At 41.5% G+C, this 144,179-nt stretch overlaps 1 protein-coding gene across 12 annotated transcripts; it reads right to left on the bottom strand.

The window, feature by feature from the left end:
* Nucleotides 1–26,554: 26,554 nt before the first annotated feature.
* On the bottom strand, nt 26,555–119,738 carry ELAVL4 (ELAV like RNA binding protein 4). 12 transcript variants are annotated; one of them, XM_060400062.1, is made up of 7 exons: nt 119,441–119,738; nt 78,399–78,639; nt 51,389–51,492; nt 36,328–36,481; nt 34,269–34,494; nt 32,586–32,624; nt 26,555–29,552 (listed from the first exon to the last, which is right to left on the bottom strand). In XM_060400062.1, exons 1-7 carry the CDS (start codon nt 119,486–119,488, stop codon nt 29,183–29,185), a joined length of 1,182 nt encoding a protein of 393 aa, XP_060256045.1. In that variant the 5' UTR covers nt 119,489–119,738; the 3' UTR covers nt 26,555–29,182. The 12 variants fall into 12 exon arrangements, with proteins under 12 accessions (XP_060256045.1, XP_060256048.1, XP_011993109.1 ...); XM_060400065.1 differs by having other exon boundaries at nt 26,555–29,510; XM_012137719.5 differs by lacking the exon at nt 119,441–119,738 and adding an exon at nt 115,380–115,519.
* Between the last annotated feature and the right edge of the window lie 24,441 nt (nt 119,739–144,179).

The following is a 144,179-nucleotide window of genomic DNA, read 5'->3' as shown; positions in this document are numbered from 1 at the left end:
AATCCCATGGACAGAGGATCCTGGCAGGCTACAGTCCATGGGGTTGTGATGGAGTCAGACGCACCTTAGTGACTTAAAACAGCACTAACAGACTTAAATACAGAAACATGAAAACATATATGGAGAACCTTGAAAATATGCTAAGTGAAAGGGACTGGACACAAAAAGTCACATGATTCCATTTATATGAAATATCCAGAACAGGTAAAGCCTTGGAGACAAAAAATAGATTAGCAGTTGCCCGGGCTGGTGGCAGGAGGATGTGGAGTGACTGCTTAATGGGTACAGGATTTCTTTTGAGGGATGATAAAGATGTTATGGAACTAGATGGAGGTGATGGTTTTACAACACTGTGAATTTATCCTGAGCGTCAGTGAGTTTTGCACTCAAAAATGGTTGATTTCTGCTTTGACTACACTGGGTCTTAGTTGTGGAATGCAGGCTCCTAGCTGTGGTATGAGGGATCTAGCTCCCTGACCAGGGATCAAACCCTCAGAGCCCTGCGCTGGGCGTGTGGAGTCTTAACCACTGGACCACCAGAAAAATTTCCAAAATGGTTAATTTTACATTATGCATTAAAAAAAAATATGTGGAACCCCCTAGACATTTTCACTCAGCAGGCACTTACGGAGCACCTCCCATGTGCCAGGCATTGTATGAAGCACAAGAGATGAGGGATAGTTCCTACCTTGAAGGTCCCACATATATAAGTCACACAGATATGAACCCATACAGACAAAAATGCAGGCCTCACGAAGACATGCAGGCACATTCACTTAACATTCATTTAATAAATATTTATGGAGTGCCTAACATGATGGCACCCCACTCCAGTACTCTTGCCTGGAAAATCCCATGGATGAAGGAGCCTGGTAGGCTGCAGATCATGGGGTTGCTAAGAGTCGGGCACGACTGAGCAACTTCGCTTTCACTTTTCATTTTCATGCGTTGGAGAAGGAAATGGCAACCCACTCCAGTATTCCTGCCTGGAGAATCCCAGGGACAGAGGAGCCTAGTGGGCTGCCATCTATGAAATTGCACAGAGTCGGACATGAGTGAAGCATCTTAGCAGCAGCAGCAGCAGCAACATGTGTCAGGCAATAGGCTGGATGCTGGGCCTACAGTGGGGAACGATTAGGCATAAATACTGTCCTCGTGGCTTAAGGACACAAACACATAATCACTTACTGAGGCACACCCAGATTGAAGCACATAAACACACACATAACAGACACATACCTAAACAAGGAAGCAGCCAAAGTCTACCAGCCACATACATCTTGGGTGAGATAAATGAGCAGCAACACACACATGGGCAAGCATGACCCCGTTTCCCCATCGTGTACACATCCCTCATGTAATCAATGGGAATTCCATTAAAAGCTAGATTAAAACTGGCTCAAGATTTCAGAGTCTTCTCAGGAGAGGGGCATAAACAGGCCTCAGTAGAAAGGCCTGGAGCACTGAGAAAAAAATCCCCAAGTCTCACTTAAGTGATTTTTGGCAGAAATCAAATTAACGGCAAGACTATGGACTGCTGACAAGGTGCTCCATCACGCTCTGCTGTGTGAATGTGTTTCTTATACATGTTGTTTTCATTAGCACTTCATTTGATAATGATAAATGGCATTTTCATCTGAAAGGAAAATATTAAAAAGTTCTGATTTGCAAGAGCGAGTTAGAATAAATGATATTATTATGTTCTGCCACTTGTACAGCTCAGAGAAAAATAATAATAATGATAACAAAAAACCCCAACAGCTTTCTCTGCTGAAGAAACACAAGCATTTTATTTCTCCACTGGGCCATTTGCTCACCATCAAATCTGTCCTTGGCGCAGAACTTGCTGAAAGGTGATGGTTTAGAAGAGTTGGGGAGAATTGCTGGAGACATCAAAGGCTGTCAGGAATGGTGACCTTGGGAAGTCCTAGGCCCCTTGCAGACTAGCAGCGGAAGCGACTGCTCACAGGCTGAGGCTCTGTTAGGGCCTGCAGTGCACTTTCTTACCTTTGAGTCAGATTGTAGGATTTTCTCCTTCAATGTGTAAAAATATGGCCCCTTCTGAATCTACTTCAAGAACGCTGTGGTCACTCTGATGGTTGATCAAGTCACTATCCTGCTTTCAACCCATAAAGAGCTCCTATCACCTACTGGATAAAGTCCTAACTCTTTAGCTTGTGTCCAAGGCCCTCATCCACTTTGTCCCAGCCTCCAGCCTCAACTTCCAGATCCCCCCACGTGCCCCTTATGCTTGAGCTACACTGAACTCTATACATCCCCTGCCTATGTTTTTTTTTCTGCCCACATGCCCTTCGGAGTACCTATCCAGCAACTTGGGTGAACTTATACTCATTCCAAGAGCCAACTGGAGCTTCTCCCTATGGGACTTTGTCTGAATCTTCTTCCAGGAAAAGGGTTCATTCATTGGTTCCCAAGCCTCATTTTACATACCTAATCAGGGGCGTGAATGCGTGAAATGCCCTGAGCAGATGAAAGGTTGCAGGTCATTGGTGTGGTGATGCAGAGGGTGTGGGCAGGTGTGCAGAGGATATGGGCAGAAGCACTGTGGCTGCAGCTGGGCCCAGCCTGCAGAGGATCTGGTATCTTTAAAACCTCTTTGGCTTTGTGCACCTCAAGCTAATGTGCAAGCTAGCGTGCTGGCTCCCACAGCACTCTGGGCTACCCAATCCTATGAACCATCTTACCCCGTGGTCTGGGTCCATGGTTCTGCCCTGTTTTTGCCCCTAGACCGGGAGCTTCTTCAGCACAGGGCCTGCTCTGTGTTCTCTTAGTGCTACTGGGGTCTGCTCAAAGTGAGCATTTGTTAGATAATCAAGTGAGTGGATGATGGCACGGTGGGTTCTCTAACCAGGGTGTGTCACCTGAACCTAAGCAGAAGTTGGGAAACTTGAAGCCTGGAGAGAACTGTTGTTGTATGGATGACTGACTTCGTTCCTGATATTTCTTCATATCAATAATGTAACTTTTCTTTTCTCCAGAGGTGAATCAGAGTCAAATATGCTTGTTTGAAAATCCAGCACATCTCTGTAAGGGTCGATGGCATTAGCATGCATTGGGAGATTTCCAATGTCTGGCATCAGTTCAGGCAATTGATGAATGTCCCTCCTGTCTCCTCTGCAGAGGGACCTTGGTGTGCAGAGAGAGGGCTGAGAGTTCATTGTCTTTGGATGCAGTGAGAACTGCTCAAGGTCATTGACTATGGCAATAACACAAGGCTTTGTGTCTGTCTGTGGTCTATCTTCCTAATCATATGACCATCTACCACCTCATTTGATGCCCTGCAAGAGTCCAGTTCAAATGACATGAAATGAGCTTCCACTAAGGACTGAACACCCTACTGGATGCTATGGGCAGGAGAAGTATGGCTATTCCCATTTTAGAGATGAAGAGACTGAGGTTCAAAGAGAGGAAGGATCTTGCCTAAGGTCACATAGCTGGATAGTAGATGAATTAGGGCTGGGATCCAAGCCTGTCTTGCTTTTATCTAGGTTAAGGGTTTCCTTCTTCCAAGCATCCATACGTATTCAGCCCTGAAATGGGTGCTGGGGAAGAGAAGGGGCTGAATGAGCTGGAGAAACTGAGATAGAGAGGAAGGTTTGCATCCGGGCTGACACTGAAGGTATCCATAGCCCGGCCCTACTTCTGCTCATCCCACATCTCAGCCTGGACTCCAGTCCCACCTGAGCATTCTCTAAGCAGGCCCTGCCACCTTCTTCACTCTATGTCTTTGTTCAAGACATCTCTCCTGTCTGGCAACCCCGTGTATCATCTTCACCTGTTAAGAATCCTGTTAAAAGATGTTAAGCATCTTTTAGCAGCAGCAGCAGCATCTTTTAGGATCCAGCTCATATTCTGCCTTCTCCAAGAAACCTGCCCACTACACTTGGCTCATTATCCCCACAGCACTGAGCCATGTGGGTTCATGGATTTCTCCAATTCAATCTTGAATTATTCCTGACACATATGTAGTAGTTGCTCAGTAAATGTATATGTAGTGACAATCACCATAGCATGCTAGTCATTATTAACATTGTAAAACCTGTAAGGTTTGTCTAGACGGGTGCTTCCTAGCCAACTTTGGGTCATTTTTTCCTTTGAGAATCTGCCACAGACTCTCCTGCCACAAGCAGACAAACAGAGAAGTCACATCTTATGCAGGAGTCGGATTCTAAAGATAGTTTGTGAGGCAAAAATCGTATGTAATCAAACTTACCCTTGAAAATCCTTTGAATTGCCCAGAGTACATCGTCTATGAGCTTCCCAGGTGGCTCAGTGGTAAAGAATCCACCTGCCAATGCAGGAGATGAAGGTTCAGTCCCTGGGTTGGGAAGATCCCTTGGAGAAGGAAATGGCAACTTGCTCCAGTGTCCTTGCCTGGAAAATCCCAAGGACAGAGGAGCCTGGCGGGCTACAGCCTGTGGGTCGAAAAGAGCCAGAGACAACTGAGTGACTGAGCACGCATGTGCATGTAGTCTACGCAGTAGGCAGCTGGTCTACATCTGGGAGCCATGTGTGGGAATATCTTTCTTTAAGTATTAGAATTGCCATCCACACAGCAAGACGCTTATCTGTAGAAGATGCACGAAGAAAGTCAGAGTTTTTTGCAGGGTCAGCACATCTCTGCCTGTACATACAAATTTTAGCATCAACCTCAAGTCTGAACAACTACAACACAACAAGGGGTTCATGGACCTCAAAGCTCAGGCCTGGACCTCAAGTTAAGAGCTTTTGGCATAGAGCTTTAAAACGTACAAAGTCTTTATCATGAAGTAGCCTATCTTAACCTTCAAAACCATCCTTTGAAATGTATTATCTTTGATATTATTCCTACTTCATAGATAAGAAAATTGAGACTCAGAGAGGCCAAATGACTTTTAGTCCAAAGATTTGGCCTCTTGTCCAATCCTTTCTCCAAAGACTTCCCTACTCCATTGCCTGGATGGCCACCTTGAGGGTCTTAATTAATCCTTGATCTACTTGTCAATGGAATGGGTGTGTGGTCTTGGACCAATTACCTAACCTCTCTGAAACTCAGAAGCTGTGTTTGCAAAATAAAGATAAAAATACCCACTGAGTAGTGTCCTTGCAGGATTAAATGAGCCACTGGATGCAAAATTACCTGGCAAGGTGCCTAGGATATTGCAAAGACTCCCTAAGTGTTGGGTTTTCTTTTCTACTCTGCTGGCACTCCTGGGAAATCAACCAGGAAAGCCTTCCTCTGCGTAGTGTCATTTCCCTTCCTGACCACCAAAGGGCTTCAAGTTGGAGTCGCGGGCAAAACTGCTTGAGAAGATGCAAAACCTCTCCTTGTCTTTGAAATCTCTGGATCCTCAATGCCATTTATTAAACGCTGAGCGGAGAGCAGAGGAGCAGGCACCAGGGATCTGTTCCATCACAGATTTTGTGTGACTTTGGACAGGTGTCTTCAATTCAAGAAAGGCTGATGGAAACAAATGCTTTATCTGGACTTTCTAAGCCCTTCATGAACCTCTGCTCAAGTTCTCCAGTGACTGCCCATGTCACTTAGAGCAAAAGCTCAAGTTTTAGAGGGGCCTGTGCAGCCTACATAAAGGCAGGGTCCAACTGGGAAAACAACCCAGTTTAGGGAATTTAGAAGAGACTGTTTAATACAGGGAGTTTCTTACAAAGACATTAGAAAATCTGTAAGAGCAACCAAGGGAAGATGAAGCAACCCTGAGATTGCAGGGAGTCGCCATTTCCTCTTGGGATGCTGGAATAAAGGGAACCCAAGGGCTAGACCTGTCCCTCTGGAGCCAGAACTAGGTAGGCTTGTCTGGTGGGAGCTGGACCCATCAGAAGCTGTGGCCCCTGCTAGACATACCACTTGAAACAGAGAGAATGGGAGATATACTTGGCTTTTTTCCCCTCTCCCTCTCTCATCTCCTACCAATGCCTTCCATCGACCAGACCTAGTCAGAAGTCATAGGGCGAGGGAGAAGTACAAATAAGGATGGATACAAGAGGAAACCAGCCACTGATGGCACAGAACCCTCAGGATATGGTACACTCCTCTCCAGCTCCTCATTAGCTCTCTGAACTCATGTCCAAAATCTTGCAATTCACTCCCTATTCTCCAGCCACATGGACCTCCGCAGCATTCCTTGGACTCACCAGGCCCTTACATCTGTTGTTCCTTCTGTCTGAATTTTGTCCACTGGGTGTCCACATGGCTCCCTTCCTTCTATCACTTTCTAAGTGAGGGCTTTGACTGTTCTACCTAAGTTTCCATCCCCTCCTCCACTGGCCCTCCTTGTTGCCTTCCTGTTTTATACTTCTATTTTTAACGGTCATTTAACAGTCTTTGTTACTTATGTTTGTATGTATATTTATGTATTTACTTCAACCCATTTCCACTGTTCTTGCCTGGGAAATCCCATGGTCAGAGGAGCCTGGCAGGCTATAGTCCATGAAATCACAAGAGTCAGACACAACTTAGTGACTGAAACAGCAAAAACCCAGCAATTTATTTATTTATACTTTTGGCTTCAAGGGTCTTTGCTGATGGGCATGGGCTACTCCAGTTGCAGCACGTGGGCCCAGTAGTTGTGGCACACGGGCTTAGTTGCCTGTGGCATGTGAGATCTTCTTGGACCAGGGATCACAATCCATGTCCCCTGCATTGGTAGGCAGATTCCTAACCAGTGGACCACCAGGGAAGTCCTGTATGCAGATATACCTTCAGTGTCCACCTCTTCTCTTCAGAGTGTAAGCTCCATGAGGGCGCGGATTTTTGTTTGCTTTGTTTACTGCTGTATCTCCAGTGCCTAGAACAGTGCCTGGCAAAGAATCAATATTTGTTGAATAAAGGGATATCCATACTCAACTCGAGATCCAAACATCCCCTTTATTTGTTTCATTTGTTCCTGCAGTGAATTTTAGTGTGGGGCATATAAAAAGGCAATCTGAACAATTAGGATGCGATTCTGATCGCTGGGCCTTTGTTTCACCATCCCTAAGGCAAAGGGGCTGAGCAGGAGATCTCAAAAGACCTTTCTAGCCTCACCATTCTACGAACCTGAGAGTATTTTCCTGGCAGAAATTCTTGGAAGATAAAATTAATCCTCTCCTTAATCAGCGGTTCCCATCTCTGCACGTGACTTGTCAGGGGAACTTTTCTCTGATGCTCATGTGATGCGGGAACTTGTCACATCTTCCATCTCTGGGAACATCCTCACCTGAAATTGAAAGGTAAATATTTCAGTTGTGAGTCTCTCTGTCATGACTCAAATAATTTTAAAATTGCTTAGATGTCTTTGCCTAACAATGTTCAGATTGTTCTAATGCAGGGGAAAACGGTAGTTTCAGACGCAGTAATATTGATAGCAGCTAGTAATTTCCATGTATTTCTCACAGTTATTGGCGCTGTGAGGATTACCAAGGAGAATTTTTTTACTTATTAGAAAGACATTCTAGTCGAGGGCCTAGCATGGTGCCTGGCAATTGAAGACGCTCACTAGGTGATGACTTTTGCAATATCTATTTTCATTGAGTTGGGTTGGAAAATAGCCATGCTTATTTCCAGAATGTCCGCAGGGATCTCAGCTCCAAGATATTTTAACCCCAGTAGATCCCTTTAGAAACCAGGATAGGCCCACTGCAAGAGTCGCAGAAACTTTGTAAGGCAGAAAAGAATGAAAGGATTGAAAAATATTGAAAAGGGTGTATGACTAGAGGTCAGTGGACAGACAGGCCAGGGTTGACACAATCCTTCTCCCATTTATTCAGTAGATAATCTCTGGTGCCTTCATGAAAATGAAACTCTATCCTTGCCCTTAAGCAGCTACTGATCTAGTCAGAAGGACAATATAAAGTGCTGTAAATATCAGTTAATGGGTCTCAGTGCGATGGTAGGAGAAGGTACAGAGCATGTCTCTGAGTCTTTAGAACAGCAAAGAAGGATGTTTAAAACAGTACGTTGAGGGCCATCCCTGACAGTCCAGTAGTTAAGATTGAGCTTCCACTGCAGGGGCACAAGTTCGATTCCACATGCCACATGGTAATAAATGTGGCATTTATTAGTGCCAAAATAAATAAATTAATTAGAACAATTACATGCTGAATCAAGCACAAGTTTTTTTTTTTTGCTACCTTTACTCACCAGTGCCAGCAAAAAGGGAAAATGAACTAATATGGTCAGCAGTTATCACTATTCAAAAGACAGTATTGTTGACATTTATCTGGTCATCTTTATTGTCTATTTTCTTTTTAAGGCCAAGGGATTTTTATCTGTTTGCTAATTGCTTTATCCCCATCATCTAAAATCATGTTGGGTACATAGCAAATCCCCAATAATTATTCACTGGCTGATGGACTAGACAAGCTCCATTGCACAGGAGAAGAAATGAAACTGGGCCCTGGTCAGGAGAGAAGCTGGAAGAGCCCCAAGGTCCACACAGTCAATGGGGTATGTAGTAGCGGGGATCAGAGATGAGAGGAGGAGACAAGATTGCAGAGACTGGAGGCGTGGCTAGAACCTGGAAGGATCTTAAATATAAGGAAGGAAGGAAGGATCTTAAATACCAGGTCAAGCATCTTGACCTGTGTCCTAAAGCCCTAGAAAGACATTGAAGGATTTCTAGCTGGAGTGAGACCTTCTCAGACTCCTGCTCCAAGGTTCTTTGGAAAAAAAAAAAAAAAAAAAAAAGATGTTTCAGGTTCCTTTTGTGTCACTTGCTTTACCTGACTAGGCCATTGTTACTTGGGCGTTCTCTAGCAAGGAAGTCTTTCAGTGAGTGAAAGGGCCTCAGTTATCTAGTCCTCCCTTCCCCAAATTTAAGCCCACATTCTTCCTGTAATTAAACCCAAATTCCATCTAAATTAGGCAAACATTTCAAAATGGCAACTCAAGAAGGATGTTTTAGTAATTGTGTGATGAAGGTGTCAGATCTTTGTCTCTTATTGCAGCCTGAAGGACAGCTGGTAGGGAAGTTACTTGGAGGGATTTTAATAATGAGTCCAATTCTTGCCGTGTATAAGAATGATGACAACTGGATGCCAGTTCCAGAGGATGGGCCAAACTTTGGATTTGCGTGTCTTTGCCACCTGTCACATATCAGGATCTTTTTTTTATATTAACAGAACACTTTATATTGACAAATATTTCTTAACCATCTACTAGGTTCCAGGCACTGCCCTAGAAGCTGGTGCTGGGGATTAAGTATTCTCAAGAAGCCTTGTCCTTGCCATCAAGGATGTTTTAGTTTAGGAGAAAAGATTTAACACATGGTCATAAGATCAGCACAACAAAAATAGCTTCCTTATCTACTATGTGTGATTGAAATACGTTTTCTCATTTAGCTTTCACAGCAACTCATTAAGGTTAATACTTTTATCTCAATTTTATGAGACAAGGGAACCAACCATTGCAAATCTTGTGATGCAGTCAAGATTTGAACGTAGGTCTAACCCCATACTCAAGCTCTTTCCATGGCGCCTGTGTCTCACCTTAGAGGAGAGCTAGCACTTCTAAGTAGGATGGGGCTGGAAGAAAGGCAGCCACGTGGCCTGTAAGGGCTTCTTAGGAAACAGGAAGAAACAGATGGAAACTGGCTAGGACTGGGAATGGGGAAATTGCAAGGGATAGAAGTGCTGGTCTGCTATGGGGGTGGGCCAATCACCAAGTTCCAGGGGTCCCTCCATATGGCCAGGTTCTACCACGGCAGATCTCCTGCACCCTCCTACTAGTTCCAGCTCATGTTTCTGAGTCTCTGCTTCTGACCCACTGCTTCCATCCCCTTGATCTCTGGGAGAGGCCCCAGTGACAGTTCTGCTTCTCTCACCAGTGTCAGCCCAGCACACATCTCCCACATACCTCATAGTGGGCAGGTTTAGCTGCAGGTTCCAGCTGTTGCTTCCAGTGATAGGCGAGTACCACTTGCACATGGAAATACATTTCTTCCCTGGGGTTTGCAGAAGTAATTCTGCCACTGGCTCCATAGAAACCTCCCACAGGTAATCCCCTCTTTTCCCCTGTCTGCTGACTACATGCAGAGGAGTCATGGGCCTTAGGGGATGGTGAAGACACAGGATGGCTTTATAGTTGTGGGTCTATAAATTTCCACTTGGAGGAAAGCTTCCTACCTATCAGGAATGCCCATTATGATTTTGTGTGGATGAGAAATAAACAACTCTGGGTGGGGGAGGTTTTCTGTTGCAGTAGCTTTGCCTTTGAGCATGCCCAGTCATGTCTGACTCTTTGTGACCCCTTGGATTGTAGCCCACCAGGCTCCTCTGTCCATGGAGTTTTCCAGGTAAGAATGCTGGAGTGGGCTGCCATTTCCACCTCCAGGGGATCTTCCTGACCGAGAGATCGAACCCACATCTCTTATGTCTCCTTTATTGGCAGGAGGACTCTTTACCAACTGTGCCACCTGGGAAGCCATTATCGCAGGTGGCGGACGCCTTTCCTCAGTGCTTCTCAGACTCTAGCATGTACTGAAATCACTAGCTATGCTTGTTAAAACAGATTTCTGGACCCCGCTCCAAATTTCCAATTGAGTAGATCCTGAGGTAGGGCCTGAAAACTTGTATTTTTTTTTCTAATTGCTAGGTGGTGCTGCCTGTATGGGAACTACATTTTAAGAATTACTATCTTAACTCTTACACCAAGTTCAAGGATTTCATGCCAATGAGAGAAGAATAACCTTGGGTCTCCGGAGGGTAAGGCACAGCTGCATAGGAAGGGATCTTGGTTAGATAATGATGCTGATACTGAAAACAATGATGATATTCTTAAATTTCCACCTTTGAGGGGCAAAGACTTTAGTTGCAAAAGTGCCTTAGATGTGCCCTCCCTCAGGCTATGTGAGAGAAGGGAGGAAGCAGATATCTTGGGAGAGATAATGAAATTTAGTAGAGAGAATACATAAGCTTTGGAGTCAGAAAGACTGGGCTAGAATCCCATCTTCCCCACAGACGACCTGTAGACGCTGGGAGAGTCACAAGACTCCTTTGCATCTGAATCCTCACCTGTAATGTGGGAAAAATGCCAGGAAGATGACAGACGGTGTATTCAAGCTCCTGGTTCCTGGTCTGTACTCAAGAAAAGGCATCATCGTTATTAAGTCTGCTGTGACCTCCTAGACCCCATGCCTGGGCTTGACCTGGCTATGTTAGTGTGTATAACTCGGATCCTTTTCCCTGAACTGCCTCAATTTCCCTTGAGCAGCCATGGGCAACTGTCTGAAGACGGAGGAGATGTAGCTACCTGCAGCTACTATCCTGCCCAACCGGTGCTGACCTAGAAGTCCAGCCTGGCTCTCTTAGGTCACCAGCACATGTGGGGCTGGCAAGCCTGATTCAGAGGTAATACTCCTTTTGTAATTCTTCTTGGGGCCGTCCTGACCTCAAGGCAGTTTTGTTAGGTTTATATTTAACTCTCCCTAGGCACGGAGATGAGACCTAGCAAGATTTTGCAGAGGTAAAAGTTTGGGTGATGGTTAATGGCCAAATCAGAAGTAAGGATTGACAAAGCCAGCCCCAACTTTGTGGTCTTTACAGGACAGAGCTCCAGGCTCCAGGCACTTTCCTGTTAGTAGGTCACTTTTCAACCTCCCTTCTCAAATGCCAAGCATTTATCTGGAATCTTGGCTGGAAACCCCCAGGCATTGCTAGAAAATGCCTTTTAACTGCCACCATAGTAAAACAGCCCTTGCTGGTATAAACTATATTTAACCTCTTTAAATGCAATCCATTTCTAGCTTTCCCTTTCACTTGATCTGTGTGTTTAACAATGTGGTTAAAATGCCCTACAGGCCCTGGCAATGACACCTCTGATGATCCCTGGCTAACCTCACTTGAATCTGAGGACAGTGATCGAAAGGAAGCAGGTCAGAAATGGTTACCCCAAAGGAGTGATATTTGGTAGAGGTCACACAGTGTAAGTCTGGCAGAAAGAAAAGTGAAGTCGCTCAGTCGTGTCTGTCTGACTCTTTGCGACCCCGTGGACTATAGCCTACCAGGCTTCTCCGTCCATGGGATTCTCCAGGCAAGAATACTGGAGTGGGTTACCACTTCCTTTTCCAGGAGATCTTCCCGATCCAGGGATTGAACCTGGGTCTCCTGCATTGGAGGCAAACGCTTTAACCTCTGAACAGGGATCCAAATCCTCAGGTCTTAACATTACTCCACACTCTTTAGAAAGTTGACAAGACAGATGAATTCAGTGACCTTAGAATAAAATCCACGTTCCTTACTGGGGTCTGCAAAAGCCTGTATGATTTAGCCAGCTCTCCAATGTCTTCTGAAATCTCTGTCCCTTCACTTCCTGTTCTTCTGCCCCTCTGGCCATTTGTTGCTTCCTAGAACCTATTAAGTTCTCACTTAACCTCTAGGACTTTGTATAGATAATCTTTGCCTGTTTGTTTCACAATGACTCCTTCTAATCCTTCAGGGCTCATTTCAAAGTCTTTTTCTCAGGGAAAAGACTTCTACCCTGCCTAGCTAGAACCCCTCTGCTATTTTCTTCCGTAGTATTTTCCTTCCCAGACCTTATCACAGTTCAGTTCAGTTCAGTTCAGTTGCTCAGTCATGTCTGACTCTTTGCGACCCCATGGACTGCAGCATGGCAGGCTTCCCTGTTCATCATCAACTCCTGGAGCTTTCTCAAACTCACGCCCATCGAGTCAGTGATGCCATCCAGCCATCTCATCCTCTGTCGTCCCCTTCTCCTCCTGCCTTCAATCTTTCTCAGAATCAGTGTCTTTCCCCGTGAGTCATTCTTCACATCAGGTGGCCAGTATAGGAGCTTCAGCTTCAGCATCAGTCCTTCTGATGAATATTCAGGACTGATTTCCTTTAGGATGGACTGGTTGGATTTCCTCTATGTCCGAGGGACTCTCAAGAGTCTTCTCCAATACCACATCTCAAAAGCATCAATTCTTTGGCGCTCAGATTTTTTTCATGGTCCAACTTTCATATTCATACATGACTACTGGAAAAACCATAGCTTTGACTAGATGGACATTTGTCAGCAAAGTAATGTCTCTGCTTTTTAGTATGCTATCTAGGTTGCTCATAGCTTTTCTTCCAAGGAGCAAGTGTGTTTTAATTTCGTGGCTGCAGTCATTATCTGCAGTGATTTTGGAGCCCAAGAAAATAAAGTCTGGCACTGTTTCCATTGCTTCCCCATCTATTTGCCATAAAGTGATGGGACCAGTAGCCATGATCTTCGTTTTTTGAATGTTAAGTTTTAAGCCAGTTTTTTCACTCTCCTTTTTCATTTTCATCAAGAGGCTCTTTAGTTCCTCTTTGCTTTCTGCCATAAGGGTGGTGTCATCTGCATATCTGAGGTTATTGATGTTTCTCCCAGCAATCTTGATTCTAGCTTACGCTTCATCCAGCCTGGCATTTCACATGATGTACTCTGTATATAAGTTAAATAAGCAGGGTGACAATATATAACTGTGACATACTCCTTTCCCAGTTTGGAACTAGTCTGTTGTTCCATGTCTGGCTCTAACTGTTGCCTCTTGACCTGCATACAGATTTCTCAGGATGCATGTAAGGTGGTTTGGTATTCCCATCTCTTGAAGAATTTTCCACAGTTTGTTGTGATCCACACAGTCAAAAGCTTTGGTGTAGTCAATAAAGCAAACGTAGATGTTTTTCTGGAACTCTCTTGCTTTTTCGATGATCCAGTGGATGCTGGCAATTTGATCTCTTGTTCCTTTGCCTTTTCTAAATCCAGCTTGAACATCTGGAAATTCTCAGTTGAAGACTTGCTTGGAGAATTTTGAACATTGTGCGATAGTTTGAACATTCTTTGGCACTGCCTTTTTTAGGGACTAGAATGAAAACTGATCTTTTCCAGTCCCGTGGCCACTGCTGAGTTTTCCAAATTTGCTGGCATAGTGAGTGCAGCACTTTCACAGCATCATCTTTTAGGATTTAAAATAGTTAAACTGGAATTCTATCACCTCCAATAGCTTTGTTCATAGTGATGTTTCCTAAGGCCCACTTGACTTCACATTCCAGGATGTCTGGCTCTAAGTGAGTGATCATACCATCATGATTATCTGGGTCATTAAGATCTTTTTTTGTATAGTTCTTCTGTGTATTCTTGCCACCTCTTCTTAATATCTTCTGCTTCTGTTAGGTCCATACCATTTTTATCCTTTATTGAGCCCATCTTTGCATGAAATGTTCCCTTGGTATCTCTAATTTTCTTGAAGAGATCTCTAGTCTTTCTCATTCTATTGTTTCCCTCTATTTCTTATCTCTCCTTGCTATTCTATGGAACTCTGCATTTAGATATGTATATCTTTCCTTTTCTCCTTTGCTTTTTGCTTCTCCTCTTTTCTCAGCTATTTGTAAGGCCTCCTCAGACAACCATTTTGCCTTTTTTGCATTTCTTTTTCTTGGGGGTGGTCTTGATCACTGCCTCCTGCACAAAGTCATGAACCTCCATCCAAAGTTCTTCAGGCACTCTGTCTATCAGATCTAATCCCTTGAATATATTTGTCACTTCCACTGTATAATCATAAGGCATTTGACTTAGGTAATACCTGAATTACCTGCTTTTTCCTACTTCTTTCAATTTAAGTCTGAATTTTGCAATAAGGAGTTCATAATCCAAGCCACAGTCAGCTCCTGGTCTTGTTTTTTGCTGAGCATATAGAGCTTCTCCATCTTCAGGTGCAAAGAATATTATTAATGTGATTTCAGTATTGACCGTCTGGTGATGTCCATGTGTAGAATCATCTCTTGTATTATTGGAAGAAGGTGTTTGCTGTGACCAGTGCATTCTCTTGGCAAAACTCTGTTAGCCTTTGCCTTGCTTTATTCTGTACTCCAAGGCCAAACTTGCCTGTTAATCCAGTTATCTCTTGACTTCCTACTTTTGCATTCCAGTCCCCTATGATGAAAGGGACATCTTTTTTTTTGATGTTAGTTCTAGAAGTTCTTGTAACTCATTATAGAACCATTCAGCTTCTTCAGCATTAGTGATTGGGGCATAGACTTGGATGACTGTGTTATTGAATATTTTGCCTTGGAAATGAACAGAGATCATTCTGTCATTTTTGAAATTGCACCCAAATACTGCATTTTGGATACTTTTGTTGACCTTATCACAATCTGTAATTATTTTATTTATTGAATAAACAGATAGGTTGACTTGATACTCAAGTCATTTAATTAAATTAACTTAATTATTCACTTATTTAACATTTATTTATTATTAAACATTTATTGAGCACCTACTAATGGCCATTATTTCAGAAGCTGAGGTTACAATAGTGAACAAAGGTCCAAATCTCTGCACAATGGGGAAAATGTCTAGAGGAGAGAAGGAAAATTAATGGAGTTAATGGTAACCCCAGAGGTTTTGCCTTAAAAGACTGGAAGGATGGCACTACTTTTTGCTAAAATGGGGAAGAGAGTAGATTGAGTGGATGAGAAGGTAGAACGGCATGGCTTTCGGTTATGTTAAGTTTGAGGTGCACTTTAGACAGTCAGGAGGAGACATCAATTTGGCAATTCTATGTATGTCTTCAGAGTCAAAGGGAGAAGTCTGGGTTGGGAGTCTTCTGAAGATAAATTATATTAAAAGCAATGACCCTGGATGAGTGATTCTGATGAGTGAATGTAGTTAGAGAAAAGGGCCAAGAACTCAGACTCCAGTATTTAGAGGTCAAAGAGATGAGGAAGAAATTTAGAGACGGCAAGTAGGAAAGTAAGAAGAGGAAGCAGAGTCTTCCCTTGAAAATGGAGATGAGGCAGGAGGTACTGGAGGTTTGAAAGAAAGAGGAGAAGGCAGGATGGTGTCATCTTGGAGAGAGGGAGAGTGAATGAACTAGAGTACAGTGAAATTAGGGAGGGCCAAAAAAGGATGCTTGTAAGCGTGGGATTATATATTCAACCATGGAATTTAAACGGAATAGAAATGGAAGTGAGGACATGTGGGCTGGGGAGGGAAGGGACAGTAAAAAGTGAGTTGAAGGTCTCAGTGGAGTGAAGGGTTATTTTGAGTCAGGGTAGTAAAGAGAGTGGGCTAGGAAGTAGGCATTGATAAAAGGATGTTTGAAACTGGCATTCAGGTCTTAAGGATTGACATATGAGCAGGGAGGGAGTAATGAGGAGGAGGGAGAAGCAGAGGTTGAGAATTCAGAAGCAAGGATATTGGAAGGATCACCTGTGTGCATATCAAAATCATCCAGAATTAGGACTGGTTGTGGAGAGGCTTAGTGTGATTTGGGGGACTATTTATGAGAGATAGGTGTGTGCCTGACACATGGTTGGTTCTCAGTCAATGCAATTTGATCATTTATTTGCTTAATATTTGTTCAGGGTGCTGAGGCTTCTCCTATGGGTACTTCCAAGAGAGGCAGAGCTCTGTGGAGGGTTGTGATATTGCATTTCAAGTGGGGATGGGGGTTGCAAGACACAGTTGGGGCACCAGCCTGGAATGTGTGGATCCCTGTGGCCGAGGTTGCCCAATAGTCTAGGGCACAGGTCCTTCTGCAGGCTTCAGGCTGGACTCCCACCAGAGCCGTACGCCTCCAGCTCCGTGGCAGCAGCAGCAGATGGTGAGAAGTGGGTGGGCTGGGGGTATCTGCAACTGATCCCACGTTTGCCGGATTAATGAGGCCTCATGCCCGCCTTCTTTTCTGCAGTGTGCCAGCCGACAGTAGCTTCCTTTGCTGGGGTGGGTTTGTTTGTGGGAAATTTTTTGGCAGTGAAAGCTCAGCACCTGATTGAAAACTTCCTCTCCCCCTCACTCTCCCCCTCCCCCAGTGCCTAGACTGGTTCTAACGTATTCTGGGTCCTCAAGCCTGCCCCTGGGGTTCCTCCTGGTATCAGACTGATGAGGCTGAGATTAGGTAGTCCTGCCCCTGCATTTACAAATGGGGAAACTGAGGCCTAGATAATTTAGATATTCATTCTGTCACAGGAGCCTCAGGATTCTGCACACTGTCTAAGCCCTTTGGATGTCTAGCTATGTCCCCAGGTTGGCATAGACTCAACAGGTAAGAATTTGGATTGTTCATATTTAAGGTTCAGACATATACAATGTTCATATATGATGGACATCGAGGTTGTGGGGAAAGAGAGCATTGGAAGCCAGATTACAATGAGGACAAGGAATTACCGAGAGAAAACATCACTGCCAGAGTGGAGGGAGGCAAGCACAGAAGATCAGGCAGGTAAACTGGTGTGAAGGTAAGGGGCACTAGTTGTGGGCATAGTGTAAAGCTCTTCTTAGCGAACTTTCACCTGGCCCCTTGGTAAATCCTAAAAACCATTTTGGTAAGACACTAGGGTAACTCTGTGGTAGGATCGTTCCTTTCCAAGCAAAGTGGGATAAGAGAGAGGAAGGGTGCATCCCCAGTGATGAACAAGAGTGAGAGAGCAAGCATGTTAGAGAGAGAGAGAGACAGTCCTGGGGATCTGGAGGTGAGCAAAGATGCTGAGATTTCCAGTTAGCGGGTGGCAGGGATCAAGGCCCCAAGGGGCACGAGAGGTCAAAGACAGGTCAGTGCCACTGGATGGATAGCCCAGGAGAAGCCTTGGCCACATGGCAGACTGATGCAGGCAGAAATACAGCTGTGACAGTGAGGTGAGTGGGGGTGGAATGCATGGCAGTGGAGATGTTAGGGGCTCTGAACATCTGGTGTGAACTTGAAGTTCAAGGTAGACTTCATCAATGTGGTCAAACTGAGGTGCATGGGCAACAGCCAAGCCCAACAAAGTAGTAAGCGAAGTTAAACCAGTGAGACAAAGTTGTCTAGTCTTTGTCACATGGTGATGTAGTACAAAAATATTCATTTGTCCCCAGAAAAGTAGAGGGACAGACGTGTGGGGCCAGAGAGGCATGCTCAGGGGTTGTAAGAGCCCAGGGTCCCACCTGGTGGCTCAGAGGGCCGAGGAGATAAAACGAGTACATCAGTGAGAATACGTTCAGTGGCTGGGAAGCTCTGCAGTAACGAGTATATTTTTTTCTCAAGTAATAAGAGATCTTGGGGAGATAATCCAGGGTTGCTATAGCAATTCAGAGGTACCACCAAGGACCTAGTCACCTCATGTGCTTCTAATCTGCCATCCCTTGGTTTTCACTAGTGCCTTCTTGGTTGCAGCAAGACACATGCAGCTCCAGACATCACATCAGCATTCCATGTGGGAGGAAGGAAGAAGGGGAAGAGGGCAATGGAAAAGGGTAAATATTGTGTTGTCTGTTCCTTTTTAGACATTTTTTTCTTTCTTTTTTTAGGTTACAGACTTTATTTGTTAATTTGTTTTTGGCTGTGCTGGATCTTCGTTGCTGGTGGGCTTTTCCCTCTAGTTGTGGTGAACAGCAGCTACTCTCCAGTTGCAGTGCACAGACTTCTCATTGCAGTGGCTTTTGTTGCAGAGCACAGACTAGGGCACATGGACTTCAGTAGCTGCAGTTCATGGGCTCCAGAGCACAGGTTCAGTAGCTGTGGCACATGGGCTTAACTGCTCTGTGGTATGTGGGATCTTCCCAGGCTAGGGATCGAACCTGTGTCTCCTGCATTGGCAGGCAGGTTCTTTACCACTGAGCCACCAGGGAAGCCCCTGTGTCATCTTTTAAAGAGCTTTCCTGGAAGCCTCACCAAGGACTTGTTATATCTCATTGACCAGAACCTTGTGATGTGGCTACCTCTGATTGTAAGGAAAACTGAAAGATATTTTGTAGCTAAGCATTTTGTTGCCCCAATGAAATCAGAGTTCTGTTAGAAAGAAAGAAGAAATGTGAGTAGGACTGCGACAAATGCTGCGTGTATTCAGAGAACAGTTCCTAGTTTTGCGTAGCTGGACCACAAACTATGAGGCAGGAAAAAAAGGAGGAATGTGGCTAGCTGACCATCAGAGCCAAGGTGATGCAAGGCCTTGAAAGTCGTATTCAGGCATCTGGGCTGTATCATCTGAATGATGGAAATCCAGTGATGGGATGTAGGCAGGGGAGTGATTTGGTCAGATTAGTGTTTTTGGCAGATCATCCTGGTTGAGGGGGTGAAAAGAGTGTTGACGGTGAGGAGGGAAGGTTTCCTGTGAGGTTAGTGCCAGAATCTGCGCACAAACACAGACAGTATCCAGGTGATCTCTGAATGAGATGTTAAGACTCAAACTAGGATATCAGCCATGAGGAGGGGGAGAAAGGGAGGACTTTAAGAAATTTTCAGCAGGTAAAAAATGACTGAGTTTGGCAAATGATTGCATAGTTAGGGAAAGGGGGTTGGAGTTTAGAAATACTCCTGGTTGTCCCCCATTAATTGGGATGTGGAATACAAGAGAAAAAGTAGGTCTGGAATATATAGTCAACACTTGAACAATATGGGTTTGAGCTGCATGGGTCCACTTATACACGAATTTTTTTAATAGTAAACACCACAGCAGTACTATACAGTTCATGGTTGGTTGAATCCAGGGATGCAGAGGGCCAACTATAATGTGTATTCGGATTTTCAACTGCCAAAGGGCCAATGGCACCCCTAAAGTCTGAGTTGTTCAAGGGTCAACTATAATTTGTTCAAAATCTCACAGGAAGTTGGTGGCAGAGCTGGTAATTGAACCCAGATCTCATAGGAAAGTGTTCTTTCCATTTTTCTACTTTATTCTTCAACCTCTATCCTCTGGAGCCAGGAAAAACAGTCTCCTGATGTCACTGGACCCACTGATTGGTCTTCCCCTCCTCTATTCCCCAAGTCACGATAGCCCAGAGATGAAATTGATCCAGTGGCGGCATCTTGCTCCTGGAGGGCCTAGTTTGATGAGGGTATGCTAAGGGGTGGGCAGATGGGGCCACCACAAACCCCAACCCTGCTCTCACTAATGCTGGGCGTCAGGGAGGACCAAATAAGGAGGCTGAACCGACTTCCAAGGACTTCTCATAGCTACCAGGGAAGGCAGTACATGCATGCTGCTTGCGAAATTGCAATTGTGTCCAACTCTCTGTGACCCTGTGGACCATAGCCTGCCCGTCTCCTCTGTCCATGGGATTTTCCAGGCAAGGATACTGGAGTGGGTTGCCATACCCTCTTCCAGGGGATATTCCCGACCCAAGGATTGAACCCATGTCTCTTATGTCTCCTGAATTGGGAGGGGTTTCTTTACCACTAATGCCACCTGAGAAGCCCCTCCAAGGAAGCAAAGCCAAGGCCAGTTGTGCGAAAAGTTGGGGAGGGCTACCTTTTATAAATAGTCTGATCAGATCACCTTGGGTGAGACAGATCTTACGACTCATGTGCTTACAGCCAAGAGGAGCTGGACTTGGTGATATCAGTCTTTTAACAGGTATTTGCTTATGAATGAAAATGCCTCATTTCTCTCCTCTAAAACTTTCTGGCACCCTGTGTTTCTAAAGAAAACCCCTGCTTCAGCCTGAGTGTTCAACTCTTTTTCTCTTATTCTGTTGCTATCTGCCCACCACCGCCTACCTAGGCTCCTCGGCACCTGCCTCCATCTGTTCACCAACCTCAGGAAGGCCTGCCTTAGCTCTACCATGCCCAGACACTCCTCACTGTATTGCCCAGGCTCTTCAAGATGCCTACCCCACCCAAGCCATTCTTTACCAGCAGGCCATGTTGTGTAGCACATGACTCCAGCCCTGGCTTCAGCTGTTTGGACTAGGTTGGTCTGTGGGAACGAGAATTAATAATAGCAGCAGTCTGTAAATGCCAGCCAACCAGGGTCAACCTGGTCCCTTCTCTGGAATTTGAGCTGTTTATGCAGGGAGAAGTGGACCTTCGATAAAGTGCATCATTGAGGAGTTGCAGGGAATAAGGCAGTAAAATGGTGGAGTCACTATAGTGGCCAGGCTCCAGAGGATGGGCCAATTCATTCTCTGGTTGCTGAGGAGGAATCAGAGCCTCTTCTGGTGTGTGGTTGCAGCTACTATTGTATTGGGTTGGCCAAAAAGTTTGTTCTGAGTTTTCTGTATGATGGGGACCCCAGTTAGAACCCAACTGGCCAACCCAATATTTTGAAAGCAACTCAAGTACCATGAAACCCAGTAAGATTTCCAAGCACCTATTCCCACATGCATCCCTACTATCTTGTCCCTCCTTTGCTTGAGGGTTTCTCTGTTCTTTACATTGAGAGGCATCCACCACTGATCCCCACTGCCCTCCTCCCCCACAGTCAGATGGCCCCATCTGAGTTGTTTCCCTCTGGAAATCTTTCTGGCTACAGTTTGACTTCTACTATTCTTCACTGAGTGTCAGAGACTTGATGTATTTTATCTGTTTTTTTTTTTTTTTTAATCGTTTATTACATTTGGCTGCGCTGGGTCTTTGTTGCTATGCATGAGCTGTCTCTATTTGCGGCAAGCTGGGACCACTCTCAGCTGCAGTGTATACTTCTCATTGTGGTGGCTTCTCTTGTTGCAGAGCATGGCCGCTAGGGTTCTCGGGCTTCAGTAGCTGTGGCGCATGGGCTTAGCTGCTCTCCAGCATGTGGGATCTTCCCAGAACCAGGGACAGAATATATGCCCCCTGCATTGGTACCTGAATTCTTAACCACTGGACCACAAGGGAAGTTTGATATATTTTATATCCTTCCTTCTCTGATCAGGAGTCTCAGAGACATTAAACAGTTTACCAGGGAATTGAAACCCAGAACTTTCTTTCACCAGAGCTGTCCTCTTCCCTTCAGGCCATATTCTCTTTCCTGTCTGGGCCCTGGAATACTCCTTTCACTCTTCACGGATTCTAAAAATTTCCTCTAATTCCCCTCCCAGCATAGAAACGATCTGACACACCTAAATAATTGTTTTATATATCTTGTCTTTGTAACAGAATTCCAAACTTGTATCCCCCTTTCTTTTTGGTTTGTTTCCTGGTGGCTCAGAGGATAAAGCATCTGCCTGCAATGCAGGAGACCCGGGTTCAACCCCTGGGTCAGGAAGATCCCCTGGAGAAGGAAATGGCAACCCATTCCAGTATTCTTGCCTGGAGAATCCCACGGACAGAGGAGCCTGATAGGCTACAGTCCACAGGGTTGCAAAGAGTCAGACACGACTGAGCGACTTCACTTTCACCTTCACTTTCTGTCATAACCTACTGCAGTGTCACACACAAAATAAGTGGGAGAAAGGAAAATTGAGTATGTTTACTCAACGTGTGCCTCTAGCTCAGTGCCTGGCACGTGGCAGATGGTCAGGGTAAGGATTCTAGTGTGGACAAGGCTTTTAGGTTGGTTTCCTCACTGATGGTGGTGTCACATTGAAAGGTAATCGGTGTAGTTTAGTGGAAAGACATTGGACTGGAGCCAGATGGCATGGTGTAAATTACAATTCTGCTTCATGCTGTACAATCTTGGGCCAGATACCTGACATCTCTGAGCCTGTTTTGTCAGATATAAAATGGGAATTAAGTAATGTGCTTCCCAGGATTGTTCTGAGGATCTGGTGGCAGCACAGGTAGTGAAAGGAGCGCCCACCAAAGTAATGCTGGTTCGTTCACACAATGCCTTTAATTCATAGGGAGTCTAACAGGACCAAGTTCAAGGGCAGCTAAGGTGGCTTGTAAACATTTTTACTTTATAATCCTATCCTTGACTCCTTTCTACCTCAATGACTTCTGGTGTCTGTCAACAAATAATCTTACTTGATTTTTTTAGCACTGCTAGGAAAACAGCAGTTTAAAAACTGTTATGTTTAGGTTTTGTTTTTCAATTTGCTAGTAAAATGAAGTTATTGGACCCATTTTTTCCATTAAAGATTTGGGGAGAAAGTTAGCCCCAGGCACAGAGCATTAATGCTATTTCCCTTGTTTGTTATATAACAGGACTCATCTCCACTTTTAATCGAAATGAAACTCTAATTATGACAGAATTGGCTTATAGCCAGGGTGGTATAACTGGGAGCTTTGGGGTCACATAGGTCTGGGTTTGAATTCTGTCTTCACCACCTACTCCCTTGGACAGGATGCCAAATCTCTCTGAATCTCGTTTGGCTCAGTGTGAAAGGGGGATATCATTCCTCGTTGAGTTGGTAGAAGGACCAAATGCTGAATGTAGAGTGCCTGGCATATTGGAAAGATAATAAATGCTAGTGCTCTTTCTAGAAACCATTTCTTGAACCTTGAGGACTTCGGTGGAAACCATTTAAAATAATTACATGGCATCTTGGAGTGGCGTTGAGTCCACTCTGCATTTGAACTACTGGTAGATCAAACTGGACTTGCATAGGGAGGACTTCTGGTAATTAACCTGGGGTTGGGTGATTTTGAGCCCGTTTTTATTCTGCCGCGGAATCCCAAAACGATGAGACTGGAGAAATGCTATTCCTTTAATTGAAGGAACACGTTTATGTTCTCAGGTCTATTTTAATCTTAAGTGCCGATTATGCATCATTCTCTCTGGTTAACAGACACTTCTGTAAGTGATCTGCACAGAGAGAAATATGATTCTAACATAAATACTGTACCATGAGAAATTATCTTATTACCTAATATGCCAAAAAGCTAATAAGATAAAGGAACAGTTCGAGTCATTTTTGGACAATATTAAAATTTGATTTTAGCTCATGGAAATAAAATGTAATTTCCTTTTATTATTCTCTTTTACAGGTAGAACAAAGGCAGTGAAGGGTGTAAGGATATTATATAGCTGTGTTCCGTGAGCGCTTGTTAAGGCTGTGGAACGGATCCAGGAAGGATGGCCTCAATAGCTCTTCCATTTAGAAATCATGCTCTGGCTGTTAATGCCGTCTTATCAGATCTGATTTTTGAATTTGAAGATGAAAGTGGAAAACCCCATTTCCTATTCAACTGTACAAATGTTTGCCTCGTGTGTTTGCATGCATATGTCTGTTAGGGAACAAATGCTTAGTGCCTACAGAAAGTCAGGACAGAACAATTTCAAGAACTGGGAGTTTCCTGAATCATCTATGGTAAAAGGTGATTAAGTGTTGAACTCTGACAAGGATAAAGTAGCCAGACCCAAATACTGACTAAGCAGGGGCCCCAAGAGGCTTTATGAGTATCAAATATGCTTTCAAATATTATTCTTTGGGATTCAAATGTTTTATTTACAAATGAACAAGTAATGATTGATTTTGATGAAAGAAAATTAAACAGGACCCTGGTTGATGAAAACTGCTGGCTGCAACTATCATTTGGTTGTGTTTGATCTTTGGTAGCAGATGTAAGTAGTTTTGATGATGGGGGTGATGATGCGGGCTGGTTATGGACACAAGTTTGTGTTTTATTGCCTTCTCTTCCTATCACGTTGACAGAAGTAATACTAAGTAAATGCCTTCAGTCTTCTCTGGAATGCAATTTTTCATCCAAGCAAAACATAATGTACCTAGGACCTGAAAGAAATTTAATAATCTCTGCATTCTTGTGATTTGTTAAACCTTTCCAACAAACACCTAGAGAAACTATACAATGTTTGCCTGGAGATTTGAGGTAACAGGCTTACATTTGCAGTGAGATGGATTTTTTATTAGATGTTAGGTAGACACGTTGTGCTGATGGTGGGAAGCATTGCTGAGAGGATGTATGTAGAATGCCCTTCTACGGATATTTTAAAGATCTATTTAAACACCTACAGCTATTTGTGAAACTTTTGGAGGTTGGGGAATGAACTGTTTGAACTGGTAAGATTCCATCAACTTCCAATATTCCAAAATAATGTATCCATTTGTTTAAAGTGCACTAAAATGACATCTTTAAGGAGCAGGGATGGTGATGCTTGGTGATAACCATCATAGGCTTGGCAGCAACATTTTTGGATCCTAGACACACATTTGTGAAGCTCTGTTATTCCTGGGGGGCAGTGATTAGTTTGAATGCCTGTTTTTCTTCAGAAAAGGAACATAGGGTCTTGTCTTTAAGATAAAACTAAAGGAAGAAACTTTAAGTATGTGAAGTTCAGGCTGACTTGGAGTTTTAATATTTAGTGTGGTTAATTAAATCCCATTCTTTGCCCTGAATTTAATTATGCTAACCGTTGAAGTAATTTAATAAAATAATAAAAAAGGAGGTAATGAGAAATGGAGGTGAATCTTGACTACTCCTTCCTCTGGATCAGTGAGGGCATTTCTTCTTCCTGTGTCAGCTTGTGGATGGTGATGTGATGTTTTATGGAGTAATATGAATTTTCAATTAGTGAAAAGATGAAAAAGAAAGATAGTATATCATCAGTGAATGATCATATCAGGAAATCACTAAAATGCTCATCTGTAAAGTTCAGATCATATTTTAATATGACTTCATGATATTTTAGGTAGTCTTTTCCCCCTAGGCTAAGCTTTAATCATGTACTTTATACACAGTATGAAAAAGTCTTTGTTTAGGGTTTCTCTTCAAAGGTAAGAAAGTCAGATATTTGCCACTTCTAAGCAAAAATGTGGAGAAGGCAATGGCACCCCACTCCAGAACTCTTGCCTAGAAAATCCCATGGAAGGAGGAGCCTGGTGGGCTGCAGTCCATGGGGTCGCTAAGAGTCAGACACGACTTCACTTTCACTTTCACTTTTCAATTTTAATCCATTGGAGAAGGAAATGGCAACCCACTCCAATGTTCTTGCCTGGAGAATCCCAGGGACCGGGGAGCCTGGTGGGCTGCCCTCTGTGGGGTCACACAGAGTCAGACATGACTGAAGCGACTTAGCAGCAGCAGCAGCAGCAAGCAAAAATGAATTTAAATAAAGAAGTGATCTTTCTTGTTATTTACAGTAGAGATGGTCTGTTTCCTTACTATTGCTCAAGCTCTGCCATCTCAAAACCGAAGTGTGGTACAGGTCTATCAGACTTGGATTAAAGTTCCAGCTGGGGAACTTTGCTAGTGGTCCAGTGCCTACAACTCTGTGCTCCCAATGTAGGGGCTCTGGGTTCGATCCCTGATCAGGGAACTAGATCCCACATGTCGCAGCCAAGACCTGGTACAGCCAAATAAATTGTATATATGATATATATATATATATATATATATCCCAGCTGGAAATTTGCTAGCCATTTCAAGTTATTTAATCTCTCCCACTGACCTCAGTCTTGCCATCTGTGAAATGAGGATAGTGCTATCTTCCTCTCCCAGATCGCGTGGGACCAAGGGAGGGAACACAGAGGGCACCACACAGACATAATAGATGGTCTGCAAATAGTGACTCCCTTTCTTCTGCACAAGTCACAAGTACGCTTATAAATGAATAACAGACGCTAATGCCAAACACAATGCCAAATGTGTTGGCTTGTTATCAACCAGGACAGTGCTTCTGACACTTTACCAGTGATTCACTTGGGGATCTGGATTCACTTGGGGATCTGGTTAAATATAGATTTGCATACAGCCTGAGATTCTGCATTTTAACAAGCTCCCAGATGACGCCTATACTGTGGGTTAAAGACCACACCTTATAGTAGTGTGGAACTAAGGCAATGAGTTTTGAATACTGAATTGACTTTGAGAGACTTGGCTAAGTTGCAAAACAGAATTTTTACTCTGCCTTTTTCATTTAACGGTAAAAATATTGGGGAAATCTGAAGATGCTACCAAAAAGAAAAAAAAAAAGTGTGAATAAACACATTTAAAAATCTGGGAAGCTCAAATCCATTCTACACACTTTCATTTATTGTCTGGACAGATAAAGTACAAATAATTCAAACACAACAAGATTAAGGAAAAAAAAAACATTTACAATACTTTCCCTCAGAAATCATCTAAACTAGCAAGATTAACATGAAGTCATTCATTATAACTAAAGTATACAACTGCCTGGTCCTAAGATTTTTTTTCCTTTTTTTTCCCCCAAGAGTGAACACATTATAGAGAAGAGATGTTGGCATGCCTTTTCCACTAATGCTTAGCAAATGCATCAAAACTTTGCCAGCAAACTGCATTCATTCATAGCAGGTGATATAAAAAGGTTTCTCTGAATGTTGAACGAGTGTTCTCTGAACTGAAATCTGGTGGTTTTTTTTTTTTTTTTTTTTTTTTCTCAAAACCGAAACGAGGAAAAAAAATAGAAAAAAAATTTCAAGGAGGAGTCTATGGTGCAGCCCTGGTTTTCGTTATCTGCCTACCACTACGACTACTACCACAAAGTTTGCCTCTTCAGTGTGAAAACAACAGCTCTGTCTACATGCACTTAGTGGGTTCAGCATGGGAAAAAACGCACAAAATAAGCACAAGTTATAAATAACCATAACGTTTTATTACCATTAAGACTAAACTGGTATTGAAAAGATTGTATATAACAAGACAAGAAAAGCAATAGCAAATTTAACTATCAACTAGATTATGCATAGCGAGTAACTGTTTCTATTACCCAGGGAAGAGCATGAACCCTTGTATTTTTTTGTTTCATTTTTGTTTTAAATATATAACCGTACAAAGCACAAACATACTAAAATGATCAGTGCACTGGACGTGGGAGAATGCTCCCTCAGTCATTTTGTTCCCTTAGCTCTGTTTTGTTTTCCCCAATCTGAATTACATTAAAAGAAAGACCCAGTTGTTTTTATTTTTCTACTGTGCAGTAAGAAAAAAATATTCACAACAAACATGACAATATATCAAACAATAGTTCTACACAAGTTACCTTGATACCTCTTTAACTGTCACTTAAATATCATAAGAAAACATTTTAAGACATATACAAACAAAACTAGCCAAGTGTTACAACTTATAATAAATTAACCCAAAGAAAAAATAACTTTATATATATATATTTATATTGTATATACACATACACACACAACAGAATGACACAATAATATGCTTCTTCCCATAGTTTAAGTAAACAAATACGTAGTCTAGCCAATCTAGCTATATTTGATCTCGGCCATAGGCATCATCACATCTGCGATTAAATAAATAAGTGTTTCAAGCAACATAAACAGTGTTTCAAATGTACCAACACAGCCCAATTCTATCAGCATGGGCTACAAAGTGAATTTGAAAATTCCTTAATGAATTTAAAGCAAATGTATCTTTTGTTTTCCTCTCCTAAACACATTACATTTAACTATGATACTAAGATATGTAAATAATTTCGTAGCACCTACTGCTCAAACTAAGGAAGTTTTAGATTGAAAGGAAAATTAATCTTTTTAATTTTTGTTCTGCTGACATCCCATACTGATGACTTAAAGAAAAACTGTCTTTCAACTCATCTCCTTGCTTTTGGGTTTTGACTGTGGGGAACTGTGGTACCCTGGGTAGAACGAACACTCCTTTCCCCTAGTAATTAATAATTTTTTATATTATTATTACATGCTATGAAAAGATATGAAGATCATCTGTTTATAGCCCATCCTTCAAAAAACAGTCTACGAATCCAGTTTAAAACACACATCTTGATCTCTAAAAAGTTACCAGTGCAGTATGAACGCGACAAAGTTGTCAATTTCCCCTAAATTAGCCAGTCAAAATATTTTTTTCTCAAATCCAGATTCTCTTGTAAAAATTCTTTATATTTTATAAAAATAGATTTTTCTTGAAACCCATTTTCAGCAAAGAGACCACCTCTTTGGCAACAATGTTAATGTTATTAAATTGTTAATGTCATCAGGTATCCCCCTCGCCCCCATCCCCTAACAGAAGACTGTTTTTAGTTCACATGATATAAAAGAAAAAAGGAAAAATAAAAAAATTTGCAAAAGTTTTTTAATTTTTGCAATTTTTATTATTCCTCTTTAATTTGTGTGGGGGTTTTATTTATTTATTTTTTACCAATCTGATTGGATCAACATTTTGACAAAAAAAAAAATCTTTTCTCTCTTTGAATCCCATTGCTTTGTAAAAATTGTTTTATTATTTATTATTTTTTTTTTGTTTTTTGTTTTTCTTCTTCAAATGAGCGAATGGTCATCTTAAAAAGATCCACCTTCAAGGAAGGTAGTAAAGTTAGCTGGCTGGGTAAAAATCCCTGCACGTCGCTATCTATGTATATATAGTCAACAACGACAGCTATGAAAGAACATTCAATGCATCAAAGGTATTTTTTTTGTGTTTTTTTTTTCTTTTTTTCTAAGCATTATAAAATCCTCTCCTGGTACACCTCAGGATAATCCAATGTTTTAATACTTAGGCAACACTGGCTTATAAAGTCCATGGTTGAATATAAGCCTTGAAAAGTTTGTTTCTCTCTCTTGTGTGTGTGTGTGTGTGTGTGCGCGCGTGTGTTTTGTTCGTATATATTTATATATATAATTTGATAAGTAAGGATGGGAAATTCAGGACTTGTGAGCTTTGTTGGTTTTAAAGGAAACTTGCAGCACTCGGTCCCCCAGGCGGTACCCATTGAGGCTGGCGATGGCCATGGCTGCCTCATCATAGTTGGTCATGGTGACGAAGCCAAATCCCTTGCACTTGTTGGTGTTGAAGTCACGGATGACCTTGACGTTGTTCACTGCGCCAAAGGGGCCAAAGAGCTGCCAGAGGACACTCTCGTCAGAATCAGGGGACAGGTTGTAGACAAAGATGCACCAGCCTGTTCCTGTGTGACCAGGGATGTTCATTCCCACAAGGCTTGTCATCCCATCAATGGTGATTGGAGAGAACCTGGGGGGACAAGCAGAAGGGGGGACTGGTCCAGACATCAGTCTGACCGTGGATAACACACAGATGCACAGACACAGACACGGGGCAGAGGGCTGAGTGAGTGTTTGCAGGAGAGTCTTCAGGGTTTAAAAACCAAAATGCAAAAACTAATGTCTGCGGCATTTCTTCTGATGGGAACAGCTAGACTGGCTAAGGCATGTAAATGCCAAGAGAAAATCCTAGCTCAACTCCTAAAAACCAGGAAGAACTCTCAGAGCAAGGCTCTATCACGCTATCACAGTATATGTTCATAGGGTATCTCACCCTGACCCTCTCCCTCCCTCCCCACAGTAGACAGTGAACTCTTCATAGAAGGGGCCCTACTTCATCCATCCTTTCACTCTATTTATTTATTCAGTGGAGGCCATACAGGAATCTCACAGACATGACACATAGAAAGCACTCAATAGCTGTTTATTGATTGAATAGGTGAATAACACTGGTAGAGGTCAATGCTTGGGAAACTTTTTTATTTTAAGGAAGTTTAGGCCCTAGAAGTGCTCAAGTCCACCATCTTTGCAGTCCCTTGACTTAACAATCGTTAAAGATCTCTTGACATTATTGAGGATGGAGATACATGAGAATGAATAGACAAGACTTGTTATTACTCCAAAGGGCAGCTTATGTTTCATTTAGCATTTATTCAAGAGTTCCAAAAAAACCCCTGAGCAGTAATAATAAAGGTGATCACTCCTTGATGCTATATTATCTGGAATTCATTTCTAAGTGTCACAGGAGTGAGATTTCAAGTGGTTTGCGCATTTACATATCTTGAATCACTGTACATTAGAAAAGCAGGAAACTGTTATTTGTCCTATTATGACTACTTTTGTATTAGGCTTCGAAATCTTCTCAGTTTTCACATAATCTTGGAAAGAAAAACAATCCTTCAGATACTATTCATTGCCTGATAAAATATGTATGTGATTCATGATGGATGCAGCAGATGAAACAATTAGGTTACCAGTGCCTATAGCAGAAAAAATATTTGTTAACATTTTACTTATATCAAACTTATACAGGTATTTTGATTCTATACACTGACTAGTACTTGCTTTTCATTTGGTTAGTTTTTTTTTTTTTTTTCCTGAAGAGAGGGACAGAAGGAGAGGAAGAAAAAACTGGGGAAGAGAATGGATTAAGTGTCATTTAGGACTGTTTTAAAAATGAACATATATCCATATATGCATAGGATTTGAAAGCCCTATGAAAGAATACTCTGTATCTAACTAGAATTTAAATAATCAAATGGCTCCTGAAAATATGCTAAACATAACAACTCAACAGATATTATTTTAAGTATTATTCACTAAATCAATCTTCCTTCTTACTTAAAAACAAATTAACAGGACAAAACCCAAATCATCATGGTGTGAATTCTTAGAAGGGCAAATCCATATGTAATTGTTATTTGCATTATTTCTGAAGATTGTCTTCTCAACTTTCTCTCCTCCAACTAAGTCAACGGACCTCTTTCAGTTTATAGGTAGAGAACAGCTAAATATTATAAAGCCAAAGTCAGGGGCTAGCAAAGAGGTTTCAAGTAGAGCCTCAACTGCAGGTGGTAATGCTACCTGAGCACTTTGGTAGGAAGGACTCTGGATCCAAATCTGGGCTTAGTAGGAAAAGAGAATGCTTTTATGGACTCATGATGTTTAACTATGGGTAGGGAACTGGAGAAGATGGCCGCGTGTGTGCTGTCTTCCCTGACCTCATTGTATATAAGCATCACTTTCTTCATAGTATCTCACTAAGTCTGAGAGGAGCAAAGGTATGGGACAGAGCTGGGAAAAATGTAAAATGTGTGGGAACAGGCAAGCCATGTGCCAGATACATGGAGGTAATTCACAGTTAACCTCATAGGGGCTGGGACTGCAATTCGAGAGTGAAGTCTGCAGTCAAATTACTTCCTCTACTCTGTGCCAGTTTCCAGAGCAGGAACCGGGCTGGCCAAAAAGTTTGTGTGGGCTTTTCCATAAGATGTTATAGAAAAACTCAAGCAAAGTTTTTGGGCAACTCAATACTTATCCTGCACAGCCAAGTGGTAAAAGACTCGCCTCATATGGGGAGTATGATTCAGACTCCTCATGACCATACTTTTTTCCCTTGACAGTAGGAAGGGGAATTAAAGTGTGCAGCTCTGCAGAGCAGGATGAGAAAGATGCTATGTCCCTGGCAGCTCAATGGGGCTTATCAAAAGTACACGTGGGAATCTCATGGACACAGTGACATACAGCACCCAATTTGCAGATTCAGTTTTCAGACTAGGTCTGGAACACCCCTGTGACTACATTTAGAAAGTCCCCCAAACTTTGACTCCGTTTGAACCCTCGATCCCACAAAAAGGTTTTAAATAAAAGAAACAGCAAGTTTACAATGTACATACACATATAACCAAGGGAGGACTGATAATTACTGCTAAAGCCTGTAACAAAAGAAACCTCTGGTTGAGGTGCACACAGATACACTTTATTCTCAGGCTGTGCCCTGAAATGAACACTGAGGTGGGGGCAGGAGTCATAAGGTCACCCACGCATGTATTCATCCTTTGGCCAGGGCTGGTAGTCCAGAATCTAATTTCTCCACTGGCAATCATAAGATTGTCAACCATGACAAGCAAAATGTTCTAATTTTGATTTGCTGGAATCTGCCCTCTTAACTGAATCTTGGCATCGCTAATGCAAAACAGTTGCCTTGCAAGTTTGCAAAATCAGCTGGCAAAGAGTCACAGCTTTCCCTCTTAGGGGAGCTGTTCAAGGACCAGATTATCAAGGGCTTGGTAGCTGTGGCACCTGAACCGTAGGAGAAACCCACCTGCAAATAAAAGAAAAAGTGAAACACACAAACACACTGTGTGCCCTAAAAGAAACAAAACCAACTGAGGTCTGAAAGTAAAAAAGAATGTGACATGCTGGTGGAAGAAAAAGGAAGAATTAAAAAAAAAAAAAAGTAAAGTTAGTGAATTAAAAAAAAAAAAAATTCTAGCCCCAGTCTGTGCCAACACGGACATCTGGCAATCTGTGGAGTTTTAATTACCTCTTTACGCCATAGGCCATATTAAGCAAATTGTCCAGCCTGCAAAGAGAAGGAGGGTCTCTGGGTTAATGCCTCACAGATGGCAAGATCGCTCAATGGAACTATTAATAAGAATGCTCCATTTTCAAAGAAGAAAAGCTCAAAAACTTTCCCCAGCGCTCGGGAGCCTATCCACTGGTAGTTTCCCCTTTTCCTACCTAAAGTAATTCATGTTGAGGTCAATGTTAGAGTTTAAAGCAAGTGTCTAAATGAACCTTCCTTTATTTCAAGGTCTAAATTAATCTCACTCCCCTCCCCTCCATCTCTTAGAACATGTGTGGATATTATTTATGTTGTGTGTGAAATTTTTAAAAAAGGGACTGATGGCTTCTTATGTTGTTCACCTTTTATTTTAATGAAATTTGTGAATAAAGGTCTCTGTGATGGATTAACAATACATGCACACACATCATGCCTATCAGAATGGATTTTTCTTAGTAGCCTGACTACTTTAACTAAATCTTCTTACCACACACATTTTTGGGCAGGAGAGAGGGTTCAGAGTTTTTTATTTATTTTTTAAACCAGCTTACTATTTACAACCTGAGAGCACCTCCCAGCAAATTGCCATTTTGTTACAATCTCCTTCATGTTCAGTATCTTACTCAGGGACAAGCTTTTCACATCATGGGGCAGTAGTAACCATAGTTTCCACCATTAGAAGCCTGCTGGAAAGGCTTTTTACATAAATACTGCATGTGCTCTCACACAAAATAAAAATTAAATGACTTGGACTCTTCATGAAATCATTAACCGTTTCATATTCAGGGGGCATGGGAGGACACTCGGAGGCTGATTTTTCTCCTCTTTGTGGCCAGATGGAAGGGCCTACTATCCATGTGATGTTTGAAAAAGAGAAAGACCCTTTCATCAAAGGGAAGTTAGGGCATGGGTCGACTAAAATAATTATTTAGAATTATTGTGGGTAGGTTAACAATATTCTTATCTCTTGTACAGTAGAGACTGGTCAATGTCAGATTGCCTTCATGGAGAGATATCTGCCTTTTAGAAATGTCTCAGGAGAAGCAGACATCCCACTGCACCTGGAGCTTCCTAGGGGTTGGGTACCTCAGGGAAATGCTAATAAGGCTTGGACAAAGCCTTCCTCCTTGTCTTCCCAAAGTCTGCTGACTTGATGTCAGAGAGAAGTTAACACAGAAGAGCAGATCTCCCCACTCAACCCAATAGAAGCACCGGCAAGAGAAAGAGGAGAGCAGACCATACCACTCCCTTTGGCAAGGACATGCCTCCTGGGCTACTCTTTTCTTTGACTTCATTAAAAGTCATTCACTGCCTTAGCCTTAAGTCTAAACTGCTGAATGTAGTCCCTTATCTGTGATGAACTCCTGTTGAAACTGAACCTTCTTACCTGGTTAAATGTAGAAATTTGTTTCAATCAAAGAATCTGAAGTTTAGTCACAGTCATGTGCTAGTTTGAAAGTCATGTGCTAGTTAGAAGAGCCTCCTGGCCCCGTCATCACGTTTTACAGCAGTGGAAACTGAGGTTCAGGGGGAGTGTCCCGCAGTGATTCCAGGGGGCAGATGTCCTCACTCAGCCACATCCTTCAGGGCCAAGGGCTTCCCTGGCTCTTGCCCAACTCTGTACTCGTGTAATAGGGCTCTTGCGCCTGCGGGTGCACCTACCTGAACCTCTGAGCCTGGTGGTGAAGTGGGCCAGGGTAGCGCCGGTTGGGGGACTGGTAGAGCTGGGAGAGCAGGGCCTGGCTGGACTTCTGGCTGGGGTTGTTGGCAAACTTCACAGTAATCGGTTCCGTAGCACCGCTGGGCTTCTGGCCATTCAGGCCTTTGATTGCTTCTTCTGCCTCAATCCTCTTATCAAATCGGATGAATCCCACCCCTCTGGACACTCCTGGGGAAAGAGAAAGCCTTTGTAAACAGTGAACAAACCAAACTGGTAAAGATCCCCAGGAAGTTATGGGCGAGTCCCATTGCTGTTTCTAGGGAGTCAGCCCACTTGTGGGGCCAGGGCTGAGCCTGGCTTCCTGAATCTCTCTCACCCATCAAAATGCATCTGCCTGCCTTTTTTGCTATCATGGCTCTGGGCTGGCAATTCCTGCCTATAGAACACAGGCATATTTCACATCTGTCCCTTCCTGCCTTCCTCCACCATCCTGCTCAGCCCTCAAGCCTTCCTTTAGTTGCTGTAACTGATCATCTGCTGTCCAGTTTCTAGCCCCTCAATGTGCCCTCCATACCTGGCAACTAAGTAATCCATTTGAAAGCAAACTCTGACCATATGATACCCTTTAAAAACACCATTTATACCTTTTTGTACCTTTTCTGTTTTTTACCCTGTGAATGTACCTGTTCCTCATTGTTCCCTACTCCAATGGCAGAAAAACAAATGAACAAAACCCATAAAAAACCCTTCCATGGCTCCAGGTGGCATACAGAGGAATTCCAGACTTGTTGGCATGGCATTTAATGCCCCTGATGATCTGGTCCCAACTCCCTGTTGAACCTCATGTAAGCCAAGCTAACTGCCAGACAGTCCTTGAATAGGCTGTGTTCCTCCTCGACTCCGTGCCTTTGGGTATGTTCTATCACCTATTCTATGGGATATATCCTATCCACCTAGAATGTTCTATCTTTCTTTCCCACTGGACAGCTTCAAGTCATTCTCTAAAACTCTGTTCAAACACCATCCCCTTGATGGAGACTTCCTGAGCTCTCCTGGGGCGCTGGGCAGCTCTAGCTGGTACTCATCACACTGTGGTCTTGTAAGGATGGGGCTGTGACACCTTTGTCCCTGATCTCTGGTGTCCCTCTGCATAGCATCTGGGGCAGAGCTGCCTTCAGTGAGGTTTGTTGCAATAATCAGATGATAAATACACGCTAAACGACTCTCTTGGTGGCCCAGATGGTAAAGAATTTGCATGCAATGCAGGAGACCTGGGTAGGATCCCTGGGTCGGAAAGATCCCTTGGAGAAAGGAATGGCAACTCACTGCAGTATTTTAGTCTGGAGAATTCCATGGACAGAGGAGCCTGGTGGGCTACAGTCCATGGGGTAACAAAAAGTCAGACATGACTGAATGACTAACACTCTCACTTTCAAATGACTCTCAGGGGGTGTTTTTAATTAGAGTAGGTGGAAACCTTCTGTCATCAAAAATGCAACCTGGGTGCCTTTCTTACTGAGAGTTGGTGGCAGCTGCTTTTCTTTATGATAGCCCAAGTACCACAGGATCCAATCCTAGGTTATCCCTGCACTGCTACTAACTGGACAGGTGTCCCACTTTGGACCTCTGTTCTCTTACCTGTGAAATGAGCCAGTTTCAGTTTCCCTTTAACTCTACAGTGCTATCAGAGCAGCCAGAGCTATACACAGAGGTTCTTTTCACATGCAAAAGTAATGTTGTTTGGTTGAGGGTTGAAAGAAACTTTGAAGGTCATTCAGCCCCACTCCCAGCCTGATGGCTGAATCCTCATTACAACTCTGCCAAGTAGTTTAGCTGCTGCTGGAACCATTCCCATGATGGAGCCCTTCTACTTCCCAGGATGGCCCATTTTAAATTTCAGCAGTTGATTGATAAAAAGTCTTTCTTTTAAGTCAAAAAGCTGTCTACTTGTGACCCATATCCATTTCCCTAAGTGACCATTACCCCTCTGCTCCGGTGGGTCACAGGGCACTGGCTGGTGACACTGACCCAAAGGAAGGAAATAGCCTAGAAATACTTCACCTGTGACTTGATCAACCAGGATTCGTGAGGTGATGATACGGCCATATTGTGAGAAAAGCTGTTCCAGTTCCTTCTGGGTCATGGTTTTGGGAAGGCCGCTAACGTACAGGTTAGCATCCCTGATTGAGGCAGAGCTCGGACGGGCATATGAGACCTAGGAGAAGGCAAGAGGTGCTAAATGCATTACAGGCAACACCCTTCAAGTGGAGACTGAGTCCACAACTGAGATGACAGCCCCGCGTCTATCACTCTAACTCACAGTGTCAGTTCAAATAGCCAACTCTGTAGTTCAGATTTTTGGCTGTGCTTGTACTAGTAATGAGAACCAGGAGAACAGCAATAGAGGAACAAAAGGAGAGTGGATGATAACTTAAAACAAATGCACAGATAAGGGTCTCTAAGTGCAGAACAAAATAGCTACTGTATGGCAGCTGTTAAATGCAGAACAACCCACGCATGGAGTTCTGAAGATTTACCTCCTGGATGTGGGTGTATAGATGATTTACTGTATCCAACACATAATAATCTTTGAATAAACCAAAAAAAAAAAAAAATCCCCATAAAACTCTGCTCTGCAGCTTTTTCCTTGCCACTCCCAACCCCCAGTCCCTTCTTGAACACATAAGAAACGACCAGGTTCTCTGCGAGACTTTTTTTAAATGTCCCATCCTTTGTGTTGCTCTAATCAGTTCCCATAAGGTCTGCTCTCGCTGAATGACAAAGTGCTGGTGAAATGGGGCTGAATGAACATCTGCTTGCGAAACTAGATATGTGACCTTGTCACAGCATCTGCAAGAACCAGTTGCCTTCGAACTTGGAAGCTAAAACCACAATAAACAAAAATGAGGGCACGATGGGAAGGGGGGAGGAGAGGCCAGTCGAGAGACACGCGAGCCTCTCCGATGGTTATAATAAGTTTGACTTTATAAATTTGTCCTCCCAGATCTCTCAACTGCTTTTTTTTTTCCTCCCCAAAAAGCTAACACAGAAGTGTAAACAGATCTGAAATTCCATCTGCAAGAAGCCAAATCTGTAGCAGTACACATAAGCAAAGCAAACCCCAGCAGTCATTAATTTTAGACTTTCATTTACTTATTTATTTTTTTAAGAAAACAACATCAGACATTTGAAATATAATTTACAGCTAGTCTAACAAAAGCATTTTCCTGCTAAAGCTATTTCTGCGGCGGTTATGGCTCAGAATAGATGATGAAAACAGTCATTTCAGAGCACATCTGACAATGTTGGACAGGAAGGGACCTATATGCCTTAGCATTTTTCAGTTTTATTTAATTTGTATAAACAATTCACAGGACCTGCTAAGACTACAGGGGTGAGGGAGTAAGTGGGTGTGCTTGTGTGTATTTGTGCTCTGCACACGTGAAAGCATGTTTGTAAAAGGAACTGTATGCATTAAATTCGACCTTTGGCATTAGGAACTAAATCTCCGTCAGTGAAGCAGACCTTGCCTCTGAGAATGGGTCTAGCAGTGAATCCCACAGGGGGGCATGAAGGATGAGTATATCCCCTCACTCTATCCCTTTCCATGCAGAGATGCCAGGTCCTTTAGGGGTTCCACACCTAAAAACAGATGTTGACTCAACAGATAAAATGATGCTAGTGACGAATCTGCCTCGCTGGCCTCCTACTGCCAGTGGAGTGAGGAATCCTGTCGGCAGCGTCTACCTCTTCCAGAAACTCACGTGTGGCTTCTGTACACTCCTTCCCAGCAAATGGACGACATGCAGAAAGGCCTTTGCATGGAAGGTCCTTGTGTGTGCATTTAGGGGTGAGGACTGAAGGACCATGTGACTGCCAAGACAGGGCATCACTCCACATAAGGTTGTCCTACCTTGACCTTTCAGGTTATAATCTAGCAGAGCTATTTTTCTTAGGCATGAGGAGGGAGCGGTAGGGAGAAGGAAATAAAAGCATCACAGTGATATGTCTGTGGTAATGAGGGTCACCCTTGTCTCACCCCTGCTGATTGCTGACAAGTTAATTATCTGAATGATCTTCATGTTCCCCCAAAACATACATCCCCATCTCTATGCTTTTGTTCATAGGGAAAATTTTCCCACCTACTTCCTCAGCTCCTAATTGTATGGCCCTTTTAAGGTCCAGCTCGAACGCCACCTTCTCTAGATGGCTTTCCCTAATTTTACCTTCTCTTAAAAATCTCCCTGGCAGTGCTCTTGATGAACTGCGCCCATGGTACTTAACCCATTCTGACCTTGATTCTCCACCTCTCTGTCTAGTCTGCTGATCTCCTTGAGGTCATGTGTTGTGTGTGTGTGTCTTACTCATCTCTGTGGTTCTAGCTTCTTACCCAGACACTCACAGGGTGCTCAACATCTACTGAAAGAGTGAATGAACACCCACAAATCATAATGAATGACTTGGGCATTAATAGCATGTTGGGTTAACTGCAGCTTGAGTTCCTCCACTTAGGGGGATCACTGAGAGTTAAGCATCCAGAATCATAGCTGTGTTTATTGGCTAAGCTGTGAGCTAAGAGATAAGTCTCCTATTGTCCAGGATCTGGGGTAAGAAGGACTGAATCTTGTTCAAGAACTAGACTTAGAGGCCACTCTTAGAAAACATTTCCTAAAGATCTACTATGAGCCAGGCATAGTGCTGTATGCTGGGGATACACAGCAAGCAAGAACAGGCATGGTCTCTTGCCCCCATGGACTTCCAAATCCAATGGGGGCAACAGGCAACACCACAGCAGGTACTCAACAAATGAGCTGCATAGAAGAATGGTGCACAAATGGACCAGTTATCATAGCGCCACAAGATGAGTGCCATTCCAGGGCTATAAGGGGAGAGACAGGTGGGGAGACAGGTGTATGACAGTGTGTGGTGGGGTCAGGGAGCCATCGCCTGATGATAACCCTCCACTGCTGTGAGGACAAAAGAGATGATGAAGGTTAAGGGCATAGGGCAGTGCCTGTCTGCCCCATCAATGCATAATGGATAGTGATGACCTTGATCCTCTTAGTTCTGGGCAACCAGAGCTGGGGTACAGGGGAGAGCAGGCTGGGGATAGGCCTGCTAGGGAAAAGGAGCTGGCACCGGAAAGTTAACGACCGAACCAAAATCGATTCCCCAAAAGAGGATTCTGACAGAGGGTAGAATCTCAGCTGGGAAGGATTACTACAACATATTCCAGTCCTAGCCCGGCGACAGATTTCAAGGGTGAACAGCACCTCGATCATTCACCAAAGCCTAAATCCTGCTTAATTTTTCTCTTCTATTTGGAACTTTAAGTTTATCATTTCTCTTAGTCCCCTATCCTGGAAACCTGCAGAAGTGGGAGTGGGCAAAAATAACAGAAAAAGGATCTTCCCACATTCAGTATCCAAATGCTTGTCCCAGTATGAAAACTTTTCAAGTTTCTTCATACATTTATCAAATCCTAACTGAGTGACTACAGGTCTCAGGCCCTTTGTTAGGCTGAAGTATTTCTAAAAACATTGTTGACTTTTAGCTCCATCCTAACATTTAGCACAATTGCTAGTTTATTAACCCCACTAGAACCCAGGGCTTCCAACACTGGAAGTGACCTAAAGAACCTTGAGTCTCAGACCATCAGAATCTTGCTCACTTCTTTCATCCAGAATCTCTGAAGACAAGACTGGCATTTCTATGCCTGCACCAATCTTGCTCTGGATCTCAGGAGCTGGAATAGGGAGACCACTCCTCTCTCTGGGGAAGGGCGGTCCAAAGGCAGGTGACTGTACAAATGATCTTGTCGGAAGATCAGGTCACTCCAAACTCCCTCTCCCTTCCCCTTACATGCTTACAGTTACTCGTACTCTCTGCAAGAGGGACAGCAGCAGGACTAAGGCAGGATCTGCCCCTCGCCATGCAGCACTCACAGGCACCTTCACCTGCTCACAGCTGGGGCGTGGCAGGAACAACATGGCCTGGGGAAAACATTTCCTGAATCATCTGGCAACACTCTGGCCCTCGTCTGACCCACCATGGAACAGAAAAAGAGGGCACTTGGAAGCATGACAAAGACATGGTCTTGAGTGCTACAAGGAGGGTGAGATGAGAGGAAAGGGGCTTCTTTAGGAAAACACTGGTATAGAAGGTGAACGTTCACTCATTTCTCCCTTTCTTGAACACTTACTGTGTGCCAGGCCCTGTGCTGGGAGGGTTTTTTCTTTAAGGATCTCACAGTCCAGTGAGGAGAGTAAGCAAACAGGTGGAGAGTGCAATGCCGAGGGCTGTTCCTGCCAGGGGGAGACTCGCTTTCCTTCCACATGGAGGATGCGAGCTGGATAACTTCCAGCTCCTTTGTACCCCTGCATCCCCTCTTCTCCAGGGAAGTGGCGTAATGGCTCTGAATAGGCTTTAATAAAGGGAATGAGCATGTGAGCCACAGACGCTGCCTGCTTCCTCCCTCCTGGGAGCCAGATGCCAGCCAGAAGCCCACTTTCTATTTCTGGTTTTATGTTCTGTGGGAATCGGCTATGCTCTCATGTGGGGAGTCCTATGGGGTCCAAAGCACCCATGACATAGTATATCAGTTTGTCAAAGCATGGGGTTCTGTGTTAAGAAGTTCAAGGTGTCCATAGATGCCATTTGGGCCTTAATCAGTAATAAAGAACTTAGGGTTCCATAGTTTTTCTTTCTGTCTTATCTCTCAATTGGCTTAAAACTTGGATGTAGAAAACAGGGGTGTCATTTGTGAGCTCCTTTGAATTACAAGGACCTCTAGCATTGACTGGATGTTTTCATGAGCTTGGTGTTCTGTTCACAAAACTGTTCATTTCCACAACCATAGTTCACGGTAAGTGCTAAAGGTGACAAGTGATAATGGTGATCTCAGCAGAATGCATTATCTTTGAAATTTGTTTCATAGAAACTTGATGCTGGAAGTGACCTCAAAAGTTCAGGGCAGGATGTAAGACAGTTGGCCAACCACCTTAGACATTTCCAAGGACAGGAAGCATCCTATGTAATCACTGGCCATCACCGACTATTAGAAAGTTCTTCCTTCTGCTGAATTCAAACCTATCTCTCCCAAAGCTTCTAACCTCCTATTTCTATTCTGGTTCCACACACTAGGAGCATCCTTCCTGTCCTCATCACCCATTATCTTGTGGGTCTCATTGATACATCATAGTTAGAGCATCAGACAACTGTATTTTGAGACAGATCACTCCAAGGAAGCTCTCATTTATGTTACTTTAACAGAAATGGAGCATCTCTTCAGCAATGGGAAAGAGACAGAGATTAAGAGCAAGAGTTTTGGTAGAGAGATGTAGTTTTGAATCTTAATCACTTACTAGCTATAAATGGTAAAGCTTGGGGTAAGTCACTTACACTTTCTGAGCTTATCACTTGAATAACCTAGTTTGGAAGCTTCCTAATAGAGCTAATGGAGCACTACACAAGCTAATGCATATATGATTCTTACGCACCATGCCTGGCATATAGTAAGTGAAAGTGTTAAGCTGCTCAGTCGTGTCCAGCTCTTTGAAACCCCATGGACTGCAGCTTGCCAGGCTTCTCTGTCTATGGGATTTCCCAGGCAAGAACACTGGGAATGGGTTGCCATTTCCTTCTGCAGATGCCTGCTACACAGCAAATGCTCAATAAATAGGGCTTTGAAACAACTGCTGTGTACTTAGGCCTGATGCTAGACACTGGCGGTACAAAGATGAATACAACAGCCCCTGACACGCAGGACTATCAGTCTAGCAGAGGAGACACTTATTTCAGAAGATCAGATTGCAGACTTTCCCCGGTCTGTTGCAACACAGCACTCTCTGAGTGAGCAGAAACTTCCCAGAACATACACATCCCTGGGGACATTCATTCCAAAAAGACCAGAAGGATGGCAGCAGAGAACAGACTCTGGTGCTTCCAAGGCCTTCTAGGAGCAAACCCTCCCTGGGACCTCTGATCCCACCTCTGGGAGTAGGGAGAGAAGAAAGCAGCCAGCCAGTTCCTAGAAATGACAGGGTTGATTGTGAGAATCAGCTTACTCCTGTGCCTGTGGCTACAGCCCTGCCCACAGACAGGACAGGGGTCTGCTTATGTGGCCCCACGCCTCATATTTACCCCACCCACCACGTGGTATATGATGTCCTTCTATCAGGGGCAAGACCTGATGGTACTGTTTCTAATGAGTTCTCTCTCTCTCTCTCTTTTTTTTTAATACTTATTGGCTGCGTTGGGTCTTAGTTGTGGCAATTTTTGTTGCTGTGTGCGGGATCCTTTTAGTTGTGGCATGTGGAATCTTTAGCTGCAAATACTTAGTTGCAGCTCGTGGTATCTAGTTCCCTGTCCAGGGATCGGACCTGGGCCCCCTGCATTGGGAGTGTGGAGTCTTAACCATTGGACCACCAGGGAAGTCCCTCTAATGAGTTATAATTGTGCTGCTTCTTCCTGCTCAAAACCTTCAGTTTCTCCAGCACCTTGTGATGGAAGCTCAAATCCCTTACCTGAGCATCTGAGGTCCTCTGCGATCTGGATCCACCTCTAATCTCCTACTAACACCTCTAAGCAGCCTAAGCCTCAGTTCAAACAAAATGTCTCTGTTCCTGCTATCTGTTATCCTCATGGCAGAATGAACTCCTGCCCATCCTTCCAGGCTCAGACTGAATGCCACTTCCTCCATGAAGCCCAGGCACAAATGCCTGCTCTCTCCTCAGACTCTGCAGATGATACACATTTCAATGACAGTAGCTATCACACCCTCCCACCCATCACAACCATCTGGGCTAACATTTCATATCCCCTAAAGTAAGAGCATTCTGGTGGTCTCTGCAGACTGTCTGTGTCATCTAGTCTCCAAGCTTTACAGAGGGCAGGAACTCAAAAACATTCTTTGAACTGAAACAAAGAAAATGTGTAATATACTGTATGGAACACATTTTAGCTCTTTTCCCAGGAACTGACTCAGATGTAGAGAAGGAGCTAGAGGGACCCATGGATATGAAGTGAATCCAACAATATCATGAAAGTATTTGGTACACAGTAGACTAGATAAATACTTCTTTTAAAAAGGGGTGTGGTGATAGAATTCATGTGCTTTACAATTTCTTTTAAAAAGCCCATCTAATTATCAAGGGGGATTACTTGGTATAAGCACCTTGTGGTCTGTCTGGTGGTCCCTGGAAGGGAGAGAGATGTGCTAAAGATTTCATGGCCTGGTTAGTGGAAGAGCTGGTCTCAAACTCAGGGCTTAAGACACTGAGTATCCTCACTAAATTACAACTTCTGACTCTCACTATACTGGTAAGACTGCTGTGACCTCTTGAAAGCTCCGTAATACTTTCCACTACACAAAGTGAAACTCAGATTCAATCATTCTTCATGTATCTCTGAAACATGCAGATGGGGAAAAGTCTTCCCCTCTCTCTATGTAATTCTTACCTCGGGGTAACCCTATTCACTATCATCTTCATTCTGGGAAGCATTACTTGAGCATTCCCTATTAACCAGGATTACCTATAAGTGAGATATTATTAGGCCCCTTTTCTGGACGATAAATTCTGGCTCAGTGTGACAAGTACTTGTCCAAAGTCACACAGGCAGCATTGTGCTAGTGCTGGATATGACTCTGGGATCTTTCCACTATGCCAGGCTAATGTGGACAAGAAACAGAAGCCATGTACTTGGCACAAACTGCTACTTTCCTTGGAAAATTACCACACTGGAAAGATCACGCTATAATATTTTATTAGCTATACTGTTAAAGTTGGAAGGAACCATTCTGCAGATCAGGAAATAAGTCCAGAGAAATAAACTAAATTGTCCAAGGTCATTGTAGTAATTTTTTAATGGAGCTGGATCTGACTCTGGCTGAACTCAGAGCTCTTTTGAATGGACAACAAAGGGGAAGGGGATGTGGCTCTATGACCTTTGACAGACCAGCTGGTTTGCTCTGGGGCTTCACGGTAACCATGGAGAAATGATCTTTTATTCTCCAGGGCCACTGATGTTCTAGGCCAGCACTGCCCAAGAGAACTTTCAGAAAAAGTTCTAGATTTGTGCTGTCCAACGTGGTAGCCACCATCTACATGTGGCTCCTGAGCACTTCAAATGTGTCTAGTGTGAATGAGGAATTGAACTTTTCATTTATTTTTAACTTATCAATTTAAATTCAAATATAAATAGCCATATGTAGCTAGTGGCTATTATACTTGACAGAACAGTTCAAAGTCCGGAAGCAACAAAAAGTTATAGCATCTTAGAGCTACAGGGGCCCTTTAGGATCATTTAGTCAGATTCCAGTCTGGTATAGCAGTCCCTCTAAGCCATCCCTAATGACTCCACACGAATGTCTCTGACAGTCAGGGACTCACTAGGACCCGAGGCAAATGACAGACACAAAGCTTCTCTTCTCAGATTCTGGACACACAAGATTGAGCTTCAGAGTCACTGCAGACTTTTTTTTTTTTCTCTAGAGAATGGAAGAGCAACCACTGTGGGGTGAATACGTGAGTGCAGGACCATTTGGCTGTCTTCTTCATTTGCCTCAAAACAAGCCTTACAGTGTCTGGTCCTTTCAAAACACGGAGCTGAGAATGGGACACAAGACACCTGGGATGGGTTGACCAGAGTAGACCAGAAAGGACCACTGCTTCCTGGGATCTGGAGTGGACAATTCTCCTAAGACAGCTCACATCACATTGTGGAATCTTTTACACCCGTAGCTAGCTAAAGGCCCTAAGCCTCACTCCACATGTGAAAACCTAGGTGTGCTTGTAACTTGTACCTGCCCAGTCGTCTTCTGTCTCCCAGACACGGGGCACTGTGGATGACCTTTAAGATACTGAAAACATATGAGCCTCACTGACTGTATCTCCATCTTTCCAACTCCTATACCTGTATCTGAAATTATTCACTCAGAGCAAGTTAACAGGGCCCTGGGAAGCAAAGCAGCTGAAAAGAATCTATCACAGGAGAGAAAGAGAGTCCGGTACAACTGGGGTAAATGGGTCTCCCAATTTCACTGGTGTTGCCACCCTCTCTCTTCACTCCTTGGGGATTCGGTGATCCAGCTGCCGCTGCTGACCTTGGCCAGGAAGCACTCCCACCCTGGCTCTGACTGCAGCCATGATGGAGGAGGAGAGACAAATGCCTTTTTATTATTAATGAGACTGAGGGAGGTAGTCTATCATTTCTGGGTGGGGTGATATCCGTCAGCAAAAAATGATCTGCTAACTCTCCAGGAGGCATTAAGGGCAGTGATAGGAGAAATAATTGCTTATGCTGAGTGCAAAGAAAAGATGCCTCAGCGGAATGGAGGCCTTTAGCGAGGCAGGTGGATTGTGGGCGGAGGGAGGGAGGCGAGGCTCCCCGATGACCCCTGGCAAGAGAAACAAGCAGGAGGGGCAAACGGGAACCTGTGAAACTCAAGTGTGGAAAGATTCCCCTGGAGGCACCGTTAGTGCTATTAGAAGAATAAAGCAAAAAGGGAGAAATGGGTAAGGTGTCGGAGCAAGAGAGGCTGAAATAAAAGAACTGCTCTCCTTCCCGGAGAAAAGAGGTTTTTTTTTCCCTTCTGAAAAGCCTTCACTCACACACCTTCCCCTCCTCTAGCCCTGCTCCCTCTGGAACCAGGCTGCTGCCTCGTGATAAAGCTTCCTTCTTACTCTCTCACCCTCTCTCCTGATGGAGTGCCAACTCTCCTGGGTTCAGGCAGAGTGGCAGGAGTAGGCTTTGTGTCCCCTCAGCCAAACCTAATCCTGAAATCACTCACACCTCCAGTCTGCACAAGAGCTGTGCTCTGGGAATGCTGTCTTTAATGCAGTTTCAGAATTTGAGGAATAGCTGAATGCAATGATTAGGACAAGAAAAGCCACAAAATCATTTGCGAATGTAGTACAATGAGAAAAGGAAGGAAACAAAAACGTTAACAGCGTTGAGTTGGGAATGGCTGATGTTGCCTTCATCAGATGATAATGAATTTTCCAAATTATTTATAAATAAGCCTGCTTTGCTTTTAAAATGAGTAAAACAAAGCTCCTAATAGAGATGATGAAATACCAAAGTCTAAGGCTGACAAAAACTTAGCATAACAGCCCGCAGGCCGCTGGCCTCATTTGTCAAAAACCCCAAGTGACGTGCCATTGCCGGATGAAATTTCTTGGAACTTCACTTTGACTAGATCCCTCCTGTGCTCAAACCTGGTGCAGCTTCCTATTCCCGCCCCTCTACCCCAATCAAGTGGGAACCCTTGCAGCTCTGTGGCCACCCCCGCCTCCCTGCATTAGAGGTGCTCCTTCGAGTGTTTGTGTCTCCCACGAGAGAGGAACTTCCAGAGGCAGAGCACTGAATGCTTCTCTAATGCTGTTTCTCAAACTTGGGTTAAAATCCAAACAGGTGTCTCACTACTCAGAGCTTTAGGATTCCAAATCCTCAAATTCCATTTTGGATCACTTTTTACTGGAGGTGGTCAGTGTCACTTGTATATCAGCCCAAACGTTTGATAAACATATCCCTCTTTGAAGCTACTACAGAATCATCTACTTTTCTTTGTTCCTAATTCATGCAACAAAGAGCTGGACCACTGCAATTGCATTCTTAAGAAGCACTAAGAAGGGGAGTGCTTCTTAGTGAGAAGCTGGAATAAAGAGTAAATTCAGAAGCTGTTTTGTAAAGCCCACAGGGAGGTTCAGGACTGGACTGGCATCCACTGTGAGGTTTAGGGGATACTGGGAATTATTTTCCAGAATCCACAGCCTTTTAACCCAATGCTTCTTGGAGTCTAAAGTGATCTCTGTTAGAGAAAGTGGGTTATGGGGAGCTAAACAACACTTCTGAGGCCCTAAACAGGGCAAATTACCTTCATTGGGTTTAGGGTTGAAATGCTGAGAACAGACCCAGTTTGGGGTCTTTGGGGCTAGTCAGTGTAAATAACCCCTTGGTCCATACCCTATGCCTCTCTGACATACGTGGATGGAAGACCCTCCAGGCACTGTCATCTCTGGGTCAACTAAGGACCTACTGTAGGGCCTGGAAGGTAGGGGTCTGAGAAGACATGATCTGAAGTCAGGTCTGTCTCCAGAAGGATGGCAGAAGCCCCGAACCGCAAATCTATTTACTGAAGAACCTAGAGGAGCCACGCAATTCATCTGTTTGCTTTTTATATCTCCTTCCCTTGCCAATGAGTATAACCCATGTGTGCACAGAACCAAATACACACCCACACACTCACAGAATACATGTGCCACTGAGCAAGCAGGTGGTGTGACATTCCAACATAGGCGACCTATTGCCAGAGTTATTTTTAACACATATTTTTCTTACTCCGAATCTCACTTACTAACTGATCCCAGGTAAGTCTCTTAACCTCTTTGGGCCTCAGTTTCCTCATTTGTATAAGGGAGAGAATCACTATTTTAAGAATCAGAGCTGATGTGTGTAAAGCTTCTAGTCTTTGGGAAGCTTCATGGGTTAAATATTATTAAGCATGAAATGTAAAGGAGTTAGACACCATAAACACTCAATGTAAGGTATCATTACTATCATTACTATTTCCTTTCAAGCTCATGCGCGCCTATTAAGTAACTCCTGGAAGACTCTTCCACAGTATCTTTGGATGCTAACTCAGCTCAATTGCTGGCCACTTGTGTGCCTTTGCACAAGTCACTTCATCTCTGAGCCTGATCTCCAGAGGGATGGGGACCTGGCCACTTTCTCCCACTAAAGAAGTTATGATTCAAAGAACAATTCCTCTGCAGTCTCATGTTTGCAAGCATGTACTAGATGGTTCCAGGGAGATCTTGGTAATGCATACTTCCAACGAAGATACTTGTTTCTTCCTGATAGGCAAGTTATCTGCAGTCATCCACATTACTTGGAGGGGATTACTTAATGAAGCAGTTTCTTTTTTCTGCTTCGATGCTGTGTCTGCACCAAGACTGTATTCTCCTTGAGCACAGAGACTTGGTCTCGCCCTCCATAGGTCCTCAGTATTCATGCACAGTTATAGGACATCCCCCCCTAATCAAGGGGAGAGGAATATCTGTTAACAGGGAACCATCATTTGTGGACACCTTCTACTATCAACCTAGTAATGAATCACTCACTTTCAAAATGCAAAACAGTGTTTGTGTATCTAAATTTGAGTTCAGAGGTTGCAAAATTCTCCACAGGTCAACTCTTTTAAGTTTTGTTTGATCTGCCTACATAATGCTCTAAAAATTTCTTAGTTGATTCAACCTTTCAAAATTGGGAGATTTGGCATAAAATACCTAGATTTTGGCTTCTACGGAATAAGTGGAAGATCTGACAATGAACTGGGCCTAAATAATCAGCAGTAGCTGAAGAATAGCTGCCCTTTTTAGTGCTCTCTGGCTCACTATGGTTTCTACCACTTCTCAGGGCTTTCCAGAACTATCTCTGAATCTAGCTGCTCATCATTAACCTTCAAAACTTAGTAATTAACTCTTGGTTTGCCTGCATCTGTGCTGTACATTTAAACTCATGTGTTTTACATGAAGCAAAAGGAGAGACAGACCTGACCAAAGTTTGCAAATACGTACTACATGGTTCTGAGGAGATCTATATGATGCATGCTTCCAAAGAAGATACTTATTTTTTTCAGACAGGCAAGTTATCTATTCCTTCATGAGAGTCAGAGCAAAGAGATAAATCTCATGTCACTTATTAAAGCAAACTGATGCAGAAGAAGTAAATAGCAGCCCAAAAGGCAGAAAAGCAATTTTAAAAAAATTAATAAATGATGAGACTATTAACAGCACAGGAAAAGGGTCTGCTCTTTTTCCTTCTCTTTAATATGATTTTTACCTTAAACACTGTGTCCCTTTAGGAAAGGGAAGAAAAGTTAATAAAGGAACCTATCACTCAAACTTAATTTTTAGTATGGCAAATAAACTGCTTTAATGAAAGGGCTGAAATTCCCAGGTTTGCACATTAAATTTTCATTTGTCATAGAGAATAGAAATTATTGATTCAGCCGTGGCATCACGCATTTTGGATCCTACGGAAGCCCACGTTACTGCTGGGTGCAAATGTGTTGGCAGCAGTTTGATGCCGGGTGAGCACAGGGTGGGTGAGGGGGTGGGGAAAGGGATACAGAGAAGGGAAGAAGGCAGATTGATTCCTCACAGAAAGAAAATAATCAATGTTCCTTGTCTCTAAGATCCACTGAGACAAAGCACTGCTCCTGGTGGCACTGTGGGCCAGGGAGTACATTCTGAGGTCAGAAAAGCCGGGTCCACTCAGCCTTTGGGGAATCCCCAGCAGCTTCATGGACTATGTTATTTATAAAAAGCAGAATGGATGGCTGAGAATTTGATCTTAAGCTCTTGGGGTGGCTTGGGTTTTAAGAAAACTAGAGGAAAGAAAAGTACCTTTCTCAGTTCAAGTTAGGGAAGAACAAATGCCTGACATTCTAATGCTGAACTGGATAACAGAGAAAAATCAGTCAAACCCACAAATACAGCTATCAACCTGGTGTGGCCTCATCCAAGAGTCATCTCAAAGCATTGAAAATAGGTATGTTTTTCCTTCAAAGAAATCAACACTCCTGCCTCTCAGAGGATACTCCATAATTATACAACTCTCGGTTATTTCCCCCTCAGAGAACTCACAGGGACTGATTCTAAGCTGAGACTGAGGCAACCTGAATCAAGCCCGTTTTGGGGTCTTTGTAAAGAACAGACTGTATGAGATCCGGAAAGCAATCGTCTTTAGAAATAAGCTAAATGAAATTCCAAAAGTGGAGTGGCTTAAAGGAAAGGAAAGAAGGAAAGAAAGAGGGAAGGCAGAAAGGAAAGAAGGAAGGAAGAGTAGAAAAGAAAAAATAGATAACCACATAATACATTCACAGAAGAGAAGGTTTCTGTTTTGTGTTTTGTTTTGATTAACTCCCAGCTAAGATTATCTTACACCAGGTAGTCTCCTTATCCATCTGGATGTTAGAAAAGTAGTCTGTTGAACTAAAAAGTTCTGATTTTGTGTTTTCAGATGCTAAGAGCTGGTGCCATCTATAGATTTCCATTCTGGGAGAGGTTTCTCTTTTGTCCTACTTTGCGTCAGACCTGCTGTCGTGAGGATAAGAGTGCCCAGGAGACACCTCTTTGTGGTTTAATAGGCTATGAAGGATGGGACTCATTAATCGGCTGGCAGCTGCCCCCAAACAGGAATCTGCCCGTAGGTAGGGGAAGAAGGGAAAGGGAGGCTGACGAGGAGGCAGGCTCCATCCAGGAGACCACCACTGACTGTCAAGGGTCAGCAGCCAAAAGCAAACAGCAGCACCTTCTCAAGGATCCCCTCAGGGTGAAACTTGAACCGGGAGCATGACAATCCAGCCACAGAAACCTCAGTCTGGAGGAGCAGACTCTGCATAACTGGATTTTTTTTTTTTTTTTTTTTTTTTACTTAAAACAACCCCTCTTGAGATATCACCTACCAGTCTGATTATTTCTGGATTGCTAGAATGTTACTTTTCCTGTCATCCCTTTACTATGTTCCCAGATGTTATTATGCACCCATCCCTATTATACCAGTGTGTTTCTTTATAACTGATTCTTCCTTTTCAAGTCTTGTTTAAGAGAGTCCGCTTTACCTGTGGGTAAAGCCAAGCTGTTTGGCCTAGCATGTGAGGCCCCTGCCCACCTCCCATCCTCATCTTCATCGTCTTCTCACTGAGTCTCAGGTCACAGAGTTCTGTATGTCATTCCCCACTCACAATGTATATATACATTTTCACAGCTTTGCATGTGGTGTTACCTCCACCTAGAGCAGCTTCTCCCTTGGCTTTGCTCTGACCATCTTTGCAGGCTTGGGCTCCCTGGCCTTCTTGATGTGGGTCATCCCTGGCATCTTACCTGCTCCCTGGATAGGAAGTCCCGTAGCTTGTGGTCCCCTCCTTCTACTCAGCTCTCACCTTGTTCTTATGTAATGATCTGTGTCCCTCCTTTAGTACAGTAGATAGTAAGTGTCCTTTGAAAAAATGAAGAAGCCACTGCCAGCTCCCTCATAGCCTGGATTTATTAGATCAAAGGATGAAATTTAACCAGTGTCTCCTAAAAAAAGAGGCATATGACATATAACCTCTTACCTTTATGGTTTTGGTCTGGAGTCTGAGTCCATTTAAAGTGTTGATGGCTTTCTCTGCATCCTTTGGGTCAATATAGTTAACGAATCCATACCCTAAACTCTGTCCTGTGGAGACATGTTTTAAGAGAGAGAGAGAGAGAGAGCTCATTATCTTGATAGAGGTAAAACTTCCCATTGCAATGTGTCAAAACCCTCTAGTATATGGTTCCTTTTATACCAGGGTTTACTCTCAGGTTGAAGAAGTTTCTATTTCTTTTATCTCTCACTCTGGCCAGGCTTTAAACTCATAGGAGCTGCCCTAGCTGGGAATTCATAAGTTCCCCTACATCCACACCACATATACATCATATACCCACAAGTGTCCATTTAATTGGGAAGAGGCGGGGCAGGGAAGTACAAAGAAAGAAGGTGTGGTCTGTTAGAAGAGATTTGAACTGGAGTCCTGGGGTTTTCCCCAGGATTTAAGCTGTGTGACTCTGAATTTATTTAATCTCCTGCTTCCCCCCACCCCCCGATATTTCTTCTCTGCAGATAACAGCACTTGCACAGACAGGTGTGAGAGAGTTAATGAGATATTGAATCTGAAATAAATGCCTACCTGGAACATAGTAGCTGCTCAACAAAAGACAGCTCTGCTATGTTCAGACCTGTAAAATTGGGGCAAGTGCTGGATGCAGTGGCTGTGTCTGCTGCCTCTGCCATGTCAGCCACGCCCACACTTGGAAGACCCGTAGCAAGATCCAAGTAGCAAAGACTGGAGACATTTATAATGAAGGCATGGCCTGAATTTAAAGCAATTGCTACAAATCATTCATTGCCCTCATCATCCACCCAGCTTAAGAACAATAAAAAGGGGAGGTGGCTTGATTGGAAGGAACTGGGGAGCACTTAACACAATGGGAAGGGTGCAAATGAGTTCTGCAAAAAGGATTTAGCTACTTTAGGTGAAGATGGCATCAACTTGTCTGAAACGAGCAGTAGCAAGTGACAGGGCTCCCCCCTAAGTGAAATAAAAATAATGTGCTTGCGATCGTGCCACTGATTATAAATAGTCCATCAGCTCTGCCATGTGTCATCAGTCAGAAATATCATTAGGAAACTTTACATTTTCTGACATACCCTTTAAGAAATACAGAGCTTTGGGTGGCTGCACAACCAGCTTGAACTTCCCAGGCAATGTTATTGATTTGTGGGCGGCAGCAGAGCCAAAGGGAAGGAAAATGACAGGACATCACATGTCAGGAAAGACTGATTATATAAAGCTCTCTTTGGAGTACCGAGGCCAGGGCTGGGAGACAATACAGCAAAAAGTCTGCCATGTCCTGGTGACAGGAGCCCATTTCAGCAGCCAAAAAATCTTTCCAACAGCTTCTGTTTTGCTGGTAAATGTCTGTGTTTATGTTGGTTGTAGGAGGGAACCTGGGAAAACAAGTTGGGTTCCGGATCAGAAAATAGGTGACTTTGTTATTCTTTATAGGGTGGAAGTAAAGAGAATCAGGAGGAAATTCAACTGAATTTTGTCCCTAAAATGGGAAACCTAAAATGACAATACATTAGGATATTCCTTCTGTTTTGGAATAACAAGTTTAGAATAGGAAAGATAGGGGCAAACTTTGCCAGATATGCCTTCACCAGCCAGAATTAGTAACTGAAGAAGGGGAGAGAATGTGGAGCACCCTGTAGCTGGGTCCCTTCTCTTACTATGTTGTGTGTGGTATGTGAGCCACGTGTGTACAAGCGGCGTGTGCATGCACATGCCAGTGCTCAGGCACACACATTCACACACATGCACAGGAAAGTAAGAATTAGAGAAAGAGCTGTGTGTGTGAGAATTACAAGACCCTGCCACATGTTCTGAGAAAATTTTTTTGCAAATCCAAAAATACATGAGACTAATTCATTGGCTTAAAAATATCATTTATCCTAAATTCAGCTTCACCTCATCAAGCCTAGCTAAATTCACCTAATTAAATTTATTTTCATCATGCAAATTTATCAGTCCTATTTACCATGTATATAAGAGAAGCCTTAACAATTGCTGTAAAATATTCTTACAGTTATTTCTTTTAAACAGTCATGCACCAAGTTGAGGGGCTTTAAAAGGCATTTTAAAAGCAATAATCTCAGTGACAAACCTTATGTATGAGTACTAGGAAACAGGTCAGACAAAGTCAATCTATTCAACTAAATTTAATTTGTATAAAATTAAAATGAAATATGGAAAATATAGACAAAACACTCACCACTTAACTGCAAGCGATTCATGACTCACGGTACTGATGAAATACATGTGGAGGAATTTATCGTGCCTACTAGTGGTGCATGTTCCCTGAGATACTTTCTTTCCAATTATTTATATATTTATGGAAATCTTAAGTATATATAGTGGCTATAATTTTGTATTCTATATTTTATCTTTATTTTAGGGCTCTGCTTCAAGAGGAAGGAAAACACACTTGGATTCTAGGAAGGTTCTGTAGGTCAAGTGAAGGAAAGACACTTGCCCAGCAAGATACCTCATATCTACCAACCTGTCTGTATGGTTGCAAACCCACCATCTCCTTAGTACCTGACTGCAGTGAGCACAACTGTGCTATCATCACCTGCTTTAGGTTTAGAGAGAGATTGCACTTAACGTCAAGAACAAAGGTGCTTTGGGGAAAACTAAAAAACCAGATGAACATCATTTCAGAATGGAAGCGGAAAAAAGATCAGAGAGTCTCCTTGATATAAGATAACGAACTGCAAACTCAAAAACAGGGCACTGCCATGGACGGAGGAGCCTAGTAGGCTGCAGTCCATGGGGTCGCTAAGGGTCAGACATGACTGAGTGCCTTCACTTTCACTTTTCACTTTCACGCATTGGAGAAGGAAATGGCAACCCACTCCAGTGTTCTTGCCTGGAGAATCCCAGGGACGGGGGAGCCTGGTGGGCTGCCGTCTATGGGGTCGCACAGAGTCGGACACGACTGAAGCGACTTAGCAGCAGCGGCAGCGGCAGCAGCAGCAGCAGTAGCAGCAGCAGCACTGAACAGGAGGAGGAGCCAGGTGGAAAGGCTTGCCTGTGAATTGAAAGCTATGAGATGAACTGGCAACACAATGAAACTACCTGTGGTTAGCTTAGTTCATGAACAAGTTTCATTTGTGTGCTTCTTGCCATCATAGAAGGAATACAGCTAAATCTAATAAAAAAATACTCGATGGATCTAAGCATATCCTTAAAAAAAAAAAAAAAAACTCTAGAGAGAATTAAATCCCTTAGGTAGAAAATACAAAAAACCCAAGCCTCATTTCTTTCAGAAACTTTTTAGTAATGGGCGGGGGGTGGGGGGGAACGGGGAGTAAAATGAGGAAGAAGTTTATGTTTTAATTTTGGTGGCCATATATTGGTGATGGGTTTTTGATTTGCACTTCTGTATTTAAATTGTACATAGTACGTAGAAAAATATGGAAAATACACATTCACAAAGAATATCAATACTATTTCCATGAGGACCAAGAGAGTCACCATACTGGGAAAGCCCAGGATAATCAATCTGGAGCCTAGAGCATCCCAGAAATAGATAAAGTTTCCTTCTTCTTTTTCCCTAATAACTGCATCATCTCCCTTTATCAACGGTAGCAAGATCTGACCATACAGGTATGGTGACAGTACTTTCAGAACATAAAATTAAACTTTTTTTGCTCCCAGTTTATGCTGCTGCTGTTTAGTCACTAGGTCGTGTCTGACTCTTTGCAACCCCATGGACTGTAGTCTGCCAGGTTCCTCTGACCCTGGGATTTCTCAGGCAAGAATACTGGAGTGAGTTGCCATTTCCTCCTCCAGAGGCTCTCCTGGACCCAGGGATTGAACCAGCTTGGCAGACGGAGTCTTTACTGCTGAGCCACCTGGAAAGCCCCAAATAAAGACTACCTCCAACATTTAGAAACTATAGTGACTGCCTGGCTCCTTGATGCCCAGGATAACCCTTTCCTGTGACCCGTCCTTACTAATCCTTAATAGGCTGACCAGCAGGCTTGGATGAGAGGCCTCAGTGACCATGAATGGGCAAGAAAGGCATTCTTGGCAGTTTGGGATGGAAACTTAAAATTAGAATGCAATTTTGAAGAGAAAACTGTTACACATAATGGCTACATTTTTGAGGCGCTTCAGTGTATTTTGGATTAAACAGATTCTTGTTTTTAACAAGCTTTTCTTAAATCTGAACCTGAATACTTCTATTTTTAAAACTGTGCACATGTGCACATACACATAAAAGACATGCCGTGTCCTTGTATTACGATGTGGCATTCTCTCTCTTCTGTTGTAATTCTATACCTAACTTCTCTCCTTAGAAACAACACTTCTCCCTACAAGATCTAGTTTATAAAGTCTGCATACTTGAACACAGTAGGTACTCAACAGATGTCTGAGAAGGGGAAGAATGAATACATACCTTTGTATTAATTCTCCATTGCTGGAAGTATATAACCAGAATATGTTTATGTTTGGCAGGAGAATAGCATGAGAGTGTCTGAGAGGGGAATTCATTTAGTATTTGTGTCAAAGGGAGAACAGGACAACAAGCTGACACCAGGGACTGGAAAAAAACAACAACCAGAAACAAAACATGTCCTGGTGGGTTCCCCTCCAGCACAGATCAGGTGAACAGTAAAGCCCATCCCTGCCCACCTTTCCATAGAGATCCTGAGTTTCCAAAGTGCTTTCCCACCCATTTTGTCGCATTTGATTCTCACAGCAACCCTGTGGGAGAGAGAATCATCATTACCAGTTGTGGAAATGGAAGCTCTGAGCGAACGGTGATTTGCTGGAAACTGAAGCTCTGAGGAAACAGCACTTTGCTCTACTCTTTCTGAATAGCTGAAACTAAGTCTTAATCAGGGGATGGCAAACTGTTTTACGTTTAGGGTGACAGACTAAATATTTTAGGATTGGTGGGTCCTCTGCTCTGTCATGACAATCCTGCCATCGTACCATGAAGGCAGCCACGTAGAATGTGTAAACTGAGAAGCATGATGGAGTGTCAATAAAACTTTATGTAGAAAAATAGGCTGCTGCTGCTGCTGCTGCTAAGTTGCTTCAGTCATGTCCGACTCTGTGCGACCCCAGAGACGGCAGCCCACCAGGCTCCTCCGTCCCTGGGGTTCTCCAGGCAAGAACACTGGAGTGGGTTGCCATTTCCTTCTCCAGTGCAGGAAAGTGAAAAGTGAAAGGGAAGTCACTGAGTCGTGTCCAACTCTCAGCGACCCCATGGACTACAGCCCACCAGGCTCCTCCGTCCATGGGATTTTCCAAGCAAGAGTACTGGAGTGGGGTGCCATCGCCTTCGGCTTTTGGGCCATAGTTTGCTGACCCCAGGTCCAAATCTTCTGACTGAAAATCCAGCCCCCTTTGCTGTGACTACAGTTACTCCACTGGAACTAAAGTGTTAGTGACTATTCTGAGGCCTGGAAATACCTCTGAAGTTTTTTTGAACCGCCTGAGAAAAAGCAAATTACCTTCAATAGCTTGTGTTAAGCACTTGTATTGTATTCAAACTCTAGGAAGTGTTACCATCACAGCTAAATACAACCCCTAATTTTCCAGTCATTCCAGATAGAAGTTGTTGTCCCTTGCTTTGGGGCCCTAGAGGTTATGACAAGACCCTAAATGTGACATCCTCATGGCTGATGGCAGCAGAAGAGAAGCTGTCTCCTCTCAGGGCTGACTGGAAGGAACCTCAGCATTTCTGCCTGTCAACCTGCACACTTTGCTCTTTCTTTCTCCCAAAACTGTCATTCTCCAGAAACCTGACAGCTACTCCCCTCATCTGCAAAGTCCCCTTGGGGGCAGCCAGGTGGGTAGCTGCTGTTGATAAAAACTTCTGAGTCGAGTAAGGAGTTTTTGTAGATGTTAGAACTCCTAGCTCAGGCTGAAATTCTGTTCTCAAAGCGCATGATAAAAATCCCCAGTCACCTCAAGATCATCTGCATGGCAGTAATCCACATGCTAGGTTCACTGCAGCCAACTCCAAACCCCAGGGCTCCCTCCCTGCCAGTCCTGGGATGACTTTCCCTGCCGTCAGCTGCCTTGAAACCTATCTCAACACACCCTAAAGTGGGTCGGAGAGCTCCAGGGCTATTACTGCATGTATATATGTTAGAGTGTGTGGCCCCAAACTGTACTCGTTGTATATCCTTGGTTAAATCATTTAAGCTTCTCCAGCCTGTTCCCTTATCTGGAAAAACAGGGATAATCCCTTATCCTCACAATCAAAGCATCACTGTGGATTAACTATATTAACATGTGGATGAACAGCAGCTATAATTTATTCAGTGCTGACTCTGTGCCAGGCACCCAGCTAAGTGGCTTACTAAAATTACCTAATTTAATCCTGTGCGAAATGGGTATCATTAAGCCCAATGTGAGGAGGAGGAAAGTGAGGCTAAGAAATGTTCAATAACCTGCTCCAAAGTCAACCAGAAAGTAGGCTTCCAGGCTAGGATTTGAATGAACCCAGGTCTATATGACTTCCAGTTCATACCTTCTCTCCACTGGGTTTGGCTCTGTGCAAAGGCACAGCAGAGTGTCTGACACCAGGCAAGAACTCAAGGGGATGCAAACCCCGTATGTTGGGGACCCTTTTCCTTCCTCACAATGACTGGGATGCTTTGAGATTCTAGAGCAGCCATGGCTCTGCTCCTTCCCATCCCACCTCTGTGGTTGTTTCCACGTGTCGGACAGTCTGGGTCTTGGGTTTTCTACTGCAGATTCAGTGTTGGCAGAGCCAACTAATCAGAGGATTTATCTTCTCTTGGTAGTTCACACAATCCCCTCAAATTAAGTATGGTTTAAAGTCTTGTTCCTCTAAGTGTGATCCTTGTACCAGCATCACTGGCCTCACTGGGTGCTTGTAAGAAATGCAGCTTCAGCTTATTGCTGCATGACCCTCGCTAAGTTAAATGAACCTCCCCATACCCTGGATTCTGAGAAAACAACACATCTAACCATAGTCATGGGGAAGGGAAGCTCTGATTGGACTGTGGCCCGCTAGGCTTCTCTGTCCATGGAATTTCCCAGGCAAGAATCCTGGAGCTGGTTGCCACTTCCTTCCCCAGGGAATCTTCCAGACTCAGGGATTAAACCCATGTCTCCTGCATTGCAGGCAGATTCTTTACTGCTGAGCTACCTGGGAAGCCCCTATGATAGGAAAGCTCTCAGGATTCCTTAATATGTGTTATTTCTTTTCATTCTCAGATTTTGCATTCTTACATTGCCCCCCTTTTTGCTGTGGTAATCTCATCTGTAAAATGGACTTATATTTTTTCATGGTTTTATTAGGACTATTGAGAGTGATAATGCATGTGAAACACCTAGTATATAGCAGATGCTCAATAGGGCTTCCCTGGTGGCTCGGATGATAAAAAAATCTGCCTGCAATGCAGGAGACCCAGGTTCTATCCTTGGGTCAGGAAGATGCCCTGGAGGAGGAAATGGCAGCCCACTCCAGCATTCTTGCTGGGAAAATCCCATGGACAGAGGAGCCTGGAGGGCTACAGTCCATGGAATCGCAAAGGGTCACACAGGACTGAGGGACTAACATTTTCACAATAGGTTCTGGTTCCTTTCCTTTTTGCTCCCATGCCCTAGTAGACACTGCCTTCACCGATGTCTCTGAGGATGCTGTCTCCCGAATGAGACCCCAACCTCCTCAAAGGTGTAGAATATTTCTGATGCTTTACTTTCACTTTGGAGCACATACCATGTAATAGGTACGTAAATTCTACACTTAACTGACACCTAATACATGCCAGATACTACAAGTGGGCCCACAGTGACCAAAAAATTGTTCTTGCCTTCAGGGAACTTGTCTCACTCCCTCATTCCTAATCAGAATATCAATTCACTGATAGCAGAAACCAAGTCTTTTTGGTTCTCTGCTATGCTCCCAGAGGATGGTGGTAAGAGATATGGAACCGGAATTCATGAGACACATTTGAAAGCTCTGTGGGCTTTAATACTGAAGGAGAGAAAATTCTAGAGGTGCAAAGCCTCTTCCAATACTTGAAAGGCTGCAATGGGAAGGCAGGGGTAGACTTGCTACATGGGCTACCAGGGGAGAGAATGAGGATCAGGCAACAGAAGAAAGCTAGAGAGTAGACTTTCGCCTTGATAAGAGGAAGAACTTTCTCCCAATGATTTTATAAAGATATAGGCTGTCTTGTGAGGTGGTAAGTACTCCATGACTAAAACTATGCTAACAGAGGCCAGGTCAACATTTTATCAGGAGATGTTGCAGCAGTTAGCAAAATCAACTCATAAGATCCCTTCTAATGCTAAGACACAAAGCTTCTAAGTTATATTTATTTGAGACCCCATGTCCATAGTTTACCCTGATTTTCTAACTGAGAAAATAAAAATAATAGAGAATATTTATTAAGCACATACTGTGGGCTAAGCACTTTACATATATTATTATCTAAATCTTTATAATGTCTGAAGCAGGCATTTCCATCCTTGTTTTACAGAAGGGGAAACTGAGGCCTCAAAAAGAGAAGCAATACACCAGGGTTATTTGGCTGGAGAATAGTAGCCAGATTCATCTGATTCCAGAGCCTGTACCATTCTGCTGCGCCTTGATTTCTTGAATATGTGCTTATTTGTGTGTTAAACATTTGCCCTGACAAAGCACAGTGTGCCTGAGACTTCAAGAGAGCTGGGATTTTCTAGGACTATCTTCAAATCCTCATTCTTTCCATTTAATTCCCATATATACCCCAAAGCATTCCATTCCCATCTTCTACACTGACTGTGTCTCTCAAACTGGACCTGGTATGTCATAGAATGACAGTCTTGGAAAAGACTTCACTATCAATCCTCTTGAGTCTCCTACAAATGCAGCACCAGAGGACCAAGCAAGAAGCAAGTAGTTCACGGCCTAGTAAGAAAATCAGAACTGTGAATCAACGACTATAGGAGAGTGTGGCTAAGTGTTATGATGGAGAGAAGGTGAGAGGATTTTCTACAAGATATATATGAGCTGAGACTAATTGGAAAAGATTGATACAAGATAGCCAGGCAATAGACAGACAAGAGCATTCCAGGAGGAGGGGACAGTTTGAGCATCTACTCCTTGAGGAGAGAAGACTGCTACTCAGTTTATAACTATCACTTCCAGGAGGTCAATACTGTTGATATCAACCTGAACTGACAATATCGACTCTAAGTTGAGTGCTCAGATGTATATAAGAGATCTGCCCATAGTCTGGCACAGATTCAGGAGCCATTTAGACATCTGAAATTTTGAGTGCCTCAGTTCTCTGCCAACAACAAGCACTATTAAAAAAGGACAGAACCCAGCCTTTCCTCTTCTGATTTCCCAAAGTATTTAAAATTACATTGAAGCAGTACTTGGTTATTTCCAGAGGCTACATTCTGGCTTCCTAAGAAGATGTGATTTCCCAGTTGAGAACTCATCATGTGACATCAAGATGAAAACAAGCAAAGCACTTGGTCCACAGTGGACTTTCAATATAAACTTGTCAAACTAACTGTGTTTCTCAAAGGACCCTAAGCTCCTTAGGACAGGGATACAGGTCTTATTAATCTTGGTATAACCAATGCCTGGCACATAGTAGGCTTTCAATAAGTCTGTGTTGAATGACTAAATGAATGCATGAATTCAATAAGCAAGTAAATAGTAACAAAATAGATATCATTTTTTTTGAGGGCTTACTATGTGTTAGTCACTGTACTGAGTGCTTAATTTTTTTCCCCAAGCTTTATAGAGGCATAATTTGACAAATAAGCTTGTAAGATAAAGCATACATCATGATGATTTGATATGTGTATACATTGTGAAAGGACTCCTCCCATCTAGTTTATCAACACATATTTATCTTTTTCGATGGTAAGAACATTTAAATTCTACCTGACGGCTTTATTTATATCATCTCTTTTGCTCCCTAAAACAATCCTACAAGGTAGGCATGATCACTGCCATTTACCATTGAGAAGACTGATATCCAGAGGCCTCAGATCCCAAGACACAAGTTCATCTGTGTGGACTCACACAGGCTTTCAACAGAGTTTTCTGACTTCAGAGACAATATCAACCAAACTGTTCAAGTAGATGAAAACTACTACCTCTGCTACTTGGGTAAGGTACATGGAAATTCAGAGTATATATATGATGATTTCCAGGAGTCCCCAAAGCAAGAAGGACCAGCTACAAAGTATACTATTTCATAAAGAAAGACAATCAACCAACTCTCAAAGGAATTTTTTTTTTTTTGTTAATTTACCCTTTTGGTTTATCCTATAAAGTTGTCACTGTTTAGTCGCTCAGTGATGTCTGACTCTTTGTGCCAGGCTCCTCAGTCCATGGGATTTTCCAGGCAAGAGTACTGGAATGGGTTGCCATTTTCTTCTCCATGGGATATTCCTGACCCAGGGATCAAACTCAGGTCTCCTGCACTGCGGACAGATGCTTTACTGTCTGAGCCACCAGGGAAGCCCATCCTATACAATTAGTTGTTCCAAACAGATCTTCAAACATACTTTTCAATAATAAGCCTCAATAAATTCATCAGGTAGAATTTAAGAACTAACCTAAACCTTATTTTTCTTCTGTGTGTTCAAGAAAGAAAGGCAATTCATAGGATAAAAAGCCAGTATCAAGAACTTAGACTTAAAAAAAAAAAAAAGGGAAAAAATATTCTAGGTAATGTATGGGAGAAAATAGAAGCTTTAATGACAACTATCTTACTTTCAGCATTTATCACACAGAAAGAAGTGTTCAGACTGATGACCCTGGGGCAATAAAAGATTCTTAATAGAAGCAACATTAAATTAATTTATGTTCAGAATATTCTTACAGACAGGAAAGAATACTCACATCTTTAAATATTTTTTAACAAGGGTCGAAAAAAAAAAAAGAGAGAGAGAATTTGGCAAACTCCCAGCTAGCCAGAGAGACGAACTAGAATTCTTCATTCTTGGTTGGCTTACTCTTACATGACACAGAGATCAGACAGACAAGACTTTCCCCCTAGAATGAATGTGAACCAGCTGGTGATTTCAGAAATGCAGCTAATATCAGCGGAGAGTTTAGCGACAAAGGAAGAAGAGGTAGAAAAAGTTATCAGGTTAATACAAATTATATACACTGTAATCAGCCTTTGGGCAAAATGAGATTGTCTTTGGGTGAAATGTCTGTGGAAGAAAGGAATTGCTGTATTTAGGCACTAAGACAATGGCTTTCGAAACTCCCATCAGACACTATTCTTAAAAAGGGCAGGGGGAGGTTTCTGATGTCATGTTGGGATTTAAATTAATCGAGATAAGTTACGTGAGAGGGCTTGGTAAAAGGGAGAGGCTTCATAAATATTAACTGAATATAAATCTATTAAAATTTCCTTTATTCGAAGTAAAAGAAAATTCATAGCTCCCAACAAAGGAAGTGAGATAAATAATTGTCTGTGAAGAGATAAGTCAACATGTCAAATATGACTTGGAGAAGAACTTTATGGGAAAACCTTTGTCAGTGTGTCTTTTCGAACTAAGTGCCTGGGGTTCTCTGGCCTTGGACTTACCACTAATAGCTGTGGGGAACTCCCTATCCCTATCATCAAACAGTTCATTGATAGCAAAGTGCCATCAGGAAGCTCATGACCATGGTCTTAAAGTTCAGTTTGGTTCCAACAAATGTTATAAACGAAAGAAATTCCCCAGATGCATGAAAAAGAAGAGAAATAAGAAGCAAAGGTCTATTTTTCCTTTTCTTCACCATTCGGCTTATAGGTAGAAGTAAGACAAAATAAAGAAATAAATGCTTGATGCTTTTGAACTGTGGTTCAAAAACTGATGATGCTTTTGAATTATGGCGTTGGAGAAGACTCTTGAGAGTCCCTTGGACAGCAAAGAGTTCAAACCAGTCAATCCTAAAGGAAATCAGTCCTGATTTTCATTGGAAGGACTGATGCTGAAGCTGAAGCTCCAATCTTTTGGCCACTTGATGTGAAGAACTGGCTCCTTGGAAAAGACCCTCATGGTGGGAAAGGAGGAGAAGGGGATGACAGAGGATGAGATGGTTGGATGGCATCACCGACCTAATGGACATGAGTTTGAGCAAGTTCCGGGAATTGGTGATGCACAGGGAAGCCTGGCATGCTGCAGTCCATGGGGTTGCAAAGAGTCAGGCATGACTGAGCAACTGAACTGAAGTGAAAGATGCCAAATACCTGGGAGAGGTGAAAATGAAGGCGTACCTGGGATGCGTGTGAGGATCACCAAATGTAAACATTTTCTAATAACTCAGCTCTTTTGAGCAATGGAAAATGAAATGTCATCCTGACAATCAGGAGACCAAAAGAATCCATAATGTAAATAATTTCCAGAACATATCTAGTACGCAATAATTTTCAACAAAAATGCTGAGTATGTGATGGAACTTTGCTGGTGCTTGAAAGATGGACCCATGTGACATCATTTTCTGTTCCTCCTGGGTGTTGGTAAGACTTTCCTGGGTCACCGGGGCCTCCACTTGCCCATCCCCATGCAGTAGATGACCCCACCTCTTTCTTAACAAAAGAAATGAGGTCATCAGGTAGTAACTGGCCCAAGTGTCTTCTTCCCTTCTACCTTAAGGAGCTCCATTTCTTCCTCTTGGTTTAGAATGTACATTCCACAAAATGTTGGAGAAGAAAAGCTTCTTTGGGTAAAGCTACATATTATATACCATTCTTTTTAAGATTTATAGTACACAGGAGCACAGACTTAGAGAAGTAGTGATAAAAAGAAACCCCTTCCTAACTTGGTTTACTTCAGTTTCCAAAACTCATGCAATCACATAAACTATTTTTTTTTAAAATAAATTACCTATTAAATACCTTTGGGAAAGAAGTTTAGACAGAATTCCCAAATGAACATTACTCTTTGACTGAATTCAAGATATAATTAACCTAAAGTTGGGGGTGTGGACATTGACAATTCCTGAGATACCAGAAGGGCTAGCAGAAAACATGGAGACCAAGCCAGAGATTACGTCTAAGGTCTCTTTTCACTGTGATAGTCCATGATCCTGTTTCTCAGAAGACATCACACAGACTTGCTTCTGGGATAATCTAGACAGGACATAAATGCACAGTGGGGAGAAGATCAGACATCTGTGTATAGATTTTCATGTCAGCACACACTGTACATCCTGGAGAAGGAAATGGCAACCCATTCCAGTATTCTTGCCTGGGAAATCCCAGGGACAGAGGAGCCTGGCAGGCCGCAGCCCACAGGGTTGCAAAGAGTCGGACACGACTTCGAGACTGAGCACACACTGTGCAAGTCTGGTTCTAGCTTGCTACCCATCAATAGTTGGCATGCAACGGGTTCAAGGAGTTTCACTAGGAGAACCAAAGATCCAGGAGAAAAACAAAACACAAGCGTGACTACATGGGCCCTCAAGCAGGAGTACACACTTATAGGTATGTATACACAGGCACACATGTGAACACTATCTATACCTTACTAAGTAGGCTATCTGCTAACTAACTATCTATACCCTACTAACTAGGCACACTTAGAGAAGTCGAGTATTGTAGATAAAAACAGGGGCTTTGGAGTCAAATAAACATGGCTTCAATTTTTCTCTGCCTTTTAGAAGCTGTGTGACCTAGGACAAGTTACTTAACCTTTCTGAGTCTGTTTCCTCACCCGTTTAATAGGACAAATAATACATATACCTCACAGAACTGCTGTAAGAATTATAACAATATGTCAGGTGCTGTTTTGGGTGTTTTACATATACTGATGCTCACCACAATCCTATCACTATCCCTATTTTACAAATGAGAAAACTGAGGCACAGAAAGGATGAAAATTTGCCAGTTATACAGCTAGTAAGGGCTTCCCTGGTGGCTCAGATGGTAAAGAATCCACCTGCAATGCAGAAGACCTGGGTTCAATCCCTGGATCAAGAAGATGCCCTGAAGAAGGGAATGGCTGCCCACTCTAGTATTCTTGCCTGGAGAATTCCATGGACAGAGAAGCCTGGCGGTCTACAGTCCATGGGGTTGCAAAGAGTTGGACATGACTGCAAGACTAACACTTTTAACTTTCAGGTAGTGAGGCTGGGATACAAGCATAGGCAGCTAGCTCTTAATCACTAGGCCCTCCTGCCTCATACAATCCTGGATTATAGTAGGTCCATGATATTTCCCTGGAAGACAGAGACACACATACTCAAATATATAAACACCTTACACCTCCTCTTCCTCTCTAGCTTTTCAGATCTGCTGTTTTTGTCATTAATTTATTACACGATGCAGTTCAAGTGGGCAGCATGCAGACATCAGCTTCCCAAACACAAGGATCCTGTGTGGCTGCTCAAGGAACAGAAGAACAAATCCAACCCTGAGAAATGTTAGTTCATTCTGAACGATGACTCACAGCCGCTATTTTCACAAACAGCCTGCTAATTAAACTTTCTTATGAACTCTGCTAACCAATTTTTCCAATGCATGGAGAAAAATCATTCATTATAGACCGGAATCCAAAATCTAATATTAAAGCACAAGTAGGATCTGTGGCATTGTAATTTGATCAGCTTGAGCATTAATAACAGTTACACACTGATGTCTGAAAGAGGTAATCAGCTTTTGTTGAGATGTACGTAGATAACTGAAGAAAACATCTGGACTAGAAAGCAAAGCTAGCTTATCACAGGGGTTTTAGTATTTACTTTACCCTCAGATCCCCTGCTTACAGTAGCCTATCTTCTGGGTGACCGCAGTAATATCCTGAATTGGTGTAGCTCTTTAACTACTTATGGACACATTAGAAGCTCATCTGATGTCACAACAGATGGCAAGGTGGAAAGAGCCAGTGTCATCCCCATTTTATGCACAACATATAATGAGGCACTGAGGTACTGAATGGCCCAGAGCTAGAGCTAGAATAAGAACCTGGTGACTCCTTCCGGTTCCTCATGCTGCCACTCATAAAAGCTGGTCTGATTTTTAAATAATTCTCAGAAACCATCCTGACATTTTCCAACACTGAACTAAAGGTGTTCATTTATAATCTTCCCGAGCCACTAAAACTGCTGTGCATTATTACTGTAGTTATCTCTGAGGCTTACCAGGATCATCCTACACAGCCACATTCACGACTCAGGATGAAACAGCAGAATACAAGGAACCCTCTCTGTGAAGGTCTTCTGACCCAACTGGCCACAGCATGTAGTCAGACAGACACAGGTACACAGCTTGATCACCTGCCAAGTGTGTGACTTCAGGTCAGTCATTTTAAACTTTCTGAGCCTCAGTCTTCTCATCTGAAAAATGGGGCCACCATTACCTCTTGTGGGCAAGGCCAGGATTAAATGAGATAACAGAGTAGCTGGCATCTAACAGTACTTAATAAATCTAAGTTCCTGTTCCATTCTTTGGCCTTCTCACACCCTGTGTCCTACTTGCTCCTTGGAATAACATGCTGAGGACTGAACCAGAACAGAAATCCACTTTTACACTCCTCTCCACTCCTCTCCCTTATCTGTCTGCTGGCCCAGTGGTAGAACCCTTGGAGAGAAGCGGGAAGGAGTTATGAAATAGAAGGGGCCCCTCCCATTTATTGCTTTAGTTTACAAGTGTCTTCATGTGGCATTTGGTTTGAACTCACAAGTACTGTTCAAAGAAGGTAGAGTAAAGATTTATCTTTATATTGTATATTGAGAATGGAGGTCTAGGTGAATACAGTGACCTCTGCAAGGACATGCCCACTTCTACTAAGTGTGTGTGTGGGGGGAGGGGGTTGTGGTACAGAAGTTTGACATCTGTCCCACCTTTGGTTAGTCCAATGCATTGCATCTGGTTTTCTTTTTTCTGGCATCTGGTGTTTTGACCAGAAAGTGCGTGTGTGTGTGTGTGTGTGTGTGTGTGTGTGTGTGTGTGTGTCTGTGTGTGTGTGTGTCTGTGTGTGTATGTGTGTTGGGGACTGTAGAGTTCTTGGGTAGTGCTCATTTCTTTTGTAGTTAAAGGGTGGTCTGTCTCACTGCGAAGGCTCTGCTGACAGGTGAGGGCCACCGGGGAAAGAAAAGGCAGCTGAGGACTGATTGCAGTTTCCAGGATCAGTACCTGGAAGTGAGGCTGACATTTTTTTTCCTGTTTATTACCCAGCTCAGGGTCCTGGATGATGGGGAACCTGACAGAACTTAGTATAGGAACCCTCCCCAGGGAGATGGGCGCAGAGGTCTGATGCCCAACCCTGGGATGCAAAGGGGACAGAGTGACTGCAAAGACTCAGAAGCCACCTGTATCTCAGTTCAGGGCAGCAGGCAAGGAAGCCTGCTTCAACTGTCTATACCTTTTATTAATGAAAACAGGGGCTCCACTCAGGCAGCTTCTCTGTTGGATGCCTGCCCCAGCCATAAAAAACAAGTCTATCAATTCAACATGGATTTAATTTGAAAAAAGGAAAACTATATGTATGTGATTTCAGGCTTCATACCTGAACCTATAGGATAACTGGCAACAGTCTTCATGATCAGAGGCTCTAGTGAGAGTGGTGGGAAGGGAGCGGGGCTGGGATCCTGGTTACCGCTTGAGAATGGGATAAAGGTTGTCATCATCCACATTTCCTTGATGCAAAGAAAACTCAGACTAGGTCATTTTGGTGAGTTGGTCTGTTACTTCTGAGATGAGTCATCTAGCCACAATTAATTTATGAACATTCACTCTGGTCTCCTTTTACCATTCTACTCCTATTTCCCTTCTACCTTATTTATTTATTTTTTAATCTATGGCTATTTAAATTTTAGCCCTTTTCTATCTCATAAGTCAATTCAAATTCTTGTTGGATCAAATGGCATATAAATAAATAAGAAGGCAGAAAGAGGAGGCAGGACAGGAAACAAGCAAGGAAAGGAAAAAAGAGGAAGAAAGGAAAATAAGAAGTCAAGAGTTTCTTCTTTGGGGTGCACTGGTCTTATCTGTAAAGTAAGTATAGACATTGCCGATATTGGGTACTTTAATAGGGTCAGAAGAGGTACTGAGTATAAAAACCTTTGCAAATAAACATGAAAGGCAAATATCAGGGGTTATTAAGTATACCTTTCATGGTCATACCACCGATAAAATTATTTAATCTGATTTGAGATGTTTGTGAAGACAGGCGGCCATAGAAATTAGAGTAATTACCCTAATTAGCTGTATTCCACTCAGTGTAGATTGGGCCCTGTCTCACCAGACATCCAACAACAAAACAACGGCCAAGCAGAAAACCAAACTTATAAATCAGTGCAAAACTGAAGTTTTTGGAAAGAGACTCACTAGAGAACATGACTCTGACCTCAGTGAGAAAAACAGTAATTCCCAAATCACCACGAGAAGCCTGCAACTTGTCCATCTCTCCTGTGTTGCTGCTGCTAAGTCGCCTCAGTCGTTTCCGGCTCTGTGCGACCCCACAGACGGCAGCCCACAAGGCTCCCCTGTCCCTGGGATTCTCCAGGCAAGAACACTGGAGTGGGTTGCCATTTCCTTCTCCAATGCATGCAAGTGAAAAGTGAAAGTGAAGTCGCTCAGTCCTATCCAACTCCTAGCGACCCCATGGACTGCAGCCTAACAGGCTCCTCCATCCATGGGATTTTCCAGGCAAGAGTATTGGAGTGGGGTGCCATTGCCTTCTCCCTCCTGTGTTAGGTCAGGTTATTTATTGGCAAAGTAGAAGGAACACAGACTTTGGAGTCTGACAGACTTGGGTTCAAATCTCAGTTTCACAACTTATTAGCTGTGACCTTAGATAAATTTCTTAACCTCTCTGACCTTATTTCATCAACACAAAGTGGGTACTAACTTTACCCCACAGAGTAGTTCTGACTGTTCTATTCACTATCCCTTGAAGATGTCTCTGAAGCTTGGCTCAGCTGTTTTCTCTGTGTGTACTCATCTCGGATAATCTACTCTCTACCAAGTTCAAGGCTCATTCCTATTTGACACTTGCTCTGAGAACCCCAGCCCACAGTGATCTTTTTCTCCTCTGAACACCCATAGCTGATGTTTTATTCATTTTCATTCAGCAACGGCAGAGTAGTAAGGTAAAAGAAACACCATAGGCTTTGTATTCTCCAGCTGATTCTTTTTTTTTTTTTTTAATAAATTTATTCATTTTAATTGGAGGCTAATTACTTTACAATATTGTAGTGGTTTTGCCATGCATTGATATGAATCCGCCACGGGTGTACATGTGTTCCCCATCCTGAACCCCCTCCCACCTCCCTCCCCATCCCATCCCTCTGGGTCATCCCAGTGCACCAGCCCCGAGCACCCTGTCTCATGCATTGAACCTGGACTGGCGATCCGTTTCACATATGATAACATACATGTTTCAAAGCCATTCTCCCAAATCATCCCACCCTCACCCTCTCCCACAGAATCCAAAATACTGTCCTATACATCTGTGTCTCTTTTGCTGTCTCACATATAGGGTTATCATTACTATCTTTCTAAATTCCATATATATGCATTAGTATACTGTATTGGTGTTTTTCTTTCTGGCTTACCTCACTCTGTATAATAGACTCCAGTTTCATCCACCTCATTAGAACTGATTCAAATGTATTCTTTTTAATGGCTGAGTAATATTCCATTGTATATATATACCACAGCTTTCTTATCCATTTGTCTGCTGATAGACATCTAGGTTGCTTCCATGTCCTGGCTATTGTAAACTGTGCTGTGCAGCTAACTGATTCTTAGCCTTGGCTTTCTGATCTGTAAAATGGAGATAATACCATGGACTGGTACAAAGCTTCAATGAGATAACATGCATAACATGTCTAACCGTAGCTGACACACAGTACTGTGTGCATGTACGCTAAGTCACTTCAGTCGTGTCTGACTCTTTGTGACCCTAGGGCTTCCCTGGTAGCTCACCTGATAAAGAATCCGCCTGCAATGCAGGAGACCCTGGTTCGATTCCCGGGTTGGGAAGATACCTGGAGAAGTGATAGGCTACCCACTCCCAATATTCATGGGCTACCCTGGTGGCTCAGATGGTAAAGAATCTGCCTGCAATGTAGGAGACCTGGGTTCGATCCCTGGGTCAGGAAAATACCCTGGAGAAAGGCATGGAAACCCACTCTAGTTTTCTTGCCTGGAGCATCTCCATGGACAGAGGAGCCTGGTGGGCTACAGCCCATGGGGTTGCAAAGAATCAGACACGACTGAGCGACTAAGCACGGACTGTAACCTTCCAGGCTCCTGTGTCCATGGGATTCTCTAGGCAAGAATACTGGAGTGGGTTGCCATGCGCTCCTTGAGGGGATCTAGCACCATCTGGGAAGGCCTGACACACAGTAGGTACCTCATCAAACCGCCAATTTCATTGTTCTGCTATGAATCCTTTTGCGTTCTCTTTCCAGTGAAATTAACAGCAAGGGTCAGGAAAAGCGAGTTTGGGCTTTGGTGAAAAACAAAACAAACACCCCCTGCCCAACCACTAGGCCCCTCCCACGCCCCCCTGCCCCCCACCCCCAACACACAGAAAACAGCAAATGTGGCACCACCTTTATGCATCACATGGGCTCCCAGCCACTCCCAGACCTGCAGGCTGCTGTAGGGCCCTGTAATTTGTCCTGACTTCCTCTACTCATTGGCCATGCTAGCAGCAACATGTGGGCACAAACTACATCTTATTCTCTTTAGCTTCCTCACAGACTCTGATACAGAATTTAAGAAAAGAGAAGGAAAAGATATAATATTTATTTGGTCTGAGGGAGCAGACATTAAATAAATAAAGTTGGCTGATTGAAAATCTTTCACAAATGTAAAAGCCTTATACAACTATATGGTCTCCATCTGAATTTTATCTTCTCTCCAAACTAGAAATATCTTCTCCCATCAAAGCTCAATTTTGGGACTGTAGGAAAGACAAAAAGGCGACTTAAAGATCTTTAGTTCTGACAAGGAATAAAAGACAGGTAACAAAGTTCATCAGTTAAGAGCAGTACGGGGTGGGGTGGGGGAGAATGAAAAAAATTACCACTATCACAGCTCACAGAAGACAAGAAAAAATGATTTTCCCATTAACACATTTCAGAAAGCACTTTCCTCCTACCCTGAAGCTGATGAATTACATTTTTAGATAATGTATGGAAATTTCAGTTTGACATTACCTTCCTGCTTAGTTCCTAGTCTCAATCAATCAGGTCACCCTATAGAGAAGGGGGGAAGAGAAGTGGAGAGTGAATGTGTGTGTGTGTGTGTGTGTGCGTGTGTGTGTGGTGTGTATGTGTTGGAGGAAGGAGGGGTGGCTGAGTGAACAGGGAATTGGTCTTAGGAACCAAACAGCCAGCTAAAGTACAGAAATAGAAAATCCTTAAAATACTCAGTCCTGATTCACATCCCAGGTAAAAATCCTTTGAGACACCTCTCTTGGGATGTGAGAATACTTTCCTACAGTTATCTGAGTTCGGAAGCAGGACAGAACCATTTGATTTGGAAGGGAAGATGAAGGGAAAGATAGCCAGGGGGCAAAAGGAAACCATACCTGGTCTATAATCCTGCCTATTGCCATCCTGGGAAAAAAATGTGTTGAAAGAAACAGAACGTACCTGCACAAGCTCTAAGCCTCACAGCTCCACTCAATTGCCAACCTGTCCTAATTAGAAAGGATGGGAGGTCCCTGATTGCCCTTGATGGGTGTGTAAGAGGCACAATGATTATATGGTTCACGGTTTGCACTTAACGTTTTGGAGTTCTTTAAGTTCCCCTTAATAAAGCAGACCCCTATTCTCCTGTTTTGTAACCCCATTAGTCTGTCAAATCTTCTCCTTAACTAAAAATTTTCCATTCAACCCCCAACAATAATCAATCCTCTCCCCAAGTCAACAACTCAAATTTCTTTTACTCTTCTTTGTGGAATGTGTATAAAATGACTGCAGGGAGGTGATAAATAAAATAATAGATGCAAATCTGCCTGATTTTCCTCTGAATTCAGGAGGCACATTGCACTGTATCAAGTACATTTGCAAAATCAGCAGCAAAATATGCTGATAAATGCTACTATTTCCTCTACCCTTCCCATTGCTAACGCATATCCCTCTGATGTGCGTGTAGCAAAGTTCATTTAGCTAATCAATATCTTGGGATTTTCTTGGATCTGCATAATTGAGGCTGGGTTTTAAGTATGCTTAAACTTAAGGCGGCATCCATTTCAACACAGTGCTTGCAAGATAAAGAAGAGGAGAGCACAGTGAAGGGTATCTTGTGAAGAGAGAATTTGAAGGTAGGAACCACTCGAAATCTATTCTTTCTTGTTCAGGTAAGCAGTGACCTTACTGGTCACTGGTATTTTTTTTTAATGCATACCCTGCTATTTTCCAAGACAAAAGATTTTGAACTCTAATTATATTTTCCTGTACTAAAAGTTTTCATTCCCTAGGTAATATAAGTTGCATTGGTTTGTAAGGGGGAGATGTCAGTTTAGTATTTTTAGGGAAACTGCCAGAGATAAACTATAATGGGACAACTCACAATTAGTCAGAGAGCCAAGAGTTCAAGTCCCAGCTCCCCTACTTGGAAGCTAAGTCATCTTGTGTAAATGACTCAATTGCTCCTGAGTTCAAGTTTTTCGGACTGTCAAATGACTGTCTTGGGGATTACATGAAACTTCATTTATTGATCTCAGCCCAATGATCAGCACTCATAGTAAGCACTCAATAAACACTGGCCATGATTATGAATCTCCAAGAAGTCCCAGTTTACTATTTAAATGAGCGACTATATTTAAAGCTTGTAATACAGTATCCAGAATACGCAGAAGGCACACAAAACACAAATAGCAGCACACAAAAGCTGCTGCTATTATTTTTATTTGTCTTTGCTGGATGCTGTCAGAAATTACACCAATAAACTTACCCCAGGGCTGAACTGACATTTCAGGAGTAAATTCAAAGCATTTTTGTACTTTAGGATTTTTTTTCCAGAGCCTTTTTATTGTTTATAATGTTATCTTAGAGGCAAAACAATTAAATTCCCATAGTGTCCCTATTAGTCCAGTTCCTTGTAAGTATATGAGGTAACATAAGGTAACCCACAATCCTCACTCACCTCTCCCTCTTGAACCCAAGAGACTGTATCCTGTGTAATACATCTTGGCCTTGATGCTCTAACAGATACAGCTTCCTCCCAACCCCTAACCCCCTACCCTCCACTGCTGTAGTCCAATCCTACCTCCTGAGAGGGAATTATTAGCACTTTCACAAATCCAAGAAAGAACAGAAGCTACCCAATGTCACTGAATCAACACTGAGTTGGTTCCTTTAATTAGAGCTGTGATTCTGCACACAAAGGCTGTGGCAAAGAATTCACCCTGATGCCTCCAGTAGTGAAGCATCATTTTTTGCTCTTTCCACTAGATGATAATATTAATGAAGCCAAAGTCATCTATTATAAAGGAAGAATGAAAAGATGGATTAGAGGTGGGGTTTAGGAAATGCTGTCTTTGTCCATCAGGCACTACTCTAACTGATAACGCTCTGTGTTTTGGTCCCGGTGCACAGCACGTGGGATCTTAGTTTCCTGGCCAGGAATTGAATTGCCACCCCTTGCATTGGAAGCTCTGAATCTTAACCACTGGACAGTGAGGGAAGTCCCTGACTTAATGTTTTCATATGCTTAACTTCGCTTGGCAGCACTGCTTCAATATGAGAGGACTGCTTCTGAGAGGCATGACCTGGCTTTACTTCTTTTGTCCAAAGCACAGAAGAATAAAAAAAAGACTTTTGTTCTTAGACTGGAATTTTTGCTCCATTCCTTTTGCTTTTCTTCTGTCTACCTAAATCCTAACCCCATTCTTCAAATGCCACCTCAATAGCTCTAGCTAATGGAGACTTCACCTTTTCTCAACCACCCACCGCTCATATAATCTATTCCATATACTGGTCACTCCATATATTCAGTTTTACAACAGATAATGTTCATTTTGGACCACCCCATCCTCAAAACCCCCACTTCAGAGTTCTCGTTTGCCTGAAATGGATAGAAAACTACGCTTAAAAACTATGCTGCATGGGTACATGAAGAGTGATATCAAGTAAAAATATAACTCTTTTGTTTATCACCATGATGCAAATAATCACACAGTCTAGATAGGCAGATCAAAACTTCTTGCTGTCGTACACTGATTTATTTCTGGGGAATTTTCTTTGTTACTTTCTTCCCTCCTTTCTCTGTTCCTTTTCGAGAGGGGTGATAACAAGAGAGACAATTATAAAGATGCAATTTAGCATTCCAGCTGTGCTGGCTTTAAGACATACCATGAGCCACCTAACTATCCTGGTTCAGCCATATGTTTCCTCCCCTAAAATACTAATCATCTAGGAACCTGGATTCAGAAATGCAATCTCAAAGCCTGAAAAACAAAAAGGCAACAACAACAAAAAAGAACTTCATTCAATTATCCGCAGTCCACAGGAATAACAGAATTTCTACCAGGAGTTTGGTGTTCTTTGCCTGAGTTCCTCGGTGGCACGAATCCTTGCAGGATACATGCCATCTTCCTTTCTCTCCAGGAGCAGAGGTGCAGGTAGATGGAGAAGAATAAAGAACATAGCTTCCAAAGCCTCCTTGTGTTCACAGATGCACACAAAAGCAACTTGCAACACACATTTTCTCTCCCCGGTACCTAGATTATCCTGATAAGTGTCCTTTCCCAGTTGGAAAAAAGAAAATCTAATATTTCTGAGAAGATAAGTAACAGAGATGTCCAAAAGCACTGTAAGGGAATCTTAAACCTGGCATTTTCAGTAAATTTGACTCTCCACTGAAGGCTGAGTTATATCCCCAGAGGATAATAAATAGTGTTATCTTTGCCTCTGGTTATACACAGGGGTCTTGTTTTAAGCCATGGTGCATTAGGTAGACTTTGCAGAGTGGAGCAACCGCTGCTCAGAGGGACGTGATGTTTCACTGGGTTATGGGGGAGGCTTAGCAGGTATCTCAGGTAACACAGGGAGGGGTGTCCTCACATGCTTCCATGTAAGATCACGCTTTTGGAAACGGGGGGGTGAATCCCAGCTCCACCACCTGCTAATAAACGGTGCTGCCTCGGTAAGTTACTTAACCTCACTAAGCTTCTGCGTCTTCATCTAAGGAAATAGAGGTTGTTCTCAATGTTAAAAAAAATAAGTTATGTTCAGTGTCCAGTAAGTACCTGGCCTAGAAGTACTTGATATATAATAGCAACTTAAATCCATGCCCAAATTCAGATGGAGAACTCATTGACAACCCACAGCAAGGAGCAAAGCCAGCCTACTGGCAACACCATTAACAGTTTCTCTTTCCCTCTTCTCTCCTTCTTTCCTCCCTCCCTCCCCACCCTCCTGCACTTTCAGAAGCCAGAACCTTCTAAGGAGATCGATTACATTCTCTTAGGGAGTGGTTAGGCTGGAAAATCTTAATCTTGAATTCTTATCTTTTTGCCACTTCCCACCCCCTAATCCTCCCACTGGGTATTTAGAACTCCCTGTAAACTTCACAGGATTGAGATGCACTGAGATCTGTAGGAGGTGTTGGAGGAAAAGGGGGGACTGGGATGTTAAAAATCAGGGCAACAAAAATACCTATGATGTCATTTACCCTGACTTCTGAACCACCACCAGCAGCCTTTTAACTTGGCAGGTGTGAAACCTCAGCCTCCCAGCCTGTGTTATCACTTAACCCCAAATGCAGGCCTCAGAGGGTCTTCCATTAGAGAGATCCCCACTCCTTCCCCACCTCCCCACAGTCTAGCTCTCTCTCCTTCTCTGACTTTTAGCGTAGCCAATTAAACCTGAACAACGGGTGGATGGAGGAAATACGCTGCATCTATGGAATGGTACAGCAGGGACCAGTTTCGCTGTTAATTTAAAATGCTAGAATTAATTAGGTAGTGTAAATGAAGAATTTAATAAGCACTCTTTACAACCACAAGTTCTACTTTTATTAAACACTGCTACCAAATGAGGGCAAATATCTCTGGTCTCTCTATATTTCCCTGCCTCGTTCCCATAAGTTCTCTGCAAATAAAATTCTTTTTCCCCCTGAATTAAAAAAGTGCATAATTGTAAATCTATGCCTGAATTGTATTTTTGCCTTCAACCCATAAGCTTCTTCTTTAAGCTCAGATGCTACTGTATGTCTCTGCTTGTGCTGGAGAGGGTGCTAAACAAACCAAAGTTGACAACTTTGGTTTTTATACCAAATTAAAGGCTGTCTTCGAAGCTGTCACTCCTATTCAAATCCACTCAGTGAACTACCAAATTAGCATTCTTTCAGTAAAGGAATCTGCTTGTTTAAACATGTGTCTTTAGAAAACAAAGAACAACACCATGAATCAGTACTTCTGAAAAATCTCACTACACTTCTAAAGGAACTGTTTTGAAAAGGTGCTTAATAATATTCACTAAGATAGCTGGCAGAGTCCCTATTTAGAAGGTAAGGCTATACCAAAAATACATTTTCCATACAGGAGTAGGAGGAAGAATCATATGGTTAACTGGTTTTAATTTGGTTTGAATTATCATCCTATTATATAAAGATTATTCAGGAATCTAAACATTGGCTTTCTGACAGCATAGGCAGTTCTGTCAAAGGATGGATGATCCAGGGCTCTGGGATAAGAACACCAAAGCCGTGGCCCTATTTGGAGACCCTGATAAAATTTCTCTGTTCTAGTCACTCTTCTTGAAACACACTAACTGTACTTATAATAATAACACCCTCCCCCGTTACTGAGAAACTACTATGCAAGAGGCATTGTGCTAGGCAGTATATATCCAGTCTCCCATTTAATTCTCACAAAAAGTCCTTTGAGATAAGTACTATTTTCCAACTTTACAGAAGAGGAAATTATGTTTGGTGAGTTATGTGATTTCTATATGTTGAGAATTATTTGAGTTTTATGATTTTTCAAAATAATATATATAGGGGACAAATTGACAAGCGAATCAGAATTGGAGAATATAGCTCCATGCACACAAATACACTGTATTCTCTGATTTAAAAATCAAGATAACATATTTCTGTATTTTAAAGTTTCCTTTTTTCCTATATAGGCCAGCTGCTCTTCAGTTAAACCGTCCAGAGAGAGGGAAATAAAAGTCAACATTCAAAAATGATAAATAATCAAAGCTGAGTGTGAATGATTTTAGGAGGGGAGCATCAAAGCATAGCAGCTTCACTGCCATCACGATGTAGTCCAATATTTCTCTAAGAAAACATTCTCACTTCCAGAAAGATTACAGGGAAACGACCCCCAGCCCCAGCCTCAAAGGATTATAGTGTCAGTATCTGGCAGACACTAGGTCCTCAATGAATAACTATCAATTAGAAAAAAATCACAACCTAAAGTTTTCAACTATTGAAGGACAGGGTATTGCTTTACTTTCCAGTAAAAAGTCTCTGAATTCTCAAAGAGTATCTTTACAACAAACAAGTAAAATAAAATTCCTTCATGTAGCATCCCCCTCCCATGACAGAGTAGATTTATTCCAGAATAATCTGCTCTCCTTAAGGCCTATTACTCCCAGGGACAATGGGCAGTTGTGATGACAATAGCCCCCTCTAAAACCCTGTCTCAGATACATGGAAGAGCACTGGACACACACGAACCAAATGTTTGAGAGGAAAGGAATGATAGACAAAAACGAGAATGGGGTTTGGGGGCAGAGGGCAGAACAGAGAACTAAAGAACAAAGCGTCGGGGTGGCTGATTAAGAATAAAAGAGGATACAATCAAAGGATTATTTCACATGAAGTCAAGCTGAGGAAGCTCCAAAATCTTTATCTGCTTCCTGGTCCTACCAATCTGCAATGCAGTTTCATGTAGTGTTCACACACATATGCATTTGTGACTGTACCCGTGCTATCTTTGAATGCAGGGCACAAGCTGCAAACACTCAAAGCCACCACCACACACACGCACTCCTGCCAGGGTCTGCATGTCCAAAGGAACAAGGTAGCTGTGAATCCCAAGCCTAGAATAGTGAAGAAGAGCGTACCTGTAATTTTGTCTCTCACGAGTTTGCAGGATTCTATTTCACCAATGCTCCCAAAGAGACTCCTGAATTCCTCCTGGGTCATATTCTGGGGTAAATAGTTGACTATGAGGTTGGTTTTGCTGTCATCTGTGGCTGCCCCTGTCTGCATGGGAGAAGGACAGTTTCTATTGTTGCTGGAGGGTCCATTGCTCGTATTGGATGTCGGGCCATTTGACACCTGAGGCTCCATGGTGCTAATTATCTAAATAAAAATAAAAATATTAAGCCTTTTGATATCTCAAAGATACAAAGTCTCTTTCAAGATTTGATTTTATTTTTTGTAAAGAAAGGGAACAAGATAAAGCAGGATGGAGCAAAAGAGATGGGGTTGTGAACACAGCCAATTTAGAAACATGTTTTTAACCAAAATGTTAAACTCCCCTTGCTATTTTTAGGCCAGCCCATAGATTTTGAACACAGACTAGAATGCAGTGGGAACTCTCCCATTATTTTGTTAATGAAAAGCTAATTCCTGTTTTCATTACACAATCACTCTCAGAAATGTATACTTAAGCCACACCAAATTATAATTAAAATGTAAAGTAATAATCATGATTAAAATTATAGTTCCATTAAAGCTGAAAAAGCTAAACATAGAGGGCTACGCTCACAAGATCAAATACAGTACCTGTTTATTAACTATCTCATAAAGTAAAATGACATTAAATTAAGTGGGGCTGTTCCATATGGGAAGGGTTTAGAGTTTCACTGATGCTTAATAATGATCAAACTTTAGATTTCATAAAAGCACGCTGGGGAGCTACAAAGTTATCTAATGATGTTTCTCCCCAGCTACTCTGTTATTGTTTCTCCTGGACTTCAAATAAAATAAGAAACATGAAGGAAAGTTCTCTCTAGGTCTCTACTTCAAGTCTAGTACAGCCCCAGATGGTCCTCTCACACATTACTCAAAAAAAGACTTCTATGGATTTAAATAGTTAATTAAAGGAATATTTCCACGAATGTGTTAACTGTTTGAGGCAGTATGCATGGGAATAAAGAGACAAGCCTCAGTCTCTATCCACAAGGAGCTTACAGTCCACAGAGGACATAGAAGGCAAAGGGCTGCAATAGGACAGTGGCCATGTAATGGAGGAGCAATCAAACCTGCTTAAAGGATAGGGGTACTCGGGGAAAGTCCCAAGAAGATGTTGTTAGAATCAGGTTTTACATGAAAAGTGGGTTTAAGCTCATGGAGCTGGTTCATGAAGATGCCTTGTATGGTATGACAAGCACTGAGAATCAGAAAACTGCACAGCCAGAAAGAAGGCACTTCAGGCAATACAATTCAGTTCAAAACTCTCCTGTTGGAGATGAATTCCAGAGACATCCAGAAATTTCTTTGTCATCACAGGAAGGTGGGGCAGAGTCTAGGCCTGTACCCAGTTTTCCTGGCCCAAATGCAGTCCATCAGTCCCACTTTTCCATTCTGTCTGAGCTCCACCCCTTACTCATCCTTTATGGGGTTCTTTCCATCTTCTGTGAAATTGAACATCAGCTCCTTGGAATGGGATCATGCTCTGTCATTCCCTAGCTGCTCAACTTTGGGTTAGGGGCTTGAACTCTGAGAACCTTAGTGTTTCTGATTTGAAAGAGGAGAAGAACAATGCTGCCTGCCTTGCAAGGTGTTAAAAGGATCTGGTGACAGAATATATGTAAAGTGCCTGAATAGTGGTGGGAACATAACCACAATCACTGATATCCATTAAAGTTATTCTAGGGCTTCCCCTGGTAGCTCAGCTGGTAAGGAATCCACCTGCAATGCAGGAGACCCTGGTTTGATTCCTGGGTTGGGAAGATGCCCTGGAGAAGGGATAGGCTACCCACTCCAGTATTCTTGGGCTTCCCTGGTGGCTCTGCAAGTTACCTGATGTGACTTCTCTCACTGACTCCCACAAGAAAGGAGTGAGGCATATTCTAACATCCTCTGTGTATTATAGACAAGGAAACCCAAGCTTAGCGGATATCTGATTACTAGTAGCTTCCATTATTATTACTATTATTTGGCTGCTCTGAGAAATTTGGGGAGATAAGCCTGTTTATGTAATATACATGTAGTAAAGTGTACAAGTCGCAAGGGTACAACTCAAGGAATGTTTACAAAATGAGCACAACTCACACTCAAGTAACCACCTTTCAGATCATGATATAGAACATGACCAGCATTCCCGAAGACTTTCTTGTGTCCCCATTCTCATCATTCATACCACCCACCAAGGTAACCACTACTCTGATTTCTAATTCACAGACTTATCTTTTTTTGAATTTTATATACATGGAATCACACAAAATGTACTCTTTATGTCTTTTCGCACTTTATATCTGAGTATCTTTCATGTCTTGAAATGTAGAGGTAGGCTGTTCTTCTCCACTATTGGAGAAAATTGCATTGTATTAAAATATTATATTTTATGTATCTCTTTTACTTTGAAGAACACTGGGTTATTTTTAGGTTTTTTTTTTTTTTAACTATTATAGATAATGCTGCTATGATCATTACATACACATCCTATGGTGTACATACACATTTCTGTTGGGAATATTCCATGGAGTCTATTTTGGGGTTCAGGGGTATTTCTGCTTTAGTAGGCACTGTCTATAGTTTTTCTAAATAGATGTACCAACTGACTCTCCCACTAGCAGAATATGAAAGTTCTAGTTGCTGTTCGTCCTCATCAATGTTCAGAGGCTGGTTTTTTTTGTTGTTGTTGCTCTTTTTGTTTTGTTTTGCTTTTTGCTTATTTGCTCATCTGAAACATAGTGGTATAGTAAAAAGGGAATAAGTTTTAGAGTTTTAGCTGACTTAAAACTCTAGTTCTACTACTTATTAGCTCCGTGATCTCAGGCAGTTGGGCTCTTGGGCCTGTTTTCTCTTTATAAACCAGAATAACACCACCATGCAGGGTTATTTATATATGTAAGATGCCTAGAACATAAAGTGGCTAGAAGCATCGTAACTATTACTCCTCATTATGCCCTACATGGATAAGCTTTGCTCTAATTGCTTCTCCTTCTGATAGTCACAACTGGGAACTGAAACCAAAAGAAAGAAAAGAAGTCTCAAGAGGAATCAGGGAAACAAGGCAGATGGAGGAAGGTGGGAAGCGTCTAAGATTCTTTGCCATCACGTAGGTAACTAAGTGGCTTCACTTATCACATCAAAACTTTCAGGACAACTGTAGGACTGCGTTAGGCTGGTCCAGAGAACAAGGAGAAAGTGAAGGGCTCTGTAGAGGAATCTTAAATCAAGCTCTCCTCAGCACTGATTAAAAAAAAAAATGCACCCAGTAACTCCTATGCAGATGCTCTGCCCTTGAGGCAAGGGTCCAGGAAAGAATCAGGGCGTTGTGCCCAGGGGAGGGATCATGCTAATGGGGATAATGTTTCCGAACATCATCACAGCTCCTGGCTGGGAGGTAGGTTTCTGCTTTGCCAAGCCATCGGCCTCCTGGGTCTGTGCAGTGCCTCCCTTTGGTGTGTCGTCTCACTGCTTCACTGAGTCAGGTGTCCAGGCAACAAACCTAAGGAGCACCACTAACTCAATAAGGACTTGAAAAACAGAATTTATCCAGTTCAGGAGGCTCGGCCTGCAGAACCACAGAGCTGCCCAACAGCTACATTTTGATTTAGTGGCAAAAAAATCAGTCCCACAATCTACAGAACGCCTTCCCTGCACCACTTTCTTAGGTTACCCTTCTTATGGTGCCTACACAAACACCTGAGAAATAGCCTGCAGTGAGGCAGCATTTAGAGTATCAGTGATGGAGCAGGACAAATGTAAGTCATACCCAAGCATGTTGAGATTCTGTGGGACCAAGACTATAAAAGGTCACCTGAAAGCTGTGTTCATTTTTAATTCACTGGATGCTTGACTCACAGACACATGTGGTGAACGTCAGTACTTGTCCCTGTGAATATTTCACAGGTCTCCCTGCCTCAGAAAGGCCTAGGAAGTATCAAGTCTGCAAGCAAAGAAATTTCAGTTCCCCAACAAGCCTTCTGGATCTCCTTACGTCTTGTGTGGATTTCCTAACTCATGTTGACTCCTGGAGCTGAGCCCCATCTGTGCATCAGACAATCCTACCCCTAACTGGGGTCCAAACCTCTGAAAAGGAACCATGAAATACAATGTTCAGTGCTGAGCTCCTTTCATCGAAAAAACCTATAAATCAGGTCAAGTCATTCCCGTCTCGTGGAGATGGAGCTCTCTCTACTCTGCACACACACTGCACAGTTATCCTTTTGTGGGCTCAGAAGGAACTGAGGGAAATGTACATATGCACACATACAGAGTTTTCTCAATAAAAGCGTACAGTTTTAAAGCTGAGAAACATTTGCAAATGTGTTAATATACATTGTGTAATAAGACCCCTTGCTGGTCTTAATGACGCATCCCAGGATGCAAGACAGGCTTAAAAAAAGAATCAGAAATGTAAAATGTCAGACTGAAATCTGACACATAAAAGAACCAAGAGCGTTACTTGGAAAATAAGAGAAGCTGCCAGGATGTAAATATATGGAGTATGAAACTACGGCATTTTAAGGTCACATGCTAGACCTTACAGAGAGGACACCTGCAATCTCAGCTTGGGAAAAAGACCAGAGGTAAACATGCGTGTTTGTGGGAAGCTATCTTCCAATAAATTCAGAAGCTGGCTTGGTGAAATCAGAACGCTTGCTTCCCCAGGGTAACACCTTTGATATTCTAACAGCACAATTTTCACTGCAAGTAAATATATCAGTTACTTAAGTGTGCATATGTACTTAAATGAAGGATTCTGTGTGGGTCTCACAGCCAACTTCGTAGCTGACCAGGTTCCAACCCCCTGACTTGCCTTCCTTCTCTCTTCTGAAAGGCAATTAAGAACAGAATTACAGTCAGCATCCAGAAGAGAGCCTTGAGGAGGTTCAGTTGACTTCAAACTCTAATGGTTACACAAAGCACTGCATTAAATCTTTTATGTTCCCATGATGTATTTTAAGAAACATTATACAGGCAGAAAATTTCAGGGATAAGCAGTGCACAATAACGCAGGCACTCAAATCCTGTCACTGTCAATGTCGATGGTTTGAATGACTAATTACTCACACTCAACGCATTAACCTCACCCCTCCCACCCTCTTTTTTTTTTTTTTTTTTTCCTGCAAAATATACAACAAAAGCAAGAGGGAAGGCCTCTGGCATGCAGCTGCAGGGTCGTTTATCTCTGAGGAGGCAGGAGGGAGAAGAAGCAGAGGTTGGGCCAGGCTTCTTTCTTTCTCAGGATGATACTGAGAAAAAAAAAAAAAAGCCAATCCTTTCAGCCCTTTGTGGCATCTCTGTTGCCACAATCCAGGGTCCTTCCCAACTGTCCTAAGTAACCATTCAATAACATCTTTTGTTATTGTTCACCTAAAGTATATGTTAGACTGCTTCCTGGACAGGCCAGGTTATATTCATTAAGAAAGGGTTTATTTCCATGACAGCTAGATCTGGAAATGTTAGATGAACGAGGATGGAGCTGTGGAGTGCCAGGGACTTTGCAAAGTCCAGGGGATACACAAAGACTGGGAGCTGGCCCTCATTGAGCTCACAGGGTGGATGCATGTTAGAGAACATCAGGGGCCACTGAGCCCAACCCTGTAATCTTAACAAGGAATCTGAGGACGAGAAAGTGGAAGTGACTTGCACAAGGTCACAGTGCTAGTTAGAGGCAGAGATGGCACTTAAGTCCAGGCCTATATCTCATTGTGTATTCTTGTGACAATGCAGACATGGCCATTTGCATGAGAGCTTACTTCTACTTTATCTTTGGGGGGAGTGCGAAGATGGTTATATCACAGAAATGTGCCTGAATATAGGTGTGGAGATATGTCTACTTCCTTACTCTTTTGAGTAGAGCACTTCGCAGTTCACAAAGAATGGCAACCTCAACTCCGAATTCCACAGTAGAGAGACCACATCTGTTTTACTTGTAATAGTACCTCCTGCACGTAGGACAGGGCCTGAGAATGGGTAGGTTCTGCATTAAGAACAACTGAATGAATGAAAGTCCTTGCAAGTCCAATAGTTCCTAAATCCTTCTAACAACCCTGTGAAGTATAACCCAATAATTTTAGTAGTGTCATCTCCATCTTCTGTATAGCAAGAAGACAGAATAATTATTGAGTTCCTATCATATGCCAGACATACATTTAGATATTATTTTAAATGCAGATTTTAAGAGGCATTCATTCTGACAGGACTGTTAAAGCTTTGGCGGACATGGACCCTGTAGAGAACTTGCTGAATACCTTTGCCCTTTCTCCTCAGAAATTATATATATATATATATATATATATGTGCACATAACACTTTGGGTACAGTAAAATCAATCCTTGGTCTCAGACTGAAATCTCCCAATCGACTCTGAGGGAGTGAGTGAAGTCGCTCAGTCGTGTCCAACTCTTTGCGACCCCATAGACTGTAGCCTACCAGGCTTCTCTGTCCATGGGATTTTCCAGGCAATAGTACTGGAGTGGATTGCCATTTCCTTCTCCAGGGGATCTTCCCAACCCAGGGCACAAACCCAGGTCTCCCACATTGTAGACAGATGCTTTACCGTCTGAGCCACAAGGGAAGTCCAGTAGTAATATAATTAAAGGGCAGAAACTTCCCTTCTTTCCCATATCACTCTTTTCATGTAATTTCTTGCCCTCAGAATTCATTCAATAAATAAACAAATATTTATTGCCAAAGGGTCCACATTTCAGAGGAGAGAATAAGCATGTCCTATGGCCAGAAAGTCCTTTAAGTTAATTAAGCAAGAGCCATTCTGAAATTCTAAAAAGGACTTAAAGCCTCCTTTAAAGTTTCTTCCATCAGCTCATGAATCCCTTACAGCTCCCTCTATCCCCTACTCTTCACAAGGCTTTCCTGTACTCAAGCTCAGGGGTGGGGAAGTCAGGATAGAATTATAGGGCTTGTCTCTCACCTTACAACTTAGGACATCACTATTTCAGGCCCCAGAGAGGCAAATCAGGGGTCCCACCATAGCCCCCTCACCAGTTCTGTCAGCCACACCATGTCATAGCTTTGCTCCAGTATTTTCCATAGAAGTGGCAGTCTGACAATAAACTGTATGGTCTTGCATTTATGTATCTTAACCTAGTTTACACCATCAGTATTTACGTCATGAGGCAAAATAAAAGGTTACAACTTTATATTACAGGAACCTGCGCCTGTAGAACTCACTGCTGACATTTATCATCCGAGAGCTCAGTGCAGGGCCCTTGTAACTATCACGCCACACTCAGCTATCCTCAACTTCTGATTTTCTAGGGGAGGGGTGGCCTTGATACTCCAAAAGCAGGCAAAAGGATCAAGAGAAAAGAACCTAAGCAGGTCACAGATATATGTTTCTTTTTCAAATACTCTCCCTTCTACTCTCAGTGCCCTCAAAATGTCAGCATCCCCGGAAACTAGAAAGATACTAAAGGACTGTGCTGATTGAGAAGATGTCTCAGGTGTGTACATCTGCAATACACCTATGCACTTTATTAAATATTTTAATGAGTATTTAAGGTGTTTTCTTTTACCATGTTGGAAGGACTTTTGAAAATTTATGTATAAAAGCTAAGCCTTATGTAATAGAACAAGCATTCCCAAGAGCATGAAGAATAATGTTTACCAAGGGCAGTCACTGAATCAAGCCATTAAAGAAATAGATTTAAATTATTCATGAGAACAAAAATAAAAGTCCTAATTCTCTTTGTAGGCATTTCCCACTTAACCCTTATAAAATTCCAACATGCAGTATGTGAGACTCTGGTGGAGCAGCCCAGACTACTGCCTCTCACCCCCTTTTCAAAAGCCTGAAAAACAAATCCCCAAAGTTAGAAAATTACACAGCAGGCTCTGTGTTCCTGAAGACATATTATTTTTAGGAATAATTCTTCACTTTGCTTCTTGCTCCTTGAAAGATACTAAAAATGTCCTTACAACACCCCCCCTCCAATTTCATATTTCTTTAAAGTTTTGTCCATCAGCTCATAAACTCTATACTCTCTTCTCCTTTTCAAGAGGTTTTAATTTACTCAGGTCCCTTCAGATCAACTTTTTTCTAAATGCAATGCTTTCCTGGTTATGATTCAACTGGGAAGAAGCCATAAGCTATTACTGGGGCCCAAGAGGAGGGGCTGAGATCTATGATCTGATCACTCTAGGAAAAGGGAACTTAGGACTATACCCCCACCACTAACGTAATGACTCACAAATTATAGGTGATGACTCACAGAGACTGCTAGGCAGGAGGATCTGGCTAAGACTGCCTGCATGTCCCCCTAGACCACTTGTACCAAGTTCTTGTAGATTCTGCTAGAAGGTAACTAGAAAACTCTAGAAAAAAAATTTAATTCCAACTGGGGAAAACATGCTGACAGTTTAATAATACCTTTGGGCAGATGCACAAATAACCTGAAAGACCTATTTACTCTAGGAAGTTATGTGGTAATAAATTCTCAGCATATCTTTAAAACAAGTGTATTCAATTGAAGACAAGTTTATTGAATGCTTTATAGACTAAGGTACCTTTCGAGGAATTGGGGAAACAAAAATAATTTGATCCCTGCTCTTACAGGGTTCAAGTTGAGAGAATGAGAAAGGAGGGGAGATAAACAAATAATTAAAATCAAGGTATACACCCCTTTCTTTCAGCAATTCCCTCCAGACTGTCTCTGATGACTCCCACCCCCACCCCCTCACCAAAATCACGTGAATGAAATCATACACAGACAAGTCATATGCCACTCTGATACTGAACCGACAATCCTGTTTCAGGTCTGAATGCTTACGCCCCGAACAAATGACTATTTGGAACAATGAAGTAAGCTTGAGGCATTATTCCTCTGAAAGAGCATCTTCTTCACTGGAGATGAGCACAGGGCATGCCAAAAGTATTCTCAGCGGTGGTAGTCAGGGTTGTGTTTTTTTTTTAAATCAGCAGCCACTGGAGAGAATAAGAGGCATTAATACTTAAAATAGCAGGGCCAGTATTTAAATGAAAAGCATAATCAAAATTTAATTTCTCTTAGGCATTATTTTCAAATTCACAGAAATCTGAGTTTTTAATCTTCTTCCCCAGACACATCACATACATTTCTCCTCCTAAATAAATACTGGCCTCCTTAATATCTTACAGTGTCCCTTTAGGGCTTCAGTTTTGGCCTAAAATGATCTCCTAGTGTGCCCATCCTGGGGCAGTGCTGCTAAAACCCCTGAGTACTTGGTTTTAACAGACTTTTACAGAAAACTCTCCAGAGCAGAGGGATGGCTTAATCACCTAGTTCACTGTAAAGACAAGGAAATCTTCAAACCGCACCCACCCCACCGTCCATTCAGTCTTCTTTTCCAAAATGGCCTGTAAATAAATACAGTCGTCCATTCAGTCTTCTTTTCCAAACAGTCCCAAACTTTCAATAAGCTCTCTTTGTTAAAGACATGTTTGAAAAAGAAATGTCTTCATATTAATATAAATGTAATTTCACGGGCAAGCACTCAGGCTTCCTGAAAAAATATCACCTTTAATAAAAAAAATCAATTGGAAAACAATTTCCTTCCCATTCTACTCCCTAAGACCTCAAACTCTGAATATTCAATGTAGACAAAATAACCAAAATGCCTAATAATAAGCTACGGATTCCTGTTGGGATGGGAGCCAGTTGTGATGGTATCTATGTTATCTTCGTCTTCCATACAAAGAACACTAATAAGTCACTTGTAAAACTGTCCGCAGACTAAGTCAGACTTCTGATTAAATGCATAAAGAATAGCCAGTGGCACAATTTATGTAAACATATTAAATACTGTGTATTTATAAAAAGCCTGACTAGTGGCTCAGAGTGTGAGCAAACTCACCAAGATTCAGCTGTAAAAAGTCATGGGTTATTCGGTATCTATATTATGACCTAAAGCATAGGGTCACTTCTCTCCATTTGTTCTGTGCACACTCAGATTAAGTTTTTCAGAAATCCACATAAAAATATTTTTTATTTTGAAAACAGGTACTTGTTTTCTTAACACAGTTAGGATAGAGATGAGGAAGAGAGCAGAGGGAAGTGGAAGGAATTAGTATCTAGAAAAATCTGCACAGAGCAACATTTGCTTTGTTGAGAGAAATTGCATAATGCCAACGGCTCTTCCAATTCAAAGGAGAGTGATTATCTGGGGACATTACGAAGCCAAAGACACCGAGAGAAACAAACCGGATCTCAGCACCTCAGTGCATGTAATGTAAGTGACCAATATATAAATTAGACCCATGGACAAGGCACACAGCCTCATAGTACATCTATCTGTTCATCAGTGAAAAGATTTTAAACATCAATCTGATACGGTAGTTTTAAAAACTCCTTTATCACACTTGAAATTTTGTTTTTAACTTCCTTCTTCACTGACTTCCTTTCAGGTGTTTTTGTATAAGAAAGAAACATTAGAAAAAAGGGACACCCTCTGGGAAAGCAAGGGGGAGCAAGTAAACTTGGGCTCTAGCAAACCATGGCTGGTGATAATGCAGACCTGGGCAGGGAGAAGTGTGGATCTGAATTATCTCTGGACAAAATGCTTAACTGAGAACATACACAGAAATTCAAGGTTTGCAAGTGTTGCTTTAAAGTGCCGTGAAACAGTCTCTCATTCATTATAGGTGGAAATATAAATTGGCACAACCTTTCTAAACCTTATGTTCATATTCTTAGACCTGTTGATCCATTCTGAAGCTCAGAAGAGAATCTAAAATTCTGTAGACCAAAAGTATGCACAGTAAGGTATCTTAAGAACAGTGTGCCTAGAAGTGTGAAAAATAGAAACAAGTTGAGGGCCCAACAGAAGGGGTGGAAGTTATCATATAATTTTGTGATACAGCATTCTACAAATGTTAAAATCATGTTTATAATGCATTTTTATAATATGAGAAAATGTTTGTAATCAATGTAGAGAAAAGGTAGAATTAAAAATGGATTATGTCAATCACATAAACATGTACAGAGTAGGAGGGAAAAAATGAAAATGCTAATAATAAATAGGATTATAGGTGATTGTTATATTTGTCACCATTTCTATTCTTCAAGTTTTTTGTTTGTTTTACAATAGCACCTTTATAATCTGAAAGAAAGTTATATTTTGAAAAGAAAAGAAGCATCAAATACTTCAACCCAGTTCAGACCCAGTATTAACAAGGATGCCATCTCCTTTCCAGAGCCATCCTGCAGGATTTCTCCTTGGCCACACTCTGCTTGTTTCTACGTAGGAGCCCAAATGAACAAAAATCGAATTTCTTGAGACAGTCTCTGATTTGGTCTCCCCTTCACCTAAATCACTGCGTATTAGCAAGTTTACACTCTGAAGTCTGCCTTATCGCCGGGTGGCAACCTTCATGAGGATAGCAAGGAGAGTGGATGATTTATAAGAAAACCATTTATTGGATCAGGGAGTGAAAAGTACTGATACGTTCTAAAAGCTCCTGCTGACAAACTCTGATATTATGAACATTCTGCACTTGGACAAAAGCTCCCACTTTTCTTAATTACATGGTTTGAGCAGGAGCCTGCTTTCAGGATCTGCCCAATCATACAACAGCCATTTATTTTCCCAACTGCAGCTGCCAAAATTTCCCTGATCTCTGTTCTGTGCTCCATCTTCAAGGACATCTTGTGAATGTGTGACACTGTCAAGCAGCATTCCACGCTATGCTTTTTAAGCTTCTCGCTCTCTCTTTCCTGCTTACGGAGATCCTCCTAATACATATTTATAAAAATCTCATGAACAAGAGGCAAAGTGGAGAGGCAAAAAAAAAAAAAATCACAAATACCAAATATCAGAATACTTCTACCTGCTTTGAGACAAATACATTATTATGACAATAACAATTAATATTCCCTATTATCTATGTGATGGGTTTCCTTTTATTTTATGGGTGCTACATCGTGTAATTCACTGGGTTCCCTCTTTGTAATACTGCTAGGAAAATGAGTGCCAGATCTGTGGCCCTCTCTGTGTAAAGAAAGAGCACAGGATCTCACTGCAGCTAATTTTTCTTAAGCGCAAACCTTACCCATGAGTTTATCTTATTTTTAAAATTCTCTTCATTTTCCTTCATCTCAATCTCATTGTGCTATTTTTCAAACTCTCCTACTATATGCATTAGGATTTGCTTCATAACAGTGAGAATTTTGGATTAGAACAGAGGATAAATATGTTACTATTTCTGTCTTCACAATCTTTTGTCTTTATCAAAACATGCCTTTTAAATCTAATTCATAGCAATTGGGCAAGAGTCAAACTGGTATTTTAAAAATTGAGAAATAATCAGCCTTTTAAAAACACATGATAAAGTTCCAAAATTATTATATATGCATATATATGTGCATCTTTTTAAAACTCAAAGTGTGTAATAAATAATTCTCAGGTAAGGTCCTTTAAGGGCTAATTTAATACATCCCTAAGAATAATTTGGAGATGACACATCCAAATTACAATACATTAAGGTTATTGAAGAGTTAACTTCTTTGAGTAGGGTAACCAGTCTCCTCTGAAATCACAAAATAAATTTGTTTGCAAGGTCTTTCGACTCTTGACATATTCTTTTCATCCCAGAAATTTACCTTTTAAAAGAGTGAAAGACTACCAAATATTCAGAATCAGCTGTTGCCAAATCAGTGCAACCTAAACTTCTTTGGTTACAGGCATATTTTAAAGCCAGTTATAGTGTATGTCAGTCACTCAGTTGTGTCTGACTCTTTGAGACCCCATGGACCATAGCCTGCCAGGCTCCTCTGTCCTTGGGATTTCCGAGGCAAGAATATACTGCAGTGGGTTGCCATTCCCTTTTCCAGGTGATCTTCCTGACCCAGGAATTGAACCTAGGTTCCCTGCATTGCAAACCGATTCCTTTCTTGTTTGAGCCACTGGGAAAGCATGCACTTCTTTAGTTACAGGCATATTTTAAAGCAAGTTATAAGTCACAATTTAATAATGATAATATACCAGTTCATTTGAATAGCCCCTTCCCACAACTGAAGTTAGCTTTTAAAAGAAGAAAAGCAGTATAAAGGAACAAAAAGCCAAGCTAACTTCCTTAACATTAATGAGTTCCTTCAATGAGCCAGAAGCCATTCTGTTAAATGCCAGGGATATGAAGGAAATAAAAGAGGTTCCTGCCTGCAAGAAAGTAAATAAATAAGTAAATAATTACTGTATAATGTCATAAATGTGGTAATGGAGAAGCACATACTAAGTGCCTAACACAGTCCCTGCCTGGAATGTGGCAAAGGCTAATCTCAAAGGAGATCCTGTGATAAGGCTGATTAAAAAGCACTTTGGTTTACGCAGGGAGATGTCGAGGCAAGCAACTACCATGAAGTCTTTCCAATACTCCCAACAGCACACAAAAAAGGTGATATGTATCTCCACGTATATTACTTCACTTAATTTTCCCACAACTTTGCAAAGCAGGTAATTGTCACTCCTATCACTTACAGATGAGGCCTGCGGCTTAAAGTGAAGTCACGTGACATATGGTGGAGAAATGAGGCTTCAGGCAGTGCCTACTGTCAATCAGCCAGAACACAATCTGAACTCAAGTCTGAAACCAAATTCTGTGCCCTTTCTTAAACCTCCAAGTCTGGGCAAAGAATTCCTATCAGCATAAAAGGCAATCTAGTAGTCTCAGGGAAAGTCAATAATCTAATCTGATTAAAACAATTCTATGCTATGTATCTATTAGTCAATAAATACTGCCAAATAAATTGGTATTACTGGAAAGATCTTAATTCAACATTCTATATGGTGTAATGGAAAGAACATGAGGTTTAGAGTTGCTCTGATCTGGGTTTGAAAATGAACTCCATTCTTGACCTTGTCTTAGCTACTTATGACTCTCTGAGGTGTAATTTAAATTTACTCATAATAAAAATGTGAACAATTTTCTGTCTGCCTTGCAGGGTTACTGTGAAGATTGAAAAATAACAAATTTAAGGCATTTGGCTCAGAGCTTGGCACATAGTAATCACTTAGTATATGTTCATTTCTATTGTCTAAAACATTACATACTGAAAATATGTGCCCATTAAAATGTGTTGCAGGTGGCAAAGTTGAGAGCTGGAAAGATTTGTCCTTGGAATTTAATTTCTGAAATAGAAAAGAACACTTAAAAACGTTACTACTCATCAGCTATATCAATAGTCATTTCTATCTTCAAAATGCTTCACAAGCATTAACTAATAAGTTCTTACAATAATGCCAGTCAGGAAAATATAGAGCAAAGGGGGAGAGATTAAGTGAACTTTAAAAAACTGAATAATGAAAGCACCATTTTAATCACTTACAAACACAATTTCAGGTACACTTGGCCCTTTTAAAAAAACTCTCTACTGTGAACGGGTTAAAGTTAGATACTTCAAATGCAATAAACAAAGTCATTAGGGCTTCAGATTTCTCGAAATGAAAACCCTCTTGTTTTCCTGGGAAATTTCAGTATATCACCACAGCGTTCTCTGTATACTGCGAGTGGGGGGCACTTCTGGCTTTCCATGTGGACCTGCTCAGGGTTTAAGAGCAGGGTGTATTTTTGGTCCACCCTCCACTTGGATGGCTCCTGCCTTCCTGTGGATCCCAAAGGGCAGAGACATGGGCCAAATGCACTTCAGGGATTTTCCAGGCTACCATGGGAAAGGTGTGTTGGCAAGAGCAGACATTACAAGTGTTATTTCCCTGCAGAAACGAGACGAACCTTTTACAAAGCCACTGGGAAGAATTCATTAAATCACATGCTAGACACAGGAAAGTTTTTAAGCACATTCAACATCCCACTTAATCTTCCTAAAGATTCTCAGGGAGGGTTGGGTTCCATCCTCCCTCCTCCCACCAATTGCATTTTACAGGTGAGCAAACTGAGAGTTAAGGAGAAAACGAGGGGTAGAGTGACTAGTCCCTGCTCATAAGGTGCAGAGCTGGGATCTGACTCCCATCTTCCTCCTTTACCCACCACAACCTCCATAAGCCCTTGGAAAGCACACTCTGGGCAGCACTGTTCTGTGATCAGCAGCGGCAAAGCAGAGCACACTGTGTTCCCTCCCCTGCCATGCTCTGTAAAGCACTCCTGTTGGCCCAGAAGGCCCTCTCCTCTCTTCAGCAGGCCTAGTGCACCCTCCCTGCACCCCCATCATGGCCCCTTCCTCTATCCCTTGTACATATTTCCAACACAGACATTGAGCATGTTGCTTCGGGACTCTCCATCTTGCTGTCTCCCTCTGTCACTGGACTGTGAACTCCTTGAGCACAGGGACTGTGTTTGATTCATCTGTAATCCCAGGGACCAGCTCCAGGTTTTATTAGTAGAATCAGTGAGTGAAAGGACGGCTCTCTGTGCTCTAAGTGAAATCTGTTTTCCTTGCTCTGTTTCCCACCATTCAGCTCTTATCATAAACCTCTCTCATCTCTCTCTTTCTCCTTCTCAAAATCAATTTAAAAATAGGAGCACTTTGATCCTTTAAAGCTACACATACTTACCTTTATTGTTTCCCTCAACTTCTTTAAAACTGTTTCAAAAGACTGTATTTTAAGGCCAGGGGTCTTCCATTTTCTGGGTAATCTTTATAGCCTCTGTCTCGTCACTTGCAGATTCCTTTGACCTCTGATTTCCTCTGTTTCAGGCCTAAACTCATATTTCATTTTCACTTTGAGTTTGAATCTGGCTGAAGTCTGAAGATTAAGAGCCCAGAGACCATTTCCACCTGTAAGATTTTCTACATGTCACATAATCTAGAGCCAAAACCAAGGGGGTTTCTTAATACTTGGCTGTTAATATCAGAGTCTTGCATGCTGGCCATTTTTTCCAAAGAAATAAGAGAATACATTATCATGTAATTACTTCTACACCCATCCAATTCAAACCAGTTCAAACACTTATCAAATATCTATTGCATAGCATAATGTTTAAGAACACAGGCACCAGATCCTGAATGTCCATTTTTTAACTTAAAAAAATTATTTTTGTTGTGCTGTGTGACTTTGGCCATATTACTTATTAGTTCTATGTCTCAATTTTCTCAATATTGGTAAGATTCACAGGGATGAGGGAGTTGGACTACAAAGAAAGCTGAGCGCTGAAGAATTGATGCTTTTGAACTGTGGTGTTGGGAGAGGACTCTTGAGAGTCTCTTGTACAGCAAGGAAATCCAACCAGTCAATCCTAAAGGAAATCAGTCCTGAATATTCATTGGAAGTACTGATCTGAAGCTGAAACTCCAATACTTGGGCCACCTGATATGAAGAACTGACTCACTGGAAAAGACCCTGATGCTGGGAAAGATTGAAGGCAAGAGGAGAAGGGGACGACAGAGGATGAGATAGCTGGATGGCATCACCAACTGGATGGATGTATGAGTCAGTTCTGGAAGTTGGTGATGGACAGAGAAGCCTGGTGTCCTGCAGTCCATGGGGTCACAAAGAGTTGGACATGACTGAGCGACTGAACTGAACTGAACAGGGATGTGGCAAAGATTAAATATTTTATTATTTTTAGATAATTGAGTTCCAACGCGTTTGATACCTGCCCTCTAGGAATTCAGGTCTTGAGGGATTAGCAGATAGATCTGTACACAAAGTTCCAAAATGTGATACGGGAAGTGCCATAGTCTGAAATGCTTCCTGCAGTATGCTCCTTTCACGTTACGTCTCCTCCATGTCTTTGTAGGTGTGGTCCCTATCCCCTCACTAAAATGCTTCTCCCATCACCATCTAAATAACCCTGACATTTTGCAAAACTCAGCTGAAGCTAGCCTCCCTGGCCCACACAACCTTGGGACCCTCCTCTCTCTTTTGCTGTAGCACTTACCATCCTGCATCCAGTCACAGTCTGCCTGTCCCTCCACAGACTGGGAGCTTCTTGAGAGCAGGGCCTGAATTTTGGTTGACTTCCTGTTCCCTGCATGCAGTACCCAGAAAGAAATCAGCTAAAGCCCACTGAATGAGTCTGTAAGCAGAGGCAAGGGCGGGGTGTTAGGAGAGTTTAGAGGGAGAGAGCACGAGGACATCCTGGAAGAGACTTTCTTTTTCCTGACCCACCAGACTCTGCAGTGTGCTGAGAAAGAGGAAGATGTTCTGAATTTTTAAATCCTTTTCTTAAGCCGTTTCTTCACTCTTCACTTTAGATGAGTGCAGGCATCAAGATCAAAACAAACACGAACTAATAGCGGAAGGGGTCAAATAATGTCTCTAAGAATCACAATACTAACATGCCATTAACCACAAGAGGAAGAAAATATTTAGGGCTTCATCCAGTGCTCTGCATAAAAGGTGTGCTGTCAAATGCTTGGATAAGTATTTTTCTACTGTTAAAAGAGTCTAATGGAGAGTTTGTTTTCAGTAATTTTAACTCTGCACATTGCTAATGAAAGCAATGGAGCTTTGGGATAAGAGTTTTCTCTCTCTCTTTTTTAATCTTAAGATTTTTAATCTAATTTTAGGCAATAGTATATACAATGGAGAGCAAATAAAAATATACAGGTTTTTATCTATATTATCTATATTATAAAACCAATATTCTTCAGTGGCTCACACTGAAGTATGAAGTAGTATCAATTATTTACAATTCCAGTTAGTATAGGGGCCTTTTGACCTATGAAAACACACATTTATAAGTACTCAAACTTAAAACTAAAACTGAACTCAGGATTTCAGATTTCAAAGCCCTTTTACCAAGTACCTTTCTTCACAGAGCCTCAGGCCTCTAAGGGCCTGTGACTTCAGAAGGATGGAGCCCACACAACTTTGCGATGGAAGACTGGCTGTTCAGTCTTTACTGTAAAGATCTGGAGCAAATCAAATCTTGTTTTTCTCTGGCATCCACAGTCCTTTCTGAGATGATATCCTCAGTTTTGAGGTTATATGCTCTCCTTTTTGAAGGCTATACAATGGGAAGTAGCTCACATATTTTAGTCTAAATCTCTTTCTGTGAGCCTTGCAATAAATGATTGATATATAAAATGCACACCCTGAGGGGACTATGTAGCTAGAACCTGAACCAGCCTGTTCACATATGCTAACAATTAATCCTCTGAACAAGCCACTAAAGTAGGTATTATTAGCCCCATTTTATAGACAAACTGAGGTTCAGACAAGTTAGTGACCTTATAGGACTCCACTACAGGTAAGAAGGGAAAGAAAAAGCTCTCAGCTTCTCTGACTCCAAAGCTCATGATCTTTTTTTATATGTCTGTTTGCTTTGTTTTTGGCTATGCCTCATGACTAGTTCCCTGACCAGGGATTAAACCCATGTCCCCTGCAGTAAAAGCACAGGGTCCTAACCACTGGACTACCAGGGAAGTGCCCAAAGCTTATGCTCTTAACCACTATAATATTCTTACAAACATAAAGAACCCTAAGATAGAGTCAATGACTCCTGCACCTTTCAGGTCCAGGCTTCTGCAAAGAGCTACCAGGAGATCTTATGAAATTACTTGACAAAACATTCCAACTGACCTTGTCCTTAGCTGAATGATTGGCCAAACTTCCTTCTGACCTTCTTAGCATGTTTACTCCATTTCACAGCCTCAACTGTAGGGAAATAGAGTAGAGCCTCTTCTTCATAGACAACTTATGAGCAGAGACCTCTGGCCTACTTATGCGTTCTCTATGTTGGGCTTTACTGAGGCTCAGATATCTCAAACTAATCATTGAATTACTTTTCCAGGGATAACCACCCTACACTAAGTGCAGGTAAGGCAAGTCTGTCACCCAAAAGTCAGCAGCTGCACGTATAAAGCCTAGCCTTGCAGAGTAGGACATGGACTGTTCTATCTCATCAAGTAGAAACAAGACATTGGCTGAACTGCAGTGGCCTCCCAGTATGTCCACAGACATGTACTCATTTAGCGCCACTTTTCATTATCTGTATTTTTAAAATAACATTCCATTATGTGAACTAAGATATCACACAATATATATTACCTACTAATATCCACTTATTTATTTACTCTGCTGTCTGTTTGCCCTCTCTAAAGTGAAAGCTCCATGAGGCAAGGGACTTGTCTTAGTCATCACTGCATCTCCAGCACCTAGAACAGTGTCTGGCAATAGCAGGCACTAAGTGAGAAATAGCTTTAAGGGACTAGATCTGATACATAGAGTGCCTGATGAACTATGGAATGAGGTTCCTGACACTGTACAGGAGACAGGGATCAAGATCATCTTCATGGAAAAGAAATACAAAAAAGCAAAATGGCTGTCTGGGGAGGCCTTACAAATAGCTGTGAAAAGAAGAGAAGTGAAAAGCAAAGGAGAAAAGGAAAGATATAAGCATCTGAATGCAGAGTTCCAAAGAATAGCAAGGAGAAATAAGACAGCCTTCTTCAGTGATCAATGCAAAGAAATAGAGGAAAACAACAGAGTGGGAAAGACTAGAGATCTCTTCAAGAAAATTGGAGATACCAAGGGAACATTTCATGCAAAGATGGGCTCGATAAAGGACAGAAATGGTAAGGACCTAACAGAAGCAGAAGATATTAAGAAGAGGTGGCAAGAATACACAGAAGAACTGTACAAAAAAGATCTTCATGACCAAGATAATCACGATGGTGTGATCATTCACCTAGAGCCAGACATCCTGGAATGTGAAGTCAAGTGGGCCTTAGAAAGCATCACTAAGAACAAAGCTAGTGGAGGTGATGGAATTCCAGCTGAGCTATTTCAAATCCTAAAAGGTGATGCTATGAAACTCCTGCACTCAATACGCCAGCAAATGTGGAAAACTCAGCAGTGGCCACAGAACTGGAAAAGGTCAGTTTTCATTCCAATCCCAAAGAAAGGAAATGCCAAAGAATGCTCAAACTACCGCACAACTGCACTCATCTCACACACTAGTAAAGTAATGCTCAAAATTCTCCAAGCCAGGCTTCAGCAATACATGAACCGTGAACTTCCAGATGTTCAAGCTGGTTTTAGAAAAGGCAGAGGAACCAGAGATCAAATTGTCAACATCCACTGGATCATGGAAAAAGCAAGAGAGTTCCAGAAAAACATATATTTCTGCTTTATTGACTATGCCACAGCCTTTGGCTGTGTGGATCACAGTAAACTGTGGAAAATCCTGAAAGAGATGGGAATACAGACCACCTGACCTGCCTCTTGAGAAACCTATATGCAGGTCAGGAAGCAACAGTTAGAACTGGACATGAAACAACAGACTTGTTCCAAATAGGAAAAGGAGTATGTCAAGGCTGTATATTATCACCCTGCTTATTTAACTTACATGCAGAGTACATCATGAGAAACACTGGGCTGGAAGAAGCACAAGCTGGAATCAAGATTGCCAGGAGAAATATCAATAACCTCAGATATGCAGATGACACCACCCTTATGGCAGAAAGTGAAGAGGAACTAAAAGCCTCTTGATGAAAGTAAAAGAGGAGAGTAAAAAAGTTGGCTTAAAGCTCAACATTCAAAAAACTAAGATTATGGTGTCTGGTCCCATCATTTCATGGGAAATAGATGGGGAAATAGTGGAAACAGTGTCAGACTTTATTTTTTTGGGCTCCAAAATCACTGTAGATGGTGATTGCAGCCATGAAATTAAAAGATGCTGACTCCTTGGAAGGAAAGTCATGACCAACCTAGATAGCATATTCAAAAGCAGAGACATTACTTTGCCAGCAAAGGTCCATCTAGTCAAGGCTATGGTTTTTCCAGTAGTCATGTATGGATGTGAGAGTTGGACTGTGAAGAAAGCTGAGTGCTGAAGAATTGATGCTTTTGAACTGTGGTATTGGAGAAGACTCTTGAGAGTCCCTTGGACTGCAAGGAGATCCAACCAGTCCATTCTGAAGGAGATCAGTCCTGGGTGTTCTTTGGAAGGACTGATGCTAAAGCTGAAACTCCAGTACTTTGGCCACCTGATGTGAAGAGCTGACTCACTGGAAAAGACCCTGAGCTGGGAGGGATTTGGGGCAGGAGGAGAAGGGAACGGCAGAGGATGAGATGGCTGGATGGCATCACCGACTCGATGGACATGAGTTTGAGTGAACTCTGGGAGTTAGTGATAGACAGGGAGGCCTGGCATGCTGCAATTCATGGAGTTGGAAAGAGTCGGACATGACTGAGCAACTGAACTGATCTGAACTGAAACAAATATCTGAAGAATGGGACACAAATTAATATTTTAATGATAATAATGATGATGATCATTAGCATTTTATGTGCCAAACACTGATTTTAGTCCTTAATATGTATTGGTCCATCAAATCCTCACAAGAGCCCAAGTTTAAAGATGAAGAAATTGATGCATAGGGAGGCTAAGTGATTTGCCCAGGGTCACAGTTGGTAAAGCCAGGATTTGAACACTGACAATCTTGATTGAAAATCCCTATTAATAACCACTAGGCTAAATGCCTCTTATTAGTCCTCACCTTTTAAGAGGTGAGTAACAGATAATGGGAGACAGAACATGGGCTTTGGAATCAAACAGACTAGGCTTGGAATTCCAAATCTGACATATCCTACTCATGTGACCTTATGTGAGTTATATAAGCTATTTGGTGCTCTTTCTTCAAAACGGGAATAAAAATACCTGCTTTCTAGAGTTGTTGTGAGGTTTAATGAGATAACCTAAGCAAAGTTCGTTTTGCAAAGTCTGACACATACACTATAAAGGGCCACTATTACTGTGATACATCATTGTTAACTGTGTGGTACAAAGAGCAAGTGACATAAGGAGTCTAGAAGAAAGAAGAATTACTGAGGAATCATAGATGAGTCATGGTGATCAGGAGAAGTTTCATGTAAACAGACATACTCAAGATCTTCAACTTAAAGTTATAGAACTGTGGTTGGTGAGCAACAGGAGTGTCAAACCAGCCTTAGCAATTATGGGGCTTTGGGGCCGACATCTCTCTCATAGGCTAGAGTTTAACAGACCATCAGGTAAGAACCCATTTATGGACAATCTAACAGACATCATTCAATTAACAATTCATTAGTGAGCACCTACTGAGCCAGATACAGAGATAACCCCAGTCTTAAGTGTTGAGGTGGTGGTGAAATGGACAAATTGGCAGCTGATTATGCCATGCGGAAGATCAATGATGGACGGATGCCGGCAGTGCTCACAGAGGCTCTAATCCGGCATCACACAGACAACCTTTCCTGAGTGAGAAATCACCTCCACTTTGTCTCAGGAAGTCAGGCGAAGAAAAGCAGAGGACGTTTGAGACCCAAGGATCTGTTTGGGCATAAGTACAGCACAGCACAGTGCAGTTCCACAGTGTAGAATGAGAGGAAGGCAGAGAGGTGCAGGACTTGACTCCGGAAAGGTGGGCAAGGCCAGGCCATGGAGGATCTCCTGGGCCTGGTGAAGGTGGTGGGCTTTGGTCCTAAGCCACAAATCTATTTGGTAGCCATCTCTGTGATCTCATCTCAACTTCTGTGCCTGTAGCTATACAGTGGTTCCCCATGAAATACGAACAAAACAGCACCAAGAAAGAGAAAAAATACATTATTTTTTTTTAGGCTTGCTGCCAAATTTTCTTTGGGACCCTATTTTCTTCCTGAATAGATCACAAGAACTTTTAGCACTAGTGTAGTTTATCATCGCCTCATGATAATGTTCCTCCTTTGTGCTCCAAAGTTGTTTTAAACTCAACTCTGTTCAGCAAATGTTACCCTTTCTTCCCCAGTACAGTACCCAAACAAGTTGATAAATATTTGCTGAATTAGGTTGGATCCATTGAGTGACAACTACATAAGGTAACATTGTATCAATGGGCACGGCTGGGTCCCAAGGGGAGGAGGGGATAAGAAGATGACCGTCATCAGTTCACTTCAGTTGTTCAGTCGTGTCCGACTCTTTGTGACCCCATGGACTGCAGCATGCCAGGCCTCCCTGTCCATCACCAACTCCTGGAGTTTACTCAAACTCATGCCCATTGAGTTGGTGATGCCATCCAACCATCTCATCCTCTGTTGTCCCCTTCTCCTCCCGCCTTCAATCTCTCCCAGCATCAAGGTCTTTTCAAATAAGTCAACTCTTTGCATCAGGTGGCCAAAGTAGTGGAGTTCCAGCTTCAACATCAGTCCTTCCAATGAATATTCAGGACTGAGTTCCTTTAGGATGGACTGGTTGGATTTTCTTGCAGTCCAAGGGACTGTCAAGAGTCTTCTCTAACACCACAGTTCAAAAGCATCAATTTTTTGACTATCATAGCACCCTCAATAAACATGAACTTCTAATGATGCAAATGAGGCATGGATGACCATAACAGGCAAGCCCCAAAGCAGACTGCAGGGTGTTGTATTCTTTCAGTGGTGGCCTGTTTACGTGGTAGGAATCTGAATCCCACTCTCACAGCATTTTCACCAAACACTCAGTTCTTTGAGGGCAGAGGGCTATGTCTCCTTTATTATAATAAATTCTCAGAGATCACCAAGTGCTTAGTAAATATTTATCAAGTGGATCTATTTAATCCTCACAACACTCAGAGGGATACATATTTTACAAATTTGGAAACTGAGGTTCAGAGAGGTAATGTGACTTGCTTGAGGTTATAAGGTTAGTAAGTGGTATAGTAAAAATAACAACAATAATAATTAATGCTATTTTTAATTCTAAGGAATCCCACCCTTCATTTATCATTCTCCAAATGTCTCTGTCACAGATTTTTGTTTCATTCTAAAATAGGAAAGGTTCTCTCTGTCTGAATCAAACTTGAAGTTTATGATTTGAATTCTTGAACTTTGGTGGGCTTTTCCATGCTGCCATTCCAGGAGTTTCAGTGGCTTTAGGACAGATACATCTGCCACACTGTATGTAAAGACACTCTTTAGCACAAAGTTTCTCCAAGACTGTCCCATTCTCTCCCCAATCACCAGGTAAGAATTAATCCAATTTCAATTCAGTTTAGTGCATCTTTATTAAATACCTACTATGTGCCAGGGACTTCCTTGGTGGCTCAGTGGTAAAAGAATTCGCCTGCCAGTGCAGGACACATGAGTTTGATCCCTGAGTCGAGAAGATCCCCTGGAGAAGGAAATGGCAACCCACCCCAGTATTCTTGCCTGGGAAATCCCATGGACCAAGGAGCCTGGGGGGCTATAATCCATGGGATCACAAAAGACTCAGAGATGACTTGGCAACTGAACAACAATAGCAAATAACAACTATGTGCCAGGCACTTTATTCAGTACTTTCTAAAAGTAAAATACTTAGTATGAGAGTCTTCATGTCTGTCCTCTTATTATTAAATCACATTTTACTTACCTTCATGCCCAGAAAAATCTCAAGGACATGTAGTAAGCACTCAAGGGTAAAGGCCAACTGACCCACCTATGTTTTTAGAGGAGTACTGTGCTAACACATAGTAGGCATCTTACTACAATTTCATGAAATTGAACAGTTCTTTAAAATTTTGCTCTGGAAATAGACAAAATTGACAGACCTGGGTTCTAAACAAATCCTTGCCCAAACAATTATTGACTATACAACTTTATCTTCCAAAATCTCATCTCATCCATAAACAGGAAAATTAATATTTACAATTTAAGGCTGTTTTAAGGATTAAAAGAGATGCTGTCTGTAAGATGCAGTGCCTGCATCATAGTAAGAGCTCAACTAGTGAAAGCTAATTTCATTATTTCTAGTCCTACATCTAGCTCACCTCCACTACTTACTAATTTCCTTATTATTATTACTTGGCAGGTTCAGCTAAAAGAGCTCAACCAAGGAATGAGATTTGCTAGTTAACAAATATTGTAATTAATAGAGAGCACCAACATATATTGGGCAGACATTAATTTTCAAAGATTTAGGATATAATGTTCCACATTAAATCTAAAATAATCAGAAGTTGTCCTTTCTTTAATAATTTGGAAGATACTAGAGAATTTGCATTTCACAGCTCTGGAAAAAGTTGTCTAGTGTTTTTCCCTTTGGATAACTCAGAGCTCATTATCATCTAGAACAGTGTTTTTCAAACTTTACTAATCATGATCTAACAAAGTAAAAACAAGTTAGAAATATACTGAACACAGCAACTTCATATTGCAACTCAGAACATCAGTAACTAAAACAAAAGTTTCATGAAATATACCCTTACTAAGTACCAGCAACTGAAATTTTCTATTTCATTTACTATTTTAATTTTTTAAAATTCTGGTCAAGACTCAGTGAAACAGCTTTAGGCAAACTAGAACTTAGTAATTTAACTAATATTGTTATCTTGTCTGTTCAAGCGTATTAAGAATATAGTTTAACTGATCTTCCCATCAAGCTATGAAGCTGTAGTAAATTTTATTTTACAAATTAAAAACCTGAAACTCAGAAAGGTTAGGTGTGGACTAAATAGACCCACAAATTGAGGACAGACCCAAGATTCACAAGTTTTCTAACTTTGTAAGTCAAGCTGTTTAAAAAGATTATGATAACTCAATTCCATAAATATTTATTGTGCCTACCATGTACCCAACATTGAAATAAGAGACCATTTGACATGATCTCCGCCCCCTAGGACTTCCAGACTACCAGAGGAGACAAGCATGTCTCAGTACATGCACTTGAAAGTCTGAAGTGGATACTTTTCTATTCTGGAGGAAATTATCTTATTCCCAAACTACCACCATCCTCTCTCTGGCCACCCATCTCCCAAAATGAGCACCAGTACCTGTAGGTGAGAGAATGCAGTGAACTCCTCTAATAGCACATTTCTCTATGATCCGAAATAAAGTCAGTGCTTTCCCTTCTACTGCTCTTTGCCACTGTAACCCTAAAAGCAATCCTCAGTATGACTCCACTGATGAGCAGCAGCATTATAACATCACACCATCACCAGAAGAGTGCTTTAATGTTGACACCCTCTCAACAACCAATATTTAATTTAGAAGCATCTTCATGATGACTTCAACTTCTGAGAAATCATGACTCAATAAAGACGGGTCTTGACCCCCTGCAAAACCATGAGGAAACTCTAGTCCTCTGATCTAAGACATTTCTTAGGTACTGATTCAAATAAAGCTGAAACCAAGACAAAACACTGGAATCACCTTAAACCATAGCTTTTACCCATCTCTCTAGCTTTATTTTTACACATCCTATGCTGCACTCAGTGACAGATTTTATTTTCTTGGGCTCCAAATCACTGCAGACGGTGACTGCAGCCATGAAATTAAAAGACGCTTGCTCCTTGGAAGGAAAGCTGTGACAAACCTAGACAGCGTATTAAAGCAGAGACATCACTTTGCCGACAAAGGTCTGTATAGTCAAAGCTATGGTTTTTTCTGGTAGTCATGTACAGATGTGAGAGCTGGACCATAAAGAAGGCAGAACACTGAAGAATTGATGCTTTTGAACTGTGGTACTGGAGAAGACTCTTGAGAGTCCCTTGGACTGCAAGGAGATCAAAACAGTCGATCCTAAAGGAAATCAACCCTGAATATTCATTGGAAAGACTGTTGCTGCAGCTGAAGCTTCAATACTTTGGCCACCTGATGCGAAGAGCTGATTCATTGGGAAAGACTCAAATGCTGAAAAAGATTGAAGGCAAAAGGAGAAGGGGATGGCAGAGGATGAGAGAGAGAGCATCACTGACTCAATGAACATGAATTTGAGCAAACTCTGGGAGATAGCGGAGGACAGAGGAGCCTGGTGTGCTGTAATCCACGGGGTTGTAAAGAATCAGACATGATTTAGCAACTGAACAAAAACAAATGTTGCACTCATGCCAAACTATTTATTCCATAAGTAAGTTCCCACCTCTGTGTTTTTACTTATACTATTTCTTCCATCTGTAATTCCCTTTCTCCTAATTTTTCTGTCTATCCATCTTTCCTGACCCCACTCAAATGGCATTTCCTCCATGAAGTCGTGTGTCCTTCCTGCAACAGTGAATGTCTCCCTCTTCTGTACATTGTACCGCCTCTGCTGAGACAATTTTCACATTCTGTCATAATCCTTATCTACTATATTAGAGTATGTTTTAAATACTGCGACATCCCAGGAGGCACCGACAGTGTAGTTTATATGCAGTAGACACACAATTGTGTTTGCTGATTCCACATTGAATAACTTGATCTGGAAGAGGAATTGTTCCCCTTTGCTTCCCGAGAAGCCAAGTTGGATGTATTCTCAAACACTCTGGATCTAGGACTTCTGATGTTGCTAAACATGTAACCTAAGGCAGGAAGTTGAGCTTTATTTTTCTATAAAAAGGGGCCAACAGTCCCTTCTTTAATTACATTAAAGAGACTGTACTGCCAACACAGGGTTAAAATTGCCTTACAATGTTAAGTGAATATGAGAAATGATCTCCATGGTCACAGATCCATTACAGCAGAACTGGACTGGGAATAGCTGAAGTTCTAGAAATGTAAACTTCCTCCTCTATTCCTGAACAACTGATAGTTCAGGACCAGTACTGTGAACATTATATCAAATACAAGCCCATGTCTCCAAAGTTCACCTGTTCAAGAGTTCTTACTAAAGCTCTTTCAAGCTAGAAGTCTTTTTTTTTTTTTTTTCCTTCTTGCAGATAACCTTAAGCCAGAGGTATAAAGCAAGAAGGAATTGAGGTTCAAGTATAGGCTTACATATGTGTCATTTTAAAATAATGCAAACACTTATCTGGCAAGGAGATCCTAAGAATATCCACCTGCCCCTCACCTGTTCAAATGCTTTACCTAAACATCTCGTTTTGGTCTTTGATTACTAGGTATGAGATTTTTCTGGACAAAATATGCAGAAATGTCTTCTAGTTTACCTTCTTCAAATTTAAGCCCCTTTCTTTCACTGATATATTTATACCATATAAACACAATCTAAAAATTGACCAAATTCTTCCAAAGAGTTTGGATACCACATATAAGGCTGCTTACAAAATCCTCTGATGAAACTTGGTGAAGTCTTGAGATAGTATACATATGGAAAGAGTAAAGTTCAGTTGTCTGTTTCCCAGTAAAGGATCTTTTTCATAAAAACATAGGGCCTGAAAAATGGCACTTTGGGGATCAGATCAATTTATAATCCCTTCCCCTAGTTTTAAGTGTTAAATTGAAGGAAAGAAAATTACTCCCTTCACATCCTTGCTATGATTATATATAGAGTGGAATTCAAAATCCATGATATTAAAACAGTATTCTAAAGATATGTTTCCATTTTAATTCTTGAATCCCCTGAAGGGACTACATGTGTTGCTGCTTCACCCTCACTGGTGACAGCAACAGGTCCCAACTGAAAACAATTTGTGAATTTATTTTATATGCCTATTTATTTCCTGCTTCAGAGCCTTGGGAAAAGGTATAAAATTAGGCTTGGCCTAACACCAGTCCTGTCACCCCTTCCCACATGTGTGTGATCAACACCTATGTCAAGACCTTTGGGGTGATTTCCCCCCGCCCCTTTCTCTTTTCTTCCTTCAAATGGGAGGCTATTAATTGAGGGCCAGCATTCCACTCCCACCTCCCACACCTCTCAGTCAATCTGATCACTTCTAGAGCTGTTTACACTGCCAAAGTCATCCATCATCCTGCCTCACCAAGCAGGAGACAAACTGATGGCAAGTTAGAAAAATCTCATTAAACTGCTTTCTGCCTCAACCTCTTCCCAGCTCCTTGAGGAACAGAACTTCAAAACTATCTGCTGGGGAAACAAGAGGGATAGAGGGAAGAAAAGCTGATGTGATGAAGGGAAAAAATAGGTCCAAAGTAAGTCGGTTTCTGGGCCAAAGTCAAATAACTCTATCTATCTATTATAGACAACAAAGACGAGACCATATCAGTTAACCTTCAGTTCAGTTCAGTTCAGTCGCTCACTCGTGTCCGACTCTGCGACCCCATGAATTGCAGCACGCCAGGCCTCCCTGTCCATCACCAACTCCAGAGTCCATCCAAACCCATGTCCATTGAGTCAGTGATGCTATCCAATCATCAACTTCCTTTTATTTTCTTTATGGCTGAATTCTGAAGTTCCTAAAGACACTCTTTCATGAAATGGAAAAAAATTGCTTCAACTAAAATTAATTTTATATTCACCTTTTTTCTAATGACCAAATCCCAAGTTAATTCTAATTCCAAAGGTGATCATGGACATACCTAGGCAAAAGCCTAGGGCAATACAGAAAACTTAATAAAGCTGCACAACTCCAGGGAAGAACTAAGGGCCTGTCTATGTTTAAAGATGTGCCAAACAAAACCTCCATCCTCATGAGTTCCAGCGAGAGGAAGGAGACTGTGAGCATAGCATGCAATGTTACTCCTTTCCAGGACATCTGGCATGGATAGAATGACTACAGACTGAAAGGGAGTGAATGTCCTCTATGCATCTTTAAGTCCTGTGTATGACTACTGCCTTCTAATACTTTCTCATCTGATCCTCACTGAACCTCCACTGAGTTAGCCATTATCATTCCCATCTTAAAAATGAGGAAGCTGAGGCTCAGAAAGTTCAGGTATCTCATCCAAGATCACCCTATTACTAATTGGAGAAGCCAGGATTCTAACCAAGTCCACCTGACTCTGAAGTTCTTTGCACATCCTGGTTTCCTAAGACAGAGCACTCTTTGCAGAGGCTTGCCAGTACAGATGCCCTATGAAGGTCCTTGCAGTCTGAGGCAGACTCATGCTTCCACGGCATCTGAGCTGGCTCTGCTAACAAAGACATGGGAAGAGTGGTATCTAGTTAGAAACAAATCTAATTTTCCTACATGTGCCCAAGTCAATGTAATAAGTTTGTAGCCTCATCTGCACACTGGCCCTCTGGTTTCTAATCACAATAACCAAGGTTGATTTCAGGCCTGGAACCTTTTCTACCATAGAGACGATTAAAATATAATCAAGCTAGAAAGTTATCCTCCCCCAAAGCCACCTAAAACAGAGCAACTCCAAAATAAAACCAATTTACATATTTTAGCCCAAATTAAAAAAGTAAAAGCTAAGGATTCCCTTTTAATATCGTGAATAATAAATGCACATTTATGTAAAGCTTCCTTCGGGGAATGGTTACTATGAGGACAACTTTCCCAATATTATTTATAAATATCATTTTTGTTTTAGTGTTACAGTAAGAATCTGGACTATGGGAATTGTACTGTCTGTACCCAGTGCATTAACAGAGATAATTAATATTGAAGACATGTACAATATCCAGAATTTTAGATGTGTGGCTGGCTGCATTACAAAAAGTAACATAAGAAACGATGAGTCAAATCTGGTCAAAATCACAAATTACAGGGACTTAGTCATTTACTCCATTTTAAGTGAGTCCTTTCCTAATGAAAGTTTCATTAGTAAAGATTGCAAGTTCTCAGGCTTTCCACTACAGACTTTTAAACAGCACTTAGAGCTAAAGTTTATCATTAAAGCTGTATTTACTACTGCTGCATCTTCAAAGGGGGCACTAGAAAAAAAGTTCAACTCAGCCTGTTATTTTTCATGTACAAATTAGAAAGCAAAACTCTAAAGGGTTTAGACTGGCAGCTGAGAAAAACACAGGCTACTTGAAAAGCCATTACTGATACTTCCCAGGACACACTGAGGGTCATGGCTGTCTATCCCTACCACACACACACGAACACACACACACACACACGAACACAAATACACACATATATATACACTGCACATAGTATCTAGGTGTACATGACAAAGTAACTCTCTACTAGCAAATGTAAAGTTTACACAGGGGTGACATCAGCTATACCTATATGTAACTAAAAAAAAGTTTTCATAGTGGTATGTCAAGGAGGTCACCATCTTCTCAAATCGTCCTTGGAGAGTAACATGAGAAAACGTATTCAGAGAATCATCCGTGTCAGAAGCAAGGCCTTCTTATTTTTGCAAAATTAATAGGTTATCTAGTCAAGTTATAGCAGATAGACAAGTTCCTTCCAGCTGTCCAAACTTTACCTTTTCCTGAGAGTGAACATCTGGATACATGGAAACTTATAGACAAAAATGTCCAGAAGAGTTTTTATTTTTATCTTCTAGAGTCATGCACAGACTCTTAAAATACAAAAGGAAAAATATTTATGTACTTGAATGTTTCAGCAGATCTTTTCCCAAAACTTGACATAAACCTCATTGAATGACGTCCAACCTGAAAATCCCTCACTCCCTTTTATCCTGAAGTCACAGAGATTTAGTCTCTAAAATATATCATGATCAGTGTCAGAAGAAATGGTGACTTTCAGTTTCACATTTCAAAAAAAATGCACATAGTAAGTCTTCAACAAGTATTTCTTCATCCAACAACAAATGGCAGCCAGCCTCAACTATGAATACAGTTGGCAAAATAACATCAAGGGCGAGTTATTCCAAGAGAGCAGACAATAGACGATAACTAACTTGGAATGATCAGGAGTGGATTCAAAGCCACAAAGTGCAAAACAGAAGCAACCTCCACACTGTGGTGTGTTTTTTAGAATTCACCATTTTGATCAGAATTGTTTCTCTGCTTCCTCATATCTTAAAAAAAGAACTAAACCTCTTACAGAAAAAAATCCTCATGAATTACTATATTTTATAGCTTTAAAATGAGTAATTAAGAAATGAAATTCAATTTTAAAAGTAACTTTCAAACCTACAGTCCAGAGAAAGTTATTTTCAGGAGAGACCCATGACTTGTAATTTTTGTCCATTAAAAAAAATCGGATCTGCTAGTTTTGCATTTTACTTTTGTGGTTAAAAATAAGGCTTCCTAAAACAACAAAAGACAAAACGCAACTACAACAATTACTCTGACCCTACTTCTCACTGCTTTTTCAACCAAAATTTATTTAAGAATTCTTTTTTCAGCATTCAATCTTTCTTGATCCTTGCAGGGGGCAGGGATCCACATTAGAGGGGAAAATATTTCTGGTGTTTGATACAATGAAGATCTGAATAACGTTCTTCCCCAAAGCAAAAATGGCCAGTGCTAAAATGGTCCATCAAAAGGTAAAAATCTCAGGAGTAGGGAGAGGGCATGGGGAGAGACAGAGATAGAGAGATGGGGAGGGGATAGAGAGGGAGAGAGAGAGAGCCATCGCCTATTCAGAGCACTGACACTGCATAAGTGATTTCTTAATGAATGTACAAGGAACAGCATAAATATTACCATTAGGCAGAGTGGATGTGAACATCTAAAGCAAGCTAGCTGACTGATTGCTTTCTCATTTTTTGTTCTTTTGTAACAATTCCATTTCCAAAGTGCTTGATTCCTATTGCTGATGCTCCAAAGCTATTGTAAGCACACTGCCTGAATGCTTAATGAAGTAAACAACAAACAAAATGGCTCATCTTCAGTGCCCCCAGCTAGCATCCCAAACTGGATATAATTAAAGGTGTGAACAAGCAAGCAAAGAAGTAATGAACCTGCAAAGTCAAGGTTCTGAGAAATTATCGGGCATCCCGCACTGCACCGGTTCAGATTTATCACTCATTATCTCTTATGTCGGCAAGGTTCAGATCCAGGTTGGTACCCCTCTCTACTCTTGTCTTCCAGCTTTCGTTTTTCCTTCCACCTCTAGAAGGCTAATTTATGACAATTACTGCTTGTGATGACACCCAGCCACCCACAGATCACCTTTCCTTTTACCCTTAGAAAGCTGCTCACCTATAAAAGCTCTCTACCCCTAAAATACACTGAGATTTAAAAAATATAAGGAAGTTCCTAAAACACACACACACTTCACAAAATGAAGCAAGAGAAGCCACCCTACCTCCTCCTTGCTTTTACCAATGGTTAAAGATTGGGTGCAAATGCTCCCCAAGAAAACACAATTCTCCTTTCATATACACGTATATTTTAACTTGAACCCAAATGGTTGATTGAAAGGGCAGCATCTAGTGTACAAATATTGTTATGAATCTGCACATATATGGTTTCTCAAATCACATCTAAAGAAAGGTGTTTGGTTACTAATGGTCCAAGGGGTTTAGATATGTCTTTTTGATGAATTTTTATATTTTTCTAATAAGAAATTTTTGGAGTTTGTGAGGAAGAGAAGCCACTTCTTATGGGAAGACGGCCCAGTTTGGTTTTCTTTCCATTTTTAGACGCACATATATTTGCAAGTATGTATACACATTTGGTAATACCAAATAAGGAAAGCCTAAGACAGGTGCAGGATTCCAGAAACACAAATGCTTACGTTGATACACACACATACACACACACACACAATCCTTCTTGCTCACACACACATAATCTATCAAATGGATGGGAGATGGATAGTGGGCAATAAAATGTTTACTTCACTTTCAAAAGGGGAATTGGCCAATTCTGTGCAATATGGCCCATCGACTGGATAACAGTAAGATAAAACCTTGGGTCTGTTTATATCTCTTCAATCCCCCAAAATTCTCAATGACATTGGGAAAAAATACTGCATTGCAGCATTTGCCAGCGCACACTCACGTGTCTAGAATCCGTTGGCCAGCTCGCCAACAAATGTACATATTAAGTGTCCAGGCATATAAATTAAGTGCCTAGTGGCCGCAGATCATTGAAACTGATGGAGAAATTTGTCAAGGCCAAAGTACTTCTGTCTCTGTACAGTGACCTCTATCAAGACCGCCATTTCTTACTCGCAGTACACACTGATAATTTGTTTCAGCTTTTTCTTAATTAAAATAAGGCATTACCAAGGGCTAACTGGAGCAGCATATCAACATATCTCCTCATGGAAGGAATAGTTTTTGGTCTACATATAGGAAGAGAACCCACCCACAACAAGGATTTAAGAGCAAAGGGAAGAAATCAAACCAAAGAAAAAGACCTGCCCCGAAGAAACCCGTTTATTGTTCATGGTAACCCTTACTTGAGTAAAACACCTTGATTCACTTATAAATTCTTTTAGAGGTATTAAACACACACACACAGAGCACTATTCATGCAAAGATTTCCAGATTTAAAAATTTAAATAGATTATCCCCAATAGAAATGCTAAGTTTAAAATATTTGAAGTCTAACATGTCTCAAAGTCTCTTTCAAGACGGAGTTTTAATACTAAACTGTGTAGCCCATTTTCTTTCTCTTTCTTTAAAAAATATTCCATTGTTATTACCTCACAACAATATGGTCTTCTTATCATAATAAAATCCTTGACTATTCAAAGGACCAAGGAAAGGCTACAGGAAGATAAAAAAGTTTTAGGGCTTTGGAAAACTATCAAACATAAGCAAACTCATCTATATCTGGTCAGGAGGATGACTTGAAAGAATGGCAGTTAGGAATGAATGGAACTGAGGTCACAAATGAATGGTTAAGTTGCTTGCTAGTTTTTTAATGAGATATTAACATTGTCCTATAAATCAATGATTTTCAAAGAGATTTTTCAGCTGTTTACCCACCTACATTCAAAAATTTAAATACTGAATTATTTAAGCATTATGTTACAATAAGATACATGAACATTCTGATTACTAAAACTGTGATGTGGTCAAGTGTTTTTTGCAGAAATATTCCCAATCAGTTTTTCATTTCTTAATAAATGCACACTCAGCCTTGTGTTTCCATAAAGACACACCTCCACATGCAGGTAGTATGTATTAATAATTTTAAGACAAAGACGCAAAGAAGGTCAGCAGTAGAACCACGTGTCTTTTTTACAATCCAAGCCAAGGTGACATTTCCTACAGTAATTATTTTCCCCCTAACTAAAACATCAAAAAATTCTCAGAAAAAATACATTCGAGATAATTAGAAAACTATTCTATTTTTAATAGCGACATATGGTTACACATTCATGATATGAGAGAAAGGTTTAAGTGTATGACAAAAAAATGTAAGTTTATTTATTATTGCTTCGACAGTCAAAACAAATTTTAAAAATCCCCCAATAAGAAGATAAACCATAAGCATCTGCAAGGATGAAAGAATCGGGGTGGAGGGTGGTGATGTGGAGGTTTGCATTGGAGAGAGTAAAATTAAGAGTACTTTCAATACAGCCAGTTATATTTCCCAACCTTTTAACACATTTCAGTGCCTTTTAATCTCTCGTTCTTGGGCTTAAAATTATCATGTACCTAATTTATCTCTCCGGAAGAAACCATAATAGATCATACTTCCAGTTGTTTTTATGATACCTTCTATTAACCTAAGTAATATATCTTTCAGTCCTTTTGGTACCCACCATCATGAGAAAAAGACCACTAGTAAAGCACACTTTGAGAGAGAAAAAGCGAGAGATGCCTATCACCCAGTGCATGCATGGGTCCCAGACGTTCAGAGACGCTGGAAAAAAATCAGCTTTTCACTCAGTTTATGCCAAGACCAGGACTAGGACCAAATGCCAAATGGAAGGCAGTAGTTGCAAGGATACAGCCTGATGGATCCTGCGGCTGGAGGCATAGAGATGAAGGTGAAGTAGTAGACTAGAATATAGCTTTTCATGTATTATTTTAAAAAGTAATTTCTACTCGGGATATGAAATGAGAGATACAGTGAACTCCCTGGAACTGTAGTATCAATATCTGATTTAGTAAAAACACCAATATCGCCTAGCACAAAATCATTGCTTAGGGTAAATCTATTCTACCTATATTTCTCCTACGGATATTTTGCTGGAAATTTCGAAGAAATCATTTGCAGAACGTATCAGCTGTGGGAGTTCACTATTATGCTTCTGTCAACTTCATTCAATATAATTTACATTTTTTTCAAATGGCCTCACAGGATTCCTTGCGATTTTTCGCACGTACAATTTCACAGCAGGGAAAAGGGGGAAAGACAGAGAGGCAGAGAGGGAAAAAAAAGCAAGATTCCCGACCCTCCCTTCCCCCTCTCCTTCTCTCTCTCTCTCTTTAAACCAAAAAAAAAAAAAAAAAAGCCAGGGGAGACAGAACAGATGCTTAAAAATAGATTTCTAAAAATCACTGTAAACCAGAGTTAGAAATGTAATTAACACCTATTTATAAAGAATAATTAAAGTTGGGCCGGCCACAAAGAACAGCAAAGATAATCGAGGTCCTGTCCCCCCCCCCCCACTCCTTTTTTTACACTGTTTGCAGTGTGTTCTCATGATAGCCACCTGCTCCCTACTCGGCTTTTCCTCTGTTCGTTTCCCCGGCAACCTTTCATTGGGTTTTCCTCCCAGCTATCGCTTTCAGTTGGGCTGCTCGGTCTAATCTTATTTGTTTTACACCCATCAAAACAAGCAGCCAGACAAAGGCAATCTGCTAAGAATGGGAAAAAGACCACAGCTTTGTTATAACATCTATGCAGAGCGAAAAGTCCTCCCCAGGCTTTTCTAGCAAAATATAAGTGAGATTGATATGAATTTACAGCCTTCCCCCATACCAGCTTTGAAATCCTGTGAAAGCTATTGCTAGTGAAATTCAAAGTCAAAGTGGGCACCCGTGGCATCTGACCGTGCCATTTTGTGCCATATCTTCAGGGTCAACATCAGGCTACAGGAGCGGGACTCAAGGAGTTTCCCTGCTTCTTTTTTTTCCAGAAAAAGATGATACTAAAAATAGATCTACTACTTTGGCAGAAAGGTTTTCCACTTCCCCTTCCACATCCAAAAGTCCTGTTCCACAATTGCATCTGCTGCTACTGAACCTCATCTCCACCCCTCATTCCCAGCCTTCCCCATCACTCCGAGCAGGAGACGGAAAAAGAAATGTGCCTTTAACTTTAACAGTCGTGCAATTCCATTGAAAGCTCACAGAGGCAGTGGACACGCCAGCCAACAGTGATGGTGACACTGTGATTGTCAAAAAAGACACCAGCCTTCCTTGGCTAAAATGTGAGTTTGATGGAAGAGACAGTGTGTGTGCCTTGCGTGCATGCAGTGCCGTCACACTTGGAGATGGATTCTGGTTTTCAGAAAAGAGAAATACTAACAAACACACACATACACAAACGATCTGCACAGTGATTTACAATGCACAGTCCACCATCCTCATGCACACACATACAGACGCACACACGGCTGGAATCTCCAAGCTGCCTTCCTCTTTTCACTTACCATCTTCAAGCCATTCCACTCCATCTGTGATCAGAAGAAGATGGACCCTCACACAGTGTGTCAAAAGCGGAAAGGAACGTTATGTAAAAGCTGACATTCCTTCTAACAGAGCTGCTGCCCAGAGAAGGAAGCAACAACTCAACACGCCAGGCACCGCTACACATACAAGCCGCCTCCTCTTTTTTATGAGGTCATGACAGGAAACTCTTTGAAATACAAGATGCAGCATTTACTGAAGCCCAAATAAATCACTCTCTTTGCCGTTTTGACTGCGCAGTCCCCCGAAACACAACTGCCCATCTCAACGTTCAGGATTCAGGAGCTGCCTCGCAAGGTTTAAATTTCCAGCTCAGAAATGGAGAGATTCCTAAGCCGGCTGCACCCACCTCCAGCCCCACGAAACCCAGGCACATAGACAAACCTCCCTCTCCCTTAAAAAAAAAAATCCTTCTTTTGCCATTATTGTCTCATGTAATATAACCTCTTTCAGCAAACCAGCAATTATTTCAGCCCACCTCCCCTTCTCCACCCCCACCTTTATGTTGAAGGGAAAATTGACAATGACCTGTTAAAAATGAAAATCTATTTCCCCACTGCTTCTCAATAAAAGGACCTACCCGCACTCTCTACACAAAAGAGATAGTAAATGTAGGAACCAAACAGCAGCAGAGAACTAAACTCTTGTGCAGGCATAAGACTGGTCAAGGTGGAGATGCTTTTCTTCCCTCCAGCAACACAAACAACAGATTATAAATCTAGTCATACCTACCATAACCATTCTTATTGGCAAATATTGGGTCTCGCAGAGCTTCGACTCTTCTCTTAAAATTTGCACAGGTTTCAGAATATATTTTTAAATGACTACTATTGTTATATATTTTTAAAGATCCACAAACACAGCGTGGATGATTGTAAAGTAAATCAATTATCTCAATGGGGGGAGTGGGGGGAGAGAAAAAAAAAAAAAGAAAGAAAAGGAGCAGTGAGCTGAAACCCCCGATTCTAGGATGTAGATAAGAACAACTGAACAGAGCCTTGCTGAAATTGGCTCGAAGCTTCCCCTTTTTACATCCATTTATGGGACCATCTGTCAGCCGAAGCCAGGATCTGATTGGCTGGGGAAACGAAGGGAGGCGTTGCAACATCAGGTGCTATTTAAATTAGCTACTGCCAGATTGACGATGTTAATGATTTGGTGACCTCTACAACAACAGAGACCAGATTTCTGAACTGCTTCTTGTGTCTGGTAATTAAGGCCAGGCTGAAGCAACAACAGCCATACTTGTATTTTTACCTTTTCCCTCCTCCCAGTTCAAAAAGTACTGTAACAACTGCAGGTCACTGGCGGCTTGCAAACCTTAACAGTGGGAGTGTTCTCCCTTGCCCTTGTCCTGAGGGCTGTACCACCCCACCCCTCAGAGAAGGGCTTTTCCCTCACAGAATGTTTTCAACCACCTTATCTTTTTCGACAGTTGCTTTCTAGCGAAATGCATATTTAATGATCTGCCTCTGGGCTTAAAGATACAACAAAAGCACTTTAATGTGCAAATATATCTACATTTTAACTTTATTATTTCCCAATATTGCTGATTTTTAGTAAGTAATGCTCCTTCTGCAGCTAATATGGCCAGCGTCTTAAAAGAAAATTTGAGATTGGGCTTGCTCTGTGGACTAGGTTCATACCAGTTTGCTTCAGAAAACTATTTCCTCATAAACAGAAAAAAAAAAAAGCTGGGGGAGAAGGGGGTCAGCTGCCACCCTTTACCTTTCTGCCTTCTGCCTGAGTTTTTCAAAACAGAATGATGAATGATTTATTTAAATGAATTTATTTCTCAGCTTGGATGGGGGCATGATCTGAATTTTTAAAAATCCACTGGAACACATTCTCTCTTTGCTTTCTGTACTGCTTCACAGAAATACACTTTTGACAACAGCCTCATTTCATAACCAGTGCAGAGTGCTCATCTTAACTGAACACATGATTTCGTTTCTCTCCTTCCAAGGATGTCTTTTTATTTTGGCCTCTTAAAATAGTGTGTGGTGATGTATACAGTTCGTCTGTCTATTTTATACATTTCATAACCTCTATGCTACCAAGCCTTCAGTAGTATAATTTTTTTTTTTGTTGTTGTTGTTGTTCTACTTTGGGTTTTAAAGTGGCTTATCTGAGAAGTTTATGCTTTATTTTTATCCCAAAGGCTGTTTTATCACTATTTATTTAATTCATAATTTAGTCAATTTGTTCCTCAATAAATACACAGAAGTAACAAATATTACTCAAGACATAGTTTAACATAATTTTTAATCTTTGGCTGTAGTTGACAGCGGGAATGGGATAGGGCCACGTGGAAATACAGGCCAGGCCGAAAATCATGCTACACTCTGGGCTTCAAAGTCCAAGAATAAATGGGTCTGTGAAAAATTATTATCAAAGAAAATAACCTTTACATTAAAAATTAAAACTATTCTCTCCAAGCTACTATTTCACGAACACACAGATACAAATACACAAATATATAGATATACATACACACGTTATAAATACAGATACACCATAAAACAATATCTGTTATACATACAATATGAACAATTACACTTGAATATAAATAAATTCAGCTATTAGAAATGAAAGTACATGAAACAGAAAAGTAGAAATGTTAAAACCATAATCCTATCAAGTGGAACAATACTGAATTACATAAACTTTTAAAATAATTTCTTGAACAAATGTATAAAGAGTCCTATGAGTCACAATAGTACTACAGTATCCTTTGAATTGTGTATGAAGGACAAATGCACAGGTTATGCATTCTAAAGAGTTCAGTATATGTACCCAGAGCAGGTACAGGTGCCCCAAATCAACAATAGAAACTCTGAGTGCAAGTGCACCAATATCAAGATACTGTGAAAAGTAAACATGAACACAGTGCTGACAAACACACAAATAAAAAGAGCTCACTGGGAACGAAATATTTACTGTATATTTCTTTGGAGCTTATAAAAGTCAGCATTTCTTAAAATCCTTTTCTCCCATCCATACTAATATCAGCATGCTTAGTGAGCCATAAATTAACATTAGGTGTATCAGAAGATATTCCGGCCACTTTTCCAAAATAGTAAGTGTATATTACAGTATAAATCATTAGCTGGTTTTGCTAGGCTAAAAAATCCATGCACTTTGTACATCGATCACTTCTCCAAAAACCTCCACTCTAAAGTCTTTCAACAGAATCCTCAAACAAACGCACAAATGTCCTCAGAGGCCTTTTCTCTAAAGACAAAGGCAGAATCCTATTGTTGGGAAAAGTCAACCTTATTATTGCATTTCCAATAGTACCATTCATCTTTCAGAGTGAGGGGCTGACCGCTACATCAGTGGTGTGACATTTGTAAAGCAACAGATTCTCAATATATTATCGCAAGAATCAGGCAGGCGAGTCTCCCAGTCATGCATGATTTTTTTTTTTTCCACCACAAGCCACCACCACCACGGGAAGAAACTTGTCTCACTCCAGCAGCAAAGGCAACCTAAAAATGATATCCTAGAGCAGTGGGGCTGCCAGCGCCGCTGTATCCTTCTTACCATAAATGAGCAGTTTCTTGACTCATTAATAACAATTTCCCTTAAAAGAAGTAATCTCCTATCAGTCAGCCCCTCGCCACCATGCTCACATCCCAAAGGTTGCAGATATCTCAGCATCAGTCGCCGGCAGACAGCTTTCCCATACAGAGTCCAGATGGACTGTACCAGAAGCCAATTCAGCGTTAATAACTACCTACTCCGCGCAGTGGAGAAGCCTTACGTGGCACAATGGGCTAGGAAACAGCAGCCGGCTGAAACAGCAAATAAAAAAAGACAACCAAATTTTCCAAAAGCACCGAAAGGAAGGAACAGAAATGGAAGCATGAATTGTATTTCCTTGACTTCAGTGTGAAGGAAAAAAAAGAAAGAAGAAAGAAAGAAAGAAAAAACAAAAAGGAATCCTTCATAAACACACAGGAAAAAATGAAGAGGGGGGAAAAAAACAGATGCTGCCCAGAAAAAAGTGACAAAATATTACCTCATTATTTAACAAAGCAGCATTAAGCGTCCTGCTGATTTCAAACATCTTGCCACAGATTTTGTTTTAAGAGAAACAGATAGAATCCTTTGCAAAGCACTCCGTCTGCAAAGGGTTCTTCAATTTTCTTGCGTGCCACGGAACAGTCAATATATTATTTCCCTAGAGTTCACACATTAAAACCTCTAGTCAGTGAGCTGAATTTTCCCCTTATCTCACACACAGTAGACTCCTGTTATATGTACTGCTCTCTTTGCAAGAGCAGCCTGCCCCAAACATGGCTGGTGTTTAAACTACTCTTTAAAGTAACAGTTCACTGTATAACCACCAGGTGGGTAGAGTGCACAGATTCAAATGAACCATCTTAAAAGATTGTTTTGTGTTTTTTTTTCCCTTGGAATAGCTCTTGGTGTAGGATGTAACATGAGAAACGCCAGCATCCTAAGAGGCATCTGTCTTGTATCTCTCTCTGTGTCTTGTCAAAATAAACAAATAAAATTCCCTCTCCTGACTTAATAGTGAGGAAACAAAACACCACCACCCATTCTAATAAGAACTGTGAAGAATGAAACACAAACAAGCTTTGTTTCATTGAGCAAAGGATGAAAAAGGAAAATCCAATCAATGTAGAGCAAGGGGGAAACCCAAAATCTTCATGGAGATACTTTGAAAGAAATATTGACCCATGATAAAACCCAATTTGAAAGTGTGCATATGAGCGAAGCACACACAAGATGGAGGCAAGAGTTTAAGGGTGTTAACTTTTTCCAGAGTAATATTTGCTATGATCTTTCATGATAGGAAATAACCACAAGCTTGAAAGATATTGGAAACAAACAAACAAAAACCTAAGCCTTGAGTATCTCTTTTTAGAACACAATTATACAGATAGTTATTAACAATCACAAGGGCAAACTAATCACATATATATCCCCAGTGCTGCTCCTTTTCCCTAGGATCCACCTTGAAATGGAACAATTCTGTCGTGTACGATTTTGTCTGTGTAGTTAAACTTGGCATCTCCTTTGTACAATTCTATCCCAATTAATCTGCTACTCTGCCAGGAATAAATAGAATGTCTCAAGTTGAAAGCTCCAAGTGATGGAGGGATGATGTTAAAAGGATAAAGAACCACCTGACAAAAATAAATCTCATCACTTATATCATTATATGGTTTGTTTTTAAGGAGGATTTTATTACTCACAGAGCAAGAAAGCACCATCCTATGTTCCCTCATATCTAAAAGAGAAACCAACACACACAGATACCTGGAATTTTGTTTTCTTGGCTGGACAAAATTAAAGCCCTGAAACTTCCACATCCTCTTGCAAACACGGATGTTAACACTAGTATTTTTCCAGCCCATCCAGATAACATTTAGCCACATCCAACCGTAACTGTCTTTTTCATCTTTAAGTCAAATCTGCATCCCTTAATACCATTTAACCTCCTCGCATATATTAAGTTTCAAATGACAATTTTTAACTGGGGAGTGAGAAGGAGGAGTTGCTCTCATCAAATTCTGGTTGTATGAAATAAGCTAATTTGTACACCCACCATATGTCTTAAACACTAATTTAAAAATGTCACTTTCTTCAAACATTAAAATGTAATCAGCCTAGTAAATAAAATATTCTCGAGTTTTCTTGCCTTGGTGATAATTTAAAGAGTGTTTATCTCAAGGTAACCTCTCTATTTTGATTACCAAGGAAGGCTTTTGATTTAGAAAGGGAAAAAAGGAGATATTGGGGGATGGGGGAGTGAGAAGAGAAAACCACAACTGTACGTAGCTGCACAAAGGAAAATAAGATGAAGTGGGTTTTTAAGGACCCATAGTCTTGTTACCCTAAGGCAAATCCAGCCAATCAATACCACCCATTGATGGTCTACCATCTGCCATGCTACCCAGCGATGTGGCTAAACAGACCTGTTCCATATGACCGTAGCCGGCTCATTTTCAGTCGATTAGAGCAGTTCCAGAGCATTCACGTGCAATAGCACACAACTCCAAGTCAGACTGAGCCTCTCTCTTCACACCAGTCCCTCCGAGCACAGCTGCAGACCTTTCCCTCCTGTTCCGGGTGTCTGGATTACCTCTTCTTGCCCCTCAATTGAATTAGCAAAATGGGGTGGAAAGGTAGAGTGAACAGACACATAACCACACACACACACACACACACACACACACACACACACACACACACACAGAGGTAATTGCCAGCCCTTCTTTGCTGTCATGCAGAATTCAGGAATTCCTTGTGCTCTGGTCTAATATGATTATGGCACATCATTTAAATAGCATCATCAGTGACTATGACCTGACATTTTCCTGTGGTTCAATTTCTTTTTATCCTCTCTCTCTTCCTCTGAAAAATAAACCTGAGCTGCTGGCATTTCTTCTTTTAGGGAAAATACACTCAGTATGCCCAGACAATGGCATATTATATTTAAGGGCTTTTGATAAAATTTAAAGCCTAATTTTCCTTTGATAAATTGTGGTGTTGGTTTTGTCTAGTTTTTTTTTTTTCTTGTAGAAACAATAAGTCAAATTTTATAAGAAAATGCAAACATACCATAGAGGAAAGAAGAACCTGCCAGAATGACACAGAGTCTATCAGTATGATCAGGAACTCACTGTTGATGTCCTACTAGAGATATTAATATATGACCTGACTGTGTGATGCCTTTCTCTTTCCTAAGTAGTTTTATCTACTATGGATTGTGGGAAATAGCTGTAAGAATGCTACTGTGTGAGAAATATGACAAATGGATGTCTAGTCCACTTAAATGGCCAAGAGTTCACCTAGGCAGGGAAACTAACTTAAGGGTAGATACACGCTTGATCTCTCTGCTTTCTTACCATACTCAGAAGCCTATGCTAGAATAGCAGCTGAAAGCAGAGGCTTCTTTCCAGAAACAATGCATGATTTTTCAAATGTGCCTCTGACCACACTCTTAAATAATCAGGGTGTCTTTCTAGGAAAGAAAATTAAAAAAACAAAAAAATTGCCTTACTTACAAAATTCTAAAAAAATGGTAAATACACATTTATCCAAGAAATCTAATTTAGGGGTGTTCCTGACTGGACTTTTCACTGATATATTCTTCATCATCACTTAAGAGAACTCAGAAGGGCCAATATGCAAACACACAGAGATTTCTGAAGACCCCTGTATTAAGGGATTTGAGGCTTTTTCATTTCAGTTCACATGAACTGTACTAAAAATAAAAAACAAAGAAAAAAACCCTTAGTATAGATATAAATATTCACAAAAGGATATAGTGTTTAACTAGATTAATACAATATTGAAAATAATTCAATGTAGGGCCTTTTAAAACTCTAGACTCATTTATAATTCTGTAACTACAAATAAAAACAAATAGGTATACTATAAAAGACAAGGTGGTGATTTGGGGAAGAAGGAGGGAGAGGAGAAGTAGAAGGAAGAGGGAAAGATGAAGGTAAAGGGGAGTAGAGGGGAGGGAAGAGAAGAAGAAAGAAAGAAACAGTAGGGCTTAAAAAGTGTGAATAAACACTGCTGATTTACCAGGAGTCTACCATATATCAGACACTGTCTGATATGCACAATCTCATTCAACATCACCGTAGTGACAATTTTTATAGCTAAGAATTCTAGAAGATGTTTTCCTCATCTAAAAAAGTAAGAGCTCCCCTCCACAATCACAGAAAAATATACATAGTATACACATACTGAATGAATGAGGAAGATGGGCACAGACTAAAAGAGAAAGGAAAAGGAAGATGGAAGGCATGTTTGACTTTTTTCTCAATTAAAAATGTCCAAAAGGTTTTTTTGCAATGTGCTTCTAACTAGGCATGCCCACAAATGTATCTCATTTAATCCTTCAGTATGACCAGGCTGTAAATTTGTAGTGAGAGACAAATAAAGAATTAAAGCTACAAAGCACAAAATCTAAGCAGGCACAACTGAGTTCAAAGCCCTGTCCCCAACTTCCTCTTCCAAAACTGGCAAAACCTCTTACATAGAGTATTTGCTCAGCAAACACTGAATCAGCTTCTTTGTTCTCAGCCCCTTACAGTACAGAGTTTGGCTCCAGACGGCACTCCAGTCATAGGGAATGAATGAAGATCAATAGTTGCACTCATCACCTCAAATACTATCCCACAGCCTATTACTTTTGATTCGTTAGGGGTTGATGAACATCTTGATGCTTCCCAGGTGGCTCAGTGGTAAAGAATCTGCCTGTTGATGCTGGAGACATCAGTTTGACCCCTTGGTCGGGAAGATCCCTGGAGTAGGAAATGGCCACCCACTTCCATATTCTTGCCTGGAAAATCCCATGGACAGAGGAGTCTGGCAGGCTGCAGTCCATGGTGTTGCAAAGAGTCAAACTCAGCTGAGTGCCTGAGCATGCCCGCATGCACAAAAACCTTCTCAGGAGGAAATCATATGCTAGGCTCCTTAAACTTTAATAGCCTCATCTGTAAAAATGGGTAAAATAATACTTCCATTAAAGTTTGTTTCCAGAATTAAGTAGATAGAGGCTTGGTGGAGGCAGCACTCTAAATGGTAGTTATTATTATTAACATGGAGAATACAGAAAAACTGAATGAATTAGTACCTGGCTACAAGATAAGGCAATCTTGTTGAAGAAAATACAATGCAAATTTTCTCAAAATAATTAGAGAATAAAAAGACAATAATAACTAAGAAAGGCTGAACTGTCTGTTCCAATTCTAATGAAAAATTTCTGCTGCAGATAAACATTTACTTGGTCCTGTGGGTGAAGTTCAGTGCTAAATTCTTAGCATAAAGAATAAAAAGAAATACAAGTCACAATGTGCACCAAGGAGCTTACAGTCTGGCTGGGAAAGGAGCTTCATTTTATGCATAAATCCTAATAGTATAAGGAAGAATGTAAAGAAAACAGTATCTAAATGAAATACTGAAGGGCAGTCAATGGTGAGGATATCATCTGGAGTGATGAGGGGAGGCTTCATGAGAGAAGCTAGAACTGAAGGTAGGCTTAAAGAATGACAGGGTTTGTTCTGGAGAGTGGAGAGTATTTCATATAGGTACATAGCTTGAAAAGGAAGACAGGAAGGAGATATTGGCAGTCAGCTCATTCTAGTTAGACCCCTTTTGAGATCTCCTCTGAATCCATACCTTGGCTAACTGATGTGAACAGCTGACTCACTTGAAAAGACCCTGATGCTGGGAAAGATTGAGGGCAGGAGGAGAAGGGGATGACAGAGGATGAGATGGTTGGATGGCATTACTGACTCAATGGACGTGAGTTTGGGTAAACTCTGGGAGTTGGTGACGGACAGGGAGGCCAACTGCGGTTCATGGGGTCACAAAGAGTTGGACACAACTGAGCGACTGAACTGAACTGAACTGAACTGAATCCATTCCATTTTTTAAAAGTTGTAAATAGAGGAAAATTATGACATGATGACTGTGGGAAAGACAACCTCTTATTCAGTAAGCACTTACACGAAAAAAAAAAAAAAAAACCCAAAACAAGAATTAGCATTTATTAAGCATCTAGAAAGTGAAGAGGAACTAAAAAGCCTCTTGGTGAAAGTGAAAGAGGAGAGTGAAAAAGTTGGCTTAAAACTCAACATTCAGAAAATGAAGATCATGGCATCTGGTCCCATAGCTTCATGGGAAATAGATGGGGAAACAGTGGAAACAGAGGCTGACTTTAATTTTTTGGGCTCCAAAATCATTGCAGATGGTGACTGCAGCCATGAAATTAAAAGACGCTTACTCCTTAGAAGGAAAGTTATGACCAACCTAGATAGCATGTTGAAAAGCAGAGACATTACTTTGCCAACAAAGGTCCATCTGGTCAAGGCTATGGTTTTTCCAGTGGTCATGTATGAATGTGAGAGTTGGACTGTGAAGAAGGCTGAGCACCGAAGAACTGATGCTTTTGAGCTGTGGTGTTGGAGAAGATTCTTGAGAGTCCCTTGGACTGCAAGGAGATCCAACCAGTCCATTCTGAAGATCAGCCCTGGGATTTCTTTGCAAGGAATGATGCTAAAGCTGAAACTCCAGTACTTTGGCCACCTCATGCAGACAGTTGACTCATTGGAAAAGACTTTGATGCTGGGAGGGATTGGGGGCAGGAGGAGAAGGGGATGACAGAGGATGAGATGGCTGGATGGCATCCCTGACTCAATGGATGTGAGTCTGAGTGAACTCCAGGAGTTGGTGATGGACAGGGAGGCCTGGCATACTGCGATTCATGGGGTTGCAAAGAGTCGGACACAACTGAGCAACTGAACTGAACTGAACTGTGTGTCAAACATTGCATTAGGTGCTTTGCTTATAAATCCCAGTTAATCTCACAACTCTGAGGTTAAAAATAAGAAAATGAAAGATTAGAGAATTTAAGTGATTTGCACAAGATCACACAGCTAGAAAGATGCAAATTTAGGTTTCAAGCTTAAATATGTTTAACCTCAGTCCACACGTTTTTTGCTATAAGTTCTACCTTATATAGAAAAGTGTACATTGAAAAAATTTAAATCTTATTCACTGTTACTCTATAATCAGAAACTAACATTAAGAATAATACTGTTGATATGTGCTGACATCTAAAACAATAGCAATAATTAAAATAACCCAACCACCTAACTTACACCTGTAATTTTAGTATTCTGCCACCAGGTGGTGATAGAATCCTGGTCCTTGAGAATTACAAGGGCATGTTTTTGCCTGCTATTATTTTGTGTGTGTTCTAGTCCCTCCTCCATCTCTGAAAGTAAAGGTAAGAGTGCCTGATCTTCAGATAGAATTGTCAACTAAATCCCCAAGAGGTTAAATTTTCCAAATATTTTCAAAATTTTATTTATCAAAAACTCAACTGTGAGCATAATTCCGAACTTCAACAATTTTCAAACAATTCTATTACAGATTGTATTCGATGAATTCTAGTTCTTTGTTACTCTCACACTGTACGGTGAGCTTGAAGGGTAGAAATTGTATGTTATTTCCCTTACAACCCCAGTATGTAGAATATCAGTAGAACATAATGGGCACACAATAAAGAACATAAGTAATTAATTCCAAATATTTTAGAAGAACTTTTGAACCAAATGTTTAGGGCACAATGGTTTGGCGCTTCATTCATTGATACATAATTTTCTTTTTTCAAACCACTCTTACAGCTTGCTGGCTTATTGTAAAAAGCCCTTTGTTGAGGTTGGTCATCAGCAGAAGCATTTCTGTCAGTGGTCAAGCACTTCCTTTTGCCTTAGCCAGGGACAGTCTACATTCATTACAAGCCCTACCCTACTCAGCATCCTAGTTTGCCTTTTCAACCCTCTTATGCCTAGGAAGGCCAAGTCCTTTCTCTATGAAAAGTGAAGAAAAAATGTGAAAAATAAGAAGCATGCTACATAACTGTCAGAAAGAGGCAACTGTCCACTTGACCCTTTTTAGTTCTTTCCCTCTCTCACTCTGAAGCTGGGGGAATGATTTAACTACTTTTAGGCAGAGGAGTAAAGTTATACATTAGTGCTGAGTAGCTCATTTCCCTTAGCAACACCTTAGCAACAGCAGATTCAAGTTCAAAATACCTCCTTGAAAATGATCACACCTTTAACGAGGATGAGTATTTTTTTTAATATAAGATTTTTGAACAGAAGTTTTAACATTGTAACCCCCAAAGCCTTGTAGGTTACAAATACTGATTTCATGCTAACCTCGCTCTATGATATTATGAAATTATCTAACATTATGCTCTAGGTAACCATAATAATGTTGAGCTCCTGTGAAATTTCAGCTTCTGGAGAAGCCCTGGTCCTACTCTAACATTATTCACAAATATATAACTTTTATCAAGTCACCATCAATTCTAGGTTATTACAGAAATTATACTTAAGTTCTTTTAAAAGGATTATTGTTACTGATCTCACTATTCAGTCTGTTCCCTTATTGAGAAGAGTGAATAACTAAAATCACAGTTTTAAACCCTACATCAAGGTTTTACAAACTATGTTACATATAACCTAAGCTTCTGTGGACAGTTTAAAGAAAAATATAAAAAAGAATTCCAATTTTACCCCAAACTGGTACTTACTGTTATTTAATACCATTTAATACCTACCTTGGGCTTCCCTAGTAGGTGGCTCAGACAGTAAAGAATCCACCTGCAATGCGGGAGACCTGAGTTCAATCCCTGGGTTAGGAAGATCCTTGGTGGAGGGCATAGCAACCCACTCCAGTATTCTTACCTGAAGAATCCCCATGGACAGAGGAGCCTCGTGGCTGTGGTCCATGGTGTTGCAAAGAGTCGGAGACGACTGAGTGACTAAGAACAATACCTACCTTGCCTACTTTATTAGCCATAAAATGGATCATGGGATAATCAATTAATCATCCCATTTGATTATTTTTACATTGCCAATAAAATGAAAATGCTTGAAGGTTTTGCTAGCCTTCAAAACCCCAGGAATATAAACTGTGTGTGTCGTATATGCCACGTATATTATTAAAACTTCTTTTTCAAGAATTTTGAAACTCTTTTGTCATCTTAAAGATTTCACAATTCAGATACAAACTCCTGCCTGAAATTTGTTCTTTACTGTCTATTAGTATATGGGTACCTTGGGGTACAAGAAAACAAAATGCACAAAGGCGGTGACTTCAATGGAATTCTTCACTGTAAAAATTTATTATCAAGTCCACACAATCTGTGTGTGTCAATTACAAAATACAAATAAGTAAGAGACAGATTCTCCCCACATATCTTTTCAGTTGGTATCAGTATATAGCCAAATTGCACCATCCAACTGGCAAGAAGTTTTACACATAGCCATGTGTAAGAGTATTACTGAAGAACATGCCTGGAACAATGGCCCTCATGCACAATAGGTGTTAAATGTGTGTTCTTGAAAGTAAGATCCATTTTAAATTGCAAGGGAACAGAGAGGAGTCAGGAGATCTCAAGCTCAGCTCCATCTATCCTAATAATTCTAGACTTTGGGCAAATCACTTGTTCTCTTTGGGCCAGAATGTTTTTGAGTAAAGAAGAAGTGAAAGATGCCAGCTCTAATATGTTAAGGTCTATATATAAATAGTTTTTAATTAGCAAACAAAATTTTCGGTAAGGCTAACTCTGATTTTTCAACTGATGTTACAGTATAAGAATGCTGGCTAAAGGGAAATCAAGTTTTTGAAGGAGATTTTAAAAACTGCCCCAAATGAAGAGCCAGATTAGTACCATGTTCCTCTAATACATAGTTTGGCCATTAGAGTTATTTTAATAAACTACAGAACTGTAGATGGTAGGTTAAAATTAAAAATTTGACTAGCATCTTGATTTAAGTTCAAAGATACTCTTGGTGTCATCATACTTAAAATGAGGACAACAATCTGAGGTTGTGAAGATTAAATGAGATAATGGATGTAAGTAAGGCATGTATTACATGGGGTTTATGATATACTGTTAAGTACTCAAAATGTTAACTATTTTTTATATTAGGTTGAACATATGAAATTGTTTTTCTAGGTCAAAAGCAGTCAAATCCTGTCAAGTTCATATGATTCAATCTGTGTTCTGTGACTTTTTAACCTGAAAAACCTTCATGATCCTCACTGCCTATATCAAATACAATTATGCAGTATGAGGTTCAAAACTCCTTATAATCTGACCTTCATTTAAGCTTTCTGACTTCTCTGGGAAATTCCCTTCCATATATATCGCTCTAAGCTGGCTACTCTAATCTCCTACATCACTTGGCCTTTCTATCCCATGCTTTTTCCCCCTGCTTTCATTCCTTTTGGTATGACTTCTCTCCTGCGAAAGAATCATACCCATCCTTCAAGGCTGCAGCCTCACCAGGCAAAATTAGCTGCTTCATTATCTGAGCTTTCATAGCTGCTTGTTCTTCCTACCTCCACAGAATTCATGCCAGAGAATTACCACGGTTGTTTACAGGTCTGTCTCCTGGAGATGTTTTCAAGGTACTCCAGGGCAAGGATTGTTCTTATCTGTCTTTGTTTCCCTCCAGCTGAGCACAGTGGCTGTCTCATAGTTGGCACTCTAAATATTTGTTAAAGTAAAATGAATATATTCACATGGCAGGTGAAGATATGGCCTCTCAGAAATAAATGATAAATAGATGAATCTCAAAGACTGTTCTAAAAAAATTAACTTTTGGAATTTACCCTTGCACAAAATAATTTTTTCTGAAGTGAGAAATCTCTGCTAAAGAATGATCTTTTCCCCTCTAATAAATGTTCAAGTGACTAAAATCAGCAACTCTATAAAGTAGAAGTCTTTCTTTAGAATAAACCCATGAGCTGAAGCCATGAGCTTTCAACAGAGACATTATCTTATTGCTAGAGAGGGAGATGCTCTGGCTGCAACCTTATTTAATGAGTATAATGGGAAGGTTTGCACACTGAAATGGTGCTTGTATGGCTGGAGAGGTCTTCAATCACAGAGAACTCCAATAAGGCCTGGATGATGTAGAAAGTATGGAAAAGAGGAAAGTGCTGCTGATGTTACAGCTTGGAGTGTAAGTTCATCACCTGCTCACATTCCCATGCTCTAAACAACCACCATCATCTTTAACTGAAAGATGATGCTGTGAAAGTGCTGCACTCAACTTGCCAGCAAATTTGGAAAACTCAGCAGTGGCCACAGGACTGGAAAAGGTCAGTTTTCATTCCAATCCCAAGGAAAGGAAATGCAAAAGAATGCTCAAACTACCACACAATTGCACTCATCTCACACGCTAGTAAAGTAATGCTCAAAATTCTCCAAGCCAGGCTTCAGCAATACATGAACCGTGAACTCCCTGATGTTCAAGCTGGTTTTAGAAAAGGCAGAGGAACCAGAGATCAAGTTGCCAACATCCGCTGGATAATGGAAAAAGCAAGAGAGTTCCAGAAAAACATCTATTTCTGCTTTATTGACTATGCCAAAGCCTTTGACTGTGTGGATCACAATAAACTGTGGAAAATTCTGAAAGAGATGGGAATACCAGACCACCTAACCTGCCTCTTGAGAAATCTGTATGCAGGTCAGGAAGCAACAGTTAGAACTGGACATGGAACAACAGACTGGTTCCAAATAGGAAAAGGAGTATGTCAAGGCTGTATATTGTCACCCTGCTTATTTAACTTCTATGCAGAGTACATCACGAGAAACGCTGGACTGGAAGAAACACAAGCTGGAATCAAGATTTCTGGGAGAAATATCAATAACCTCAAATATGCAGATGACACCACCCATAAGGGTGAAAGAAAGTGAAGAGGAGCTAAAAAGCCTCTTGATGAAATTGAAAGAGGAGAGTGAAAAAGTTGCCTTAAAGCTCAACATTCAGAAAACGAAGATCATGGCATCTGGTCCCATCACTTCATGGCAAATAGATGGGGAAACAGTGGAAACAGTGTCAGACTTTATACCTTGGGCTCCAAAATCACTGCAGATGGTGACTGCAGCCATGAAATTAAAAGACGCTTACTCCTTGGAAGAAACGTTATGACCAACCTAGATAGTATATTCAAAAGCAGAGACATTACTTTGCTGACTAAGGTCCATCTAGTCAAGGCTATGGTTTTTCCTGTGGTCATGTATGGATGTGAGAGTTGGATTGTGAAGAAGGCTGAGTGCCGAAGAACTGATGCTTTTGAGCTGTGGTGTTGGAGAAGACTCTTGAGAGTCCCTTGGACTACAAGGAGATCCAACCAGTCCATTCTGAAGGAGATCATCCTTGGGATTTCTTTGGAAGGAATGATGCTAAAGCTGAAACTTCAGTACTTTGGCCACCTCATGCGAAGAGTTGACTCATTGGAAAAGACTCTGATGCTGGGAGGGATTGAGGGCAGGAGGAGAAGGGGACGACAGAGGATGAGATGGCTGGATGGCATCACGGACTCGATGGATGTGAGTCTGAGTGAACTCCGGGAGATGGTGATGAACGGGGAGGCCTGGTGTGCTGCGATTCATGGGGTTGCAAAAAGTTGGACACGACTGAGCGACTGAACTGAACTGAACTGAACTGAAACAACCACAAGTCTGCAAAAACTCTAGGAAATTCAAGTGCTTAGGAGAATTAATAGTGTACTCTAAATATCATGTAACTAATATAACTACCTATATGGGCAGTAACATTAATTAATGTTTAATATGCATATGAACATGTGTGTAAAGTTAAATCATTCTATACAGTTGGATAGGTATATAGTTAGTTTAAAAGGAGAGTAGATAGCTCCGTACTATAGGACTACTATGCTATTTCTAGCTGGTTTGTAACTCCAGAGGATTTGCTTTCAAACTTTTTTCCAGCAAGTGAATTTTTCAAAGTAAAATCTTAGGAAAATCTCTAAGATATAAACAAGTAAAATGGTGCAGGTCTCCTGGTGGGAAGATTGGGCCCCGTTAAATATCTACTCTGCCCCCATGTACTTCCTGGGCACTCTGAGGAACTCAGAAACCAGTGAGGAAACCAACCTAGTCTAGTCTAAATGATAATATTGTGGGTAAAAGCTGAATTGAGGGTCAGAAGACTTGGGTTCTAGCACCAAAGCTACCACCCTTAGGCCCAAGTTTCCTTATCTATTACATCTAATTTAAAGCATTTGGTAATTGTCATGTAGGGATGTGAGAGCTGTACCATAAAGAAAGCTGAGTGCCAAATAACTGATGCTTTTGAAATATAGTGCTGGAGAAGACTCTTGAGAGTCCCTTGGAGAGCAAGAATATCAAATCAGTCAATCCTAAAGGAAATCAATCCTGAATATTCATTGGAAGGACTGATGCTAAGGTTGAAGCTCCAATACTTTGGCCACCTGATGTGAAGAGCTGACTCACTGGAAGAGACCCTGATGCTGGGAAAGATTGAAGGCAGGAGGAGAAGGGGACAACAGAGGATGAGATGGTTGAAAGGCATTACCGACTCAGTAGATATGGGTTTGAACTCCAGGAGATAGTAAAGGAAGACAGGGAAGACAGGGAAGGAAGACAGGGAAGCCTGGTGTGCTGTAGTCCACAGAGTCACAAAGAGCTGGACATGACTTAGCTACTGAACAACAATTGTTACCTGAGACTCCAAATGGCAAGTCTCAGCTTCTGAAGCTCCCCAACCAAGCAGGGTAATAGTGCTTACTCCTCTTATACTTTCTACCTACCTTATAGCTTCACAATTAACCCCCTTTCATTATTTACTTACAGAAATACAAGCTTCAACAATTAATAGCAAAGACAACACAGGTTTTACAAGAACCCAGAGGAGGCTTGGAAAATAAAAATGGTGTCTCTATCTTATCCTTTAAGATATACCTCTTTTTGCTGAAAAAAGCTGTCTGTAGGTTTCCTGAGAGTCCTGGGACTTCCCTGGTGATTCAGTGGCTAAGACTCCATGCTCCCAGTGGAGGGGGCCTGGGTTTGATCCCTTGTCAGGGAACTAGAGCCCATCTGCTTCAAGAAAGAGTTTGCTGGTCACAACTAAAGATCCCATGTGCTGCAACCAAGACCTAGTGCAGCCAAATAAAAAACCAATACAATATTGTAAAGTAAAATAAAGTAAAAATAAAAATTAAAAAAAAATTGAGAAAAAAAATTTCCTAAGAATCCTGCCAACTGCTTGGTTGTGTAGATTATATTTCCTTAATTTTTCTTACACCCAATGCTACTGTCATTGTTCAAGTCTTTGCATCTCTTTCCTGGATTATTATCTTCAATATATTCTTACCTCCAGTTTTGACTGAATCCCACTTACCAACCATAGTGACCTTTCTAAAATTTTAGTCTAACTACATTGCTTCCCTGATTAACCTCAATGTCTACCTCCTCTTCTACTGAGATTTTCAATGAATGGTCTATGAAGGAGTACCCAACAGACCTATAACAGACTTCAGAAATTATAAGCCATTGTTTCATGCCACAAAGATAGGTAAGTTCATAGTCTTTTTTTTGCATGTCTGTTTCTCTTATTAGGCTTAAGCTCCTTAAGGGTAGGATCATATCCGATTCATAATCAAATGGTTGAATGAATTGAAAAATGCAACCTTCCTTAAGCAAAGCTTCCAAATAGATGTTTTTCTCATTTTTAAGCTATATAAAGCTATAGGTAGCTCTGTTTTATTTGCAAAGCGCTTTCACATAAAAACTTCTATCTGTTGGGCATAAATGCTCAATAAGTAATATGCCAGGCACCAGTCTTAGCTCTTTACATGCACTAACTCACTTAATATCACAATAATCCTATAAGGTAGGTTCTATTACTATTATCCCTGCATTGACAGATGAGGGCAATTAAGGAAGAGAGAGTTAAATATGTATACACTGATTCATTATAATCATTCAACAAACATTTTCTGAGTATTTATTGTGATATTCTCACAACCAACCATGAGAAAGACAGGATATAAGCAATCATCACTTTGAAATAAGGGCCAAGGAGAAACCATATCTTGGTTGTCCTTGGAGATTCTTGGAGTATTCAGAATAGAATCACATTCAATCAATATCTGTTAAATAGGTGTTGAATTAGTGCCCCTGAAATCTGGTGGTGGGATTTTCTACATCAACCACTTTCCCAGACTGATGCTTGAGAGAAGGAACCCTTCCTTCTCTTGATCAAACTCAGATACATTTGAGAGTCCAAGGAGGCTTTGTTAATAACTATGCTTAGACAACAGGCATAAATCAGCACTGTCCAAGGCAAATCAGGTTACATGGTCACATTAGCTAAAACCAGCTTAATCTGATACCTACTTATGATGTTGACAAAGTCCCTGGTGAATATGTGCTGGTTATGGTCAACCTTGCTAAGACACAGCACAGCAATATGTGAGGAGCATGTGGTCAAAAACAACAACAAGAAAAGAAAAGCCATTATCCAGAAAGCCCACTCACAGTCACACTCTACAGGAACACTCTCTGGAATTACATTCAAAGAAACAACATTTAGGTAAATAAAAATGTATACTTGCATATGTATCATTGTACAAGCTATTCTCTCTGCCTGGATCACAATCTCCCTGCTTCTTCTGCTTGGTGAACACATACTCACCCCTCAATACCAAGTCCAAGTATTAATTCCCCAGAGCACCTACTATGTGCCAGACACTAGGAATTCAACATTAAACAAGGCACACAAATCCCTTGCCTTGAGAGATTATATCAGACTAGGAGCAGACAGCAAACCTTCCCAATTTCCCCCAGGCAGAATTAACCGTTCCCTTTTTGACATCTCACAGAACTTGTCCCTAAGACTATTCCATTCCTCATGGAATTGTAATGACTGCCTTTCATGTCTACCTTCCACTCAAGAGTGAGTGCTTTTCTAGGGCCAAAGCCACTCTTCAACTATGTCCTCATGACTGGCATAGTGCTGGGTTACCTGACTGAACTGAAAGCCACATGCTTCCTCTCTCATAATGTCATGCCCTATGAACATTCCCTAGAGTTAACTGCTTGATTTCTGAAGATTTACAAACCGCTAAGCAATTCCTTGGCATCCACAATATACTTTTTTTAGTTCTGGGATAGGGGATGCAGCAAGAACATAACATGGTTCAGGATCTTTGAACATTTACCATCACAATAAGGAGGTCAAGCTGACTTATGCGAATAAGGACAGAATAAGACAAGAAAGTGCACAATCAAGGACTGCTGCTGCTGGTGCTGCTAAGTTGCTTCAGTCGTGTCTGACTCTGTGCGACCCCATAGACGGCAGCCCACTAGGCTCTGCCATCCCTGGGATTCTCCAGGCAAGAACACTGGAGCGGGTTGCTGTTTCCTTCTCCAATGCACGAAAGTGAAAAGTGAAAGTGAAGTCGCTCAGACGTGTCCAACTCTTTGCGACTCCTTGGACTGCAGCCTACTAGGCTCCTCCGTCCATGGGATTTTCCAGGCAAGAGTACTGGAGTGGGCTGCCATCACCTTCTAGACTATGTGAATTGAAGTCAAAGTGTTAGTTGCTCAATCGTGTCCAACTCTTTGCAACCCCACGGACTGTAGCCCACCAGGCTCCTCTGTCCATGGAATTCTCCAGGCAAAAATACTAGAGTGGGTAGGCATTCCCTTCTCCAGAGGATCTTCAACCCAGGGATGGAACCCAGGTCTACTGCACTGCTGATAGATTCTTTACTATCTGAGACACCAGGGAAGCCTCCAGTAGGTCAGACTCAAAACATTCCCTAAGTTTAGAGAATTGAGATATCACTATGGGCCCAAGGACACCAGTGAATACAAGCATTATAGAATGTCATCCTTCACTTTTAGTCCAGCAGTGTTGCCAGGTAACCCCCAGAGTTCACTACTCCCCAAACCATCCCCAAATATGCCAGAATATCCATACATGGGCCATATTCTCTCAGTCTCTTATGCTTCTGCACACAAACTGGTGCCCTTGGTTGGGATGCCCCCAAGCCCTTAATGTGTCTGATAGTCACTGAGAGTCAGCTCAAAAGTTACCCTCTTTGTGACACCATCCCTGACCTTACCAGAAAGAACTAACCATGCTTTCACTGTGTGTCCAATCCTGCTCCTTCCTCATGTACACACCCATCATACCCTGGTGTCTTCACATACAATTGTATCTATCACTTATTTATCGACATGTGCATCTGCCCTAGGGGCTTCCTAGGTGGCTCAGTGGAAAAGAAACTGCCTGCCAAGCAGGAGATGTGGGTTTGATCCCTGGGTTGGGAAGATCCCCTGGAGAAGGAAATGGCAATCTACTCCAGTATTCTTGTCTAGAAAATCAGAGGAGCCTGGTGGGTTATAGTCCATGAGGTCGCAAAGAGTTGGACTAGACTTAGCAACTAAACAACAACCATCTCCCCTACTAAGCTGTGAACTTACTGAAGGCAAAGACCCTCATTCATCTTTGTATTTCAAACACAGTACCTACTACAGAGTTCGTGGACGGCTCGATGGATGAATGGGTCAACATATAGAGGGACCCCATTATAATGGGCTGTAACACCACCACCCCTTCCCCTCCACCCCAAAGAAAAAGCATCAGCTAAGATAACCTCATGTGGTTTAGCAAAAGAGTTTGGAAGTGTAGATAACTGAGTACTAATCTTGATTTACATCTCATAGACCTTAAACAAGTCATTTAATCTCTCTGAACCTCAAGTAGTCTTATCAATTAAATTGGAATAAATCATGAAATCCCTGGCTCATACAATAATAACCAGGAGTTTTAAATGAGAAGATAGAAGTGAAATTGCTTAGAAAAAAATATTTCAATTTAATATTACTTCATGGGTAAAAGCATCAGCCACAGTAATGTTATCTAGAGATATTTTAAACAAACACCAATACTTTTTTCCTTTCAAACTAACACATGGCTGTGCTTTTTCGAGGTCTGTTAAAAGAACAAATAGGTGACAAACCTCTGTGTTGGGAGTCTCTGGGGTGAGCTTCTTTTTCTCTTACTAGATAGGAAAAAGAGGATTTGTCCTCTTTATCAGTCTGGGACTTCAGCTCTCGAGGTCTAAACACTTTTGATGGTCTTGAACTAATTTCGGCCACCATCGACAGAATGAGAGTGGAAAAATCCCCACCATATCTGCCTTGTCAGGTGGTGGAGGAAAGAACTTTCTAAATAGCCTCATTATTGGTCCCAGCTGAATTCTGCTCCTGTTCCATGATGCCAGCAAAAGCATTTTAGTAAGATGCCACCAGCATCAGAAACAGATCCTCTTACAGCTTCCTGTAAGCGTATCTGCAATGGCAGAAGGTGGCGGGCAGCCAGGTGTGATCCCGCGTGCTAAAAACCTCCAATACGTCAAGCTGGAAGAACAATTTATGAAATGAAATTCAATGTTCTATTTCTACTCCAAGAACTCAGTTTAAGGCACCAGAAATTCAGCTAGGTAATTTGGTTCCAATTCTCTGCTGCTTTACCAAATCAGAGAATCTCACAGAGAGAAATGTCCTCTCATTTTTCTGGCTTGAAAGGCCCCCACCCACCCCAACAGCATATCCCAGACAAAGGGTCACTAGACTCTGCTTATAGAGCTTCAATGAGAGAAGGTTATTCACTTCTTTCCCAATAACTTGTCCAATTTTAGTTAGTTCTGGCCATGGGGCAAGGGCTACTATGTGTCCACCAAATTTTGTCTACTTTCCTGCCTGGCCACCCAGCTAGGCAACAGTGGGGCTGAGTAAATTGGGTTCTGGCCATTGGAATGTGGGTAGAAATAAACACTTCTAAGCCTGGTGCATAAATAACCTCTGTATGATATTTTATCTTCTCATTCTTTCCTTGCCTACTAAGTAGATGCAGAGGTACCAAGGAAAACTCCCAGATAGTAAAGGAAGGCAGAGCCACTAAATGAGAGGGGTTGGGTCCCGAATGACAGCAACACAGCCTCTTCACACCCTGTTGAACTCTGGTATGAGTAAGAAGTAACCTTGCTAAGTCTCTGAGATGTTAGGGTTGTTTGTTTATTGTAGCAAACCTTTCCTTCCATTTATTCAAATGGCAATACCACACTAAGTGTCTTAGAAGTTACTGTATCTCCACCTCCCTTAGAAGCCTTATTGGTACATTTTGTAGAGAACATTTTAGCATAGATCTGTGTACTGTGAGCTGTTGACTACACTAAAGCCTTTGACTGTGTGGATCACAACAAACTGTGGAAAATTCTTCAACAGATGGGAATGCCAGACCACCTTGGACTTCCCTGGTGGTTCAGATGGTAAAGCGTCTGTCTACAATATGGGAGACCTGGGTTCGATCCCTGGGTCAGGAAGATTCCCTGGAGAAAGAAACGGCAACCCACTCCAGTACTCTTGCCTAGAAAATCCCATGGATGGAGGAGCTTGGTGCAGGCTACTGTCCATGGGGTCGCAAAGAGTCGGGCACGACTGAGCGACTTCACTTACCTGCCTCCTAAGAAATCTGTATGCTTGTCAAAAAGCAACAGTTAGAACAGGACATGGAACAACAGACTGGCTCCAAATTGGGAAAGGAGTACGTCAAGGCTGTATTTGCCACCCTGCTTATTTAACTTATATGCAGAGTACATCATCTGAAATGCCAGGCTGCATGAATCACATCTGGAATCAAGATTGCCAGGAGAAATATCAATAACCTCAGATGTGCAGATGACACTACCCTTATGGCAGAAAACAAAGAGGAACTAAAGAACCTCTTGATGAAAGTGAAAGAGGAGAGTGAAAAAGTTGGCTTAAAGCTCAACATTCAGAAAACGAAGATCATGGCATCCGGTCCCATCACTTCATGGGAAATAGATGGGGAAACAGTGGAAACAGTGTCAGACTTTATTTTTTGGGGCTCCAAAATCACTGCAGATGGTGACTGCAGCCATGAAATTAAAAGACGCTTCCTCCTTGGAAGAAAAGTTATGACCAACCTAGGTAGCATATTCAAAAGCAGAGACATTACTTTGCCAACAAAGGTCCATTTAGTCATGGCTATGGTTTTCCCAGTGGTCATGTATGGATGTGAGAGTTGGACTATAAAGAAAGCTGAGCACTGAAGAACTGATCTTTTTGAACTGTGGTGTTGGAGAAGACTCTTGAGAGTCCCTTGGACTGCAAGGAGATCAAACCAGTCAATCCTAAATGAAATCAGTCCTGAATATTCACTGGAAGGACTGATGCTGAAGCTGAAATGCCAATACTTTGACCACCTGATGCAAAGAACTGACTCTTTAGAACAGACCCTGCTGATGCTGGAAAAGACTGAAGGCAGGAGGAGAAGGGGATGACAGAGGATGAGATGGTTGGATGGCATCACTGACTCGGTGGACACTGGTTTGAGCAAGCTCTGGGAGTTGGTGATGGACAGTGACGCCTGGCATGCTGCCGTGCATGAAGTTGCAAAGAGCTGGACAAGACTGAGCGACTGAACTGACTGACTATGAGTTCCTGATAAGTGAAAATGAGTAGTGCAGGAAGGCAGGGGAAGGGAGTATGGGAAGGAAGGAAGGGTGGGGAAGGTTAGATTTTTTTCGAGGACCAGTGTCCGTAGGCATGTGAGTTTCATTTATCCCTTATAACTATCAGACAGACCAAACTATCACCATTTTGAACAGTAGGAAAAGGAGACTCAGGCAGGTTGATGTACAGAAACTCTGACTGAGCCTGCTTGGCCTCTGCCATTTTTCACTGATCTCAGCACCAGAATCCTCCAACTGCCTCCAGTGGACAGACTTTCTTACAATCTCTACCTGCCTAATGCCCAAATATCAGTCTCAGAATCCCAATGCTGTGCTTTCCATGCTGGGACCCCAAATGCCAGGTTTTTACATGACTTTTAAAACAAACAACTGAGTCCCTTGGGCACTGAGGTTTCCCACCTGTTCTTCTGCAGGTGGCCTTAGCCAGTAGCTGCATTTTCCTGCACCTGGGTTCATCCATGCCACCCAAGGTAGCATCCACTGAAAACACACACGCACCTCTCCAGTCCATTCTAACTACAAAAAGGGTAAGAAAGAAGTTTTTAAGAAGCCAACACTTGAGAAAATGCTGAAATTCAAAGTTTAAAAGACATATATCAAAATTTGTGTTTTCTTCATTGCAATTAGAAACTATGGAAGGTTACCTAGAATCTAAAAGGTAACTTACAAGGTCACAATGTCTTATCCCTTAACTTAATTTGGCCAGTTTTTAAGAATATGCATTAGGTACCGTCCTCTCTATTCCTATTTCCTCCCCTGTTTCCTTTCCACTTTTGCAGCACTTTTCATGCTGTAATGATGGGTTTATAGGTCTTTCTTTCCCACTATGTTGAGAGCTTTGCAAGGCCACAGATCATGTCTAATTCTCCTCTTGATCCCAGTGTCTGGCAGTGGGCCAGATAATCCTTAGGGAGCTAGTTGGTTTTCAGGGTGGCTCATAGTCACAGAGCTTTGCTGTGGACTCCTCAAGCCTTGCTTTAGGTCAACATCATTGGCTGTTAAATAGAGCTGTGGTTGCACCCTGCTTGCTTCCACCCTGTCTAGGAACCAGATATAGTCATCTGAATGGATCTGAAGCATCACTGCAGCTCACCAAGGTTTAACTGATTATTCTACTGAAACGCATTTGGAGAACAAGGTCTGTAGGAGGATGTGAGAGGTGCTCACTGGCTATGTGGGTGGGTTTTCTTTCTTGTTTCCTGGTTTCTAGAGTCTTGAGTGATCCAAGGAGCCTGTCCATCCTCAGAGGTGGTTAACATTATGAAAGTAGCATTACCACTCTGCTAACACCTGCAGACCAGGGACAGGGTTTCTTTTATTTCAAGAATTTACGAGGTGGGGGGATAGGAGGGAGGCTCAAAATGGAGGGTATATATATATATATATATATATATGTATATATATATACACATATATATGTAAAATTATGACTAATTCTCATTGTTGTATGGCAGAAACCAACACTGTAAACATTGTAAAGCAATTATCCTTCAATTAAATTTTTTTAAAATGAGCTAATACATTCATTAAAAAAAGAACTTTATGAGGCATAAGGTCATGCATTTTTAGATCTCATACTTTGTCCAAGGTTGCAATGTTATATATTGCTTCCAATTTTGACATCAGCTGGATCCACTGGCATGAGGGTACCAAATCTGTGGTGGGGAAGATGAGAAGCTCAGAATTTCATTATAGATGCAAGTGGAAGAGTTAGCCTACAGAGAGAAGGGATGACCTCCTAAAAGAATTCTACGATTCAGATGTTTTATACAAATGTTAATTACTAATTCAGCATGGCAGGGAAGACAAAACAAGCAGAGTAATGCTGTTCAGGTATATGTGTGTTTATCTTTAATTAAGTGATTTCAGGAGCCCAGCAGTGAGTTCCGAGCACAGCAAAGAACTCTGGCTGCAGTGACATCATGATGCTAATGTATCCTCTACTCCTGGTTTAATGGAAGATAGACCAGCTGCCACCCACCAGTGAGCCAGGACATTGCCAGTCAAAAAAAGTGCTATTTCTTACCAGTCAAAAAAAAAAAAAAGCTATTTCTTATAAATAAAGCAAGTGCTCTGAAGCATTCACATCTCAAATCCACAAAAGGAACCCAGAGCATCAAAGAAACCATCAGAACAATTTTTTCTAAAACATGGATCATGGCACTTCCCTGGAGGTCCAGTGGTTGAGATGCCATGCTTCTACTGCAGAGGGCGTGGGTTCTATCCCTAGTTGGGGACTTAAGATCCTGCATGCTGCATGGTGTGGCCAAAAATGGAACCCAAAAACAGAAAAATAAAAAACCACAGATCACTCTCAATGATCTTGTAATTTTCAGGGCTGCTGGGTCTAAGAACCAGAATGTAGTAAGACAATAAAACTTGTATATTAGTCAGCTTATACTATCATAACAAAATATCATAGACCGTGTGATTTAAACAACAGCAATTTATTTTCTCACAGTTCTGGAAGTTGGAACACCTTAGATCAAGGTGTCATGGGTTCTGATAATAGGGATTTTCCTGGCTCATAGATGCGATCACTTTCATGTTAGCTGTGGACTCACATGGCAGAGAAAGGGAAAGATCTCTCTCTTTATCAGCTTATAAGGCCACAAGTCCTACTGAATTAGGACCCTACATTTATGACTTCATTTAACCTCAATTGGGCTTCCCTGATGGCTCACATGATAAAGAATCTGCCTGTAAGGCAGGAGACCTGGGTTCGATCCCTGGGTGGGGAAGATCCTCTAAAGAAGGGAATGGCTACCCATTCCAGTATTCTTGCCTGGAGAATGCCATGGACAGAGGATCCTGGTGGGCTATGATCCATGGGTTGCAAAGAGTTGGACACGACTGAGTGACTAACATTTTTAACCTCAAATACCACCTAAAACCCCCATGTTTAAATACAGTCTCACTGGGTGTTAGAGCTTCAACATATAAATTTTATACACAATTTTAGACATTATTTAGTCTATAGTACAGAGAAGGCAATGGCACCCCACTCCAGTACTCTTGCCTGGAAAATCTCATGGACGGAGGAGCCTGGTAGGCTACAGTCCATGGGGTCACTAAGAGTTCAGCACTACTGAGCAACTTCACTTTTACTTTTCACTTTCATGCATTGGAGAAGGAAATGGCAACCTACTCCAGTATTCTTGCCTGGAGAATCCCAGGGACGGGGGAGCCTAGTGGGCTGCCGTCTATGGGGTCGCACAGAGTCGGACACGACTGAAGCAACTTAGCAGCAGCAGCAGCAGTCTATAGCAAGTTTTATGTAGAAAAGTCAGCGTCTACTTCGGGTGGTTACAATGTACATCATATCACTAAGGTAAAACTCACAAAAATAAAAATGTATCTGTCCACAGTGGGTCATTTTAGCAAAGAATTTTTAAAAATAGAAGCTATATGTATTCTGTTTGTTGTTCATTGCCAAAGCTGTAAAATATACTTCTCTGGAGATTGTGAGAAAAGAAGCAATAGAAAGTCCTGGCGTGGAAGACATGAACAGCAAGCATCTTTACTCTGTAACTAAGTAGCTGTGTCTAGTTAGTAACATCTTGGCTAAATTCCTAACCCTCTCTGTGTCTATGTTTCCTTATTACACTAAGCTGGTTTAAATAAGAAAACACGTTAATTTAAAATAAATCATATTTCAGAGTTCCATTTCTAGGTGGCTCTTTTGGGGATCCAAATCAGTATAGTGATTAGGAAAAGAATCTCCTGCTCCAACAAGGTCTATCTAAGGAAAATAATGGATGATAAAATAAATATCTTTAAAGTGTGGGCTCATTTTCTTTAGTTTTAAGCCAATAAGATAACTGATTTTCCCACCCTTTTCCTTGGTACCAGCACTCTCCCTTTGAAAAAACAGGTAAGAACAATCAGTGTGTGTGTGCTCAGCTGCTCAGTCATGTCCGACTCTTTGTGACCTCACAGACTATAGCCTGCTGGGCTTCCCTGTCCGTGGTATTTTCCAGGCAAGGATACTGAGTGAGTTGCCATTTCCTGCTCCAGGGGATCTTCCTGACTCAAGGATCAAACCTGCCTCTGGGTGCCTCTCCGTTTAGATGAAGAATAGCCAAGGCCAGGGAGTGACTTGAGGTGTTCAGAATGAAGGACCAGCCTTGGATCTGTGGAGCTCCTGAGACAATGCACTGACACCACAGCAGCGCCCAGCCCTCTAGAATAATACACAACCTCCCGTCTGTGAAAAACAAGCAACAAAGGAACACTGGCAGCAATCTAATTATCTGGGGCGGCATGGGGGGGGGAGCGGGGGGCAAGTGCGCATCACTCCTGGGACAGCAGGGGGAGGGGTTGTAGAGCTCATTGCAAGAAGAGCTCTGAAAATGTATCTCTTACATAGAATTCAGGCTTTTGGCTTAAACACATTAATTCCATTGCAGAGAGTCACTGAACAATTTCCCAAGGATTCCCAAGATCTCTTAAGCCATAAAAAGCATCCTTATTATGTTAGTATGCTAAAGGGCTCCTCTGCATACTATTCCAGGAGATAGCAGGGAGAGCATAAAAAAAGCTAAATGATTCCAAGGAACTAAACAAAGAAATACCTCTAAAGCTTATCTGGACATACCTCTTTTTGAAATCTATTTTTTTTCAAAGCCAAATTGGATAAAAAAAGTTTACACCAATTTTGGGGAAGGTACTACAGAACCAGGTATTTACAACTCAAACATTTTCAATGTTCCTTTATACAATGAAAAAGCACCTTCTAAACCAGACATACTCATCAAAGCATAAAATAAGAATAAAATATGAGTAACCATTTATCCAATCTGGGATTTTTCTAAGTTTAAAAGCAACTAACAAGAAAAAAAATT

Source organism: Ovis aries, chromosome 1, assembly GCF_016772045.2.
Source record: "Ovis aries strain OAR_USU_Benz2616 breed Rambouillet chromosome 1, ARS-UI_Ramb_v3.0, whole genome shotgun sequence".
Lineage (NCBI taxonomy): Eukaryota > Metazoa > Chordata > Mammalia > Artiodactyla > Bovidae > Ovis > Ovis aries.
Note: the sequence above shows the minus strand (reverse complement) of the source record. Positions and strands in the feature narration are given on the sequence as shown.

Bases quoted from the DNA above. Each gene is read 5' to 3' on its own strand.
- ELAVL4 (XM_060400062.1), bottom strand. From the start codon at position 119,488: ATGTTTGAAATCAGCAGGACGCTTAATGCTGCTTTGTTAAATAATGAG. The intron at 51,493-78,398 runs GTACGCTCTTCT...ATGTCTCCACAG, and splicing joins CGTGAGAGACAAAATTACAG to GACAGAGTTTAGGGTATGGA. The intron at 29,553-32,585 runs GTAATTAAAACT...ATCCACGGTCAG, and splicing joins ATGGCCTATGGCGTAAAGAG to ACTGATGTCTGGACCAGTCC.